The sequence below is a fragment of the Oncorhynchus gorbuscha genome, linkage group LG10 (genome assembly GCF_021184085.1).
Source record: "Oncorhynchus gorbuscha isolate QuinsamMale2020 ecotype Even-year linkage group LG10, OgorEven_v1.0, whole genome shotgun sequence".
Taxonomy (NCBI): domain Eukaryota; kingdom Metazoa; phylum Chordata; class Actinopteri; order Salmoniformes; family Salmonidae; genus Oncorhynchus; species Oncorhynchus gorbuscha.
In genome coordinates this window covers 49,426,145-49,570,323 of record NC_060182.1, presented here as the reverse complement: position 1 = coordinate 49,570,323, position 144,179 = coordinate 49,426,145, and the positions used below count along the sequence as shown (strand labels likewise).

General features: G+C 42.7%; 2 protein-coding genes across 3 annotated transcripts; one reads left to right on the top strand and one right to left on the bottom strand.

Annotated features, from left to right (window-relative positions):
* Nucleotides 1–44,037: 44,037 nt before the first annotated feature.
* LOC124046902 (ubiquitin conjugation factor E4 B-like) lies at nt 44,038–115,218 on the bottom strand. Its single transcript, XM_046367672.1, is given in 24 exon segments — nt 44,038–44,288; nt 44,642–44,788; nt 51,224–51,398; nt 57,057–57,248; nt 59,021–59,155; nt 59,277–59,421; nt 59,850–59,976; nt 60,145–60,367; nt 61,167–61,260; nt 63,171–63,306; nt 67,442–67,640; nt 67,925–68,038; nt 68,341–68,439; nt 70,239–70,355; nt 73,999–74,016; nt 74,018–74,216; nt 77,832–77,932; nt 79,503–79,644; nt 83,976–84,201; nt 84,483–84,630; nt 94,412–94,502; nt 109,636–109,765; nt 113,938–114,136; nt 114,953–115,218. Coding segments are annotated over 24 exon segments (3,246 nt in total). The 5' UTR covers nt 114,974–115,218; the 3' UTR covers nt 44,038–44,220.
* Nucleotides 115,219–136,065: 20,847 nt separating this feature from the next.
* Nucleotides 136,066–138,066, top strand: LOC124045194 (transcription initiation factor TFIID subunit 10-like). Of its 2 annotated transcripts, none has more exons than XM_046364448.1 (5): nt 136,066–136,430; nt 136,735–136,889; nt 137,149–137,213; nt 137,345–137,459; nt 137,807–138,066. In XM_046364448.1, exons 1-5 carry the CDS (start codon nt 136,301–136,303, stop codon nt 137,897–137,899), a joined length of 558 nt encoding a protein of 185 aa, XP_046220404.1. In that variant the 5' UTR covers nt 136,066–136,300; the 3' UTR covers nt 137,900–138,066. The 2 variants fall into 2 exon arrangements, with proteins under 2 accessions (XP_046220404.1, XP_046220405.1); XM_046364449.1 differs by having other exon boundaries at nt 136,069–136,430; nt 137,810–138,066.
* Nucleotides 138,067–144,179: the final 6,113 nt, after the last annotated feature.

The following is a 144,179-nucleotide window of genomic DNA, read 5'->3' as shown; positions in this document are numbered from 1 at the left end:
TGTGGCAGGGTCTACAGTCAATCACAGACTACAAGATGAAATCCAGCCCAGTCACGGACCAGGATGTCTTGCTCCCAGGCAGACTAAATAACTTTTTGCCCGCTTTGAGGACAATACAGTGCCACTGACACGGCCTGCAACGGAAACATGCAGTCTCTCCTTCACTGCAGCCGAGGTGAGTAAGACATTTAAACGTGTTAACCCTCGCAAGGCTGCAGGCCCAGACGGCATCCCCAGCCGCGCCCTCCGAGCATGCGCAGACCAGCTGGCCGGTGTGTTTACGGACATATTCAATCAATCCCTATACCAGTCTGCTGTTCCCACATGCTTCAAGAGGGCCACCATTGTTCCTGTTCCCAAGAAAGCTAAGGTAACTGAGCTAAACGACTACCGCCCCGTAGCACTCACTTCCGTCATCATGAAGTGCTTTGAGAGACTAGTCAAGGACCATATCACCTCCACCCTACCTGACACCCTAGACCCACTCCAATTTGCTTACCGCCCAAATAGGTCCACAGACGATGCAATCTCAACCACACTGCACACTGCCCTAACCCACCTGGACAAGAGGAATACCTATGTGAGAATGCTGTTCATCGGCTACAGCTCGGCATTCAACACCATAGTACCCTCCAAGCTCGTCATCAAGCTCGAGACCCTGGGTCTCGACCCCGCCCTGTGCAACTGGGTACTGGACTTCCTGACGGGCCGCCCCCAGGTGGTGAGGGTAGGCAACAACATCTCCTCCCCGCTGATCCTCAACACGGGGGCCCCACAAGGGTGCGTTCTGAGCCCTCTCCTGTACTCCCTGTTCACCCACGACTGCGTGGCCACGCACGCCTCCAACTCAATCATCAAGTTTGCGGATGACACAACAGTGGTAGGCTTGATTACCAACAACGACGAGACGGCCTACAGGGAGGAGGTGAGGGCCCTTGGAGTGTGGTGTCAGGAAAATAACCTCACACTCAACGTCAACAAAACTAAGGAGATGATTGTGGACTTCAGGAAACAGCAGAGGGAACACCCCCTATCCACATCGATGGAACAGTAGTGGAGAGGGTAGCTAGTTTTAAGTTCCTCGGCATACACATCACAGACAAACTGAATTGGTCCACTCACACTGACAGCGTCGTGAAGAAGGCGCAGCAGCGCCTATTCAACCTCAGGAGGCTGAAGAAATTCGGCTTGTCACCAAAAGCACTCACAAACTTCTACAGATGCACAATCGAGAGCATCCTGGCGGGCTGTATCACCGCCTGGTACGGCAACTGCTCCGCCCTCAACCGTAAGGCTCTCCAGAGGGTAGTGAGGACTGCACAACGCATCACCGGGGGCAAACTACCTGCCCTCCAGGACACCTACACCACCCGTTGTTACAGGAAGGCCATAAAGATCATCAAGGACATCAACCACCCGAACCACTGCCTGTTCACCCCGCTATCATCCAGAAGGCGAGGTCAGTACAGGTGCATCAAAGCTGGGACCGAGAGACTGAAAAACAGCTTCTATCTCAAGGCCATCAGACTGTTAAATAGCCACCACTAACATTGAGTGGCTGCTGCCAACACACTGTCATTGACACTGACCCAACTCCAGCCATTTTAATAATGGGAATTGATGGGAAATGATGTAAATATATCACTAGCCACTTTAAACAATGCTACCTTATATAATGTTACTTACCCTACATTATTCATCTCATATGCATATGTATATACTGTACTCTACAACATCGACTGCATCCTTATGTAACACATGTATCACTAGCCACTTTAACTATGCCACTTTGTTTACTTTGTCTACACACTCATCTCATATGTATATACTGTACTCGATACCATCTACTGTATGCTGCTCTGTACCATCACTCATTCATATATCCTTATGTACATGTTCCTTATCCCCTTACACTGTGTATAAGACAGTAGTTTTGGAATTGTTAGTTAGATTACTTGTTGGTTATCACTGCATTGTCGGAACTAGAAGCACAAGCATTTCGCTACACTCGCATTAACATCTGCTAACCATGTGTATGTGACAAATAAAATTTGATTTGATTTGATTTGATTTACCGCTGCTGTGCGTAAATGCGCATTGCTCTTAATTAAAAGACGCACTTCCAAACTTTGCTCTCCGGACACAAGAGACCTGCTGTCTCTACCATGCACTCTTTCAAAAACTCGCCTTCGGAGAAAGGCTTGCTAGCCTTTGCTAATTTGAATGCCAGAAAATAACTTGCCTTGGTACTTGACTCTTGAATTGCAGTTTGTCGGTGAAAAAAAGTTCTGTTGACTCTGTAAATTAGCTGCCAAACTCTGAGCAGTAGCCGCCCGTTCTTGTGTTGTTGACTGCTTGCTAGCATAGTTTGCATGCTTCGTGGCAAAGTGACGGCTGATATTGTACTCTTTGAAAACCGCAACAGCTTCTTGGCATATCAGACATACAGCCGTTGATCGGACTTCAGTGAAGAAGTATTTTGTTGTCCACTCCTTATTAAACACTCGGCATTCGCTGTCCACTTTCCTTCTCTTTGGTCCGCTCATTTTCACAGAAGGGCTTAATGGTGACGTGAAACGAAGTGAAAATTAAAGTGAAATAAAGAGAAATACGCGCCACTCCAACAACGGTCAATGTGTTTTGAGTGCGCCATCTATTGGGGAAACGTGGGCATTGCAGGGAAAGGGGAAAAAAGGAGGTTTTTACTATAATTTGGACAAGTTCGGCGGGCCGGATTTAAAAGCCTAACGGGCCGTATGTGGCCCGCGGGCCGTAGTTTGCCCATGTCTGCCCTAGGGGCATGACTTAATGTGGCCCCAGAGGATCATTAATTTCATAGATTTTTAAGAACTTTTGAACATGCATAAATCATATTGAAATATGTTTCAAAAGTTGTTAAATATGTAGGATAAATAATTTCAAAAAGCATTAACTGACACATGGGTTATTACTATAATTGCCCTTGGTTGATTCCAAGTTGCTGATTTAATTTCCATTTTGGCCGATGTCCACAAAAACCCAATTGCCAAACTGAGAATCATGCTAAAGGCGGTGTTTATTTTATTTAATGGGTACATTTGATAGACACTTGTCTAAATTTAGCTGCCCAGGAATTGTTTTAACAGGCTTACAACCAAATTATTCTATCACTACTGGTATTATGATTTAACTTCTTGGCGCACCCATCCCGTTAGTGGGATTATTTTCGTCAACATCCGCTGAATTGAGGGCGTCATATTAAATTACTAAAAATTATTTCATTTTCATAATCACAAGTGCAATATAGCAAAACACAGCTTAGCTTGTTGTGTTAGCCTACTTCAGCAGTACTGTATCATTTTAATCATTTTAGTCAATAAGATTCTTGCTACGTAAGCTTAACTTTCTGAACATTCGAGACGTGTAGTCCACTTGTCATTCCAATCTCCTTTGCATTAGCGTAGCCTCTTCTGTAGCCTGTCAACTATGTGTCTGTATCCCTGTTCTCTCCTCTCTGCACAGACCATACAAACGCTCCACACCGCGTGGCCGCGGCCACCCTAATCTGGTGGTCCCAGCGCGCACGACCCACGTGGAGTTCCAGGTCTCCGGTAGCCTCTGGAACTGCCGATCTGCGGCCAACAAGGCAGAGTTCATCTCAGCCTATGCCTCCCTCCAGTCCCTCGACTTCTTGGCACTGACGGAAACATGGATCACCACAGACAACACTGCTACTCCTACTGTTCTCTCTTCGTCCGCCCACGTGTTCTCACACACCCCGAGAGCTTCTGGTCAGCGGGATGGTGGCACCGGGATCCTCATCTCTCCCAAGTGGTCATTCTCTCTTTCTCCCCTTACCCACCTGTCTATCGCCTCCTTTGAATTCCATGCTGTCACAGTTACCAGCCCTTTCAAGCTTAACATCCTTAACATGTATCGCCCTCCAGGTTCCCTTGGAGAGTTCATCAATGAGCTTGATGCCTTGATAAGCTCCTTTCCTGAGGACGGCTCACCTCTCACAGTTCTGGGCGACTTTAACCTCCCCACGTCTACCTTTGACTCATTCCTCTCTGCCTCCTTCTTTCCACTCCTCTCCTCTTTTGACCTCACCCTCTCACCTTCCCCCCCTACTCACAAGGCAGGCAATACGCTCGACCTCATCTTTACTAGATGCTGTTCTTCCACTAACCTCATTGCAACTCCCCTCCAAGTCTCCGACCACTACCTTGTATCCTTTTCCCTCTCGCTCTCATCCAACACCTCCCACACTGCCCCTACTCGGATGGTATCGCGCCGTCCCAACCTTTGCTCTCTCTCCCCCGCTACTCTCTCCTCTTCCATCCTATCATCTCTTCCCTCTGCTCAAACCTTCTCCAACCTATCTCCTGATTCTGCCTCCTCAACCCTCCTCTCCTCCCTCTCTGCATCCTTTGACTCTCTATGTCCCCTATCCTCCAGGCCGGCTCGGTCCTCCCCTCCCGCTCCGTGGCTCGATGACTCATTGCGAGCTCACAGAACAGGGCTCCGGGCAGCCGAGCGGAAATGGAGGAAAACTCGCCTCCCTGCGGACCTGGCATCCTTTCACTCCCTCCTCTCTACATTTTCCTCCTCTGTCTCTGCTGCTAAAGCCACTTTCTACCACTCTAAATTCGTTCCACTGGATGTCATAAGGTGAATGCACCAATTTGTAAGTCGCTCTGGATAAGAGCGTCTGCTAAATGACTTAAATGTAAATGTAAATGTAAATTCCAAGCATCTGCCTCTAACCCTAGGAAGCTCTTTGCCACCTTCTCCTCCCTCCTGAATCCTCCTCCCCCTCCCCCCCCTCCTCCCTCTCTGCAGATGACTTCGTCAACCATTTTGAAAAGAAGGTCGACGACATTTCCGATCCACGTTTGCTAAGTCAAACGACACCGCTGATTCTGCTCACACTGCCCTACCCTGTGCTCTGACCTCTTTCTCCCCTCTCTCTCCAGATGAAATCTCGCGTCTTGTGACGGCCGGCCGCCCAACAACTTGCCCGCTTGACCCTATCCCCTCCTCTCTTCTCCAGACCATTTCCGGAGACCTTCTCCCTTACCTCACCTCGCTCATCAACTCATCCCTGACCGCTGGCTACGTCCCTTCCGTCTTCAAGAGAGCGAGAGTTGCACCCCTTCTGAAAAAACCTACACTCGATCCCTCCGATGTCAACAATTACAGACCAGTATCCCTTCTTTCTTTTCTCTCCAAAACTCTTGAACGTGCCGTCCTTGGCCAGCTCTCCCGCTATCTCTCTCTGAATGACCTTCTTGATCCAAATCAGTCAGGTTTCAAGACTAGTCATTCAACTGAGACTGCTCTCCTCTGTATCACGGAGGCGCTCCGCACTGCTAAAGCTAACTCTCTCTCCTCTGCTCTCATCCTTCTAGATCTATCGGCTGCCTTCGGTACTGTGAACCATCAGATCCTCCTCTCCACCCTCTCCGAGTTGGGCATCTCCGGCGCGGCCCACGCTTGGATTGCGTCCTACCTGACAGGTCGCTCCTACCAGGTGTCGTGGCGAGAATCTGTCTCCTCACCACGCGCTCTCACCACTGGTGTCCCCCAGGGCTCTGTTCTAGGCCCTCTCCTATTCTCGCTATACACCAAGTCACTTGGCTCTGTCATAACCTCACATGGTCTCTCCTATCATTGCTATGCAGACGACACACAATTAATCTTCTCCTTTCCCCCTTCTGATGACCAGGTGGCGAATCGCATCTCTGCATGTCTGGCAGACATATCAGTGTGGATGACGGATCACCACCTCAAGCTGAACCTCGGCAAGACGGAGCTGCTCTTCCTCCCGGGGAAGGACTGCCCGTTCCATGATCTCGCCATCACGGTTGACAACTCCATTGTGTCCTCCTCCCAGAGCGCTAAGAACCTTGGCGTGATCCTGGACAACACCATGTCGTTCTCAACTAACATCAAGGCGGTGGCCCGTTCCTGTAGGTTCATGCTCTACAACATCCGCAGATTACGACCCTGCCTCACACAGGAAGCGGCGCAGGTCCTAATCCAGGCACTTGTCATCTCCCGTCTGGATTACTGCAACTCGCTGTTGGCTGGGCTCCCTGCCTGTGCCATTAAACCCCTTCAACTCATCCAGAACGCCGCAGCCCGTCTGGTGTTCAACCTTCCCAAGTTCTCTCACGTCACCCCGCTCCTCCGTTCTCTCCACTGGCTTCCAGTTGAAGCTCGCATCCGCTACAAGACCATGGTGCTTGCCTACGGAGCTGTGAGGGGAACGGCACCTCGGTACTTCCAGGCTCTGATCAGGCCCTACACCCAAACAAGGGCACTGCGTTCATCCACCTCTGGCCTGCTCGCCTCCCTACCACTGAGGAAGTACAGCTCCCGCTCAGCCCAGTCTAAACTGTTCACTGGTCTGGCCCCCCAATGGTGGAACAAACTCCTTCACGACGCCAGGACAGCGGAGTCAATCACCACCTTCCGGAGACACCTGAAACCCCACCTCTTTAAGGAATACCTAGGATAGGATAAAGTAATCCTTCTCACCCCCCCCCCTTTAAGATTTAGATGCACTATTGTAAAGTGACTGTTCCACTGGATGTCATAAGGTGAATGCACCAATTTGTAAGTCGCTCTGGATAAGAGCGTCTGCTAAATGACTTAAATGTAAAATGTAAATGTAAATGTTGTTATTCCACCTGGCGTGTCAGATTTAAAAAAATAACATAAAAAAAGCTTTACAGCAAACGCAAACCAAGCGTTTATGTAAGGACATCTCTCTCAGCAGACATTTCAAACGGCTAGCAGCAAAGTAGATTGGTCACACAAGTCAAAAGCAATAAAAATGAATTGCTTACTTTTTGATCTTTAGATGTTTGCACTCACGAGACTCCCAGTTACACAAATCTTCCTTTTGTTCCATAAAGATTATTTTTATATCCAAAATACCTCCATTTGGTTGGCTCGTTATGTTCAGTAATCCCCAGGCTCGAGCGGTCACGACAGGGCAGACACAAATTCCAAATAGTATCCGTAAAGTTCGTCGAAACATGTCAAACGTTTTTTATAATCGATCAATAAATCAACAATAAATAATCGATAACATTTCAACTGGACCGTTGCTTTTTCAATAGGAGAGAGAGAGAGAAAATGTCTGCTCCAAGCTGTTGCGCATTCAAAACTCTGCTGGCACCCAGCCATCCACTGACACGATCGTTCTCGGTCATTTTTCAGAATAAAAGGCTGAAACTATGTCTAAAGACTTCACACCATGTGGAAGCCATAGGGAAAGGAATCTGGTTGATATCCCTTTAAATGGAGGGAAGGCATGCAATGGAAATGGGAGGTTTCAAAATAACAGGCACTTCCTAGTTGGATTTTCCTCAGGTTTTCGCCTGCAATATCAGTTCTGTTCTACTCACAGACAATATTTTGACCGTTTTGGAAACTTTAGTGTTTTCTATCCTAATCTGACAATTATATGCATATTCTAGCTTCTGGGCCTGAGAAATAGGCAGTTTCATTTGGGTATGTTTTTCATCCAAACATCAAAATACTGCCCCCTACACTCAACAGGTTTTTAGGTATGCCTAAATACCTTTTTTAATGTTATTATGACTTTCACTCTCTAATGGCTGCCTAAAGGGTTTTCTAAGTTGGTAAAAGAACCTCCACTGCATTTGTCTAAAGCTTTGTATATATTGGAAGAGCTGGAGCGGCACCAAAATGGCTGAAAGTTGCCTTGATGCCCTGATCTCCTAACTCCCCCTCCCCTTTCATGGACTAAAGAGCAATGAATTTGTTAGTCTTGTTCAGTGTACCCTCTTTCTTGCCTAATGGGAAACAGGGAACATTGTCATCCCTACTTGTGCTATAACTACTCAATAAGACCACACTTGGATAAATTGAGTGAAGGAAATATTGGTTATGACAACATGCACTAAATCAGAGCATAGTTATTGTGAACGATAACAGAAGGATATGTAAATTGAATTGTGACGAGTGCACTTAACATGTATTGTACATTGATGATCTGTGTTTTAGGTTTCCATCCATGCTAACCTTTTTGCATAATTTGCGTTCCTGGCTGATGAACCATCTCCAGAACGGATAGAAATGGTATCATTGAGGATGATATTCCTTGATTTCTAGCTGTACTGATGAGGAAGGCGGGCTTGTCCCTGAACTGCTTGAAGTGTAGAGTTAAAATTACAGCACGTTCAATAAGATGTTCTGCAAAAATAATAATACAGAAATGTTCTTGCTCTTCAATGAGGTTCTGCCAATCATGTTGGAAACCGTTATCAAGGAAACCTAGTGTAGTTGGAACACTGTCGATAGTAATTTGTTTGTTGAACACTTATCTTATCTACTTATCTGTAGAACAGTGTGTCTATCACAGTTTACCAAGGGTACAGTAAGGTATATGCTTAATATAAAAAAAAACAAAGTATTAGTTTGTGCATACCTTTTTGATTTTTCAGTCGCTATGGAACAACTTCATATGCAATATAGTTATACCTATGGCTTGGATTCAGTGCCCTTGTTCAAATCATATCAAATTGTATTTTTCACATGCACCGAACACAACAGGTGTAGAACTTACAGTGAAATGCTTACTTACAAGCCCTTAACCAACAATGCAGTTTTAAGAAAATACCCCCAAAAAGTAAAGATAAGAATAACAAATAATTAAAGAGATTCAATAAATAACAATATCGGGGCTATACAGGGGGTACCAATACAGAGTCAATGTGCGGGGGCACCGGTGTGGAGGTAATTATGTACATGTAGGTAGTTATTTTAGTCCTGGATGGCAGGAAGCTTTGCCCCGGTGATGTTCTGGGCCATACAACACTACCCTCTGTAGTGCCTTGCAGTCGGAGGCTGAGCAGTTGCCATACCAGGCAGTGATGCAACCAGTCAGGATGCTCTCGATGGTGCAGCTGTAGAAACTTTTGAGGATCTGAGGACCCATGCCAAATCTTTTCAGTCTCCTGAGGAGATATAGGTTTTGTTGTGCCCTCTTCACGATGGTCTTGGTGTACTTGGACCATGTTAGTTTGTTAGTGATGTGGACGCCAAGGAACTTGAAGCTCTCAACCTGCTCCACTACAGCCCCGTCGATGAGAATGGGGGCGTGCTCGGGTCCTCCTTCTCCTGTAGTCCACAATCATCCCCTTTGTCTGGATCGCATTGAGGGAGGGGTTGTTGTCCTTGCACCACGCGGTCAGATCTCTAACCTCCTTCCTATAGGCTGTCTGATCGTTGTCGGTGATCAGGCCTAGCACTGTTGTGTCATTGGCAAACTTAATGATGGTGATGGAGTCGTGCCTGGCCGTGCAGTCATGACTGAACGGGGAGTACAGGAGGGGACTGAGCACACACCCCTGCGGGGCCCCTGTCAGCGTGGCAGAAGTGTTACCTACCCTTATCACCTGGGGTCGGCCATTAGGAAGTCCAGGATCCAGTTGCAGAGGGAGGTGTTTAGTCCCAGGGTCCTTAGCTTAGTGATGAGCTTTGAGGGCACTATGGTGTTGAACGCTGAGCTGTAGTCAATGAATAGCATTCTCACATAGGTGTTCCTTTTTTCCAGGTGGGAAAGGACAGTGTGGAGTGCAATAGCGATTGGATCTGTTGGGGCAGTATGCAAATTAGGGTGGGTCTAGGGTTTCTGGGATAATGGTGTTGTGAGCCATGACCAGCCTTTCAAAGCATTTCATGGGTTGGTAGTCATTTAGGCAGGTTACATTAGTGTTCTTGGGCACAGGGACTATGGTGGTCTGCTTGAAACATGTCCGACAGGGAGAGGTAAAAAATGTCAGTGAAGACACTTACCAGTTGGTCAGCGCACGCTCGGAGTACACATCCTGGTAATCTGTCTGGCCTTGTGTATGTTGACCTGTTTAAGGGTCTTACTCACATGGGCTGCAGCTTCCCTGTGCTTCCCTTTGTAGTCTGTAATAGTTTGCAAGCCCTGCCACAGCCAGTGTAGTATGATTAGATCTTAGTCCTGTATTGACGCTTTGCCTGTTTGATGATTCGTTGCTTCTGGTTGGGGTATGTGCATACAGTCATTGGGGACAAAGTCATTGATGCACTTATTGATGAAGCCAGTGACTTATGTGGTGTACTCTAGAGATCGACCGATTAATCGGAATGGCCGATTTAATTAGGGCTGATATAAAGTTTTCAATCGGTATTTTTGGAGAACGATTTGGCCAATTATTATTTTTTTAATCTTTTTTTTTACACCTTTATTTAATCTTTATTTAACTAGTCAAGTCAGTTAAGAACGCATTCTTATTTTCAATGATGGCCTAGGAACGGTGGGTTAACTGCCTTGTTCAGGGGCAGAACGACAGATTTTTATCTTGTCAGCTCAGGGATTCAATCTTGCAACCTTACAGTTAATTAGTCCACGCTCTAACCACCTGCCTCTCATTGCACTCCACGAGGAGCCTGCTTGTTAAGCGAATTCAGTAAGCCAAGTTATGTTGCTAGCTAGCATTAAACTTATCTTATAAAAAACAATCAATCAATCATAATCACTAGTTAACTACACATGGTTGATGATATTACTAGATTATCTAGCGTGTCCTGCGTTGCATATAATTGACGCGTATCGTTGCTCCAATGTGTACCTAACCATAAACATCAATGCCCTTCTTAAAATCAATACATAGAAGTACATATTTTTAAACCTGCTATTTAGCTAAAAGAAATCCAGGCTAGCAGGCAATATTAACCAGGTGAAATTGTGTCACTTCTCTTGCGTTCATTGCACGCAGAGTCAGTGTATATGCAACAGTTTGGGCCACCTAATTTGCCAGAATTTTGCGTAATTATGACATGACATTGAAGGTTGTGCAATGTAACTGCAATATTTAGACTTATGGATGCCACCCGTTAGATAAAATATGGAATGGTTCCGGTATTTCACTCAAATAATAAACGTCTTGTTTTCGACCATATGACCGAAGGCTCGTATTTCTGTGTGTTATCATATAACTAAGTCTATGATTTGATAGAGCATTCTGACTGAGCGGTGGTAGGCACCAGCAGGCTCGTAAGCATTCATTCAAATAGCACTTCCGTGCGTCTGCCAGCGGCTGTTTATGACTTCAAGCCTATCAACTCCCGAGATTAGGCTGGTGTAACTGATGTGAAATGGCTAGCTAGTTAGCGGGGTGTGTGCTAATAGCGTTTTAAACGTCACTCGCTCTGAGACTTTGAGTGATTGTTCCCCTTGCTCTGCATGGGTAACGCTGCTTCGAGCCCAGGTAGGAGCGATGAGAGGGACGGAAGCTATGCTGTTACACTGGCAACACTAAAGTGCCTATAAGAACATCCAATAGTCAAAGGGTAATGAAATACAAATGGTATAGTTCCTACAATTCTTATAATAACTACAACCTAAAACTTCTTACCTGGGAATATTGAAGACTCATGTTAAAAGGAACCACCATATGTTCTCATTTTCTGAGCAAGGAACTTAAACGTTAGCTTTCTTACATGGCACATATTGCACTTTTACTTTCTTCTCCAACACTGTTTTTGCATTGTTTAAACCAAATTGAACATGTTTAATTATTTATTTGAAGCTAAATTGATTTTATTGATGTATTATATTAAGATAAAATAAGTGTTCATTCAGTATTATTGTCATTACAAATACATTTTAAAAAATTGTTAGCGGATTTTTTGGTCCTCCAATAATCGGTATCGGCGTTGAAAAATCATAATCGGTCGACCTCTAGTGTACTCCTCAATGCCATCGGAATAATATTCCAATCTGTGTTAGCAAAACAGTCCTGTATCTTAGAATCTGATTCATCTGACCACTTTTTTTTATTGGCCGAATCACCGGTGCTTCCAGCTTTAATTTTAGCTTGTAAGCAAGAATCAGGAGGATAGACTTATGGTCAGATTTGGGGGGGGGAATGGAGGGTGAGGGAGCGCTTTGTAAGCGTCTGTGTGTGTGGAGTAAAGCTGGTCTTTTTTTCTTTTTTTTCTCACCCCTCGGGTTGCACATTTTAACATGCTGGTAAAAACGGATTTGTTTCCCTGCATTAAAGTCTCAGGCCATTAGAAGCGCTGCCCCTGGATGAGCGTTTTCCTGTTTTCTTATGGCGGTATACAACTCAACAGAGGCTGCTGTTCTATCCTGCCGAAACAGTGTATAACCCACCAGTTGTATGATATTCATGTCGTCATTCAGCCACGACTTGGTGGAACATAAGATATTAGTTTTTAATGTCCTGTTAGTTTAATCTTGCTAGTAGGTCATCGATTTTGTTGGCCAATAGAACAGATTGCAGTGGGGGTTTAATCTTTCGCCTACGAATTCTCAGAAGGCAGCCTAAATTCCGCCCCCTTTTTCTCCGCCTTCTCTTCACTCAAATGACGTTCCCGGGAAAGCAGTATATCCTTCACGTCGGACTCGTTAAAGGAAACATCTTCTTCCAGTTCGTGGTGAGTAATCGCTGTTCTGATGTCCAGAAGTTATTTTCTGTCATAAGAGACGGTAGCAGCAACATTACAAACAACTCAAAAAAAGGAACGAAAAACAGTTGGTTTGGAGTATGTAAAACATCAGTCATCCTATCCAGCGCCATTCTACATAAGCTAGTGGCATGTCTTTAGTGAAGATTGAAAAAAGCAAGGGGCCTAAACAGCTACCATGGGGAATTCCTGCTTCTACCTGGATTATGTTTGGCATATATTATAAATGCTTCTATTTAAGAAGACCCTGTGAGTTCTATTACTTGTCTAACTCTTTGTCCACATTATATGTTTTTCCAGCAGCAGACTATGATTGAAGCTGCACTGAAGTCTAATTAGACAGCCCCCACAATAATTGTATCATCAATTTCTCTCAGCCAATCAGTCATTTGTGTAAGTGCTGTCCGTGCTTGTTGAGTGTCCTTCCCTATATGCTTGCTGGAAGTCTGTCAATTTGTTTTCTGTGAAATGGCATTGTTTCTGGTCAAACACAATTTTATTAAGAAATGTACTAATGGTTGGTAAAAGGCTGATTAGTCTGCTATTTTAGCCAGTAAAGGGGACTTTACTATTCTTTGGTAGCGGAATGACTTTTGCTTCCCTCTAGGCCTGAGGGTGCACACTTTTTAGTAGGCTTAAATTGAAGATGTGGCAATATCATCCACTATTATTCTCAGTGATTTTCCATCCAGATTATCAACAATGACAAGCCACCGGGGTATGATAGACAATATTGCCACCTCTTCCACCTCTTTAATTTCGGCTTTCCTAGATATGGCTATTATATTATATATATGGATTTGGATACTGCTTTAAAGCCAATTTCTGCAGCATTAGTAATGATGTGATCAATACATGTTGATGATTTCATTCCTGTGTTGTTTGTAAATACCCTGCTAGGTTGACTGACAACCTGAACCAGGTTGCAGGCACTGGTTACAGTTTGAAGCATTTTCTTGAGTGGGCACCTAGATGAGAGCTAGTCATTATTTAAATTACACAGAAAATGTACTTCTCTGATATCACGTACATTACAGAGAATTTCACACATTATCCAGATACTGACTGTTAGCACTTGGTGGTCTATAGCAGCTTCCCACCAGAATGGGCTTTAGGTGAGGCAGATGAACCTGAAGCCATATTACTTCAGCATTAGATCTTCTCTATGCTTTGCTGGAATGTGGTTCTGAATATAGACCGCAACACCTCCCCCGTTGGCATTAATCTTTTCTGTAAATGTTATAACCATGTATTTCTACCACTAAGTGAGTTTCAGAATATGAATGTCGTCTGTTACAAGCAAGTTATTGACTTCATGAACCTTGTTTCTCATGCTGCTAATATGGTCAATTTTTTTTCCACTTTTCTGGGTGGCTTGGTTGTTTTACTGGGAAGCTTATCAGAAGTAGACTCGATAGTGCAGGGTAAGCTGCACAAAGTGGTCTTCCTACTAGGGCATATACATGTAGTTATTACCACGAATGAGAGCCTGTACATTGAATATATTCACTGATTATGTATGCTTCCTTGGCAAATAAAGGTGTGGTTCAGGTATGAATCTCTGAGACATTCTTTTTCAGTCATTTCCAATACCAGGTGTATCAAACTCCATTCTTTGAATGATGCTGTGTCTGCATGTAGGTATTACAATTATACACTTCAACAGTGTTTACTGCTCCGGTGACATCAATGATTAACCCTTGTAACTATGCAATAGACTAGAAACATGATTTAACTAGTTAAAGGCTGACCTGTAATTCATATATACAGAAATATAATTAAACAGTACACTACACTTCCTATGCATCATGTAAATACTCTGAAACCGGTTCATCTCAATATCTAATGCCCACCCGACAGGTGTAGTATTTCATCAAATGAGACTTAATTTCAACCAGTAGATAATGTGAAACGCTTTATTGAGAAATTCATTATCCAAGAGTTATAAATACATAATACATACAATGGGGCAAAAAAGTATTTAGCCAGCCACCATTTGTGAAAGTTCTCCCACTTAACAAGATGAAAGGCCTGTAATTTTCATCATAGGTGCACTAACTTTGACAGACAAAATGAGAGAAAGAAATCCAGAAAATCACATTGTATGATTTTTAATTAATTTATTTGCAAATTATGGTTTAAAATAAGTATTTGGTCACCTACAAAAAGCAAGATTTCTGGCTCTCACAGACCTGTAACTTCTTTTTTAAGAGGCTCCTCTGTCCTCCACTCGTTACCTATATTAATGGCACCTGTTTGAACTTGATATCAGTATAAAAGACACCTGTCCACAAATTCAAACAGTCACACTCCAAACTCCACTATGGCCAAGACCAAAGAGCTGTCAAAGGACACCAGAAACAAAATTGTAGACCTGCACCAGGCTGGGAAGACTGAATCTGCAATAGGTAAGCAGCTTGGTTTGAAGAAGTCAACTGTGGGAGCAATTATTAGGAAATGGAAGACATACCAGAACACTGATAATCTCCCTCGATCTGGGACTCCACGCAAGATCTCACCCCGTGGGGTCAAAATGATCACAAGAACGGTGAGCAAAAATCCCAAAACCACATGGGGGGGACCTAGTGAATAACCTGCAGAGAGCTGGGACCAAAGTAACAAAGCCTACCATCGGTAACACACTAGGGACTCAAATCCTGCAGTGCCAGACGTGTCCCCCTGCTTAAGCCAGTACATGTCCAGGCCCGTCTGAAGTTTGCTAGAGAGCATTTGGATTATCCAGAAGAAGATTGGGAGAATGTCATATGGTCAGATGAAACCAAAATATAACTTTTTGGTAAAACCTCAACTCGTCGTGTTTGGAGGACAAAGAATGCAGAGTTGCATCCAAAGAACACCATACCTACTGTGAAGCATGGGGGTGGAAACATCATGCTTTGGGGCTGTTTTTCTGCAAAGGGACCAGGACGACTGATCCGTGTAAAGGAAATAATGAATGGGGCCATGTATCGTGAGATTTTGAGTGAAAGCCTCCTTCCATCAGCAAGGGCATTGAAGATGAAACGTAGCTGGGTCTTTCAGCATGACAATGATCCCAAACACACCGCCCGGGCAATGAAGGAGTGGCTTCGTAAGAAGCATTTCAAGGTCCTGGAGTGGCCTAGCCAGTCTCCAGATCTCAACCCCATAGAAAATCTTTGGAGGGAGTTGAAAGCCCAAAACATCACTGCTCTAGAGGAGATCTGCATGGAGGAATGGGCCAAAATACCAGCAACCGTGTGTGAAAACCTTGTGAAGACTTACAGAAAACGTTTGACCTCTGTCATTGCCAACAAAGGGTATATAACAAAGTATTGCGATAAACTTTTGTTGTTGACCAAATACTTATTTTCCACCATCATTTGTAGGATTTTAATGAATTTATTTGCAATGTGATATTCTGGATTTTTTTCTCCTCATTTTGTCTGTTGAAGTGTACCTATGATGAAAATTACAGGCCTCTCATCTTTTTAAGTGGGAGAACTTGCACAATTGGTGGCTGACTAAATACTTTTTTGCCCCACTGTACAAGTTCAATCTGTACTTCAATGCACATCTGGTGTGCCTTATAAAAACAGGAATAAAGAGGTGACGAGAGACGTATAAAAGGGAAAGAGGTAAGAACAGAGGAGCAGGGAATACAGCATATGATTGATGAATACTCTCTCTGTTCATCACAATTACATAATGGTGTCTCCTAGCCAGCCTTGGGCTCCCAGTCGGCCTGAAGGTTATCTTAAGAGCGGGTGAGGTGGCGATGACAGGACTGGGGTTTGGCATCCTCTCTCAACAAAACATACCTGCAGACGAGGGAGAGCATGTTTAAGTGTTGTTGTTTTTTTCTATTCTAACACTCAATCATCAGGAGGTGAAATGCAAAACTGACCTTGGATCATTAACTCTGGGACTACTACATCTCTATCTGTATTTCAATATAAAGCATCTCTTTAATAATACTTCCTGGTGACCTGACCAGGTGACCTCTCACCTCTGATCATGCTGTGCCCTCTATGTAGTCATTTCAGATGCGGGAGAGGTTCACCGACACAGCTGATATAACCTAGAGGATTTAGGGAGAAGGGGAGAGAGGGATGAAATGAAGGAGAGAGACTGTTAGTGAGAAAATAAGGTAGTTAAAGAGACTGTGTTCAACAGGGATCTGAACGGACACGCGAGGACAAACAATATAGCGTAGTTATAGAAATAATGAAGTGTCTTACTCTTCTCTATGGTTGACCCTCTTGTTGAATTTTTGTAGGTGGAGGGAGCCACAGTTATAAACATGAGCCTGCTCATGGCACAACACAATCCATCAATCAAATTGATACACGGGTGTGGGTTATAGGGTGTCTAATTGTTCCAAAAAACAGACCCCATCCTTGAAACATCCTGCAAGAGCAGCAGACTTCTCCTCTGGGACACGAAGGAGAGGTGCAGATCCCCTCCTGGTCCTCGTGTCCATCCTCATGAAGTTAATCAGGACAGAAGTAGCCTTCACATGCCTGAATTCCCCAAGGGAGGCAGTGCTAGATGGCCCTGGTCACCCAACCTTGCAGTGCTCCCTACACGGTAATTGTAGGCAATCGTTTTTGAAGGGATCTCCAGTTACAAGGTATCTGTAGGAATATGGAAGACAATGTCATTATTAGACTGTTACATCACCAGGTCATTGTGGATTACTGAAGTATAATATCACATTTCCAGTGGTGTCAGAAGTTTACCAAGTACCTTTAAACAGCTCGGAAATTTACATAAAATGTCATGCTTTAGAAGCTTCTGATAGGCTAACTGACATCATTTGAGTCAATTGGAGGTGTACCTGTGGATGTATTTCAAGTCCTACCTTCAAACTCAGTGCCTCTTTGCTTGACATCATGGGAAAATCCAAAGAAATCAGCCAAGACCTCAGGAAAAAAGTGTAGACCTCCACAAGTCTGGTTCATCCTTGGGAGCAATTTCCAAACGCCTGAAGGTATCACGTTCATCTGTACAAACAATAGTACACAAGTATAAACACCACGGGACCACGCAGCCATCATACCGCTCAAGAAGGAGACGCGTTCTGTCTCCTAGAGATTAACGTATTTTGGTGCAAAAAGTGTAAATCAATCCCAGAACAGCAAAATACCTTGTGAAGATGCTGGAGGAAACAGGTACAAAAGTATCTTATTTCCACCGTAAAACGAGTCCTATATCGACAAAACCTGAAAGGCCGCTCCGCAAGGAAGAAGCCACTGCTCCAAAACCGCCATAAAAAAAGCCAGAATACGGTTTGCAACTGCACATGGGAAAAAATATACTTTTTAGAAAAATGTCCTCTGGTCTGATGAAACAAAAATAGAACTGTTTGGCCATGATGACCATTAATATGTTTGAAGGAAAAAGGTGGAGGCTTTCAAGCCGAAGAACACCTTCCCAACCGTGAAGCACGGGGGTGGCAGCATCAAGTTGTGGGGGTGATTTGCTGCAGGAGGGACTGGTGCACTTCACAAAATAGATGGCATCATGAGGCCAATTATGTGGATATATTGAAGCAACATCTCAAGACATCTCAAGACATCAGTCAGGAAGTTAAAGCTTGGTCACAAATGGGTCTTCTAAATGGACAATGACCCCAAGAATACTTCCAAAGTTGTGGCATAATGGCTTAAGGACAACAAAGTCAAGGTATTGGAGTGGCCATCACAAAGCCCTGACCTCAATCCTACAGAAAATTTGTGGGCAGAACTGAAAAAGTGTGTGCGAGCAAGGAGGCCTACAAACCTGACTCAATGACACCAGCTCTGTCAGGAGGAATGGACCAAAATTCACCCAACTTATTGTGGGAAGCTTGTGGAAGGCCAACCGAAACATTTGACCCAAGTTAAACAATTTAAAGGCAATGCTACCGAATACTGATTGAGTGTATGTAAACTTCTGACCCACTGGGAATGTGATGAAAGAAATACAAGCTGAAATAAATAATTCTCTCTACCATTATTCTGACATTTCACATTCTTAAAATAAAGTGGTGATCCTAACTGACCTAAAACAGGGACTTTTTACTCGGATTAAATGTCAGGAATTGTATTTAGCTAAGGTGTATGTAATCTTGTGACTTCAACTGTACTTGTCCTCTTGCTCAGTTGTGCACCGGGGTCTCCCACCCCTTTTGCTATTCTGGTTAGCGCCAGTTTGCGATTTAAAATTTACGAAATTTCTCGCATGAAATAGCCTTCATTTCTCAGAACAAGAATAGACTGATGAGTTTCAGAAGAAAGTTCTTTGTTTTTGGCCATTTTGAGCTTGTAATCGAACCCACAAATGCTGATGCTCCAGATACTCAACTAGTCTAAAGAAGGCCAGTTGTAATTGCTTCTTTAATCAGAACTACAGTTTTCATCTGTGCTAACATAACTGCAAAATGGTGTTATAATGATCAATTAGCCTTTTAAAATGATCAACTTGGATTAGCTTGTGTGTAGCGAAATGCTTGTGCTTCTAGTTCCGACAGTGCAGTAATATCTAACAAGTAATCTAAAAATTCCCCAACAAGTACCTAATACACACAAATCTAAAGGGGTAAATGAGATTATGTACAGTGGGGAGAACAAGTATTTGATACACTGCCTATTTTGCAGGTTTTCCTACATACAAAGCATGTAGAGGTCTGTAATTGTTATCATAGGTACACCTCAACTGTGAGAGACATAATCTAAAACAAAAATCCAGAAAATCACATTGTATGATTTTTAAGTAATTATTTCATTTTATTGCATGACATAAGTATTTGATAACCTACCAACCAGTAAGAATTCCGGCTCTCACAGACCTGTTAGTTTTTCTTTAAGAATCCCTCCTGTTCTCCACTCATTGCCTGTATTAACTGCACCTGTTTGAACTCATTACCTGTATAAAAGACACCTGTCCACACACTCAATCCTCTCCACAATGGCCAAGACCAGAGAGCTGTGTAAGGACATCAGGGATAAAATTGTAGACCTGCACAAGGCTGGGATGGGCGACAGGACCAATAGGCAAGCAGCTTGGTGAGAAGGCAACAACTTTTGGCGCAATTATTAGAAAATGCAAGAAGTTCAAGATGACAGTCAATCACCCTCGGTCTGGGGCTCCATGCGAGATCTCACCTCGTGTGGCATCAATGAGGAAGGTGAGGAATCAGCTCAGAACTACACGGCAGGACCTGGTCAATGACCTGAAGAGAGCTGGGACCACCGTCTCAAAGAAAACCATTAGTAACACACTCATGGATTAAAAGCGCACGCAAGGTCCCTCTGCTCAAGCCAGCGCATGTCGAGGCCCATCTGAAGTTTGCCAATGACCATCTGGATGACCCAGAGGAATAATGGGAGAAGGTCATGTGGTCTGATGAGACAAAAATAGAGCTTTTTGGTCTAAACTACACTTACCGTCTTTGGAGGAAGAAGAAGGATGAGTACAACCCCAAGAACACCATCCCAACCGTGAAGCATGGAGGTGGAAACATCATTCTTTGGGGATGCTTTTCTGCAAAGGGGACAGGACGACTGCACAGTATTGAGGGGAGGATGGATGGGGCCATGTATCACGAGATCTTGGCCAACAACCTCATTCCCTCAGTAAGAGCATTGAAGATGGGTCGTAGCTGGGTCTTACAGCATGACAACGACCCGAAACACACAGCCAGGGCAACTAAGGAGTGGCTCCGTAAGAAGCATCTCATGGTCCTGGAGTGGCCTAGTCAGTCTCCAGACCTGAACCCAATAGAAAATCTTTGGAGGTAGCTGAAAGTCCGTATTGCCCAGCGACAGCCCCGAAACCTGAAACCTATTTGGAGGAGTGGGCCAAAATCCCTGCTGCAGTGTGTGCAAACCTGGTCAAGAACTACAGAAAACGTATGATCTCTGTAATTGCAAACAAAGGTTTCTGTACCAAATATTAAGTTCTGCTTTTCTGATGTATCAAATACTAATGTCATGGAATAAAATGCAAATTAATTACTTAAAAATCATACAATGTGATTTTCTGGATTTTTGCTTTAGATTCCGTCTCTCACAGTTGAAGTGTACATATGATTTAAAAAAATTACAGACCTCTTCATGCTTTGTAAGTAGGAAAACCTGCAAAATCGCCAGTGTATCAAATACTTGTTTTCCCCACTAAGTGCTCAGACTCTTTTCTCAGTACTTTGTTAAAGCACCTTTGGTAGCAATTACAGAATTGAGTCTTCTTGTGTATGACGCTACAATTTTGGCAGACATGTATTTGAGGAGTTTCTCCCATTCCTCTCTGCAGATCCTCTCAAGCTCTGTCAGGTTGGATGGGAGAGTTGCTGCACAGATATTTTCAGGTCTTTCTTCAGAGATGTTCGATCGGGTTCAAGTCTGGGCTCTGGCTCGGCCACTCAAGGACATCCAGAGACTCTTTCATGCCGTCCCTAGGAGGGGTGCGTCACTTGAGTGGGTTGAGTCACTGACCTGATCTTCCTGTCTGGGTTGCCCCCCCCCCCCCCTTGGGTTGTGCTGTGGCGTAGATCTTTGTGGGCTATACTCGGCCTTGTCTCAGGATGGTAAGTTGGTGGTTGAAGATATCCCTCTAGTGGTGTGGGGGCTGTGCTTTGGCAAAGTGGGTGGGGTTATATCCTTCCTGTTTGGCCTTGTCCGGGTTGTCATCGGATGGGGCCACAGTGTCTCCTGACCCCTCCTGTCTCAGCCTCCAGTATTTATGCTGCAGTAATGTATGTGTCGGGGGGCTAGGGTCAGTTTGTTATATCTGGAGTACTTCTCCAGAGTCTTATCCGGTGTCCTGTCTGAATTTAAGTATGCTTTCTCTAATTCTCTCTCTCTTTCTTTCTCTCTCTCGGAGGACCTGAGCCCTAGGACCATGCCTCAGGACTACCTGGCATGATGACTCCTTGCTGCCCCCAGATCACCTGGCCATGCTGCTGCTCCAGTTTTAACTGTTCTGCCTGCGGCTATGGAATCCTGACCTGTTCACCGGACGTGCTACCTGTCCCAGACCTGCTGTTTTCAACTCTCTAGAGACAGCAGGATTGGTAGAGATACTCTTAATGATCGGCTATGAAAAGCCAACTGACATTTACTCCTGAGGTGCTGACTTGCTGCACCCTCGACAACAACTGTGATTATTATTATTTGACCATTCTGGTAATTTATGAACATTTGAACATCTTGGCCATGTTCTGTTAAAATCTCCACCTGGCACAGCCAGAAGAGGACTGGCCACCCCTCATAGCCTAGTTCCTCTCTAGGTTTCTTCCTAGGTTTTGGCCTTTCTAGGGAGTTTTGGCCTTTCTAGGGCGCCACCGTGCTTCTACACCTGCATTGCTTGCTGTTTGGGGTTTTAGGCTGGGTTTCTGTACAGCACTTTGAGATATCAGCTGATGTACGAAGGGCTATATAAATACATTTGATATGATTTGACTTGTCCCTAAGCCACTCCTGCGTTGTCTTGGCTGTGTGCTTAGGGTTGTTGTCCTGTTGGAAGGTGAACCTTTGCCCCAGTCGGAGGTCCTGAGCGCTCTGGAGCAGGTTTTCATCAAGGATCTCTCCATTCATCTTTCCCTCGATCCTGACTAGTCCCTGACACTAAAAAACATCCTTTTGGCAAACTCCAAGTGGGCTGTCATGTGCCTTAGAGTGCTGAGGAGTGGCTTACGTCAGGCCCCTCTACCATAAAGGCCTGATTGGTGGAGTGCTGCAGAGATGGGAGAACCTTCCAGAAGGACAACCATCTCCACAGAGGAACTCCAGAGCTCTGCCAGAGGGACCATCGGGTTCTTGGTAGCCTCCCTGACCAAGGCCCTTCTGCCCCGATTACTCAGTTTGTCCGGGTGGCCAGTTCTAGGAAGAGTCTTGATGGTTTCAAACCTTTTCCATTTAAGAATGGAGGCCACTGTGTTCTTGGGGACCTTCAATGCTGCAGACATTTTTTGGTACCCTTCCCCAGATCTGTGCCTCGACACAATCTTGTCTCGGCACTCGACGGACAATTCCTTCGACCTCATGGCTTGGTTTTTGCTGTGACATGCACTGTCACCTGTGGGAACTTATATAGACAGGTGTGTGCCTTTACAAATCATGTCCAATCAATTGAATTTACCAAAGGTGGACTCCAAGTTGAAGAAACATCTCAAGGATGATCAATGGAAACAGGATGCACCTGAGCTCAATTTCAAGTCTCATAGAAAAGGGTCTAAATACTTATATAAATAAGGTATTCCTTGTTTGTTTTTTATTCATTTGCAAACATTTCTAAAAACCTTTTTTTGCTTTGTCATTATGGGGTATTGTGTGTAGATTGATGAGGGGGGGAAACTATTTAATACATTTTAGAATGCCTTTAAAAAAACATAGCTGATATAGCTGACTTGCTTAAACAAATGTGGTTTGTACTCACAATTGAGATGTACAAACTATGGCATAAGGGGACGACAACCGGATAAGAGGCATTCCGTAATTTCGATTAAGACATTAATGAGCGAGCTAGGACAGACGTAGTCAATATAACTATTTGTTCGGCACTTGAAATGTACAGCAACAGAATTCAGAACATGGGCAGTTCTTACAGTGTTCTCCCTGTACAACAAGTCAGAACCGTATGATAAATAAAGGGGGCATATAAGCAGACAATGAAAGCTCTTAAAATATTTGATGATTACATTTCTCAAAAACAGGTTATAGGCTACATGTGCACCACCAAGTCAGAACAGTAGTCGAAATTAAGAGGTGAAAATAGACCAAATTATTATGGCGAGTCACATAGGATACTAACAGCGTACAACTCAACATACACTAAGTATTACTTTTTTAGCTACAGTATACATATCTCCCTGGCATATTACATCATTTATGCAGGAGCATATAGTACATTTTTGGACTCACCTTGTTGTGCTGTGCTCACTTGAACAGGAAGGTTGCGCGGCGGTCCTTCGTGGGCAAACTTTGTCATCAAAGTAGGACATTGTCTGGATTTATGGTGCTTTCAAGACAACTGGAAACTCTGAAAAAAAGATTGACTCGTGATGACGTCAGTGATCTTCAGGTAGTAGCTCTAGAAAGAGGCCCAAGTTCCGAATTTACAATTCCGAGTTGGATGAAAGTTCACAACATATCTTCCTAGTCGCAGCTCATTTTTCCCGAGTTCCCAGTTGTCTTGAACTCACTAAAGTCAGATTTTGCAGTTCCGAGCTAACGGTTGTTTTGAGCGCGGCACAAATCATGCTTCATTGACAGCATGGCCAATGTTGAATGTTTATAATTTTTAACAAGGAAAAGAGACCCTTAATCTTAGACTTGGGACCACACAGACACTCCACTGAATAGCAGGCTAATGATTGCTTTGCAATGTTTGCAGTTAGCAACAATGTAGATATGTGATGTAATTTTATCTGTGGCCAATGACCTTGAGCCTTCTTGGATGGGCACTTCTAATGTAAGTCTATGGCAGCACCCAAAGGGCTTGAATTTTCTAGCTCTACCCTTAGACTTGGCGGTGACGTAGTGTCCCCATGAGTGACAGGACACTGAGCCAATCACGGCGCAATGCTCTGTATTTTCCGCTGGCTTGCCCCACCACCACAGAAAGCACCGAGCTAGGCTGAAACACCTGCATTTTGGAGCTGTCTTACTCAAGAAAATAAAAAAAGAGACCATGTTTTTATGCGGCTTTATTACCTCAAATTATATATATTTTTAACATTGTTTTCAAACTGATATGTGACACGTATTAATGCCAAAATAACATGCAAATAACATGCGAAACAAAAGCTCCACCTGCCCTGAACGACGTTGTCACCACTGGTTGTCTGCAGCATTTGAACAGCTCAATCAGCTGTTCAATTTCACTTTCCAGCATGTCAACTTAGCCAGAATTATTTTGTATTTCCCCTGCATGCTTACATTCAGTTTGTTCACATTGGCAAGGAGAAACATTTTCTTTTCATTACACGGAAAAAATTTTACATCCATTACACCACTGTCACCAGCCTGTACCGTTGACACCAGGCATGACGTGGCCAGGTGGGTTGGGCCTCTTTGTATATAAGGAGAGAGCAGCATTTTCTTGTGTTTATCTACAAAGCACTCATGCAGAAACTTCCTTTGCATCTATCATCATTAATTCAATTTAGACATAAGAAATGATCAAACCCAGTCTCAGGCTTGGATAACACTGGAGGTCCCTTTGGTCTCCAGAGTTGGGTAAAGCTGCTTTTAGTTTTTTTGCACCCTTCATGTGGAACAACTCTGATGAGGTGTTCTGGTCCCTCTTGATCAGTTCAGAGTAATGATCAGAGACCTCTGTTGATAAATGTGTCTGGTTTTCTGAATATGTTTTGTAATTGTGTTTGTAAATGAGACCCTAGTGTCAGCAATACTTCCCTGTCAAAATAAAGGTTAAAGAAAAAAAACAATGGACTCATGCTGCCTACGCCAAATCCTGACACAACAGGAACCGGGATTCGTCAGACCAGGCAATGTTTTTCCAGTCTTGGTCCAGTCTTGGTGATGGCATTCCCACTGGTGCCGCTTCTTGTTGTTGTTAGCTGATGGGAGTGGTTGTCTGCTGCAATAGTCGAAAATTATTTCCACTTGTCATTGTAGTAACGCTAATGTTAGAGATTGAAGATATTTGCCATCAAATATTTGCCATGCAATGCAGCTGAAGTAACGTAGCAAACACTTTTATTGCTTATTGTATAGTGTTGGAGGATAAAAAGACCAAATGCCTATGGATGTGTATAGCCAATCTGTGTATGGACCCTAAAACCTTTGGTATTTATATCGTTCAGATCAGTGGTTTTAATTGTTCTATAATGCTTCCATTGGTTAATCATTAATCCTCAAGAAATTGCAGAAGAATTGAAGGAAATGCGACTGTTACATGTCAAGCTGCTATTATGGTATGAAAGTCCTGCCTCAAGAGTACGACTCCACATTGAACCACAGCCAGAGGATGGGTATATTACAAGCACATAATTGTTTTTCTGTTCTCATGTATCATCCTCATATGGTACGTAAATACACTGCTCGAAAAAATAAAGGGAACACTTAAACAACACAATGTAACTGCAAGTCAATCACACTTCTGTGAAATAAAACTGTCCACTTAGGAAGCAACACTGATTGACAATAAATTTCACATGCTGTTGTGCAAATGGAATAGACAACAGGTGGAAATTATAGGCAAGATATAGCAAGACACCCCCAATAAAGGAGTGGTTCTGCAGGTGGTGACCACAAACCACTTCTAAGTTCCTATGCTTCCTGGCTGATGTTTTGGTCACTTTTGAATGCTGGCGGTGCTTTCACTCTAGTGGTAGCATGAGACGGAGTCTACAACCCACACAAGTGGCTCAGGTAGTGCAGCTCATCCAGGATGTCACATCAATGCGAGCTGTGGCAAAAAGGTTTGCTGTGTCTGTCAGCGTAGTGTCCAGAGCATGGAGGCGCTACCAGGAGACAGGCCAGTACATCAGGGCACGTGGAGGAGGCCGTAGGAGGGAAACAACCCAGCAGCAGGACCGCTACATCCGCCTTTGTGCAAGGAGGAGCAGGAGGAGCACTGCCAGAGCCCTGCAAAATGACCTCCAGCAGGCCACAAATGTGCATGTGTCTGCTCAAACGCTCAGAAACAGACTCCATGAGGGTGGTATGAAGGCCCGACGTCCACAGGTGGGGGTTGTGCTTACAGCCCAACACCGTGCAGGACGTTTGGCGCCACTGGCGCCCTGTGCTCTTCACAGATGAAAGCAGGTTCACACTGAGCACATGTGACAGACGTGACAGAGTCTGGCGACGCCGTGGAGAACGTTCTGCTGCCTGCAACATCCTCCAGCATGACCGGTTTGGCGGTGGGTCAGTCATGGTGTGGGGTGGCATTTCTTTGGGGGGCCGCACAGCCCTCCATGTGCTCGCCAGAGGTAGCCTGACTGCCATTAGGTACCGAGATGAGATCCTCAGACCCCTTGTGAGACCATATGCTGGCGCGGTTGGCCCTGGGTTCCTCCTAATGCAAGACAATGCTAGACCTCATGTGGCTGGAGTGTGTCAGCAGTTTCTGCAAGAGGAAGGCATTGATGCTATGGACTGGCCCGCCCGTTCCCCAGACCTGAATCCAATTGAGCACATCTGGGACATCATATCTCGCTCCATCCACCACGTTGCACCACAGACTGTCCAGGAGTTGGCGGATGCTTTAGTCCAGGTCTGGGAGGAGATCCCTCAGGAGACCATCCGCCACCTCATCAGAAGCATGCCCAGGCGTTGTAGGGAGGTCATACAGGCACGTGGAGGCCACACACACTACTGAGCCTCATTTTGACTTGTTTTAAGGACATTACATCAAAGTTGGATCAGCCTGTAGTGTGGTTTTCCACTTTAATTTTGAGTGTGACTCCAAATCCAGACCTCCATGGGTTGATAAATTTGATTTCCATTGATACTTTTTGTGTGATTTTGTTGTCAGCACATTCGAATATGTAAAGAAAAAAGTATTTAAGAAGAATATCTCATTCATTCAGATCTAGGATGTGTTATTTTAGTGTTCCCTTAATTTTTTTGAGCAGTGCATAAGGAAAGCCATTACTAGTGATGGGACGACTTATATCAGAGCTCCGACACAGTTTTCAAAGCACTATGGATTCGATACAACATCGTGATGCTTGTATCAAAGTAACAATACCATGTGATGACGTTTGAAGCTTCAGACGTCACACTACCATCTGACAGGTGTCGGAACTGAAAGTGCCGACCTCTGCTGGAAGCTTTTTGTTTTTTTCTAGATATTTCAACTTAACAGGTGGAAAAATTGCTTAGGGTGTAGAACCAGAAGGAATCTATCCTGAAATCATAGCACACTAGTATCAAATCTTGAGAGTGCCTATTTTTCTTTATTTTTTCTTAAACAATGATTATAAATGAAACGACTCGTAGTTATTGGTAATTATCAAATTATGGATCCAAAGTTTTTTTGTTTATATGTTTAAGTGAGTTTAAAAAGACTCATTCAAACCCAAAGCAAAATTGACAAGCAGTTACCACGTGATAAATGATCAAAGCTTAGTTTGATCCCTCAGTCACTGGATCCCGCTGTGGCTTCTAAAACATTGACCTCTACTGGACACTAATTACAGACTTTTTTGCATTTCAGGTAAAATAACAACCCAATGTTTTAATCCCAGGACAAATTAGCTATTAACAGCAAGCTAGCTAGGTAAATTACCATACATGTTTAATGCTTTTTGACCTGTTCTCAAATTAATATAGTTGGTTCAGAGTTTGTTTTGATATTTCAACCTGCCTGATCGAGTCTGGTGTGTGGGGACAAAATCCATACGCGTGATGACGCATGCGCGGTGTAGTCAGCATGTCATCCTCAGCACATGTGCTCACTGGGAATGATTATTATTTTGGTTGGTTTTGTGCCACTAGTCTGATTTCGCATAGAGTACACTGTGAACAGGAAGAAGTGCATATTTAAACCCGTTTGAGGTGTCAAATGGTGAAGTATGCGCTTGGAAAAGTGGAGTCTGTCAGAGTGACCAAGAGTGGTCTTATTTTGATTCATTGTATTTATGAAGAACAGAGGAAGATTGCAGTGAGCCTCAAAAGAATCTGGACAACAGAAGTTTTGTGTTTGGAACTTTGGAGTAGAGCACCTGTCAAAGGAGTCATCTCAGGGGTGACGACGGATGCCAGGTTGAATACCTGAGGAGAATTCCTGGTGTGGTTGGTGCCTGGCGTCTGACATGCTGGGTGACTGAAGGAAAAGAAGAGAGTCTGTCGGTCCGGTCGTTTTTTGATGAAGAGCAAATACCTAAGCATGTGAAGCCTGGTTATGTAAATACTTATTTTCCACCATAATTTGCAAATAAATTCATTAAAAATCCTACAATGTGATTTTCTGGACTTTCTCATTTTGTCTGTCATAGTTGAAGTGTACCTATGATGAAAATTACAGGCCTCTCTCGTCTTTTTAATTGGGAGAACTTGCACAATTGGTGGCTGACTAAATACTTTTTTGCCCCACTGTACGCCGTAAAAGCTTTCGTCCCCAAACCACTGCAGTGTTAGAATTGTAAAGGATTTAGCCATGTTTCAAGTGTGTGCCAACAAACCAAGCATACTGAAGAATGGTGTGTAGAAGAACGATGGTGTGGCAATTGTGGTGGAGAACATGATCCTGAGTTCCTGGAGTGCCCTGTAAGGGTGTGAAATAAATTGAGGTGGCAAAAGTTAGTGAGCAATCGAAACTCCTATGCGGAGGCGATTAAAATAATTGAGAAAACAGATGATACTAGTGAAGAGATGGTAGTGGATACACCACAGCCTGTAGTTAATGTTTGCCGTCAGACAAAAGATACCCTGTGTGTTAAAAAGGTGGATTTTTTTTTGCGTTCATTGCCACAGTTATAAACTGTACAGCACAAATCTCAAAGAAGTCGAAGAAATTAAACATTATTGTGCCTGCAGCAGAAAAGGTTTTGGGACTCAAGGATTTTAAATTTGAAGACTTGCAAGGGGTACTGGTGCCGAAGAACCCCCCCCCCCCCCCGGGTTCCCCTTGAGCCTGTGTAGGGATCAGATTTTTTTTTAACTGAAAAGTGATTTGATTTGTTTTATTTATAAAATCGTGTTTCCATCCCGCATAGCAGGTGGCGGGATTCACATTAAATTGTGTGATTGCCAATATACCATAGAAGAAGAGGCACATATTTATTTGCCAAGCAGCAGTCACTGGGTGCATTCCAAATGATGACGTATCAGAATGTCTGACGAGTATACTCTTGGGGAGAGGGAGGAAGGAATCATTTTTAAATGGACCGCCCTTGCCCGGAAATTCGTCACTCGTTCATCCTGTGATGATTGTGTTTTCAGCCATCGGTAGCTTGTGGGTGCTTTATATGCTCTACAGTCAATTATGATTGCATGTCTACTTATATTAACTATAGCATTATTCATATGCGCCTACTGTTAGGCTGGACAATAGAATGAGTCAAAATCACCCAAGGCTGAAAAACAGCAAAAGAAAGTTTGCTAAGCTGGAACACTAGCGCGTTCACAGAGCCTGTTTTGACTGGAGTGATGCTTAGAATTCCATTTTGCCTAAATGGCACAAAAAAATGTATCCCTTTTTATTTTACCACTACAATCTGTTCGTCAGACAAAACTGGAAAAAAACAACTTGGGCAGAAAGTAAAACATCCGCACCTCAATATTGTCAACAGGGGTTATGTCTGCGTAATGAGACAGTAGGGAAACAATGAAAACTATTCCTCGTTTTTTTTTTAAACGAGCTCGCTTCCCAGAATTATATAATTACAAAGAGGAGATTCTCCTGATTAAAATAGTGTCCGACTTGAAAAAATGTAAATATACACATTGTGAGATACTTGGCGAAATAGACCGGCATGCCTCTCAATAGGAAAACAATGGGGGGGAGCCCAGCGTTCCAAGGGCAAAACGTATTTTGAGGCGAACATTTGATGACATCCAAGCTCACTCACCAGACTTACATAATTAGAAAGAGAAGATTATCACGATTAAAATGGCATCTGAAAAATCCAAATATACACATTGCGAGATATTTGGCGAAATAGACAGACATGCCAATATTTGCCCAATAGGAAACAATAGGCCGACCTCTCAGTAGATTTTTGTCGTTGTTTACATTTGAACTATAAACAATGTGAGCAGGTATTGCCAGCAATAGCGAAGCAGGTATTGGGAACTAGAACAATGGGCTGGGAATAGAACGTTCGGAAGGCGAGTTGGTGCCACGGTGCTCAATAGAATTAATAGGAGCTGGCAAGGTGAAAAATGCACTAAAATAAGGCCTGTTTTTTCGTGATTACTTCAAAACGTAGGCAAGCAGCTGGGAAATATGGTCATATTATGAAACTGGGCTCCACGGCGGATGCAATGAACTAGTTATCAGAAAAAAACGTTGTTAAAAATGTCATGTGCCCAGCCTACTAGTGTATGACAGCAAACAAATGAATTAGCTAACTAACGTTAGCCTGCCTAGCTACTTCTGAAGAAGGAACATTTCTACAATTTCCAAAAGCTGATCAAACAAAAATATAATTACTTTTACAAGACGTGTTTGTGTATTAGTAGCACACATCCTAAATTATTTACATTCGTTTTTACTTACACTTTTATGTTGACTCCATGTTGAGGTTTTAAGTTTTAGTGGACTTTTATTAGCAGATATACAATCATCGCGAATTGAAAAGTTGGGGCATTTCAGGCTCCGAAGTGAACATAATTGTACACTCGCAAACTCCACATTTAAAACAAGGGCTGAGGGGCTTACGTTGCAAACTTCCCTTGTTTGGCTAATCAATTGGACTGACAACAAATATGGCCGCGGGGATTCCCCCAAGGACATAAGGCGAGGACCAGGGTGTGTCTTTTATGACTTTGAAACGCAGCCACTGAGTTAGCAAGCTAGATAGTGTGTCACAGAAATGTACATTCAGCCTACCGAGGTAAAGACCATTTCAGATTGGATATTCGCCTGTAGTTTTCCTTATGTCCACCAACAGCATTTAGGGACCGTCAACATAGTGACAAATCAAAATGTTCAAATTTCAATAGCTCTTTAACCATTACTCCTAAAACGTTCAAAACTGGTTGCAGCTAACCCAATGGCATAGACACACATTGCACATACTTTTTTTGTCGTTTTACAACTCGCACTATTTTAAATGATTTATTAACAATGCTTTACAAATTAACAATGCTGTACACATTTCTGCAAACATGATTTTAGACTGTGTTCATGGAAAACTGTTTAAAACTATATTTAACAGTTGCAGCATGCTGGAAATTGGCTCATGGTGTCCTTATCATCTCTCCTATCAGTAATGTACAAGATTTTGCTTTCAAATTGCGTCAAACATGATTTTTGACTATGTTCATGGAAAACTGTTAAAAATGTTTGAATTTCAATAGCTCTTTGGTCATATGACCTACTGACTTCAAGCAAGGTTCAGAATGTCCACTGACTACCCTTATAGTCAGTTGACCATTGTACTGGATCTCATACATATTAGCATTTTACATAAGTGTTTTATGTATGAGTATACTGTATGTGTATACTGTATGTGTTTACTGTACATAAGTCAAGATAAGTGTAATCATTTTTTATGACATACTGTGAAAAACTGTTGGCTGCTGGCTCTGTCACTTTCAGACATGCGCAGTGCAGACTGAAAGGGGAAGGGTAGCTCTTGACTTGAACCACAGGGGTTCTCTGTAAAGAGAGAGTAATCCAAAAGGCACAGACACACCCCTTGACTTTCAATTGGCACCGTTGACCTGTATGTATTCTCTCCTGATTGGCTCTGTGGTGCACAGTCTGTCAGTCAGACTAAAGTGCCAGAGGTACGAGGAGATACATCCTCCTCCTAGGAACAGTGGGTTAACTGCCTGTTCAGGGGCAGAATGACAGATTTGTACCTTTTCAGCTCGGGGGTTTGAACTTGCAACCTTCCAGTTACTAGTCCACTAGGCTACCCTGCCACCCCAGTATACTGTATGTGTATACTGTATGTGTTTTATGTCCGTCCTACATGTAGTGTTGATACATGGAATATTCATCAACTGCATATATCATAAATTGCTATTGCAAATAGAAGTATTATGTTCAACAACTGACGTTTTCAGTTATTATTTTGACACACACACTTTAACACACTTTGGTGCTTACAATTAATTTTCCATTGTCATAGATTTGATGGGCACTGTCATCTGTGATCTTTGTGATATGACTTTCTTTAAGCACGTACTGATGAAACTGTCACTTAATATTTTTGCTCAAAGTCTACAAACGCTCTACATTTATTCACTCTGTGATAGGGTTGGCTCTCTATCCACTGGATGTGTACCAAACTCACTAAAAGTGGCAGTAATAAAGCCTCTCTTGAAAAAGCCAAACCTTGACCCAGAAAATATAAAAAACTATCGGCCTATATAGAATCTTCCATTCCTCTCAAAAATTTTAGAAAAGGCTGTTGCGCAGCAACTCACTGCCTTCCTGAAGACAAACAATGTATACGAAATGCTTCAGTCTGGTTTTAGACCCCATCATAGCACTGAGACGGCACTTGTGAAGGTGGTAAATGACATTTTAATGGCATCGGACCGAGACTCTGCATCTGTCCTCGTGCTCCTAGACCTTAGTGCTGCTTTTGATACCATCGATCACCACATTCTTTTGGAGAGATTGGAAACCCAAATTGGTCTACACGGACATGTTCTGGCCTGGTTTAGATCTTATCTGTTGGAAAGATATCAGTTTGTCTCTGTGAATGGTTTGTCCTCTGACAAATCAACTGTAAATGTCGCTGTTCCTCAAGGTTCTGTTTTAGGACCACTATTGTTTTCACTATACATTTTACCTCTTGGGGATGTTATTCGAAAACATAATGTTAACTTCCACTGCTATGCGGATGACACACAGCTGTACATTTCAATGAAACATGGTGAAGCCCCAAAATTGCCCTCGCTAGAAGCATGTGTTTCAGACATAAGGAAGTGGATGGCTGCAAACTTTCTACTATTAAACTCGGACAAAACAGAGATGCTTGTTCTAGGTCCCAAGAAACAAAGAGATCTTCTGTTGAATCTGACAATTAATCTTAATGGTTGTACAGTCGTCTCAAATAAAACTGTGAAGGACCTCGGCGTTACTCTGGACCCTGATCTCTCTTTTGAAGAACATATCAAGACCATTTCGAGGACAGCTTTTTTCCATCTACGTAATATTGCAAACATCAGAAACTTTCTGTCCAAAAATGATGCAGAAAAATTAATCCATGCTTTTGTCACTTCTAGGTTAGACTACTGCAATGCTCTACTTTCCGGCTACCCGGATAAAGCACTAAATAAACTTCAGTTAGTGCTAAATACGGCTGCTAGAATCCTGACTATAACCAAAAGATTTGATCATATTACTCCAGTGCTAGCCTCTCTACACTGGCTTCCTGTCAAAGCAAGGTCTGATTTCAAGGTTTTACTGCTAACCTACAAAGCTACATGGGCTTGCTCCTACCTATCTCTCTGATTTGGTCCTGCCGTACATACCTACACGTACGCTACGGTCACAAGACGCAGGCCTCCTAATTGTCCCTAGAATTTCTAAGTAAACAGCTGGAGGCAGGGCTTTCTCCTATAGAGCTCCATTTTTATGGAACGGTCTGCATACCCATGTCAGAGACGCAAACTCGGTCTCAACCTTTAAGTCTTTACTGAAGACTCATCTCTTCAGTGGGTCATATGATTGAGTGTAGTCTGGCCCAGGAGTGGGAAGGTGAACGGAAAGGCTCTGGAGCAACGAACCGCCCTTGCTGTCTCTGCCTGGCCAGTTCCCCTCTTTCCACTGGGATTCTCTGCGTCTAACCCTATTACAGGGGCTGAGTCACTGGCTTACTGGGGCTCTCTCATGCCGTCCCTGCAGGGGGTGCGTCACCTGAGTGGGTTGATTCACTGTTGTGGTCATCCTGTCTGGGTTGGCGCCCCCCTGGGTTGTGCCGTGGCGGAGATCTTTGTGGGCTATACTCAGCCTTGTCTCAGGATGGTAAGTTGGTGGTTGAAGATATCCCTCTAGTGGTGTGGGGGCTGTGCTTTGGCAAAGTGGGTGGGGTTATATCCTTCCTGTTTGGCCCTGTCCGGGGGTGTCCTCGGATGGGGCCACAGTGTCTCCTGACCCCTCCTGTCTCAGCCTCCAGTATTTATGCTGCAGTAGTTTGTGTCGGGGGGCTAGGGTCAGTTTGTTATATCTGGAGTAATTCTCCTGTCCTATTCGGTGTCCTGTGTGAATCTAAGTGTGCGTTCTCTAATTCTCTCCTTCTTTCTTTCTCTCTCTCGGAGGACCTGAGCCCTAGGACCATGCCCCAGGACTACCTGACATGATGACTCCTTGCTGTCCCCAGTCCACCTGGCCATGCTGCTGCTCCAGTTTCAACTGTTCTGCCTTACTATTATTTGACCATGCTGGTCATTTATGAACATTTGAACATCTTGGCCATGTTCTGTTATAATCTCCACCCGGCACAGCCAGAAGAGGACTGGCCACCCCACATATGCTCTCTCTAATTCTCTCTTTCTTTCTCTCTCTCGGAGGACCTGAGCCCAAGGACCGTGCCCCAGGACGACCTGACATGATGACTCCTTGCTGTCCCCAGTCCACCTGACTGTGCTGCTGCTCCAGTTTCAACTGTTCTGCCTTGTTATTATTCGACCATGCTGGTCATTTATGAACATTTGAACATCTCGGCCATGTTCTGTTATAATCTCCACCCGGCACTGCCAGAAGAGGACTGGCCACCCCACATAGCCTGGTTCCTCTCTAGGTTTCTTCCTAGGTTTTGGCCTTTCTAGGGAGTTTTTCCTAGCCACCGTGCTTCTACACCTCTATTGCTTGCTGTTTGGGGTTTTAGGCTGGGTTTCTGTACAGCACTTTGAGATATCAGCTGATGTACGAAGGGCTATATAAATAAAATTTGATTGAATTTGATCCTATATGCTACTTTTATTATTCTCCTGTAAATGGTTCAGTGCCAATAATTTAGGCTGTGTGTAGAATGGGGCATAAAGGAAATTACCTCTACTACTAAATTACTACCAGATTATAGTTATAAGGAAAACAGCATACAAATTTGGCTTGTATTCATTTGCCTATAATTAATCAGAATTCCATTATGTTTCCATTAAAAAGAGAATACTTCAAAATGAGAATTTAATTAATTGATTTACTGGCCACCATTACTTTGGTTACATGTTCAGTATATGTATTGTCCAGCAAACCCACTGCAGCCTACATTACTAGCTCACTCTCCATCCATGTTCAGTATATGTATTGTCCATCAAACCTACTGCAGCCTACCTCACTAGCTCACTCTCCATCCATGTTCAGTATATGTATTGTCCAGCCTACCTCACTAGCTCACTCTCCATCCATGTTCAGTATATGTATTGTCCATCAAACCCACTGCAGCCTACCTCACCAGCTCACTCTCCATCCCTGCTTTGGACAATTAATAGCATGACTCTCGTACCATTTCCCTTTATGGTTGATATTAACAACGAAATGAGATATTATCTGTCTCTCTACTATTGTGTACCGCTGTCAAATACTGTGGCAAAATAAAAAAAAACAGGGAAAATAAGTACTTAGAACTACCAATTATTATCGATAAATATCAAAGAAAAGGGTTAACACACCACTGGACTGAAACCCCTAATTGTCAAACTAATAATAATGTACAACAATATAGAAGATACATGACTACAGGTTATGCCATATGGGTGTATATCCACTGTATGCTTCTTAGGTGTTTAATTGACATGACCAACTATGAAAAATGTATCTTACACTGCGTGATTTTACAGTACACAAACAAGAGTGTGCAATTTAGAAGGGTAACGTAAACTCACCCCATTTCGTACAAATATGCGCAACCGCAACATTCAAACGAGGCTACAAAGAAAACTAATGGGACTGTAACGACTGTGTTGACTTCAAAATCAGGGGTGTGAACTAGGTTTCTATTCAAGCATTGATCGACATGGTAATGGCTCTATAGTATTGGAGGTTAAAAGTTGAAAAAAGGGACCATTCATTGCATCGTGGCGTGTCATAACGTACAGCATAAAGCAACTATTTCTGTCTCACAATCTCTCTCCACCAGGTGTAGCACTTCTCTCATCCTTTAAAACCTCTTGGGGATAGGGCTGTCTACTGCCCCCGCTGGAGTAATTGCGTGCCCATAGTAAACATAATTTATTTTTGTCAAAAGTTGCTAATATATGCAAATAAAAACATATTATGGAATAGAAAACACTCTAAAGCTTCTAAAACCGTTGAAATTATGTCTGTATGTAAAGCAGAACTCTCAGGGCAGTCATTCTCCCAAACTCTCTCTTGTCATCAGAAAAGTTGGCCCAACTTTGACGTCATTGCCCCCACCCTTCCCAAGCAGTTACAGGTCTGGGAACAGTCTCTCTCTGTCTTCAGCGCGATCTCAGCTTTCAATGGGGCTTGTCATTGTGAGAATCGCGTGCTCACTAGAGTTTTGGCAGGCCGAAACCTTTCGGTCACGCGAAAAAACAGGTCACTTTTATGCGTGCTCTGCTCAGGTCCTGTCTTTTTTCCAAGATCGATTATACAATGCATGCGTTTCTGTTCGTCCTCATGATTGCTGTACACCTTTATAACATGTTAAAGCTTGATTATGAAGTTAGTTTGACAAGTTTAATCGACATATAATATGTAAGTTCGACGTTTTGGTGCGCATCCACTTGACTTTTGGCTACATTTCAACCGAAATGTGTCAACCGAAAGACACAGACTGCAAAACTAAACGCTGTTTTTGGTAAGTATAATTCCTTCCAGGTCTTCTGATGGAAGAACAGCAAAGGTAAGGGAATATTTATGTGGTAAATTTGGGTTTATGTGGACTCCAGGATAGAGGAGCCATAATGCTACTTTTTGAGCGCCGACTCATAGTATAGCCTAGTGAACGAAACCTGTAACGTTAGGCTCATTGCCTGCTTGAATTATGCAGAAACGGGCAGCGTGGAGCTCATGTTATTGATTATGTTGATCCTCATGTTATTGATTCCTAACTAATTCAACTAGGAATACAAAATTGTTGAAATGGAGCAGCATTTTGTGTTACGAGTTTAATTAGTTAGGGAGCCTAAACAAAGTACAAACTTTTTTTCCATTCGAATTTCAATAGCTCCTTGGTCATGTGACCATTTGACTCAAACAAGGTTCAGAATGTCCACAGACTAACGTAAACTCACGTAAACTCATACATCGCCTTGGTCCGTACAATTGGAAAGGCAATTAATGTCCTGTGCAATGTTGTGTGCAATTTTTCCAACATCATGACAGATATTTGGAGTCTGTGAAATCGCGAATATCCGTCAAAAACCCAAACTGTTCATACATTTGTGTTTAGCCTGTTAATTATTTCAGTCCTATTGGACTTATTTGACTAAATCAGCATGGCTTAACATAGTTTCTTTCGTTTTTAACCTCAACATTCTTGCTAGATAGTCTGATCTCTAGCTCTGCTAGCAAGCTAATGCTAACGGCGCTAGCTAACCTCCTATGCTATATCTTTGGGACTGATACCAGTGTGGAAGAGCTGGTCATATTTAATAGTTATCTATGTGGGACTGATACCAGCGTGGAAGAGCAGGTCATGTCTAATAGTTATCTTTGGGACTGATACCAGTGTGTAAGAGCTGGTCATGTCTAATAGTTATCTATGTGGTAATGATACCAGTGTGGAAGAGCTGGTCATGTCTAATAGTTATCTATGGGACTGATACCAGTGTGGAAGAGCTGGTCATGTCTAATAGTTATCTATGAGACTGATACCAGTGTGGAAGAGCTGGTCATGTCTAATAGTTATCTATGTGGTAATGATACCAGTGTGGAAGAGCTGGTCATGTCTAATAGTTATCTATGGGACTGATACCAGTGTGGAAGAGCTGGTCATGTCTAATAGTTATCTATGAGACTGATACCAGTGTGGAAGAGCTGGTCATGTCTAATAGTTATCTATGTGGGACTGATATCAGTGTGGAAGAGCTGGTCATGTCTAATAGTTATCTAATAGTGTTTCTACTTCCGGGTTGGAGCGAGCGGTCGCATCGGCACTTCGCTCCGCAGGTAGTATAACTTTTTCATTACATTTCATTATAGTACAACGGTTTGATTTGTCTAATCTTAGCAATTTCTTCTTAGCTAGCTACATAGCCGTCTTTGTATCAAAGATAATTGCATAATTATCGTATTTCGTCGTCCTAACGTAGTCTTCACTGCTATTTGCCCAGCAGCTAGCCAGCTAGCAATGTTAGCTAGCCAGCTCACATTTCATTATAGTACAACGGTTTGATTTGTCTAATCTTAGCAATTTCTTCTTAGCTAGCTACATAGCCGTCTTTGTATCAAAGATAATTGCATAATTATCGTATTTCGTCGTCCTAACGTAGTCTACACTGCTATTTGCCCGCCAGCTAGCCAGCTAGCAAACGCCCACCGATTAGCAGCACTGTAGTAACTATTACACTCAACTGAACGACTTGATTAGTGTAGTGTTAGCTAGCTACATAGCTGTCTTTGCTGTCTTCGTATCCAAGATAATTGTGTAGTTTAGTGTGTAGTCTTAGAGTGATTATCTTAATTTACCGAGGTTAGCTAGCCAGCTATTTGTCGTCCTATTTGTCGTCCTTAACGTAGGAGACTCTGCTAGCAAGCCAACAGCTAGCCAACAGCTAGCCAACGTCTACCGAATAGACTCAACAACCCGGTCGCATTCACAGGTAGTATCACATTTTCATTTCATTTCATTACAGTACAACGGTTTGATTTGTTTGATCGTAGCTAGCTACATAGCCGTCTTTGTATCAAAGATAATTGTGTAGTCTAGAGCGATTTTCTAGGTTAGCTAGCCAGCTATTGTCATTTTTTTAACGCAACGTAACGTAAACAACACTGCTAGCTAGCCAGCTAGCCCCCGAATAGCAGCACTGCAGAAACTATTACACTCAACGGAATGACTTGATTAGTGTAGTGTCAACAACGCAGCCACTGCCAGCTAGCCTACTTCAGCAGCACTGTATCATTTATTTTAATCATTTTAGTCAATAAGATTCTTGCTACGTAAGCTTAACTTCCTGAACATTCGAGACGTGTAGTCCACTTGTCATTCCAATCTCCTTTGCATTAGCGTAGCCTCTTCCGTAGCCTGTCAACTATGTGTCTGTCTATCCCTGTTCTCTCCTCTCTGCATAGACCATACAAACGCTCCACACCGCGTGGCCGCGGCCACCCTAATCTGGTGGTCCCAGCGCGCACGACCCACGTGGAGTTCCAGGTCTCCGGTAGCCTCTGGAACTGCCGATCTGCGGCCAACAAGGCAGAGTTCATCTCAGCCTATGCCTCCCTCCAGTCCCTCGACTTCTTGGCACTGACGGAAACATGGATCACCACAGACAACACTGCTACTCCTACTGCTCTCTCTTCGTCCGCCCACGTGTTCTCGCACACCCCGAGAGCTTCTGGTCAGCGGGGTGGTGGCACCGGGATCCTCATCTCTCCCAAGTGGTCATTCTCTCTTTCTCCCCTTACCCATCTGTCTATCGCCTCCTTTGAATTCCATGCTGTCACAGTTACCAGCCCTTTCAAGCTTAACATCCTTATCATTTATCGCCCTCCAGGTTCCCTCGGAGAGTTCATCAATGAGCTTGATGCCTTGATAAGCTTCTTTCCTGAGGACGGCTCACCTCTCACAGTGCTGGGCGACTTTAACCTCCCCACGTCTACCTTTGACTCATTCCTCTCTGCCTCCTTCTTTCCACTCCTCTCCTCTTTTGACCTCACCCTCTCACCTTCCCCCCCTACTCACAAGGCAGGCAATACGCTCGACCTCATCTTTACTAGATGCTGTTCTTTCACTAACCTCATTGCAACTCCCCTCCAAGTCTCCGACCACTACCTTGTATCCTTTTCCCTCTCGCTCTCATCCAACACCTCCCACACTGCCCCTACTCGGATGGTATCGCGCCGTCCCAACCTTCGCTCTCTCTCCCCCGCTACTCTCTCCTCTTCCATCCTATCATCTCTTCCCTCTGCTCAAACCTTCTCCAACCTATCTCCTGATTCTGCCTCCTCAACCCTCCTCTCCTCCCTCTCTGCATCCTTTGACTCTCTATGTCCCCTATCCTCCAGGCCGGCTCGGTCCTCCCCTCCCGCTCCGTGGCTCGATGACTAATTGCGAGCTCACAGAACAGGGCTCTGGGCAGCTGAGCGGAAATGGAGGAAAACTCGCCTCCCTGCGGACCTGGCATCCTTTCACTCCCTCCTCTCTACATTTTCCTCCTCTGTCTCTGCTGCTAAAGCCATTTTCTACCACTCTAAATTCCAAGCATCTGCCTCTAACCCTAGGAAGCTCTTTGCCACCTTCTCCTCCCTCCTGAATCCTCCTCCCCCTCCGCCCCCTCCTCCCTCTCTGCAGATGACTTCGTCAACCATTTTGAAAAGAAGGTCGACGACATCCGCTGGTTCTGCTCACACTGCCCTACCCTGTGCTCTGACCTCTTTCTCCCCTCTCTCCAGATGAAATCTCGCGTCTTGTGATGGCCGGCCGCCCAACAACCTGCCCGCTTGACCCTATCCCCTCCTCTCTTCTCCAGACCATTTCCGGAGACCTTCTCCCTTACCTCACCTCGTTCATCAACTCATCCCTGACCGCTGGCTACGTCCCTTCCGTCTTCAAGAGAGCGAGAGTTGCACCCCTTCTGAAAAAACCTACACTCGATCCCTCCGATGTCAACAATTACAGACCAGTATCCCTTCTTTCTTTTCTCTCCAAAACTCTTGAACGTGCCGTCCTTGGCCAGCTTTCCCGCTATCTCTCTCTGAATGACCTTCTTTATCCAAATCAGTCAGGTTTCAAGACTAGTCATTCAACTGAGACTGCTCTTCTCTGTATCACGGAGGCGCTCCGCACTGCTAAAGCTAACTCTCTCTCCTCTGCTCTCATCCTTCTAGACCTATCGGCTGCCTTCGATACTGTGAACCATCAGATCCTCCTCTCCACCCTCTCCGAGTTGGGCATCTCTGGTGCGGCCCACGCTTGGATTGCGTCCTACCTGACAGGTCGCTCCTACCAGGTGGCGTGGCGAGAATCTGTCTCCTCACCACGCGCTCTCACCACTGGTGTCCCCCAGGGCTCTGTTCTAGGCCCTCTCCTATTCTCGCTATACACCAAGTCACTTGGCTCTGTCATAACCTCACATGGTCTCTCCTATCATTGCTATGCAGACGACACACAATTAAGCTTCTCCTTTCCCCCTTCTGATGACCAGGTGGCGAATCGCATCTCTGCATGTCTGGCAGACATATCAGTGTGGATGACGGATCACCACCTCAAGCTGAACCTCGGCAAGACGGAGCTGCTCTTCCTCGCGGGGAAGGACTGCCCGTTCCATGATCTCGCCATCACGGTTGACAACTCCATTGTGTCCTCCTCCCAGAGCGCTAAGAACCTTGGCATGATCCTGGACAACACCCTGTCGTTCTCAACTAACATCAAGGCGGTGGCCCGTTCCTGTAGGTTCATGCTCTACAACATCCGCAGAGTACGACCCTGCCTCACACAGGAAGCGGCGCAGGTCCTAATCCAGGCACTTGTCATCTCCCGTCTGGATTACTGCAACTCGCTGTTGGCTGGGCTCCCTGCCTGTGCCATTAAACCCCTACAACTCATTCAGAACGCCGCAGCCCGTCTGGTGTTCAACCTTCCCAAGTTCTCTCACGTCACCCCGCTCCTCCGCTCTCTCCACTGGCTTCCAGTTGAAGCTCGCATCCGCTACAAGACCATGGTGCTTGCCTACGGAGCTGTGAGGGGAACGGCACCTCAGTACCTCCAGGCTCTGATCAGGCCCTACACCCAAACAAGGGCACTGCGTTCATCCACCTCTGGCCTGCTTGCCTCCCTACCACTGAGGAAGTACAGTTCCCGCTCAGCCCAGTCAAAACTGTTCGCTGCTCTGGCCCCCCAATGCTGGAACAAACTCCCTCACGACGCCAGGACAGCGGAGTCAATCACCACCTTCCGGAGACACCTGAAACCCCACCTCTTTAAGGAATACCTAGGATAAGTAATCCTTCTCACCCCCCTTTAAGATTTAGATGCACTATTGTAAAGTGACTGTTCTACTGGATGTCATAAGGTGAATGCACCAATTTGTAAGTCGCTCTGGATAAGAGCGTCTGCTAAATGACTTAAATGTAAATGTATGTGCAACTGATACCAGTGTGGAAGAGCTGATCATGTCTAATAGTTATCTATGGGACTGATACCAGTGTGGAAGAGCTGTTCATGTCTAATAGTTGTCTATATGGGATTGATACCAGTGTGAAGAGCTGGTCATGTCTATTAGTTATCGATGGGACTGATACCATTGTGGAAGAGCTGGTCATGTCTAATAGTTATCGATGGGACTGATACCATTGTGGAAGAGCTGGTCATGTCTAATAGTTATCTATGGGACCGATACCAGTGTGGAAGAGCTGTTCATGTCTAATAGTTGTCTATGTGGGATTGATACCAGTGTGAAGAGCTGGTCATGTCTATTAGTTATCGATGGGACTGATACCAGTGTGGAAGAGCTGGTCATGTCTAATAGTTATCTATGGGACTGATACCAGTGTGGAAGAGCTGGTCATGTCTAATAGTTGTCTATGTGGGATTGATACCAGTGTGAAGAGCTGGTCATGTCTATTAGTTATCGATGGGACTGATACCAATGTGGAAGAGCTGGTCATGTCTAATAGTTATCTATGGGACTGATACCAGTGTGGAAGAGCTGGTCATGTCTAATAGTTATCTATGGGACTGATACCAGTGTGGAAGAGCTGTTCATGTCTAATAGTTATCTATGTGGGACTGATACCTGTGTGGAAGAGCTGGTCATGTCTAATAGTTATCTTGGGGACTGATACCAGTGTGGAAGAGCTGGTCATGTCTAATAGTTATCTACAGTGAATTGCGAAAGTATTCGGCCCCCTTGAACTTTGCGACCTTTTGCCACATTTCAGGCTTCAAACAAAGATATAAAACTGCATTTATACGGAGACTTGATTACACACAGGTGGATTGTATTTATCATCATTAGTCATTTAGGTCAACATTGGATCATTCAGAGATCCTCACTGAACTTCTGGAGAGAGTTTGCTGCACTGAAAGTAAAGGGGCTGAATAATTTTGCACGCCCAATTTTTCAGTTTTTGATTTGTTAAAAAAGTTTGAAATATCCAATAAATGTCATTCCACTTCATGATTGTGTCCCACTTGTTGTTGATTCTTCACAAAAAAATACAGTTTTATATCTTTGTTTGAAGCCTGAAATGTGGCAAAAGGTCGCAAAGTTCAAGGGGGCCGAATACTTTCGATAGGCACTGTACAAGCTGAGAGTGCCTACAAGCTGAGAGTGCCTACAAGCTGAGAGTGCCTACAAGCTGAGAGTGCCTACAAGCTGAGAGTGCCTACAAGCTGAGAGTGCCTACAAGCTGAGAGTGCCTACAATCTGAGAGCGCCTACAATCTGAGAGCGCCTACAATTCTTCCAATAATTGTTTACAGACAGATTATTTCACTTAAGTAAAAAGCTGAGGACAGAGGAGACTGAATAGCTGACTCTCAGCATAACATTTTGATTTGCTTTGGAGTTTGTGTTATTGAAGAATAACATAACAGAACTGTTGCGTTTATTTTTGTCCAGTGAAAGTTCTACTACTTAACCAAAATGGATCTCCATTCCCATATTCTAAATGTATCACCCTCCCTAACAAAGTACACATAAAGGCTTACAAAACTCAGGAAAAATTATGAATAAGGCGATGTCATTTTGCTGTTAAAACCTGTAGGCTGTGACAACTGCTTATCCTTACAGCGTTATATGCATTCACTCTTAAATATATGCATATGTAGATATATACACACACGAAGTCATGAGATGTTCTTTTTTAAAAGTCATAATTTTATTATGTTTCATTTTTAGAGCCAATGGCCTTTAGATGACGATCTGAGAAAATAAGGATAAAGGGAGAAAAATCACAGGTTTCTTTTTTTCAATTTTTTGTTGATGGCATTGAATTCAGTCGTGGTGATAACATCCTTTACCCCCGGAGTTGGGGGTTGGGGGTGTCACTAGAGGAAACGTCCCTGGCCTTGCTTCTCTCTCATCCATGCCTGGATCCTCTCCTTCAGTTCAGGGACTGTGAATAAAGACAATGACACAGCATACGTGACTCCAGCATGACCATGCTGTGTGTGTACATACGTGACTCCAGCAAGACCATGCTGTGTGTGAACATACGTGACTCCTGCAAGACCATGCTGTGTGTGTACATACGTGACTCCAGCATGACCATGCTGTGTGTGTACATACGTGACTCCAGCATGACAATGCTGTGTGTGTACATACGTGACTCCAGCATGACCATGCTGTGTGTGTACATACGTGACTCCAGCATGACCATGCTGTGTGTGTACATACGTGACTCCAGCATGACCATGCTGTGTGTGTACATACGTGACTCCAGCAAGACCATGCTGTGTGTGTACATACGTGACTCCAGCATGCTTTCGTTGAGAGGCTGTCTGTTAAAGGGGTCAGTGGGGGAGTTGAGTAGGTGGCGGAGGATGATGGCTCGGTCCATGATGTTCCCAGAGGGCAGTATCACAGGGTCAGTCATTAATGTGTCCATCAGAGGGTCTGTGGACACACACGTACACAGACAAAAACAAAGAGAAAATTACATTAATCTTCAATTAAATGCGGAAAATCAACATATACTGTACTTTCCTCTCTTCAGATATTGTTATGCTAAAAAATAAAGCAGACTATAGAAATGCAAAAAGGAATCTTAATTAAGATAAGGCAATGATCTTTACATTAAAAGTTGTGTCCTATATTGAAAGGTTGCTCTACTGTAGTAGAGGGTTTCATATGTTACATGTTTTATGTTACACGTGAGGACTGTCATGACTGGCCTGTTCAGGTCATGTTACCAAAGAGCACAGTCCTACAGAGACATCTCTCAATGCCGCAGAGGTGGGGGTTTATGACAGCTATCACCCATTGTAAATCGTAAGGCAGCAGACGAATCCTTTGTCCTCTCAGTAAGGAGGATCGGAATGTGTGAGTGGGCCTTAATGGAGAACCTACCTCAGGACGGTAACATGCAATAAATGGACGTTGGGATATTCCATCAGACAAAATGTTGGTAACAACGATAGATGGAATATGAAAATGAATGTCGTTTTTGTTATGTTATTAAAAGTTGAATGACGGCGATATAACAAATACGTAACTTGAAGAGTTTTCATAATAGGTACCCGATGTTTGCATACTGTGCATTGTGTGGAAAGTCTCCAGATCAAATATAATGTTTTTGGAAAAGATGAAATGTGAAGTTAGTTGTCAAAACCGGATCTGAGTAAAATCCAGTTTGCCTCGTAACTTGATACGCCATAAAGACGGAAACGCCTCTGTGACCCGGGGGCATAAAACATGTGAGCAGACTAGGTGACCACGCGCTGCAGCCAAGGTCTACAAGTTGTCACAACCCCAAAACGCAACACGAGCATGAAGTCAGAGGAACCTCAATCAGTTCTACGGTTGAGTAGCTGTATCTAAGGTGAATTCAAGCAGGACCACCCGGTTATTCTCTCCAAGGAATTGTGCGTCTACACTGCTTTCATTCCCACGCTGGAACCATCTATATGGCTGACCGTCCTCAGAAGAACCCTCTTACAGAACGAGGGCGAGGAAACAGACAACTAGGAGAAAGGACACTGACATTGTGTGGACAAGCAGACTTACATCTATATGGCTGACCGTCCTCAGAAGAACCCTCTTACAGAACGAGGGCAAGGAAACAGACAACTAGGAGAAAGGACACTGACATTGTGTGGACAAGCAGAGACCCGTTAACAAAAGAGGTGCCGCCATCAGAGGGAGAAGGCGGAACTCGGTCCATGTAGAGATAACCCAACGTAGACCTTCGACAAGTAACAACATCATTATATTCTGACCTGTAAGGTGGCAGTTCGGGGCACGGTGTTAGGGCTAAACCAAGTTTACAAATGTATCCAAGTGTGCTTTTCTCCTGGGCACTCTCTCTCTTTTAAATCTCCATTTTGTGAAACACGTGTCATATTGTGTTGGCCCGCTAGGGACCTGTTTCATTGTACTAAGTTCTAATCAATAACCTACGCCGTATGTGTGTGTGTGTGTATCTTATATTATCATTTAGCTTGTTAGTAAATAAATAATCAACTCAATTGGTGTGGTACGGATTGAGTGAGAGCCGGCCGGGTTTGTGCAGATTTACAAACTATGCGACGAGACTGTAGAGGAAATTAATTAGCACTGCTGTAAAATCAATATTCTGATATTCTTTGATTTAATATGGGAAACGGAAACACAGTAAAATAAACTTTTCCCATGGTGCCCCAGGTTACTGAGTTAATGATTACCTGATTAGTTTAATCATGTAGTTATAAACATAGTTCATTATTCGATAAACATCCGTCGTCACTTTAAAGAGACCAACGTTATGATAGGATTCAATCACGATTTATGGCATTGTCTGGATGGCTGACCATATGTTCGCAATCACAAAAGTCAAACACCATGGCTTTTTTCCCATAGAACCCTGGGAGCAAGGACACCGTCGGGGGTATGAAGACATATGAAAACCTGATCTGACTAATTTAATGTTAATGTGTGTGAATTAAATTGTGGTGATGTTGTGTGTGGATTGTTTCAGGAGTTCATGACCAGTTGCAAATTTTGATATATATTTATTTAAACAATAAAATAAAACCTAAATGTATTTTTACAGCGTTACTGTCTTAATCTGTTCGTTGGACGGCTGTGGGTTCAAAGAGGGAGCGGCACAGCTGTCCTATAATTGAGATAATTGAGGTTAGAATGCATGTGTGTTTTCATCCCTTTTGTTTGTTTTGGCTAAATGATATTAGACGATGGGAGATTTGGCGGAAGAATAAAAGACGGGTGGAAACTTTGCTCAAGGAGCCACTGTAAACCAAACTCCTGGTGTAGCATTCCGGTAATACATCGGAGTACTTTGAAATGGATACGAACAGTATATTTCTGAGTAATATTCCTCGAATTATTATATGATCGAATGTATACATATGTATACATATATTCATATATACAGAGCATTCTGACAGTATTCAGACCCCTTGTCTTTTTCCACATTCTTTTTTTCCCTTTTTTCCACCTTTATTTAACTAGGCAAGTCAGTTAAGAACAACTTCTTATTTTCAATGGCGGCCTAGGAACAATATCTGCCTGTTCAGGGGCAGAACGACAGATTTGTACCTTGTCAGCTCGGGGGTTTGAACTTGCAACCTTCCGGTTACTTGTCCAACGCTCTAACCACTAGGCTGCCCTGCCGCCTCTATTGTACAGCCTTATTTTAAAATGGATCAATCTACACACCAAACCCCATAATGAGAAAGCAAAAACAGGTTGTTAGACATTTCTGAAAATGCATATATATTTTTTTTACAGAAATAAGTATTCAGACCCTGTGCCATGACAGTTGAAATTGAGCTCAGGTGCATTCGGTTTCCGTAGATCATGTTTCTACAACTTGGAGTCCACCCGTGGTAAATACAATTGATCGGACATGATTTGGAAAGACATACACCTGTCTACATATGGTCTCACAGTTGACAGTGCATGTAAGCAAGCATTTCACTGTAAGCTCTACACCTGTTGTATTCAGCACATGACAAATGATGATTTGGTCAGGGAGGTGACCAAGAACCCGATGACAGAGCTCCAGAGTTCCTCTGTTGAGATGGGAGAACCTTCCAGAAAGACAACCATCTCTGCATCACTCTACCAATTAGGCCTTTATGGTAGAGTGGCCATGAAGAATCCACTCCTCAGCCCGCTTGGTGTTTATCCAAAAGGCACCTAAAGGACTTTCAGACCATGAGAAACAAGATTCTCTGGTCTGATGAAACCAAGAATGAACTTGTTGGCCTGAATGCCAAGCGTCATGTCTGGAGGAAACCTGGCGCGATCCCTACGGTGAAGCATGGTGGTGGCAGCATCATGCTGTGGGGATGTTTTTAAGCAGCTGGGACTGAAAAACTAGTCAGGATTGAGGGAAAGATGAATGGAGCAAAGTACAGAGAGATCCTTGATGAAGTCAGGTTTTCAAGACAACGACCCCAAGCACAGAGCCAAAACAACGCAGGAGGGGCTTCTGGACAAGTCTCTGAATGTCCTTGAGTGGGCCAGCCAGAGCATGGACTTAAACCTGATAGAGCCTCTCTGGAGAACTGAAAATAGCTGTACAGCAACACTCCCCATCCAACCGAACAGAGGCTCTGCAGAGAAGAATGGGATAAATTCCCCAAATACAGGTGTGCCAAGCTTGTAGAATCATACCCAAGAAGACTCAAACTTGTAAATCGCTGCCAGAGGTGCTTCAACAAAGTACTGAGTAAAGGCTCTGAATACATATGTAAATGTATATCTTTCTTTTAATATACACTGCTCAAAAAAATAAAGGGAACACTTAAACAACAATGTAACTCCAAGTCAATCACACTTCTGTGAAATCAAATTGTCCACTTAAGAAGCAACACTGATTGACAATACATTTCACATGCTGTTGTGAAAATGGAATAGACAACAGGTGGAAATTATAGGCAATTAGCAAGACACCCCCAATAAAGGAGTGGTTCTGCAGGTGGCGACCACAAACCACTTCTAAGTTCCTATGCTTCCTGGCTGATGTTTTGGTCACTTGAATGCTGGCGGTGCTTTCACTCTAGTGGTAGCATGAGACGGAGTCTACAACCCACACAAGTGGCTCAGGTAGTGCAGCTCATCCAGGATGGCACATCAATGCGAGCTGTGGCAAGAAGGTTTGCTGTGTCTGTCAGCGTAGTGTCCAGAGCATGGAGGCGCTACCAGGAGACAGGCCAGTACATCAGGAGACGTGGAGGAGTCCGTAGGAGGGCAACAACCCAGCAGCAGGACCGCTACCTCCGCCTTTGTGCAAGGAGGAGCAGGAGGAGCACTGCCAGAGCCCTGCAAAATGACCTCCAGCAGGCCACAAATGTGCATGTGTCTGCTCAAACGGTCAAAAACAGACTCCGTGAGGGTGGTATGAGGGCCCGACATCCACAGGTGGGGGTTGTGCTTACAGCCGTGCAGGACGTTTAGCATTTGCCAGAGAACACCAAGATTGGCAAATTCGCCACTGGCGCCCTGTGCTCTTCACAGATGAAAACAGATTCACACGTGACAGACGTGACAGTCTGGAGACTCCGTGGAGAACGTTCTGCTGCCTGCAACATCCTCCAGCATGACCGGTTTGGCGGTGGGTCAGTCATGGTGTAGGGTGGCATTTCTTTGGGGGACCGCACAGCCCTCCATGTGCTCGCCAGAGGTAGCCCGACTGCCATTAGGTATCGAGATGAGATCCTCAGACCCCTTATGAGACCATATGCTGGTGCGGTTGGTCCTGGGTTCCTCCTAATGCAAGACAATGCTAGACCTCATGTGGTTGGAGTGTGTCAGTAGTTCCTGCAAGAGGAAGGCATTGATGCTATGGACTGGCCCGCCCGTTCCCCAGACCTGAATTCAAATGGGCACATCTGGGACATCATGTCTCGCTCCATCCACCAATGCCACGTTGCACCACAGACTGTCCAGGAGTTGGCGGATGCTTTAGTCCAGGTCTGGGAGAAGATCCCTCAGGAGACCATCCGGCACCTCATCAGGAGCATGCCCAGGCGTTGTAGGGAGGTCATACAGGCACGTGGAGGCCACACACACTACTGAGCCTCATCTTGACTTGTTTTAAAGACTACATCAATGTTGGATCAGTGGAAAAGTGGTTTTCCACTTTAATTTTGAGTGTGACTCCAAATCAACACCTCCATGGGTTGATAAATTTGATTTCCATTGATAATTGTTGTGTGATATGGTTGTCAGCACATTAAACTATGTAAAGAAAAAAGTATTTAATAAGAATATTTCATTCAGATCTAGGATGTGTTATTTTAGTGTTCCCTTTATTTTTTTGAGCAGTGTATATATTTGCAATAATGTCTAAAAATCTGTTTTTGCTTTGTCATTAATCGGTTTTGTGTGTAGATTGAGGGGAAAAAAACAATTAAATCCATTTTAGAATAAGGCTGTAATGTAACAAAATGTGGAAAAAGACGAGGGGTCTGAAAACTTCTCGAATGCTCTGTAATTTATAGTATTCCGAGTGATGCAAGGCTCGCTACCTTGGCTAGACCCATCAAATAAGCTTATGGGCCTATAGCATTGATATGATAATGGAGTCGGATTTAATATTATATTATGGTCGTATTGCTCTTATACTAATTTCGGATATCCTCATTCAGAGTGGATTTTCACTGCGGATAGTGAGGCATATTTTTTTTATTTAACTAGGCAAGTCAGTTAAGAACAATTTTTTTATTTACAATGGTGGCCTCCCCGGCCAAACCCAGACCACGCTGGGCTAATTGTGCGCCACCCTATGGGACTCCCAATCACTGCCGGGTGTGTGATATGGCATGGAAACGAACCAGGGACTGTGACACCTCTTGCACTGAGCTGCAGTGCCTTAGACCGCTGCGTCACTCGGGAGCCCATATCTGGACATCAAAGTAAGTATGAGGCCTGCATTCCCCTCCCAGCGTATATTAAGTCAGTAGTTATAGGATAGCCCAGTCTAAGCTGTCTGTGTGACTGACCCTCATTACTCACAAAATGTCCTGAGTTTTGCCACGATAGAGGGTCTTCCTTTTACTTGTATCCCAATCAAACTGACTTGAAGTCAGCTCATTTGACCGAAGTCCTGGACTATAGACGTTCAGAACATTCCGGACAGATATGTAAGGTACAGAACAGACACGGTGCTGTAGCAGGCCTAATGTGGAATAGAGGACTGTGACCAGTCTTAGTAATTTAAGTCTTACTGCGACGTTGCAGCCAAATGAACATGCCGCTGCGGTCAGGGGCAATTAGTAACACAAATAAAATATATATGTTTTGTTCCAAAACTTGCCAGTTTGAACACTAGAAAGTGAATTTAAACACGTGCGAGTTTGAAACCTGGAAAACTTGAACACTTGCCTTTAAACTCGTCAGGTGCCTCACTGTAGTCCATTTCGGACTGTGAGTTCCTGGCGACTATCTCCTCCACCTTCTCCGATAGCAGCTTGAATTTTTCAATGGTGATGGTGGACTTGATGCCGGCTTTCTTCATCTTGGAAATCACTTCCTCAAAGAGCTCTCGGCTGTATGACCGCTGGAAAGGGGAGAGAAAGAACACCATGTAAGCCTTTGGAGTATTTATTACTACACCATAGCAAAACGTTCTGTAACAGTAGATCCCTCCACGCTTTGGCCTGTTTGGTTCCTAGTGAAAGGGGAGGAGTGGAGCAAACAAACAGCCTTTCGGGGGAATTTTCCGTGAGACGCCTAAGGATGTAAGTGTGTCATTCTTCCAAATTATAACTACATTGAGATGTCAGCATGGTCTGTACTGACAGCACAGTCTGTACTGACAGCACAGTCACTAGTACTGCTATTTCTTCCCCAGGCTTTGTATTGTGGCTAACAACTATGTGCCTTGAATTTCATAATCAATTACTTTACCCAAACCTGGTATAATGACGTACATATGGAGGGGAGTGTATTTGGACAGTGAAGCAACATTTTTTACATTTGGCTCTATACTCTAGCATTTTGGATTTGAGATCAATTGTTTCATTCGAGGCAACAATACAGAATGTCACGTTTAATTTCAGGGTATTTTCATACATATCCATTTTAACGTTTAGAAATTAAAGCACTATGTATCCAGTTCTTTCCCAGATGAAGTATTTGGTACAAATTCACTTACTGTATTAGTGAAAAGCTTAGTATTTGGTCCCATACTCCTTGCTTGTGACTACAAATACCAGCAACAGTGTGTGAAAACCTTGTGAAGACTTACAAAAAACGTTTGACCTCTGTCATTGCCAACAAAGGGTATATAACAAAGTATTGAGATAAACTTTTGTTATTGACCAAATACTTATTTTCCACCATAACTTGCAAATAAATTCATTAAAAATCCTACAATGTGATTTTCTGGATTTTTTCTCCACATTTTGTCTGTCATAGTTGAAGTGTACCTATGATGAAAATTACAGGCCTTATCTTTTTAAGTGGGAGAACTTGCACAATTGGTGGCTGACTAAATACTTTTTTGCCCCACTGTAAGTGAGTAGATAAGATGCCGTTCAGAGGCTACAACAAAATATGCTGAACTCACCATTACCAATAACAGGGGAGAGGATAGCATTTTTTGGGAGTTATGATCTTTGTGCCTCTAACTTCTCACTCATCATTATCCATGTGTTCAGAAATACACTACCTTTCAAAAGTTTGGGGTCACTTAGAAATGTCCTTGTTTTTGAAAGAAAAGCACATTTTCTGTCCATTAAAATAACCTCAAATCGGTCAGAAATACAGTGTAGACATTACAGTGTAGACTATGTCAATGTTGTAAATGACTATTGTAGCTGGAAACGGCTGATTTTTTTATGGAATATCTACATAGATGTTCAGAGGCCCCTTATCAGCAAACATCATGCCTGTGTTCCAAAGGCACGTTGAGTTAGCTAATCCAAGTTTATAATTTTAAAAGGCTAATTGACCATTAGAAAATCCTTTTTCAATTATGTTAGCACAGCTGAAAACTGTTGTGCTCATTAAAGAAGCAATAAAATGGGCCTTCTTGAGACTAGTTGAGTATCTGGAGCATCAGCGGGTTCTGTTACAGGCTCAAAATGGCCAGAAACAAAGACCTTTCTTCTGAAACGCGTCAGTCTAGTCTTGATCTGAGAAATGAAGGCTATTCCATGTGAGAAATTGTCAAGAAACTGAAGATCTCGTACAACTCTGTACTACTCCCTTCACACAACAGTGCAAACAGGCGCTAACCAGTATAGAAAGAGGAGTGGGAGGCCCCGGTGCACAACTGAGCAAGAGGACTTGTACATTAGAGTGTCTAGTTTGAGAAACAGACGCCTCCCAAGTCCTTAGCTGGCAGATTAATTAATAGTACCGCAAAACACCAGTCTCAACGTCAACAGTGAAGAGGCAACTCCGGGATACTGGCCATCTAGGCAGAGTTCCTCTGTCCAGTGTCTGTGTTCTTTTGTCCATCGTAATATTTTATTTTTATTGGCCAGTCTGAGATATGGCTTTTTATTTGATGAGTCCAAAGAAACAGATAAAAATACATCTTATGGAACAGCGGGGACTGTGAAGCAACACAAACAAAAGCACAGACACACGCATACACACACACACACACACACTTACACATGGCTTTTGTGTTGTAGATATGTGGTAGTAGAGTAGAGGCCTGAGGGCACACACTTAATGTGTTGTGAATGTATTGTAATGTTTTTAAAATTGTATAAACTGCATTAATGTTGCTGGACCCTGGGAAGAATAGCTGCCGCCTTGGAAGCAGTTAATGGGGATCCATAATAAATACAAAAAACTGAGGATGACCACACAATGCATTTTCATCATGAACACAAAAGCAATTGGTTTTCTATCCAAAGTTTAAAGGAAATGGTGTGATCCATTTTAAACACAAGAGAGCAGCAAAATGGATAAAAGGGTGTGGCAGTAGCAGGAACAGAGGCATTTAGTAGGCAAAACCTGATACTTAACATTAGTTTATGGTAAATAATGCAAGCAAGTTCAATGGCAAATTTCTCTGAACAGGGTGGGAAAAAACATCACCAGATGCAGAGGGAATACATTAGATAGGATGAAGAAGCAATACTCCAAACCTCAGCTCCATACTACGTGTCAGACAGAACTGTTACTGTATACTGTTTGTTGGGGTATCTGTGGGAGGTCTTTGATCATTTTCCTGGATTCCTCATATCTTACTCATTGTTAGGAAGAATTATGGTCCAAATCGGATGTTAGGTACTATAATTATTGAACATTATATTATGAAACCTATCAATCAAATTCAATTTAAACAAAACAATGTTTCATGAATGTTAATCTTTTGTTTCGAACTACAGAAACTATTTCAGAAAAATCTGAGATGGTGGGTGTTGAAATCCTGTTTTTTGAGGTGCAACGACCCGTGACTATATACAGTGCCCTCAGAAAGTATTCAAAACCCTTGACTTATTCCACATTTTGTTGTGTTACTGCCAAAACTCTAAATGTATTAAATATATTCTCACCCATCTACACACAATAACCCCCTAATGAAAGTGAAAACATGTTCAGACATTTTTGCAAATATATCGAAAATGAAATACACAAATATCTCATTTATTCACGCTCCTGAGTCAATACTTTGTAAAAGCACCTTGGCAGCGATAACAGCGGAGTCTTTCTAGGTAAGTCGAAGAGCTTTCCACACCTGCAATATTTGCCCATAATTATTTTAAAAATGATTCAAGCTTTTTCAAAATCGGTTGTTGATCATTGCTAGACAGCCATGTTCAGGTCTTGACATAGATTTTCAAGTAGATCAAAACTATAACTCAGACACTCAGGACCATTCACTGTCTTCTTGGTAAGCAACTCCAGTGTAGATTTGGCCTTTTGTTTAGGCTATTGTCCTTCCTTGTGGAAAGCAGACTGAACCAGGTTTTCCTCTAGGATTTTGCTTGTGCTTAGCTCCATTAAGTTTATTTTTTCATCCTGAAAAACTTTACAGTCCTTAACAATTACAAGCATACCCATAACATGATGCAGCCACCACTACGCTTGAACATATGGAGAGTGGTACTCAGTAATGTGGTGTATTGGATTTACCCCAAACAAAAGGTTTTGTATTCAGGACAAAAATTAAATTGCATCTTTGTAGTGAGTAGGTGTATGGATACACCATCCAAAGTGCAATTAATAACTTCACCATGCTCAAAAGGATATTCAATATCAGTTTTTTATTTTACCCATCTACCAATAGGTGCTCTTATTTACGAGGCATTGGAAAACCTCCCTGGTCTTTGTGGATGAATCTGTGTTTGAAATTCTCTGCTCGATTGCGGGACCTTACAGATAATTGTGTGTGTGGGATACAGAGATGAGGTTGTCAATCAAAAATGTTGTTAAACACTATTATCGCACACCGAGTGAGGTCAGTACCTCCAGGCTCTGATCAGGCCCTACACCCAAACAAGGGCACTGCGTTCATCCACCTCTGGCCTGCTCGCCTCCCTACCACTGAGGAAGTACAGCTCCCGCTCAGCCCAGTCAAAACTGTTCGCTGCCCTGGCCCCCCAATGGTGGAATAAACTCCCTCACGACGCCAGGACAGCGGAGTCAATCACCACCTTCCGGAGACACCTGAAACCCCACCTCTTTAAGGAATACCTAGGATAGGATAAGTAATCCCTCTCACCCCCCCTTAAGTTTTAGATGCACTATTGTAAAGTGACTGTTCCACTGGATGTCATAAGGTGAATGCACCAATTTGTAAGTCGCTCTGGATAAGAGCGTCTGCTAAATGACTTAAATGTAATGTAAATGCCATGCAACGTATTATGTGACTTGTTAAGCACATTTTTACTCTTGAACTTATTAATGCTACCCATAAAAGGGTTTGAACAACATACATATTAGCTCAATACAAACTTTTCATTTTTAATTAATTTGTAAACATTTCTAAAAACACAATTCCACTTAGGCATAATGGGGGATAGTGTGTAGGCCAGTGACAAAACATCTCAATTTAATCTATTTTAAATTCAGACTAAACACAAAATAATGTGGAATAAGTCAAAGGGGTATGAATACTTTATGAAGGCACTGTACATGAAGTGCTTTCATTTCTAAAGTCTTTATTGAATCGAACCTTTATATAACTAGGCAAGTCAGTTAATAAAGAACAAATTCTTATTTACAATGATGGCCTACCCCAGCCAAACCCTCCCCTATCCCAGACGACACTGAGCCAACTGTGACTCCCGATGATGTCCGGTTGTGATACAGCCCGGGATCGAACCAGGGTCTGTAGTGATGCCTCTAGCACTGAGATGCAGTGCCTTATTCATACACCACATTATGTGTTACATCCTGAATTCTAAATGTTTTACACACCATACACCTAAATGAAATCTTATTTACATAAGTATTCACACCTCTTTGCTATGACACTACAATTTTTTTTAAACAAATTTGCAAGAACTTCTAAAAACCAGTTTTCACTCTGTCATTATGGAGTATTGTGTGTAGATTACTGAGGCGTTTTTATGTATTTAATCCATTTTAGAGTAAGGCTGTAGCGTAACAAAATGTGGAAAAAGTGAAGGGGTCTAAATAGTTTCCTTAGACACTGTACTGTATCTGGGGAAGGGTATAAAACAATTTCTAGAGTGTTGGAAGTTGCCAAGAGCACAGTGGTCTCCATCATCAACTACCCAGACTCTGACTAGAGCTAGCCATCCGACCAAACTGAGCAACCAGGCATGAAGGACAGTGACCAAGAACTCAATGACCACTCTGACAGAATTAGAGTGGCTGAGATAGGAGACCCTGCCAGAAGGAGTACAGTCCTTCACCAATCTGGGCTTTATGGGAGAGTGGCTGTAGTATAGAGCCAAATAAAAAAAAGATATACTTTACTGTGGGAGGGGAGTGTAGGTGTGTAACCATAGACATTTGAGTCAGAACTGTTTTTACTCCCTGATTCATTGCTATCGGTACACTCAATATACACAGTCAGGCTGCAGTAAGGTCTTTCCTGCAGTTATTTTAATGTATAAAGCTCTTTATTTAGCAAGGCTTAGGGTTTAGTTTAGATTAAATTAATGTATTGGGACTTCTACTCAGACATGGGTTCAAATACTTAGAATGTTTGCCAGATGGGTGGGGTTTGCAGTTATGGGACTTTTCTATTTGAAAACCCAGGTGTGCGACTACTACAGTTTACCTGGTCGTCGGCGATGGCCTTGGCGAAGCGGGCACAGTCAAGTTGCAGGTAAATGTCAGTAAGCTGGTCTAGGAGCTTCTTGGGCTCAAAACCATACTTCTCTGGGTTCTCCACCTTCAGGTCCCGGCACTTGGGTCCGCATAGCTGCTGGAGGTTAAAGTTCAGCATGGCCGCCAGACGAGGCCCCAACTCCTGGAACGCACAAAGAAGGAAGTTCAGTCACCAGGAAAAATATTTGTGTATCTACGTCGATGAATAGGAATGGTTTAAGGTTACTATTGAAGTAGGCTTCACACAGTACAGGGCTTGACATTAAGGTAAATTTGCCAGTGGCACACCGGGCCAGTACCAAGTGAAAAATCCTGGCTAACTAGTTTGTCTCTTCTTTCTTCAGTCGGGTGCTGTGGTGTATTCTGTTGTGTTGCTGAGCCCTGGATACAGCAGCCAGTATCACTCCAAACGCGCATCACGGAAGTTCACAGTCAAGGTATATGAGTGGCCATCACAAAGCCCTGACCGCAATCCTATATAAAATATGTGGGCAGAACTGAAAAAGCATGTGTGAGCAAGAAGGCCTACAAACCTGACTCAGTTACACCAGCTCTGTCAGGAGGAATGGGCCAAAATTGTGGGAAGCTTGTGGAAGGCTACCCGAAACATTTGACACAAGTTAAACAATTTAAAGGCAACTACCCACTGTATTTTGTGCTGCTGCACAGCAATGTTCTATCCTCGTAAGAAAAGCTAAAAGGGGATGATTGCGACCACTTAGTAAACAAAAAATGTAGACAAATGAATGTTGGGCCTTACTTTCCCATCATGGCACTCTTGAAGAAAACGGATGAAAAACAAACTTTGGCGTTTTTCAGGTTATTTATATTTCTACCGTAATGCCAAGACAATAAACACTTTATTTAAAAAAAATGTTTTACCCCCTTTTTGTGGTGTCCAATTATTAGTAGTTACTGTCTTGTCTCATCGCTACAACTCCCATACGGGCTCGGGAGAGACGAAGGTCGAGAGCCACAATCCTCCGAAACACAACCCAACCAAGCCGCACTGCTTTTTAACACAGCGCACATCCAACCCGGAAGCCAGCCGCACCAATGTGTCAGAGGAAACTCCGTACACCTAGCGACCTGGTCAGTGTTTATTTATTTTACCTTTATTTAACTAGGCAAGTCTGTTAAGAACAAATTCTTATTTTCAATGACGGCCTAGGAACAGTGGGTTAACTGCCTGTTTAGGGGCAGAACGACACATTTGTACCTTGTCAGCTCGGGGGTTTGAACTTGCAACCTTCCGGTTACTAGACCAACGCTCTAACCACTAGGCTACCCTGCCGCCCCAGTGTACACTGCGCCCGGCCAGCCACAGGAGTCGCTGGTGCGTGATGAGACAAGGATTTGTGACAAGGACCCTCCCTAACCCGGATGACGCTAGGCCAATTGTGCGTCACCCCATGGACCTCCCGGTCGCAGCCGGCTGCGATAGAGCCTGGGCTCAAACCCAGGGTCTCTGGTAGCACAGCGATGCAGCACCTTAGACCACTGCGCCACCCGGGAGGCCAGACAATAAACACTTTTTAAATCAAGAAGTTATTCCCTGCGTTTTCTTCAAGAGTGCCTTGATAGTGAAAAGTAAACCACATAATACATTTTCCATTCACTAAGTGGTGGCCATCATCCCCTTTGTTTCCCCGCCAGTCACAGGATACCCTTTTCAAAGAGGCCTTAATGTTTCATCCATTCGAGTAGACCAGCACATCGTTTTTTCTTCTCAATGCTCTATTGTTTTTGTCGGCGGCTGTATGTGGCTGTGTCGACAGCCAGTAAAAGCCATTTTAATCTTTGTCAAAAACAACATTAGTAAATGGGGTGTTCTAGAGCCCCTCTGCCTTTGTAGCCTGGAAACAGAGCATGATTCAAAATGTGCATTTTTTCCCTGGTCAGAGTGGTACTCACGGGCCGGAGGAAGGGCTTCTGGACCTGCTTGGTGAGGATGTGGAACATGTCGACCGTCTCTGTAGCCAGGGCCAGGTAGGAGCGGGACACCCGCTCATCCTGGGTCAGCTGGGACTGGCGGCTCTGCTGCTGGTCCTGAGGGAGAAATGGAGGAACACTCAGTGTTTCAGTCTTAAGGCACTACAAATGAGCTTCGTAACACATTTATAAGCACTTCACAACCCATTTGTTTTTTCCCGAGAAATTCTGTACTGACCCTGGGAAGCTGATTCCACTGCTCCTTGTTCTTCATCTCCTCCTGGACCTCATGGATGCGCTTCAGGGACTCCAGGCTCTCGTCCAGCAGGAAGGTGGTGTCGTTGATCAGCATGTTGATGTAACGCACAAACTGTTTCCCGGAGCTACAGGGGAACAAACAGATGTATTGATTGACTGGGAGGCCTGTGGAAGCCACACAGTAAATTCACTACGAGTCTGAACTAGTTCAGAGTACATTTTACACGCAGCATACAACCACGACGCCAGGACAGCGGAGTCAATCACCACCTTCCGGAGACACCTGAAACCCCACCTCTTTAAGGAATACCTAGGATAGGATAAGTATTCCCTCTCACCCCCCCCTTTAAGATTTAGATGCACTATTGTAAAGTGACTGTTCCACTGGATGTCATAAGGTGAATGCACCAATTTGTAAGTCGCTCTGGATAAGAGCGTCTGCTAAATGACTTAAATGTAAATGTAAATGACCGGACACCTATTTAGACCAGGCCCTCACCATAAAAGTAATTGCCATGGGATAAATACTAAGTTTTGATTTTAGCCGACTTACTTGAACTCTTCCAGGAAAGTGCCATGGTGGCCCATGTTCTGCCAGAGGCTCTTGAAGATGGTGCTGATGTGGTAGCGGATGGTGAACTTGTCATAGAACTCGCTGGTGGCACCAGTGTGCTCCACGTCTGTGGGAGGGAGGAGTCACTCAGTCAGTTGCCTGTGAGAATCAGTCCACTTAACATTTTCAGACAACTGAGTCGAGCCAAGCCGTACTACACATCCACTGTAGTTGATGGAACCAACTACATTGGATGTAGCGCAAAACTGAATCCCCCCGCACCAAGTGGTCTCACCAGTGTAGAACTTCATGAGGGCTGGGACCAAATGTTTGACGGACAGTTGGTGGTTCTCCATCATCTCAGAGAAGCGCTGGGTGCGCGGCTGCACAGCTGGGTTGGTGACAAACAGAACCTCCACCAGCTTGGCGATCAGGTAGGGGTTCCGGATGTAGTTCTGACTGCAGATGAACACCACCAGGAAGGTGACAATGTTCTGGACGCAGGGCTCATACAGGACCTGAGGGGAATACTTTCAGTCAAAATCCATTTCTCAGGTAATTTCTATATGACCCCCATTCAAACACCCTCTTATTTAAAAGTGTTCTGCAGATATACCCTTGTTAATTCATATTGTGTAACCAGCAATTTGGGAGGGGTGTTAATTCAAATGTATGTAATTCATCTTTCCTTGATTTCTTGCTTCCTCTCTGCTCACCACCTCCTCATAACGCACTGGAGGAGAAGGTCTGGGGGGTGGGGGGACCTTTGAACTTCCCCTCCAATGCGGTTTGAGAAGGTGTAGAGAGGATGTGAGGAAATGAGGGGAGACTGAGAAAAAGTCAAACAGAGGAGAGACTGTCCAGGGAGGAAGAGGGTCCCCCTCATGCATGTAGTAATACAAGTAAAGATAATGTCTGCTGCATGTCAGGGCCAGGAGTCTCTCTGGTTGGGTCACATCGTTAGGAAATCCTTCTGGCTCTACTCATATCACATCCCTTTGAAGTTACCATTTATACAATACTCCAATAAATGTATAAAAGATAAACTGAAACATTTGCTTCAGGTAAAACAGGGTAAATTAACACGATCAATCCCACTCTGGTGGTCCCCATTGTAGAGTCTGTTGGTCAGGATTGGCTAAAGCTCCAATGAAGTTGTTTTAGGAGCCAATCAAAACTAAGGATACAGCAGCCCAGTTTTTATGACATAAAATAAAATACAAATTTAACACCCAAGTTTGAAGAAATGTTTTTTTTTATTTGTCTGGCTCTGCACAATGTAATAATTATGACCATCGATCTGTCAACTTACTGCACAACAAAAAGCAGGAACTTGGCCACATCTTCAATGTAAAACTCTGGCAGAGCAGCAAAGCTTTTGGGGATCTCGGGATTCAGTGGTAGAGTTGTGCTGCAAAAAGGGAAAGAAGGAATATAAGGGAGCGTCATTGACCCACTTAATGCAAGTCACAAACAATACAAACAATAGCTCAATTGCTCAGTTGTGCACCAGGGCCTCCCACTCCTCTTTCTATTCTGGTGAGGGCCAGTTTGCGCTGGTTCTGTGAAGGGAGAAGTACGAGATCTTCAGTTTCTTGGCAATTTCTCGCACGGAATAGCCTTAATTTCTCAGAACAAGAATAATCTGACGCGTTTCAGAAGAAAGGTTTTTGTTTCTGGACATTTTGGGCTTGCAATCGAAACCCACATATGCTGATGCTCCAGATACTCAACTAGTCTAAAGAAGGACAGTTTTATTGCTTCTTTAATCAGAACAAGTTTTCAGCTGTGCTAACATAAATTGCAAAAATGTTTTCTAATGATCAATTAGCCTTTTAAAATTATAAACTTGGATTAGCTAACACAACGTGCCATTGGAACACATGAGTGATGGTTGCTGATAATGGGCCTCTGTAGACCTATGTAGATATTCCATTAAAAAAAAGAGGTTTTAAATCAGCCGTTTCCAGCTACAATAGTAATTTACAATATTAACAATGTCTAAACACTGTATTTCTGATCATTATTATTATTATTATTGTTATTTTAAAAATGGACAAAACATTTGCTTTTCTTTCAAAAACAGGGACATTTCTAAGTGACCCCAAACTTTTGAACAGTAGTATACACACACACACACTGAGCAAAAAAAGAAACGTCCTCTCACTGTCAGCTGCGCTTATTTTCAGCAAACTTAACGTGTAAATATTTGTATGAACGTAAGATTCAACAACTGAGACATAAACCGAACAAGTTCCACAGACTGAACAAAGGGGGGATTCAAAATCAAAAGTAGTCAATATTAAGTACTGTAGTGCATCTCCTCCTCATGGACTACGCCAGATTTGCCAGTTCTTGCTGTGAAAGAGTTCCCACTCTTTCACCAAGGCACCTGCAAGTTCCTGGACATTTCTGGGGGGAATGGCCCTAGCCCTCACCCTCTGATCCAACAGGTCCCAGACGTGCTCAATGGGATTGAGATCCGGGCTCGTCGCTGGCCATGGCAGAACACTGACATTCCTGTCTTGCAGGAAATCACTCACAGAACAAACAGTATGGCTGGTGGCATTGCCATGCTGGAGGGTCATGTCAGGATGAGCCTGCAGGAAGGGTACCACATGAGGGAGGAGAATGTCTTCCCTGTAATGCACAGCGTTGAGATGACCTGCAATGACAACAAGCTCAGTCAGATGATGCTGTGACACACCGCCCTAGACCATGACGGACCCTCCACATCCAAATCGATCCTGCTCTAGAGTACAGGCCTCGGTGTAACGCTCATTCCTTCGACGATAAACGTGAATCCAACCATCACACCTGGTGAGACGAAACCGCAACTCGTCATTGAAGAGCACTTTTTGCCAGCCCTGTCTGGTCCAGCGACAGTGGGTTTGTGCCCATAGGCGACGTTGTTGCCGGTGATGTCTGGTGAGGACCTGCCTTACAACAGGCCTACAAGCCCTCAGTCCAGCCTCTCTCAGCCTATTGCGGACAGTCTGAGCACTGATGGAGGGATTGTGCGTTCCTGGTGTAACTCAGGCAGTTGTTGCCATCCTGTACCTGTCCCGCAGGTGTGATGTTCGGATGTACCAATCCTGTGCAGGTGTTACACGTGATCTGCCACTGCGAGGACGATCAGCTGTCCGTCCCGTCTCCCTGGACCACTTAAAACTGTGTGTGTGTGTGTGTGTGCGCGCGTGCGTGCGCGTGCGTGTGCGTGTGCGTGTGTGTGTGTGTGTGTGTGTGTGTGTGTGTGTGTGTGTGTGTGTGTGTGTGTGTGTGTGTGTGTGTGTGTGTGTGTGTGTGTGTGTGTGTGTGTACCTGTTGAGCTCGCGAATGGCTCTCAGCCTGCGGATGTAGCGTCGGCAGCCTGGTACGATGGACAGGTGGTGGGTGTGCAACGTCAGAAAGAAACACTCTGTGGGGAACTTGGGATCATACAACTTGGAGGGGTCATCTGTCGATAAAAACAATTAGAACAATTTCAGGTAGGTGAATGGCACATCCAGTTAGTTAATTTTGCAGGTAATAATAATTTTAATAAATCCCAATTAGCAGACACTTATCCAAAGCGACCTACAGTCACGAGTGCATACAGTACATGGCATATACAGTTGAAGTTGGAAGTTTACATACACCTTAGCCAAATACATTTAAACTCAGTTTTTCACAATTCCTGACATATAATTCCTGACATATAATCCTACAATTCCCTGTCTTAGGTCCGTTAGGATCACCACCTTATTTTAAGACTAAGAAATGTCAGAATAGTAGAATGATTTATTTCAGCTTTTATTTCTTTCATCACATTCCCAGTGGGTCAGAAGTTTACATACACTCAATTAGCATTTGGAAACATTGCCATTTTTTAACTTGGGTCAAACGTTTCGGGTAGCCTTCCACAAGCTTCCCACAATAAGTTGGGTGAATTCCTTTGGCCCATTCCTCCTGACAGTGCTGGTGTAACTGAGTCAAGTTTGTAGGCCTCCTTGCTCGCACACGCTTTTTCAGTTCTGCCCACAAATGTTCTATAGGATTGAGGTCAAGCCATTTTGTTACAACTGTGGAAGTATGCTTGGGGTCATTGTCCATTTGGAAGACCCATTTCTGACCAAGCTTTAACTTTCTGACTGATCTGACTGTCTTGATGTTGCTTCAATATATCCAAATAATTTGTCCCTCATGATGCCATCTATTTTGTGAAGTGCACCAGTCCATCCTGTAGCAAAACACCCCCACAACATGATGCTGCCACCCCCGTGATTCACGGTTGGGATGGTGTTCTTCGGCTAGCAAGCCTCCCCATTTTTCCTCCAAACATAACGATGGTCATTATGGCCAAACAGAGGACATTTCTCCAAAAAGTACAATCTTTGTCCCCATGTGCAGTTGCAAACTGTAGTCTGGCTTTTTTTGTGGCGGTTTTGGAGCAGTGGATTCTTCCTGGCCGAGCGGCCTTTCAGGTTATGTCAACAGGACTCGTTTTACTGTGGACATAGATACTTTTGTACCGGTTTCCTCCAGCGTCTTCACAAGGTCCTTTGCTGTTGTTCTGAGATTGATTTGCACTTTTCGCACCAAAGTACATTCATCTCTAGGAGACAGAGCACATCTCCTTCCTAAGCGGTATGACGGCTGGGTGGTCCCATGGTGTTTATACTTGCACACTATTGTTTGTGCAGATGAACGTGGTACCTTCAGGTGCTTGTAAGGATGAACCAGACTTGGAGGTCTACAGGTACACCTCCAATTTACTCAAATGATGTCAATTAGCAGCAACCAGTGTTGCTGAAATAGCCATTGGAGCCATTGGACTCTGGAGCAGTAGAAAATCATTCTCTGGAGTGATGAATCACTCTACACCATTTGGCAGTCTGATGGACTAATCTGGGTTTTGCGGATGCCAGAGGAACGCTACCTGTCCCAATGCATAGCTCCAACTGTAAAGTTTGGTGGCGGAGGAATAATGGTCTGGTGCTGTTATTCATGGTTCGGCGCCTTAGTTCCAGAGAAGGGAAATCTTAACACTACAGCATTCTAGATGATTCTGTGCTTCCAACATTGTGGCAACCGTTTTCGGGGAAGGCTGTTTCCTGTTTCTGCATGATGGCCCCGTGCACAAAGCAAGGTCCATACAGAAATGGTTTGTTGTGATCGGTGTGGAAGAACTTGACTGGACTGCATATGTAAAATATGTTTTGTTTTCAGAATTTTTATAATGAGCATTTCTGTATTTGAATTTGGCGCTCTGCAACTTCACTGGATGTTGGCCAGATGGGACGCTAGCGTCCCACATACCCTAGAGAGGTTAACGAGAGAATCACTGACATGATTTCAGCTGGTCCTTTTGTGGTAGGGCTGAAATGCAGTGGAAATGTTTTTTGGCAGATTCAGTTCACTTGCATGGCAAAGAGGGACTTTGCAATTAATTGCAATTCATCTGATTACTCTTCATAACATTCTGGAGTATATGCAAATTGCCATCATACAAACTGAGGCAACAGACTTTGTGAAAATGAATATTTGTGTCATTCAACACTTTTGGCCACAACTGTAGACTAGGGTTCGTGCAGATAGATCTTACGATGTTCAGATGACTGATAGAAGGTAAAGAATAATTAATGACCGATTGATAACTGAAATGTAACAGATCTTTAGATCTCTAAGAGTTCATTGGGAAGATGGAACTCCTTAACTTGTTATGGCTGTAATCCCGATATCGGGATAAGTGTCATCAACAACCTCTGAATAGCATAGCGCTACATTCAATGTTTAATACTACAAATATTTATATTCATGAAATCACAAGTGCAATATAGGAAAACACAGTTTAGCCTTTTGTTATTCCACCTGTCGTGTCAGATTTTGAAATTGTGCTTTTCAGCGAAAGCAATCCAAGCGTTTGTGTAAGTTTATCGATCGCACGACAAAGCATTAAGCATACACTTAGCATCAGGAAGCTCGGTCACAAAAATCAGAAAAGGAATCAAATTAATCGTTTACCTTTGATGATCTTCGGATGTTTTCACTCGCGAGACTCCCAGTTACACAACAAATGTTCAGTTTGTTCCATAAAGAGTATTTGTATATCCAAAATAACGCGATAAACAAACGGAGGTATGTTCAGAAATCCACATCAAAGAGCGGTCACAACAACGCAGATGAAAATTCCAAAAAGTTTCTATAATGTCCACAGAAACATGTCAAACATTTTTTATTATCAATCCTCAGGTTGTTTTTAAAATATTTAATCGATAATATATCAACCGCAAATGTCCTTCATAGTAGGAGATGGAAAAGCAATACCGATCCAAATTCTGTTGCGCGAGCAAAACTCATGTGACCACTTGATGCGATGTTATCGTTCTGGCTCATTTTTCTAAATAAAAGTCTGAAACTATGTCTGAAGACTGTTGACACCTTGAGGAAGCGATAGGAAAAGGAATCTGGTTCATATCCCTTTAAATCCAGCAAAGGGAGGCTATGGAACATGGACTTTTCAAAATAGAAGCTAGTTTCTGTTTTGATTTTCCTCAGGGTTTCGCCTGCAATATCAGTTCTGTTATACTCACAGACAATATTTGGACAGTTTTGGAAACTTTAAAGTGTTTTCTATCCAATACTAATAATAATATGCATATATTAGCAACGGAGACTGGGGAGCAGGCCGTTTACAATGGGCACCTTTTCATCCAAGCTACTCAATACTGCCCCTGCAGCCATAAAAAGTTAAATAAACTTCTCCGTGGTGCCCCAGGTTGAGTTAATTATTGCATTATTTTATTCAATCACGTAATCAATTAAACGTTAGGTAATCATTTTGATAAAATTGCATGCCATCACATTAATTATACTAAAGACACATCCCAGAATTAATTTCATATGGATTGATTTGAGACTGATCCAGCCAGCAAGCAGACACCAGCTAGCTAACGTTTGCTAGCTAATTTCCGTGCACATTTTGAATTTCATTAATACTGATTCTACCACTGCTAGATGTACAATTAGGTAGTGAAGACCTGCTCATGAAAAAAAAAATTCAAATATTAGTTACAGGTTTAGTTTTAAGGTGAGATTAACTCAGCCTTGAGGATGTAGGGGGTTCAGTGGACGATGTCATCTTGATTACATTTTCTAATGTTAAGACAGCATATTGTAACCAAAGTTCTTTTTAGCTATCCCATGAGTATTTGCAAGTTAGCGCGACAGACGTCTGCACAGATCTGTCTATCTACCACGTTGTCATCGGGGGCTCTCCTCAGCAGCTCAGGGTCATTGTGCTCAAATCTTGAGAAAAAGGTGTCCAGCTCGTCTGGTAGGTTGACGTCGGTGACCGTGACTCTCGTGTTTTATTTTTTGTGTGTTTTTGTTCTACCCTGTCATTTTTTTGTGCTACATTGATAACTACATTGTTGGGTTTGGAGCTGGCAAGAAAGGCATTTCACTGTACACTTGAAACATTATGACGACAATGGTGGTGTCCAACTAGATAGAACAGAAAAATGGAGCTGACAAATGGTTCCATTCTGATGCATAGGGGATCTATGACATCGGCGTATTTACTGTTATATTATCTATGGGTGTCCACTCACGTATCTCGGCCAGCCAGGTCTTGAGCTCTTCCATGGTGGCCTTGAGCCGGGTCTCCTCACGGCTGACCTGCAGGCGGCAGAGGGGGTGGAAAATGTAGTATGGGTCTACTATCTCCAGCTTGATCTTCATGCTCAGCTGTTGCAGCACTGACAGGAAGGTAATCATGAAGCCGTCTGTGGACACCAGCTTGTCGTCTGTCTGCGAGAGTAGGGGACGAGGTGGGAGGGGAAGATATTAAATATAATATGAAATAAAGAACTGCTCCGTCCCACTCCTTTCATATGTATTTGTTTCCGATAGGACAGTGAAAGAATGACAGCGACGGTGGGGGGAAAGCAGTGTGTGCTGGAATAGCAGTGGGTCTCTTCAGACCTTTTGGCCAGACATTCTAGCTTGAAAGGGTCACATTAGAAACCCTCAATACAGATGTTCTATAGATTAAATTAAAATAGGCTAGGATCACTAAGCTGTAAGCCTTTTACCTGCATCTGGGCTTTCTTCACATTGCGGTTGACCAGAGCTGCCATGTAGTTGAGCGCTACCTCTCTTGTCTCTCCATTTAGTAGGATGTTGTGGAGAATTTTAAACAAGTCACCCTGACAAAGAAACATATAAAAAAGTATTATGTCATGCCAACTTGAAGGAAGTATACTAAAAGTCACGATAGACCCGGGCAGAGCTCTAAGCTGACCTTTTTTAAGTAAAAAAAAATGTAGGCTCACAACCAAACTTAGGAGCAAAATGAAAAATATTTGAGTTAATAAAGCTAGAATCCTGAATTGTTCTTGGCACACTGGTGCTCCTAAATAAAAATTCCAGGTCGCACAGCAAAATATTTAGCCCCATATGCAAGTAAAATGGTCGCACTGTACAGCCCTGCCAGGTGGGTGGGACTTACCCGGGCTGACTCCAGGTAGTGCTGCAGGGTTTGGCTACCCACACGAGTGTTCTCCATAGTGATGGCTGGGCCCGAGAAGTACTTGCCACCCACTTTGGTCTGGTAAAAAATAATGGCAACATAATTCTGGAAGCAATATGATAAAACTTGTCATGGTCATTTGTATATTTGTGAGCAATTTCTTTTTAAAGCATTTTGTGAAGTAAACTTATGCAATACAACAGGAACCACCAGAAAGATGTTAATCAGCAAAATTGGTAAATTCACTAAATTCCAAGAGACAAGCAGTGCTGCTGGGCTTACTTTCCTTTTCTTCTTTTGGCCACATTGCATTGAGTCACACAAGCACACATTCATCTAGCTCCAGGGTGAAGTTCCCTCAATGTACAGATTTAGGATCAGCTTCCTCTCCCACAATTCTAACCTTAACTTCATTGGGATAGGGGGCAGCATTTTCATTTTTGGATAAAAAGCGTGCCCAGAGTAAACTGCATACTACTCAGTCCCAGATGCTAATATATGCATATTATTAGTAGTATTGGATAGAAAACACTCTGATAGAAAACACAAGTTTCTAAAACTGTTTGAATGATGTCTGTGAGTATAACAGAACTCATATGGCAGGCGAAAATCTGAGAAGAAATCCAACCAGGAAGTGGGAAGTCTGAGGTTGGTCGTTTTTCAAATCAGCCCCTATTGAAGATAGTGGGATATTGGTCATGTTGCACTTCCTAAGGCTTCCACTAGAGGTCAACAGTCTTTAGAACGTTGTTTCAAGCTTCTACTGTGGAGGGGGGCTGAATGAGAGGGGAATGAGTCAGAGGTCTGGCAGAGAGCCACGGGCTCGTGGCGCGCGGTCATGAGCGTGTTAGCTCGCGTTCCATTGCTTTTCTACAGACAAAGGAATTGTCCGGTTGGAACATTAACCTCTTAATGAAGATTTATAAAAACATCCTAAAGATTGATTCTATACTTCGTTTGACATGTTTCTACGGACTGTAACGGAACTTTTTGTCCGACCTTTCCGCTGGACTTGCCCCCGCCTCGTGAGTTTGGATTTGTTTACTAAACGCACGAACAACAAGGAGGTAGTTGGACATAAATGATTAACTTTATTGAACAAATCAAACATTTATTGTGGAACTGGGATTTCTGTGAGTGCATTCTGATGAAGATCAAAAGTTGACTACACAACATGGCACATATTTCTTTGGCTGGTTTGGGCTCTGAACGCTGTACTCAAGATTATTGCATGGTATTTTTTAAATCTGACAGCGGTTGCATTAAGTAGAAGTTAATCTAAAAGTTCCATGTATAATAGTTGCATCTATTATCAATGTTTATTATGAGTATTTCTGTAAATTGATGTGGCTCTCTGCAAAATCACCGCATGTTTTGGAACTACTGAACATAATACGCCAATGTAAAATTAGATTTTTGGATATAAATATGAACTTTACCGAACAAAACATACATGTATTGTGTAACATGAAGTCCTATGAGTGTCATCTGATGAAGATCATCAAAGGTTAGTGATTAATTTTAGCTCTATTTGTGCTTTTTGTGACTCCTCTCTTTGCCTGAAAAAATGGCTGTGTTTTTCCGTGACTTGGTGGTGACCTAACAATCGTTTGTTGAGCTTTCGCTGTAAACCTTTTTGAAATCAGACACTGTGGCTGGATTAACGAGAATTATATCTGTAAAATGGTGCCTAATACTTGTATGTTTGAGAAATTTGATTTATGAGATTTCTGTTGTTTGAATTTGGCACCTAGCAATTTCAATGGCTGTTGGCGAGGGATTCCGTTCCCAGACAGGTTAACCGTTAAGAGTAGAAAACGCAATACTGACCCAGGATCAGCATCTCTGGGCAAGTTCACTTTACCCCGATTACTCACGTCATCCTCTGCAAAGACCGACAGGCTGAAGAATGCTCCCAGGAAGGACAGTCTCTGAACCTCTCGGCCCATCCCCGGGCCCAGGGACTTGGGACACCACAGGGGCAGAGATGTCATCTGGACAGGACACATACACGAGACAGGCACAAACTCAGCAAAAAAAGAAACTCACTTTTTCAGGACCCTGTCTTTCAAAGATAACTCGTAAAAATCCAAATAACTTAACAGATCTTCATTGTAAAGGGATTTAACAGTGTTTCCCATGCTTGTTCAATGAACCATAAATAATTAATGAACATGCACCTGTGGAACGGTCGTTAAGACACTAACAGCTTACAGGCGGGAGGCAATTAAGGTCACAGTTATGAAAACGTAGGACACTAGAGGCATTTCTAGGCTGTTGCACAGCAACTCACTGCCTTCCAGAAAGACAAACAATGTATACGATATGCTTCAGTCTGGTTCTAGACCCATCACAGCACTGAGACGGCACTGCATCTGCTCTGCATCTGTCCTCATGCTCCTAGACCTTAGTGCTGCTTAGTGCTGCTTTTGATACCATCGATCACCACATTATTTTGGAGAGATTGGAAACCCAAATTGGTCTACACAGACAAGTTCTGGTCTGGTTTAGATCTTATCTGTCGGAAAGATATCAGTTTGTCTCTGTGAATGGTTTGTCCTCTGACAAATCAACTGTAAATTTCGGTGTTCCTCAAGGTTCCGTTTTAGGACCACTATTGTTTTCACTATATTTTACCTCTTGGGGATGTTATTCGAAAACATAATATTAACTTTCACTGCTATGCGGATGACACACAGTTGTACATTTCAATGAAACATGGTGAAGCCCCAAAATTGCCCTTGCTAGAAGCATGTGTTTCAGACATAAGGAAGTGGAAGGCTGCAAACTTTCTACTTTTAAACTCGGACAAAACAGAGATGCTTGTTCTAGGTCCCAAGAAACAAAGAGATCTTCTGTTGAATCTGACAATTAATCTTAATGGTTGTACAGTCATCTCAAATAAAACTGTGAAGGACCTCGGCGTTACTCTGGACCCTGATCTCTCTTTTGAAGAACATATCAAGACCATTTCAAGGACAACTTTTTTCCATCTACGTAACATTGCAAAAAATCAGAAACTTTCTGTCCAAAAATGATGCAGAAAAATTAATCCATGCTTTTGTCACTTCTAGGTTAGACTACTGCAATGCTCTACTTTCCGGCTACCCGGATAAAGCACTAAATAAACTTCAGTTGGTGCTAAATACGGCTGCTAGAATACTGACTAGAACCAAAAAATGTTATCATATTACTCCAGTGCTAGCTTCTCTACACTGGCTTCCTGTCAAAGCAAGGGCTATTTTCAAGGTTTTAATGCTAACCTACAAAGCATTACATGGGCTTGCTCCTACCTATCTCTCTGATTTGGTCCTGCCGTACATACCTACACGTACGCTACGGTCACAAGACGCATGCCTCATTGTCCCTGGAATTTCTAAGCTGAAAAAAGGCTGGGCTGGGCTTTCTCCTACAGATCGCCATTTTTATGGAATGGTCTACCAATCCTTGAGAGAGATGCAGACTCGGTCTCAACCGACAACTCTTTACTGAAAACTCATCTTTTCAGTAGGTCCAGTGATTGAGCAGTCTAGCCAAAAGGTGCTAATGTGAATGGCAAGACATTGGCGTGATGAACCACCCTTGCAGTCTTTGCCTGGCCGGCTCCTCCCACTCTCCACTGGGACTTTCTGCCTCTGACCCCATTACGTGGGCTGAGTAACTGGTTTGCTAGTGCTCTCCCATGTCGTCGCTAGAAGGAGTGCATCACGACTTGAGTGGGTTGTCACTGACATTATCTTCCTGTTCGGTCTCGCGCTCCCTCGGGCTCGCGTGGTGGGGGCGATCATCGAGGGCTGTACTCTGCCTTATCTCAGGGTACTATTAGTTTGTCTGTTGATATCCCTCTGGTGGTGTGAGGCTGTGCTTTGGCAAAGTGGGTGGGGTTATATTCTGCCTGGTTTGTCCTGTCCAGGGGAATTGTCAGACGGGACCACGGTGTCCCCCAACCCCGTCTCAGTCCTTATGCTGCAATAGTCTACACAATATATACAAAAGTATGGACTCCACTTCAAATTAGTGGATTTGGCTATTTCAGCCACACCTGTTGCTGACTTGAATGAAATTGAGCAAAAACGCATAGAGCTTAAAAATAGTCTGTCTTTGGTTGCAACACTCACTACGGAGTTCCAAACTGCTTCTGGAAGCAACATCAGCACAATAAATGTTCGCTGGGACGTTCATGAAATGGGTTTCTTTGGCCGAGCAGCCGACAGAAAGCTAAGATCACCAAGCGCAATGCCAAGCGTCGGCTGGAGTGGCGTAAAGCTTGCCGCCATTGGACTCTGGAGCAGTGAAAACACATTCTCTGTAGTGATGAATCACACATCACCATCTGGCAGTCAGATCGGCGAATCTGGGTTTGGCGGATGCCAGGAGAACGCTACCTGCCCCAATACATAGTGCCAACTGTAAAGTTTGGTGGAGGAGGAATAATGGTCTGGGGCTGTATTTCATGGTTCGGGCTAGGCCCCTTAGTTCCATTGAAAGGGAAATTTTAACGCTATGGCATACAATGACATTCTAGAGCATTCTGTGCTTACAACAGTTTGGTGAAGACTCTTTCCTGTTTCAGTATGACAATGCCCATGTGCACAAAGCAAGGTGCATACAGAAATGGTTTGTCAAGATCGGTGTGGAAGAACTTGACTGGCCTGCACAGAGCCCTGACCTCAACCCAATCAAACACATTTGGGATGAATTGAAATGCCGACTGCGAGCCAGGCCAAATCGTCCAACATCAGTGCCCGACCTCACTAATGCTTGTGGCTGAATGGAAGCAAGTCCCCATAGCAATGTTCCAACATCTAGTGGAAAGCCTTCCCAGAAGAATGGAGGTTGTTATAGCAGCAAAGGGAAGACCAAATCCATATCAATACACATGATTTTAGAATGAGATTTTCAACGAGCAGGTGACTGCATACTTTTGGTCATGTAGTGTATGTGCCAAGGGGCTATGGTCAATCAGTCATATTTCTCCTGTATGATCTTAAGGATACTACCTCGATTTCTCCAATCTTTCGCTCTTCCTTCCCGGAGGATCTGAGCCCTAGGACCATACCTCAGAACTACCTGGCCACTCCTGACTGGCTTTGTCCCCAGTCTACCTGGTTGGGCTGCTGATCCAGTTTCCGCTGTTCTGCCTGCAGCTATGGAACCCTGACCTGCTTCTGCTATACTATGAACCAAAGATAAATTATATAAAGGATGATAGTAAAAAGCTTTGGAGCACCTTCAATTAAATTTTGAGCAAAAAGACTAACTCAGCTCCAACATTATTTGAATCAGATGCCTCATTAGTTACAAAACCCACTGATATTGCCAACTACTTTAATTATTTTTTAATTGGCATGATTAGCAAACTTGGGCCTGACATGCCAGCAACAAATTCAGACACTACACATCCAAGTACAGGACAAGTCAAAAGTTTGGACACACCTACTCATTCAAGGGTTTTTCTTTATTTGTATTATTTTCTACACTGTAAAATAATAGTGAAGACATCACAACTATGAAATAACAAATAAGTAATCATGTGGTAACCCAAAAAAAAACAAAATATATTTTTGATTCTTTAATGTAGCCACCCTTCGCCTTGACAGCTTTGCGCACACTTGGCATTATCTAAACCAGCTTTACCTGGAATGCTTTTCCAAAAGTCTTGATGGAGTTCCCACACATGTGGAGCACTTGTTCGCCGATTTTCCTTCACTCTGCGGTCCAACTTATCCCAAACCATCTCAATTGGGTTGAGGTTGGGTGATTGTGGAGTCCAGGTCATCTGATGCAGCACTCCATCACTCTCCTTCTTGGTCAAATAGCCCTTACACAGCCTGGAGGTGTGTTGGGTCATTGTCCTGTTGAAAAACAAAGCAAACTAGGTTGGATGGTGTATTGCTGCAGAATGCTGTTGTATCCATGCTTGTTAAGCATGCCTGAATTTTAAATAAATCAGTGTCACCAGCAAAGCACCCCCACACAATTACACCTCCTCCTCCATGCTTCACGGTAGGAATGACACATGCGGAGATCATCCGTTCACCTACTCTGCGTCTCACAAAGACACGCCGGTGGTAAGCAAAAATCTCAAATTTTGCATCAGACCAAAGGACAGATTTCCACCAGTCTAATATCCATTGATCGTGTTTCTTGGCCCAAGCAAGTCTCTTCTTCTTATTTGTGTCCTTTGGTAGTGGTTTCTTTGCAGCAACCCGACCATGAAGGCCTGATTCATGCAGTCTCCTCTGAACAGTTGATGTTGAGATGTGTCTGTTATTCACTCTGTGAAGCATTTATTTGGACTGCAATCTGAGGTGCAGTTAACTCTACTGAACTGATCCTCTGCAGCAGAGGTAACTCTGGGTCTTCCTTTCCTGTGGCGGTCCTCATGAGAGCCAGCTTCATAGCGCTTGATGGTTTTTGCAACTGCACTTTAAGAGACTTTCAATTGACTGACTTTCTTGTCTTAAAGTAATGATGGACTGTCATTTATCTTTGCTTATTTGAGCTGTTCTTGCCATAATATGGACTTGGTCTTTTACCAAATAGGGCTATCTTCTGTATACCATCCCCTACTTTGTCACAACACAACTGATGTTAAGAAGGAAAGAAATTCCACAAATGAACTTAAGGCACAGCTGTTAAATGAAATGCATTCCAGGTGACTCATGAAGCTGGTTGAGAGAATGCCCAGAGTGTGCAAAGCTGTCATCAAGTCAAAGGGTGACTACTTTGAAGAATCTCAAATTAAAATACATTTTGTTAAAACTTCAATACTACATGATTCCATATGTGTTATTTCATAGTTTTGATGTCTTCACTACCTACTATTCTACAATGTAGAAAATAGTAAAATAAACCCCTTGAATGAGTAAGTGTGTCCAAACTTTTGACTGGTACTGTATATCTGACCAAATTATGAAAGACAAGCATTGTACATTTGAATTCCTTCAAATGAGTTTAGAAGACTTTAAAAAAGTATTGTTGTCTATCAACTATGACAAGCTACCGGTGTCTGACAACTTGGATGGAAAATTACTGAGGATAATAATGGACGATATTGCCCCTCCTATTTTGCCATATCTTCAATTTAAGTCTTCTAGAAAGTGTGTGCCCTCAGGCCTGGAGGGAACAAAAGTCATTCCGCTACCTAAGAATAGTAAAGTGCACTTTACTGGCTCATAAAGCCAATCAATCAGCCTTTTACCAACCCGTATTAAACTTTTGGAAAATATTTTGTTCGACCAGATACAATGCTATTTTACAGTCAACAAATTGACAGACTTTCAGCACACTTACAGGGAAGGATATTCAACAAGCACAGCACTTCACAAATGACTGATGATTGGCTGAGAGAAATTAATGACAAAAAGATTGTCGGGGCTGATTTGTTAGACTTCAGTGTGGTTTTTGACATTATCGATCATTGTCTGCTGCTGGAAAAATGTGTGTGTTATGGCTTTACACCCCCTGCTATATTGTGGATAGAGTTACCTGTATAACATAACACATAGGGTGCTCTTCAATGGAAGCCTCTCCAACATAATCCAAGTAGAATCAGTAATTCACCAGGGAAGCTGTCTTGGCCCATTACTTTTTTCAATCTTTACTAACGACACGCCACTGGCTTTGAGTAAAGTCAGTGTGTCTATGCATACAGATGACTCCACATATCAGCTACTAAAATAACTTGAACTAGATTGAGAATGGGTGTCAAGGAATAAGTTAGCCCTAAATATTTAAAAAACTAAAAGCATTGTACATATTGATACAACAGTAGCTAAGATGGGGATAAGTCTGTCCATAATAAGGTGCTCATCTGCCTTATAAACACGATCAACAAGGCTGGTCCTACAGGCCCTAGTTTTGTCGCACCTGGACTGCCGTTGAGACGTGTGGTCAAGTGCCAAAAAGGGGGATTTAGGAAAATTACAATTGGCTCAGAACAGGGCAGCACGGCTGGCCCCTAAATGTACATGGGGAGCTAACATTAATGATATGCATGTAAATCTCTCATGGCTCAAAGTGGAGGAGAAATTGACTTCATCACTACTTGCTTTTGTAAGAACTGCTGACAAGATGAATGCACAGAGGTGTGTTTAAACTGCTAGCAAAAAACTGCTCGGACACCCATGCATATGCCACCAGAGGTCTCTTCACAGTCCCCAAGGCCAGAACAGACAATGGGAGGCACACAATACTACATATAGTCATGACTACATGGAACTCTATTACACATCAGGTAACTGATGCAGGCAGTATATGTGTTAGATCCCTAATAGATAGAAATACTCTGTCTGAATGCTCGGCTATGAAAAGCCAACTGACATTTACTCCTGAGGTGCTGACTTGTTGCAACCTCTACAACCACTATGATTATTTCACCCTGCTGGTCATCTATGAATGTTTCAACATCTTGAAGAACAATCTTCACTGACAACCAGAAGAAGACTGGCCACTCCTGACCCTGACTGCTCTAAGTTTCTTCCTAGGTTTGCTCCTTTCTAGGGAGTTTTTCCTAGCCACTGTGCTTCTACATCTGCATTGCTTGCTCTTTGGGGTTTTAGGCTGAGTTTCTGTATAAGCACTTTATGACATCTGCTAATGTAAAAAGGGCTTACTAAATAATTGTACTGATTGACTGCATCGAGTTACTAAACTGAGGCTACACACGCTTGCAACTATGCAAGATGGCCATTTTGCGTATCTAATTTTCATTCTTGCAATGCGTATTGCGTAGGATATAACTTAGACACACAACATACCTGGAACGAGTCTCCTGGCCAATACTATTTGGAGTAATAAACTTATGTTTGGCCAAATTCTTGCATCATATACTTGTATTCTGCCCTTTAACAAGTGGTAGCATGCATGCTAACTAACGTGCTCTGAGAATGGTGAGAGAACTGTAGAGTGTGGGAGCAAAGGTGTAAACGACAAGGCAAAATAATGTGGATATGTGAACCCAATGATAAATAAATGCGTTGCTATGGTGCTAGAACAGAAGCTTCTGCTAGGGGGGCTGAAATAGCAGACAAAAAGAACAAAACATGTCTTTTCCATAGTTTAATTCCCAGGCGAAAGCAACATCCAGGCCATCTGGCATCACAATTTCAAAATATGTCTTTTCCATAGTTTAATTCCCAGGTGAAAGCAACATCCAGGCTATCTGGCATCACAATTTCAAAACATGTCTTTTCCATAGTTTAATTTCCAGGTGAAAGCAAAATCACATCACAACTTTCAATTGACAAGTTAATTTAGGTTTTCTTCCATGTGTCTATGAGTAGATATTTGGGTTGTCAAAAAAATATTTGAAATAAATGGGTCATTTGAAACTAACAGGCAACAGACCTAGACAGCTAGACACTATTTAATGGCAGAGGAAACACTGATGAACAGAATAATAGAAATGACTATTATGACCGCAGTATTGGAAGAGGTCACATGTGACAGGAAGGTGTCAGACTGACCTGGGCTGCGTGAGGGCACCCTGAAGGACAAGAGCAGCATGGGAAATGCACTGTGAGCGTATGTTGCTGAGGAGCTGACTGACACTGGGGTGGCTGCAAATCTGAGAAGACAAGAGGAGGAAAGAGAAGTACCGTTTGTTTTGACACCATCAGGGCTGCTCAGGTCAAGGTGACCCTGTCTCCACATTCTTCTGCAGTCTGCAGAATCATAATTTGGTCACAGAGGAGTGGCGCGTTCTCTCATCGTGAGCGGTATTGTGGTTAGGGCTATTACGGTGACCGCATTACTACCACACCACTGGTCACAAGTCACAACCACAGTCGAATTCCATCTGATCGTTTAGTCATGGTAACTAGTGTTAGGTTCTTATTTTTCAGAGTAAATAACTCATGGACACTAGAGAAGCTTAACCAAGTTAAATTTTTCCCAAAAGGTCAACACAACTGTATTCAGACCGCAAAACCTTCTTCCCTCAGTCCACAGACGTCCATCTGCCTCCCCTATCTCAACCGTTGCTCTACTCCCTTCCACCCAACACATTCCAAAGCTATCCGTCTTCCCACAGAGAACTACTCTATTGTCTCTCTAATAACTGTGACATCAATGCAAACGTTTTAGAAAATCTAAATCAAACACTTCATGATAGACATGTTGTGCAACGCGAGCTCGTGGGCTATAGGCTATGCAATTGTCTATAGAATGTATTAAAAATCAAAACCTATACTCCAACATTTGTGCCACAACAAAAGTTGCATAAATAACTCAATTAAGCATATAGGAGGACTTGTTTCTTTTCTTAAGACCTATCTAAAATAAATAATGGATTTGAGATGCTAAATGTGTTTATGTCGATTAAAAAAGGTAAATTACCGTGGGACCGGCAGTTATTAGCTTAACAATCACCGGCTGACAAAATGTCATGACCGCCACAGCCCTAATTGTGGTCAGGCTCTTTGAACTCCATTGGGTATTACCTGATTTGTGTTGCGAGGGGTTTATGTTCATGCATTTTATCCATCTCTCTTTTAAATAAAATTTTAATCAGAAAAGAGCGTTCCGATGTGCAAATTTAACTTTGCCTCATCTCAGGACATTTCTGCTACAACCAGAGGTCTTACAGCACACCACGCATGGCTGAAAAGTAAGCATTGTTTGGGGACACTATCTTAAAATGGTGTTTCCAAATGCTTCAAATAGTGATGGGGGAAAAATCTATTAAAACCTAGATTATTTTTTGGACGATGTTACTTTGACTCCATGTATTGATTGGTAAAATACAACCAAAAAATGTGCTAAGTAGCGTTAGCTAGCACTAGTGGGCTGTAACTGCGGCAAAACGCCGCTATTTTTCATCCTATAGCTTGTTCTATATCTTATTTATAAATTGTGAACCAACATGTTTTCAGTACTTCTATTTCCATGACTGATCAAAACTAATGTTCTCTTGCGCTCACCTTTCTCTCTGCCGCAGACAAATAGTGAGCAATAATGTTTGGAACATCATCGAAATAAAATGGCAGATACGAATAGCAATAAATATCGACACCGAAATACGGTGATAATATCGTATCGTGAGGTCCCCGGCATTTCCCAACCCTACTTTCAAATGAGTAGATATGTGGCTCCCCACCTTAGGGTTCACCCCTAAGTTTGGGGTGTTTCCAGTTTACCTTGGGCGCCTTACTTTCCTCCATGCCGACACTGTCGAAGCGCTCGATGAGGTAGTTGAGCATCTCAGTCTCCATGCACGCCTCGATGGAGAAGCAGTCGCTGCAGGATTGCGAGTCAATTCCCCCTGCAGACACACCCAGACTACACAGACAGATGGAGAGTAAAACAGAGGGAGACAAAGTCGTTACATTTAACAGTACGACAGGCGCAGAACCAGGGCACCATAAGACACAAGCCGCGTGGACAAATGTGGTAAATAAGCAACCTTTCAGGTTCTCCTGAAAGAAATGTCCAACGTTTAGCTACAGTACTGCAGCGTAGTGTTTCAGCATTTTTTATCCACAATTCTTGAGTTTGAGATCTAACTAACTTTGATTTCACAAAATTCCTTCAATAATTTCCCTCAATAGCAGTTTGAAGTTTAAAGCTGGGTCGTGTTTAATAGGGCACGCAACGGAAAACCTTTTGCATTTATTTTTGTTCAACTCCATGTAGTCGCTGGCTCCCTCCTGGTATGTTTCAGTCCATTTTCAGTTAATTTCCTTCCATTTGGTGCCTAATGAACACAATACAGGTCATGGATTCTACAGAGATATCCATTGACCACAAGGGTTCACAGGTGTCTAAGCTAATGCATTGCTAGTGGTCGGTTTCAGAAGACAGACCGGTGGTTAACCTGTGAGCATCTTCACACCAACACAAACCTCTGGCTATACAGTTAGTCATGTTATCTACGGTTGCAGACATTAAAATAAAATAAATCATTTATACAGGTTGTGACAAACTGTCACTAGGAGATACCAGGGCTGCGTTGCACACGTATTGCAACAAATGTTCTGCCAATACCTCAGAAATCTAACTTTTTAGTGACTGCAGGGATATTGCGGATAACAGACACCATCTGAAGACAAGATCAAACCCGTTGTCGTCTTTGATCTGAATATTGTTTGCAGTAAGATTAAACAGTGTCTTCGACATGCACTTCAAGGTTTATTTGCCTGGTCTTGACAGACAGGTCTAAATTTTGGATCCTTTCCACAAATCACACATTTGATCCGAGAGCTAGAGAAATTGGCCATCTGAGCTACAGTACATGACAGGGCTAATTCACTGGGAAATTACAATCCTGGGCCAAACTCGTGCTGAGTATTTCCAAGACCTTCAGGATCCTAGTGCTTGAGTACCTGATATCAGGCTACTAACTGCAGTGCTAGCCTAGTCAATCTTTTTTTTTGTTTACTTAACTGCAATTTAGACAACAAAGTTGAGCACCCTGCCTCAATCTGTACTGAAATAAACTAGTTCTAAGATTAACCTTCAAATACAGCCGAGGCCTGTCAAATCTGCAAGTGTTTACAGCCTCGACATTTCTCAACCTGTTCCTGCGGCAGCTGGCCTGCAGTGGTTTAACGCTGGTTACGTCCCAAAGGGCATCTAATACCTATATAGTGCACTACATTTGGCCAGGGACCTGGGGTTCTGGTCAAAATTAGTGCACCAAGTAGGGAATTGGGTGCCATTTGAGACGCAGTGGTTAGCGTTTAAATATTTTATTTACTTATCTAGGCAGTCGGTCTACCAAAAAGGCCTCCTGTGGGGATGGGAGCTGGGATTAAAAATACAATGTAAAACCTCTCCAGGAAGGAGAGAGAGGTTAAAGGTTTGGTGATAGGCTTGGGCAGCAACCTTAAAGAAGGGTCTAAACCATCTGACCCAGGGTCAAGTTTCAGGAGCTCCTTCAGCACCTTGGACTCAGTGACCGCCTGCAGGGAGAAACTTTGTAGCGGGCGGGGCAGGAGGAAAGAGAGAGAAGGGTTGAGGCTAGTTCCATTAGAAGGGGTGGGAGATGAGGAAATGTTGGGAGGGGCAAGGAGGCATGGCTGAGTCAAACAGGAATCCTGACTTACTCCTTAAAGTAACTAACTTTGGTGTACTTATTTCTCATTAGCCTGAACGAGAGCCAGTAAGCCTGAGTATGTGTGCACCGAGCCTGTCGCCAAATGCAATTCCTGAGGTGGAGTAACTCTTCAAGATCACGGCCGAACCAGGGGCTGAACCTGTCCAAGCGTCTTCGACAGAAGGGATCAAGCTGATTCTATACCATTTTACAGGAGGCCAGTTCATGAAGGAAGGCTTGCTCATTAAAGTTGTTTAGCAAGCGTCTATGACCAATCAGGACAGGTCGTTTCACTGAGCAGCCATTACGAACACTGTAAAACAGTGATCACTAAGGTCATTACAGAAAACACCAGACTGATAGCTATCAGGATTATTTGTGAGGATAACGTCGAGGAGAGTACCCTTTTCTGGGTGCTTGGAGTCATACCATGTGGGATTGGTAATAATCTGAGAAAGATTTAGGGAGTTCCATTGCTTTAGGACTTGATCAGGTGGTTTAATCATGTCCCAGTTTAGGTCACCTACCAGGACAAATTCAGACTTAGTGTAAAAGGGCCAGGAGAGAGAGCTTAGGGCAGTTAGGGTACAGGCCTACCTGCCGGTGAGTCTACTGAACACACAGGCCGTGCAGCGGTGTATACCTGGACCCAAACTGAAACAAAATCCTCCTCCTGCTCATCTTCTTCGTCGCTGCTGTCCTGAGACATGTCAGAGAGGGCGAAGAACAGAAAGGAAAGGGGGCTGGCGTGGAGGAAGGAGGGAAAAAATAGGTGGTCAGGGTGGAAAAACATGAAGACTAAGACGGGATTTGATGGACAGTTGAGAGACACAGGTCATATATATAAGAGAGGGTGGGGTTGGGAAGGAAGAGGGTAGCACTGAGGAAAGGACATAGGAAGGAAGTGATATGACTAGCACACCGTCTCTCGGACTTCAGCTGAACCCTGATTGTGATTCACTGTGGAATAGAACACACGACTACTCCCCTAGTGCTGACCTAATTCCATGTCCATCAACATATATGAAGATACAAGGACACATAGGCTCCTATAGCCACCATGGTCAAAGAGAACCAAAGCTATGCTTCACACAAAAAAACATGCAGGACAAGCAATGCATTTGAAAGCAAAATAAAGGGTCTTTCTCCTGGTTTCTCAATGACACTGTTCCAGCTCCAAGTTTTTATTCGTCAGAACTGGGCCATTGTCCCAACTGACCAAACACGGAGCATTTTATTTACACATACACACTCTTTTTTTATGACAGCGATTGTAAATTGTTCTAATCAGAGAATTTAAGGTTTGTGGGTGGGAATTATATGTAAACCTTCTCTGTGACTTCTTCCCCAGACACAGATTAAAACTAGTCCTGGACAAAAAAGCAACTCAATGGAAAAACTACATAGAGATGTATTTTTAGTCCAGGACTAGGCTTAATCTGTGTCTGGGAACAAGAGAGTACATTTCAATTCTAACTTGGTGGAAAAGGGCTTTACTTCTCATTTCATTTGACAGCGTTTGCAACCACATTTCAATCCACAGAGAAAGCTTTTCAGTTCATACACTAATCCAATCGTGTTGGGGGGGGGGTATATCGTGGGCAACGGAGGCTGGAGGAGGATTAATGTTTTAGTAAGGTAGCTTGTTGCACACAGGTGGTTAAGGAAGTACCTAGACGGGATCCGGGCAGCTTGTCGGGCAGCTGCTCTGGGCGAGGTGGGCAACAGAGGGAGGGGCATGGAGCTGGGTGGGCGAGGTCTGGAGGAGGGAAGGAGAACCGACTGGGGGGTGGTTGGTAGTCGTGGGGCTGGGGCCTGGGACAGGGCGATGGGCGGTACTGGGAAACATGCAGGGACAGGGCCAGGGACGGAGGAAAACCCAGGGAGGCTGGCCAGAGTGGGGCAAGGGGGGATGGAGAGCCCGCAGGGAGAGGTGACAGAGTAGGGCCGGTAGTGCTGGGAGACGGGCAGGGGGGCGGAGAGAGAGAGCCTAGAGGGGTTGGCCATGGTAGGGGGACTTGGGGCTACCATTGGATGTGTGGAGGTGGGTAGGGATGGAGAGGTCATCCTGGATGGGTTAAAAGCCAGTGGGTATGGACTACACCCGTACAGGCTGTGGACAACATGGCAAAACAAAGGGGTTATATAAGACTTAATGAAGAACACAGAACGATACCATGACTGTGCCAGTTCAAAAAAACACAACACTTCCTATTGAGTAGGCCTCAATTACAAGAAAGGGAACAATTCAATCTCTGTCAATTTCAATATAGGAATTCCATTAGACACTATTTTGAATGGATTCCATCAGGGTGTCTTGTACAATTTCTAATCAGAGATCAGAGTTAAATGGCACTGGTTGAATTTGAACAACCATATGTGCAAATGGTAAGTTTAGGCTGGGCTCCAAATGGCACCCTATTCCCTATACAGTGTACTACTTTTGACCAGAGCCCTATTGGAGCTAGTCAAAAGTAGGGGAGCTCTATAGCGAATAGAATGCCATTTGGGACACAGTCCTACTGTATTTACCCAGGACTGGGGAATAGTTGTGGGGTCATTGGGGCATACTTGCCTGGACAGAGAGCTGGTCCCAAATGAGCTTGCACAGGTGGCCATGGGACTGCCGCCCTGGCTAGAGGGCTGAACCAGCGTCAGGTGGCGGTCGGGAGATTTGGCAGCAGCAATAGGCTGGGACGTGGAAGTCAGGCTGGCGAAGGGATTGTGGATGTGCGACATGCTGGACATCATGAGAACCTCCATCAAGATCTGGCCAATCAGGTCTTTAAAGTCAGAGTAGACTGGGAGGAGGAAGAGAAATAGCATACACACTTCATTTGTAACTTGTCATTGCAGTGCAATGTACAATAGTATACATGAGACAAAAAAACTATTTGCATTTCAATTTAATACAAATATTTTCTTCAAATTTCAACAGAAACATTGGGTTAGAGGAGATACATTTTTTTTAATAGCTATTGCATTCAGATGCCAATATCCTAAAGCACTAATCTAGGACTTTTCTGCAAAAAGCTATACAATTCAAGAAAATCATGTCAAATCTCCTGCATCTTTGCCCTACCGTCTTTGGGGCTGCTCTGGTGGAACTCTGCGGCAAGCGAGGGGAGAAAGATGACATCTCTGTCCTGCTCCTTCCAGGAGACACGCAGGATCTTACAGATGAGCTGCAGAGCCTGTTCTTCAGAGACATCGGAGGTTTCAGCGGATTCCTGGGACAGGCACACCCATGGAAAGTTAGAAGTACTAGCTAGAGCGGTGGACAGGTGGACCTGCGGTAATGTTGAGTGTATCGATAGGCGGGAAAAATCAACATTTACATGCCCTTGGGTAAATGCAGGGGGATCAGGGTTCAATGTGTGAAATGAAGGCCACGAGGTCGACATGTGAACTTGAAAAAAAACAAAGTGATGAACAACAGCAGTGAGTTTATTTTTTCTTCAGAGATTCAATTCAAATTAATTTAGAAAAATAAGGTCTACATTCAATAAAAGGTAGTAATAACAAAAATGACTAAAATTATCGACCTAACAGTCGAAGCATTACATTTCTCTATCAACGTTAAGAGATTCAATTCAATTTAATTTTGAAATATAAAGCAGACATTCAATAAGGCAGCACTAACAGTCAGACAACTAATTTGGATTATCATCAACAAAGTGACAGTCCATTCATCTTAAATCAAACTATTGGGGTTAGCACACTGGACAGAGCTGTTGTCTGGAGATCATAGTAGGGCAGGGCCTATCAATGTTCACGTTCAGGACCTTGGACAGAGAAATAGACTTCATTTAAACATGTCGTTAACTTTTTCATAGATCTTTACCATTTCCACATTTTGTTACGTTACAGCCTTAATGGATTAAATAGAAAATGTTCCTCAATCTACACACAATAAACCATAATGACAAAGCAAGTTTTTTTAGAAATGTTTATATATATTTCTACAACTTGATTGGAGTTCACCTGTGGTAAATTAAATTGATTGGGAAAGGGGGACACCTGTCAATATAAGGTCCCACAGTTGACAGTGCAAGTCAGATCAGAAACCAAGAGGTTGAAGGAATTATCCATAGAGCTGAGACAGGATTTTGTTGAGTGAGGAACAGATCTGGGGAAGGGTACCAAAACATTTCCAAGAACACAGTGACCTTCAACATTCTTAAATGGAAGCAGTTTTGAACCACCAAGACTCTTCCGATGGTGACTCTGACAGAGATCCAGAGTTCCTCTGTGGAGATGGGAGAACTTTCCAGAAGGACAACCATCTCGGCAGCACTCCACCAAATCAGGCCTTTATGGTAGAGTGGCCAGAAGGAAGCCACTCCTCAGTAAAAAGGCATGAAAAACAAGTCTCTGGAAACAAGTCTCTGGTCTAATGAAACCCAGATTGAACTATTTGGCCTGAATGTCAAGCGTCACATTTGGAGGACACCTGGCACCCTCCCTACGGTGAAGCATGATGGTGGCAGCATCATGCTCTGGGGACTGGGAGACAAGGGACTGGGAGACAAGTCCGGATCGAGGGAAAGAGCAAAGTACAAACCAAAGCTTGATGAAAACCTGCTCCAGAGCACTCAGGACCTCAGACTGGGGTGAAGGTTCACCTTCCAACAAGACAACGACCCTAAGCACACAGCCAAGACAATGCTGGATTGGCTTCAGGACAAGTCTCTGAATGTCCTTGAGTGGCCCAGCCAGACCCCAGACTTGAACCCGATCGAACATCTCTGGAGAGACCTGAAAAGAGCGGTACAGCTACGCTCCGCATCCAACCTGACAGAGCTTGAGGGGATATGCAGAGAATAATGGGAGAAACTCCCCAAATACAAGTGTGCCAAGCTTGTTGCATCATACCCAAGAAGACTTGATGCTGTAATCGCTGCCAAAGGTGCTTCAACAAAGTACTGATTAAAGGGTCTGAATACTTATGTAAATGTGAAAATTAATCCATTTTAGAATAAGGCTGTAACGTAACAAAATGAGGCAAAAGTCAAGAGGTCTGAATACTTTCTGAATGCACTGTATAGTTACCAGTAAGATATGATCCAATTGATGAGTTCAACCATCTTACACAATTGAAAACATGGAAATATAATGCCTTTGAATTAATTAGAAGTAAAACTCCCTCGATGAATGAGCCTGTTTCTGCAAAGCAAGTTTGGTGAATTTAGGAAATATTTTTGACAGAAAAACACCACCCTTTTAAAGAATTCAGAGTGAACGATAGCTCCAAAAAAAAACACAAAAAAAGCTCAATCAAGCTACTGTTTAAGCTCTCTTGGACTGCTGGTGATCCTCTTATTACCTGCTTAAGCAAGTTCTGTCAGACACTGGCATAACTGAGAAGGGGATAAGTGATGTTTAAAAATCATTTTATCTCTGCCAGCTTTTTATTTGAGAGAAACGGTGGCTTTTGACAGTCAAATCGACTGCTCTTCCATCTACCAGCGTCTCAACGGTCAACACGTCAACTCATAGTAAATTGCTGAAATTAAAACAGATTCACCATCTGCTGTGCTAGATGAAATGCTTGATCCAATTTCCCCCCGACTGCTGAATCATTATCCCATATTTTTGAGCTGATGATTATATCTAGTACTATCCCATCACAAAAATGATTGACCATTGTGACTCAAATACATTTAAAAATAATAATAATTAAAATCACCCTATTTCTAAACATTCCCAGCTAAAATATTAGAATCCTTGATTAATTCTCAGCTAAGATCTTTCTGATCTTTGAAATGTATTCTAAATGTACATCAGTCGAGTTTAGACAAGGTCATAGTACTATCTCTGCGGCATCCCTAGTACAAATGTGGTTAATTGTATGGATAAAAAGCAACATTGTGCTGCCCTCTTCATGGACCTTTCGATATGGTTGATCACACACTGCTAATTCAGAGGCTTTCCTCAATTGGCCTAGACCAGGCTGCATATAACTGGTTAAAAAATTAAATGGCAGATATAACTCAATGTGGATCTACTGATGGTGTTTAATCAGGATTCCTGGATATTATGATAGGACCCAAAATTGACCCCCGTGGGACACCTATGTTTTTTTACTGTTTACATTAACAATATTATCTTGTCTGTAAAAAAAAAATTGTAACTCGCAATTGTATGCTAATGATACTGTTGTGTATGCTATTTCCCCCAAGGTTGACCAGGCTCCATCTGAACTACAGTCGGTCTTCATTGTACAACAAAATAATTCTATTGACCTGAAATTAGTATTGAATGCAGGTAAAACTAAGCACATGTTCTCGAGAGCGCATAAAAATAACTCATGATTTAAGCATATGTACTTTGGTTGGTGTCCATATTGATTGTGTCCCTGCTTTCAAGTATCTGAGCAACTGGACAGATGAAAAGGTGTCTTTTAAAAAAGCCTATTGAGGAGTTAAGCTGAGAATAAAAATGTGCTTCTTCTATAGAAATAGGTCCTGCCTCTCGATAAATAGTAGAAAGCAGATTAGGAATGTCGGTGTTCCTATCGGTCCTAGACTATGGCTACATCCTCTATATGAACGCAGCTTCTACTTCATTAAAGCCGTTAGATGCCGTTTATCATAGTGCGCTTAATTACGGGTTACAGTTTTAGCACTCATTTCGCATTCGCTACCAGAAAGTTGGTTTGCCCTCTTGAGGTCACGTAGGTTGATACATTGCTATTTATAAAAAATGTATAAAGCCCTTTTACAAAAAGTCCCACTTTACCGAACATCACTACTAAACTTTAGACATAGGAGTTACCACACCTGGTCTCAGGGATGGCTAACTCTGGACATTCCTTTGGTCCCTACTGAGTTTTAGGTAAATCAGCTTTTAGTTTTTTTGCACCTTATTTGTAGAAAACTCTTCAAAATGTTGTGAAATGTGATGTTTTGGTGCCTCTAGGCCAATTCAGAACACTGATTGAGGACCTTTTTACTGATGAATGTCTGTTTATGACTTTTTTATATATATATATTTTGTTCTGTAACTCATCTGTAAAAAGAGACCTTGGTCTCAGTATGACTCCTTGATGAAATAAAGGTTAAATAAAAAGACATTGATCAAGCCATGCTCAAACACAGAGCCAGTTGATCAAGGTCCGGTTGAGAAGCTCAGATATATGCTCTAATGTGGAGCCCTATTAAACAACCTGATCTCAAAACCTGAATATATTTGCTGCAAATGTGCCATACGTCCATGCCTGTACATTTTACCAAAATTACACAAACCTAAAACACAAGGCAATTATCCAGAGGTTGCTATATGCTCAATGCTAGAGGCATTGTCGAACTTCGTAGACTAATTAAATCTCATGTGCAAGCATTGACATGTGTGAAAGACTATCGACTTCATAAAGATCTCACCAATAACGGGCTTAACAGGAGACTTGTTTGGTCACAGATGTCGAGTCTTTATACTAGCCGGCAGTCCTAGCTCACTATTTGAGACCGACATACTAACAAATACCCACCAACAAACTTTATTCTACAGCTGGATGAATATGTTTCGACGTATAACTACTTCAGGTTTGATGATGAATTATACCTCCAAACGAATGGAACGTCGATGGGCTCCACATTCGCTCCAAGCTATGCTAACCTTTATGTGGGTCATTTTGAGGAACTTTTTGTTAATAATGAAAACTAAAATACATTTTTGAGTAAAGTCTTGAAGTGGTATCGATATATTGACAACATTTTTTGCATATGGGAAGGAACAGAAAAAGAGCTGTCAGACTTTATGGCATTAATCAATGACATTAACCCCAATCTCAAATTCACTATTGAATGTGACACTCAACGTGTTCATTACCTCAATATGTGGATTGAGAAATCAAATGGAACCCTGTTTACAACTCTGTATCGAAAACAAAAACCGGATAGAAATACTCTATTACAGGGGGACAGCTTCCATCCGGAGCCATTAAAGAGAGGACTTCCAAGAAGCCCGTTTTTCAGACTGCGCCATATATACACACCACTCCATAGAGGACTATCTAGAAAAAGCAGTGGAGATGCGCACTAGGATTATAAGAAGAGGCTACTCTCCACAATGTGTGGATGAAGCTCTTAATTTGGCATTGGGGGAAACACGAGGTGAACTGCTACAAAAAAGACCTGCTAAAAGCTAAAGAACAATCCGTAATGTTCACAACTACATATACTTTGAACTCACGAAAAGTTTGAGATGCTGTCAAGAAACACTGGCATATTTTATCATCGGACCCAGCTTTGCCGAATTTAAAAATTCACCACTTATTGTGTATAGGAGAGGTCGCAATTTACGCGATAAATAGGGTCATGCCAACTGCCAGCCACAAAATAAAATCAGCCAGGCTTTTTTACGCTCTCTTCCGAATGGTAGCTATATATGCAGAGGTTGCGCACAGTTTGAATATTTCTGCCACCCACACACAGGAAAATAGTTCCAAATAAATGACATTATTACGTGCTCCAACACCCATGTTATGGACATCATTAAATGTTCATGTGGGCTGTGCTCTGTCGGTTAAACCTCTCGCTCTCTCAAACAGAGAATTAGTGAAGATAAAAGTTCAATCAGGAGAAACGACAGGGATTATCCAGTCGCAGTACATTTTAATGACCTGAAGCATGATATTTCTACCTTTAGATTTTGTGGCATAGAGAAAGTTAAGATATCAGACAGGGGAGTGATATTAATAATACTCTGAGTAAAAGAGAATGTTTTGGGATTTTCACCCTCCAGACATTATTTCCTAGAGGTCTTAATGATGAAATGCCTATGTATGTTATGTTGTGAACATGAAATGTGCCCCTATTTCAGATTAATCTACGTTTTTCTTTTGCTGAACACAATGATTTATGAAAACTTTCTTGGTAGGTCTATGTCCTCATTGTGGTTTTACAGATAGGTTAATAGGTTATGTACACACTTTATTCTAATATTTATGAAATCCACATTGTGATATATTGTAGAAAATTTGTTTTTTCTCGACTCCAACCCCATTCGATGAGTGGAACGGACGTGATGGGGCTTGGTCTACATAAGGGTGCTCATTTTTAAATAACTCAAAAGCTCTGACGAAGGCCAATACTTAAAGCTTAATAAAGAGCAGTGACACTATTAAGAGCAGTGTGAGCGTTTCCTATTTTATTAGACTGTTACCATGCACCTGCAAAAAAGATAGGTCAAATGTGCTCGTGCCTTTTGAAGCCACATAATCCAAGTCAAGCTACATCTAAATCTTTTTTTTTTCGAAAATACAAAGTTCACGATTCACAAATTAATTGATTCAGCAAATATAATGAATGGGCAGCATGGTAGCCTAGTGGTTAGCGTTGGGCTAGTAACCAAAGGTTGCAAGTTCGAATCCCTGAGCTGACAAGGTACAAATCTGTCGTTCTGCCCATGAACAAGGCAGTTAACCCACTATTCCTAGGCCATCATTGAAAATAAGAATTTGTTCATAACCGACTTGCCTAGCTAAATAAAGGTAAATAAACAAAATAAAAAATAAAAAGTAAATTGTTTGTTTCATTAAAAATAATCATTAAAATTAATCATATGAAATCAAAAAAGTAAAAGGTGAAAAATCACTTTGTATGGCCTTTATTCTTGAGTGTTGGTGGAAAGATTTTTGGGACACGATGAAAGCATATGCTATCAATCACTAAACAGTTAACTAGAGGATACAATACAATTGAAGTCGGAAATTTACATGAACATAGATTTGGAGTCATTAAAACTGTTTTTTTAACCAACACACATTTCTTGTTAACAAACAATAGTTTTGGCAAGTCGGTGCATGACACGTAATTTTTTCAACAATTGTTTACAGACAGATTAATTCACAATTCCAGTGAGTCAGAAGTTTACAAACACTAAGTTGACTGTGCCTTTAAACAGCTTGGAAAATTCCAGAAAATGATGTCATGGCTTAGAAGCTTCTGATACTCAAATGATGTCAATTAGCCTCAATTGGAGGTGTACCTGTGGATGTATTTCAAAGCCTACAGTGCCTTGCGAAAGTATTCGGCCCCCTTGAACTTTGCGACCAATTTTTCAGTTTTTGATTTGTTAAAAAAGTTTGAAATATCCAATAAATGTCGTTCCACTTCATGATTGTGTCCCACTTGTTGTTGATTCTTCACAAAAGAATACAGTTTTATATCTTTGTTTGAAGCCTGAAATGTGGGAAAAGGTCACAAAGTTCAGGGGGGCCGAATACTTTCGCAAGGCACTGTACCTTCAAACTCAGTACCTCTTTGCTTGACATCATGGGAAAATCGAAATAAATCAGCCCAAGACCTCAGAAAACAAATCTAGACCTCCACAAGTCTGGTTCATCCTTGGGAGCAATTTCTAAATGCCTGAAGGTACCACGTTCATCTGTACAAACAATAGTATGCAGTTATAAACACCATGGGACCACCTAGCCGTCATACCGCTCAGGAAGGAGACGCGTTCTGACTCCTATAGATGAACGTACTTTGGTGCAAAATGTGCAAATCAATCCCAGAACAACAGCAAAGGACCTGAAGATGCTGGAGGAAACGGGTACAAAAGTATCTATATCCACAGTAAAACGAGTCCTATGTCGACAAAACCTGAAAGGCCGCTCAGCAAGGAAGAAGCCACTGCTCCAAAACCGCCACAAAAAAAGCCAGACCACGGTCTGCAACTGCACATGGGGACGAAGATCGTACTTTTTGGAGAAATGTCCTCTGGTCTGATGAAACAAAAATAGAACGGTTTGGCCATAATGACCATCATTATGTTTGGAGGAAAAAGGGGGATGCTTGCAAGCCGAAGAACACCATCCCAACCGTGAAGCACGGGGGGGGGCATCATATTGTGCGGGTGCTTTGCTGCAGGAGGGACTGGTGCAATGAATCATCTGAGCGTAAAACGTAAAACGTCAACCAGACATTATCGTAGAGCACTCAATTGATTCACTCTATATGTTGTATTGACCTGTTCCCTTATTAATAAGTGATTAAAGATTTTGTTTAAGTATAACTCTGACTTGTGTGATAAGTTTGCCTCTCCTCATTTGATAGTGAAGAAATTAACCACCACAGCATCCTGACGGGTTGCATCACTGCCTGGTATGACCACTGCTCGGCCTCCGACCGCAAGGCCCCACAGAGGGTAGTGCGTACGGCCCAGTACATCTTCGGGGCCAAGCTTCCTGCCATCCAGGACCTCTATACCAGGCAGTGTCAGAGGAAAGCCCTAAAATTGTCAAAGACTCCAGCCACCCTAGTCAGACTGTTCTCTCTGCTACCGCACGGAAAGCGTAACCGGAGTGCCAAGTCGAGGTTCAAGATGCTTCTAAACAGCTTCTATCCCCAAGCCATAAGACTCATGAACAGATAATCAAATGGCTATCCAGACTATTTGCATTTCCACTCCTAGATAGCTAACCGTATGCTTTAACTTGAAATGAAAACGACAGACTAAATTAGAAACTTGTAATATCTGAAACTTTAGCGAGCTAGTGTTGTGGAATAATCAGAATTAGTTGGTATCATAGGTAAGATGTTTTATATTCATCTTATGTTTGTAAGTTACTTCTCATCAGAATATGTTTGTATAATACTGTGGCGGGGTTGCAGTATCTGTTCTCTGTCAAGACTAAGTTATTTGGGCTGGAGAGAGGGGAGAGGTCAAGCGTGTATCTCTTGGCTCCACAATGTCTGTGTGCCAGTCAATGTGTCTCTGTGATCTTGTCAAGATAGGATGGATTTGATATATGCCTGTTGATATGTGGATTTGGTTTATGGTTCTGAGTTTGAGAAAAGAACATAGTTTAGGAGACAAAGCTGAACGATAAATTATGCCGATGCTGTCTGGCTATGTGTGTCTTTGCTATAAAGGATCTCAGTTGCAATGTGTAAGGAACTCTCAGAGAATTAATTTATAGACACTGAATTGATCTGAGTCATAGGGTTGTGATGGAGCTCATATAATTAAAGATGGACTTTGTGATAACTAACTCTGACTTGTGTGTGGTTTGCTTTCATGATTTGGTAAATACAGGAAATTTCCACGACACTAGTCTCTTACATAGATAGACGCCAAGAAAGCCATTGGTCAACTGCAAACCATACAGAATGCTGCAGCACAGGTACTGACCAAGACCAGATGAAGAGCACACATTACACTGGTTTTATGGTCTCTGCACTGGCTGCCAGATTTTCTATTGTTCTTAAAGAAATCCTAGACTGTGCACCCCAATATATGTCAGACATGCTTTTAAGTTATGTACCCAGTAGGTCACTCAGGTCCTCTGGCATTGTCCTTTTAACTATCCCAAAGCCTAGGAACAAGAGGCATGGAGGCAGCGTCTGGAATAGCCTGCCAGAGAAGTTGAGTGGGGCCAAAACTGTGGACACATTTTTTAAAAAGAGATTGTAAAACCTTTTTAACTTTGCTTTCTTTGGGGTGCTTTTAAGTCTTTCAGTTTCTAATTTTATATATTTTTTATCGTATTTTTGTTGTGCAGTAAATACTTCAGCTTTAATTTTTTTTTTCTTCCTGTGAACATTGTGTTAGATTACATGTTGGAAATGTGCTGTATAAATACTGCTTGATTTGATATAGCCTTGTTATTGTTATCTATTGTGTCACTACTTTCTACTTTTATTTGCACATTTTCTTAACTTTACACTGTTGGTAAAGGGCTTAGAAGCAAGCATTTACGGTAAAGCCTACATCTGTTGTATTGACATGTGACAAACACAACATGTATTTAATTTGGAGTACATGAATCCCCAGCTCATTTGGTCCAATGTATTGATATACCAACTCGCACCGAAAGAGAAAAAGAGTTCTGTTATCTCCCATTCATTTGGCAGACCCTTTTCATGATAGAGGCTGCGTCTGAAGGCTCTGGTCAAAAGTAGTGCGCAATATAGGGAATAGAGGGTGCCATTTTGAATACAGACAAAGAGCAACTGATCAAAGTACATACCGGAAGGAAGAGGGTAGATTGGGAGCCCTGCCTACCTTTTCAGCCAGGTTCCTCCTCTCCCTGCGGTCATTGTCCTCCACCTCCATGTTCTCTATCCCTGAGTCCACATCCACTTGGGATATGCTGCTGGGCCACAGAGAGAGGGGGGGGGGGGCAACATGGTCAATGAATTCATCCCTGCATCAAATCACAGTAACAGGCTATCAACACAAAAGGACACACACAGTGGTGAAGAACAGTTAAATGCAGCGGGTGGCCGTCTTATCGCAACACTTGCCATCATTTTCTGTTACCCCCCCAATGGTTTAGACATTTAGAGGTTATATACTGTGCAAATTATTCACACCCCTTGACTTTTTCCACAAGAATCTCAAATATAAAATATATTTTGATTTATTTAACACTTTTTTTTTGTGACTACATGATTCCATATGTGTTATTTCATAGTTTTGATGTATTCACTATTACTCTACAATGTAGAAAATAGTCAAAAATAAAGAAAAGCCCTTTAATGAGTAGGTGTTCTAAAACTTTTGACCTGTAGTGTATTTTCCTAAGTATGTGAGAGTAGGGTGATTCCCTTGTTGGCTCTTGAATCAGGTCCACCAGCACCAATGACGAACACCCTAACCCAGGGATAACCAACTAGATTATACAAATCTTGACTGGTACTGAATATTTATACCCCCCTCCAAGGAGGCGGAGTCAACTCCTTGCACATCTAGACAGACAATACATCTCTGTTGTTCCTGTGTATTAAATGGCGCCGGAGAGGATTGCTGTCATTTCATGGGTTCTTGACCAACCGTGTTATTGTGTTACTTTTTTCGCATTTTTTACAACTTATTTTGTACATAATGCTGCTGCTACTGTCTCTGATGACCGCAAAGAGCTTCTGGAAATCAGAACAGCGATTACTCACCTTGAACCGGATGAAGAATCTCTTTAAATGAGTTGGACGAGAGCCATTTACTCCAGATACCCAAAGAGGCCCTCATCCCAGTCATTCGCTGGAGAAAGAGACGGAAAAGAAATCGCAGAAAGAGATCGGGGTGCCTTGTGAGGACCCGCTGATGAGTGGCTAATTTTCCCTTGCCATCCGTACTACTGGCCAACGCACAATCGCTGGAAAATAAATTGGACGAGCTTAATGCAAGTATATCCTACCATCTGGACAATACCGTAATATCTTGTGTTTCACCGAGTGGTGGCTGAACGACGACGTGATCAACTCACAGCTGGCTTGTTACACACTGCATTGGCAGGATAGAACAGCAAGAAACACTGAAAAATGCCTGAAAGCACCAGCTGTTCCAGACGACTGTGTGATCACGCTCTCCGCAGCCGATGTGAGTAAGATCTTTAAACAGGTCAACATGGCCACAGGGCCAGAGGGATTACCTGGACGTGTAGTCCCAGCATGCGCTGAACAACTGGAAAGAGTGTTCACTGACATTGTTAAACCTCGCCCTGTCTGAGTCTGTAATATCAACATGTTTCAAGCAGATCACCATAGTCCCTGTGCCCAAGAACACTAAGGAAACCTGCCTAAATGACTACTGACCCGTAACACTCACGTCTGTGCTTTGAAAAGCTGGTCATGGCTCAGAACACCATTATCCCTCAGGGGTGCGTGCCCAGTCCCCTCCTGTATTCCCTGTTCACTCATGACTGCACAGCCAGGCACGACTCCAACACCATCATTAAGTTTGCCCGATGACACAACAGTGGTAGGCCTGATCACCGACAATGAGGAGACAGCATATAGGCAGGTAGTCAGAGACCTGGCCGTGTGATGCCTGGACAACAACCTCTCCCTCAACGCGATCAAGACTAAGAAGATGATTGTGGACTACAGGAAAAGGAGACCCGAGCATGCCCCCATTGTCATCGATGGGGCTGTAGTGGAGCAGGTTGAGAGCTTCAAGTGCATTGGTGTCCACATCGCAAACAAACTATCCTGGACCAAGCACACCAAGAGTCGTGAAGTGGGTACGACAAAACCTATTCCCCCTCAGGAGACAGAAAAGATTTGGCATGGGTCCTCAGATCCTCAAAAAGGTTCTACAGCTTCACCGAGAGCATCCTGACTGATTGCCTCACTGCCTGGCATGGCAACTGCCCGGCCTCCGACCGTAAGGAACTCGAGGGTAGTGCGTACAGCCCAGTACATCACTGGGGCCAAGCTTCCTGCCATCCAGGACCACTGTACCAGGCGGTGTCAGAGCAAGGGGCAAGTGGTACCGGAGCGCCAAGTCTAGGTCCAAGAGGCTTCTAAACAGTTTCTACCTCCAAGCCATAAGACTACTGAACATCTAATCAAATGGCCACCCAGACCACTTGCATTGTCCCCCCCCTCACACCGCTGCTACTGTTATTATTATCCATGCATAAGTCACTTTAATAACTCTACCCACATGTATACATTACCTCAATTACCTTGACTAACTGGTATTTAGCATCGCTATTGTTATTTTACTGCTGCTCTAATTAATTGTTACTTTTATTTCAGGTATTTTTCTTAAAACTGCATTATTGGTTAAGGGCTTGTAAGTAAGCGGTTCACTAAGATCTACACCTGCTATATTCAGCACGTGACAATTACAATTTGGTTCCTCTCACTGGTATAGTCACGGCCCTGCCTGATGCTAGAACCTTTGTGGACATGGAAGTATGTGTTTGTGTAATAGGACAGTTCCTTCTTCTCACTTCATATGACCTGACCTCGGCCGAATTCCTTACTTCTTTTTAATCCATGGCCGTCCTACCTTCAGGTGACTAAAAGCAGACTGTTGCCAACAGCCTCCCTCAAGAGTCATGATATTTAACCAAGTTTAACATGTTTGACAGAATGTAACATTTCTGCACTCCCTCGTCTCAGTCAGTAACTTTCCATACACCTAGTTCATAGCCATACTCCATTGACCCCAAAATACACATTCCTTATACAGTTATCAGTCAATTCTAGTCTGGTAACATGAATTACTATATTTCAAGACAGAATCCAACAGTATGTACTGACAAGTGACCTACTGGTTGTGTGTAGGTACTGACATGTGACCTACTGGTTGTGTGTAGGTACTGACATGTGACCTACTGGTTGTGTGTAGGTACTGACATGTGACCTACTGGTTGTGTGTAGGTACTGACATGTGACCTACTGGTTGTGTGTAGGTACTGACATGTGACCTAGTTGTTGTGTGTAGGTACTGACATGTGACCTACTGGTTGTGTGTAGGTACTGACATGTGACCTAGTTGTTGTGTGTATGTACTGACATGTGACCTAGTTGTTGTGTGTAGGTACTGACATGTGACCTAGTTGTTGTGTGTAGGTACTGACATGTGACCTACTGGTTGTGTGTAGGTACTGACATGTGACCTACTGGTTGTGTGTAGGTACTGACATGTGACCTACTGGTTGTGTGTAGGTACTGACATGTGACCTACTGGTTGTGTGTAGGTACTGACATGTGACCTACTGGTTGTGTGTAGGTACTGACATGTGACCTACTGGTTGTGTGTAGGTACTGACATGTGACCTACTGGTTGTGTGTAGGTACTGACATGTGACCTACTGGTTGTGTGTAGGTACTGACATGTGACCTACTGGTTGTGTGTAGGTACTGACATGTGACCTACTGGTTGTGTGTAGGTACTGACATGTGACCTACTGGTTGTGTGTAGGTACTGACATGTGACCTACTGGTTGTGTGTAGGTACTGACATGTGACCTACTGGTTGTGTGTAGGTACTGACATGTGACCTACTGGTTGTGTGTAGGTACTGACATGTGACCTACTGGTTGTGTGTATGTACTGACATGTGACCTACTGGTTGTGTGTAGGTACTGACATGTGACCTAGTTGTTGTGTGTATGAACTGACATGTGACCTAGTTGTTGTGTGTAGGTACTGACATGTGACCTAGTTGTTGTGTGTAGGTGTAACTGATAGATGCACACACACACACACGTGTGCAGTGGGAAAGTTGGGAAAGTAATCAGACCCCTTCCGTTTTTCCACATTGTTACAGCCTTATTCTAAAACGGATTAAATAAAATGTTTTTCTTCAATTTACACACAAATGCCCCATAATGACAAAGCAAAAAAAACAGGTTTTTAGAAATATTTGCAAATGTGTAAAAATTAAACAGAAATACCTCATTTACATAAGTATTCAGACCCTTTGCTATGAGACTCGAAATTGAGCTCAGGTGCATCCTGTTTCCATTGATCATCCTTTAGATGTTTCGACAACTTGACTGAAGTCCACCTGTGGTAAATTCAATTGATTGGACATTATTCGGAAAGGCACACACCTGTCTATATAAGGTCCCATAGTTGACAGTTCATGTCAGAGCAAAAACCAAGCCATGAGGTCGAAGGAATTGTCTGTAGAGTTCTGAGACATGATTGTCGGCAGCATTGAAGGTCCAAGAACACAGGGGCCTCCCTCAAATCATAAATGGAAGAAGCATGGAACCACCAAGACACTTCCTAGAGCTGACCACCCGGGCAAACTGATTAATTGGGGGAGAAGGGTCTTGGAGATTCAGAATTCCTCTGTGGATATGGGAGAACCTTCCAGAAGGACAACCATCTCTGCAGCACTCCACCAATCAGGTCTTTATGGTAGAGTGGCCAGACGAAAGCCACTCCTCAGTAAAAGGAACATCACAGCCAACTTGGAGTTTGCCAAAAGGCACCTAAAGACTCCCAGACCATGATAAACAAGACTCTGGTCTGATGAAACCAAGATTGAACTCTTTGGCCAAAAGCCAAGCGTCACGTCTGGAGGAAACCTGGCACCATCCCTACGATGAAGCATTGTGGTGGCAGCATCATGCTGTGGGGATGTTTTTTAGCGGCAGGGACTGGGAGACTAGTCAGGATCGAGGGAAAGATGAACGGAGCAAAGTACAGAGATCCTTGATGAAAAGCGCTCTGGAGCAGGTCAGGACCTCAGACGGGCAAAAGTTCAACTTCCAACAGGACAATGACCCTAACCACACAACAAGACAACGCAGGAGTGGCTTCGGAACAAGTCTCTGAATGTCCTTGAGTGGTCCAGCCAGAGACCAGACTTGAACCAAGTCTAACATCTCTGGAGAGACTTAAAAATAGCTGCGCAGCAACGCTACCCATTCAACCTGTCAGAGCATGAGAAGATCTGCAGAGAAGAATGGGAGAAACTCCACAAATACAGGTGTGCCAAGCTTGTAGCATCATACCCAAGAAGACTCTCTGCCGAAGGGTCTTCACAAAGTACTGAGGGTCTGAATACTTATGCAAGTGTGATATTTCAGTTGGTTCTTTCTAATAAATTTGCCACAATTAAAAATAAAAAAAATCGACTTTGTCATTGGAGGGCATTGTGTGCAGACTGAGGGAAAAAAAATGATTTAATACATTTTAGAATAAGACTGTAACAGATGGTCAAGCTCAACACAGATAAGATCCAATCCAATCAAGCTATCAAATAGCTTTGCCCCGCTTGAGACGGGCGTACCAGCCCCAGGAGTCAGCACTGGGAGTATACCACTAGACAGTGCCCGCCCAGTGGCACCTTACCCCACAGCTACCACAGTTCAGCAGGTGACTCAAGACAGAAGGGTCTCAGGCCATCTTCCACCTTCTTGGGGTTTCCGAAGCCATACGCTGTTGCAGGTGCAAATAGTCAGGCTAGCCTGGCTCAAACCCATCATCCCCCCTGCCTGAGGCAGTCCCATTCCGCTCCTCTTCTTCCTCCCCCATCAGATTCCATCATGACCACCATCATTGTGGGTAGATCGATGGCGAGAGATTTTGGCCTGCCTACGGTCTGTGGAACAGAATAATTCTTGCTGGTGTTATTGAAAGGGTTCAGAACATTTTTCCAGCAACATTAAACTGTTTTAGAGACTGAAGGACAAGGTCTGGTAGTGCTCCAGTCCCAGCAACATCAACCTGTTTTAGAGACTGACAGACAGGGTCTGGTAGTGTGCCAGTCCCAGCAACATCAACCTGTTTCAGAGACTGACAGACAGGGTCTGGTAGAGCTCCAGACCCAGCAACATCAACCTGTTTTAGAGACTGAAGGACAGGGTCTGGTAGTGCTCCAGTTCTCCCTGTCAGAATAAGCAATAGAGGAAAGCATATAAACTCCTGTAGAAATGGAACTATGGTTATTGTGAGTAAACTAATTTATGTTCCTCTAACTCCGCCTTCTAGTGAGTTTATACAACATCCTACCATTCTGATAGATAAGAGTGTCAGAAAAAGTGGTTGTAACATTAATAACATCAATATATTGTTAAGGTTGTTAAGAATTTGGCCCACACTCATTGAATACGGCACTTTTAAAAGGTTGTTAGAGCAATCACTAATAAAGCCATTCTTGTGAATGACCTCATTACTGAGTGCAAAGTCGATCGCATGTTTCTCACTGAAACATGGCTGTTAGACTGTTGTGCCGCTATTGAAGCCTCCCCATGGGATAACTAGCTTTTCACTCTACTGTATCAGAAAAAAGGAAAAGCCTTTCTGTTTTACTAATCCACTCCGCTATAAGACCATCTCATTTGGCAACTGTGGGTCTTTTGACCATCATGCCATACTGTTTACATGTCAGCCACCAGTGCTGGCTCTATCCCTGTATAGGCCACCAAAGCAGTGGTGGTTGCATATTGTTATATCGATGTTGTTTTATGAAATAGAGAAAGGTTATTAGGACCCACTCTCTCCCTTTGAGTTAACTGAGAAGAGTATTTTGAAGCGTGGGCTGGCATCTGTTAACGAGGTGGCTTCCACTTTAGCTTCCTGCAGATAGTCTGGGCGTCAAGGGAAATGGGTTTTTCTACAGACAGCTTGAGCTGACAATGACTTGGTGATAAAAACCTAAAGTTGGCATTCCATAGACAAGATGTGGTTTGTGTGACCCGAGAGAGATAGCCTGGAAGAGTTTAGAACAATGCCTCATCTTCCTGGCATCTGGGAAACTAAGCCAGGTTGAGGGTAAAATACCATCCTTTGTAGATAACCAAGGTGGCTTAAGAGAGTTGGAACTAAGTCTGACTCAGCATTTTTAGGTCCTATACAACATCTGTTTGGTTCATTATCAGTTAGGTTCTAAGCCCAACGTCGACAGTTTCATTATTGCAATAATTAATCGATATTGAATAAAGATGATTGTTTGAAGAAATGACAAAGTCTCTCTCACTTGAATAGAATATTCCACCACATTTCTCTGAACAATTGTCCTTGAGAACTAGGATAAAATTATTCTGTTGGGCGATTTTAATATTAATGTTGACAAAGAGACTGACTCCAAGGCCATTGATTTTATGAATCTTTTGAGCTCTGTGGACTTTATCCAACATGTTACGTGCTTCTACACCTGCATTGGTTACTGTTTGGAGTTTTAAGCTGGGTTTCTGTACAGCACTTTGAGATATCAGCTGATGTACGAAGGGCTATATAAATAAATTTGATTTGATTTACTGGGTCCATCCCTAACTTCAGCCATACTCTGAACCTGGTTATTACCAAGGAGCTTTCTATTGACATATCCTCTACTGTTGATATTAGTTTAGCTGATCATCACGCTTTATTTACTACATTGTTGCCCACAGCCCAAGGTAATACTGAACAAACCATTTAGAAACGCTATCTTACCTCTGAAGTTGCTAAAGAGCTTTTTGTGTGTGTATGAATAATACACCATCACCTTCCTCATGATGATTTAGTTGATAACTTCAATATCAAATTAAGGGCAACCATTGATGCCATAGCTCCAGTAAGGTTGAAAAGGACACATCCAAACAGAGAGCCCTGTATAGGACACCAAAGTACTGCCTTAACTGATTTCTCAGAACTATTGTACATTGTCCTTGAGAACAATGACAAAATCACAGATGAGTGAGGAAACAAAATCATCGAAAAACACATTTCAGAAAGGCAGAACGTCAGTGTTGCAGGTCCATTATGATATTCTGAGCAAGGCAACTTGGCAATTAGAAATGACAGATGGGCACATTTTTCTAACTTGATCATTAATAAATCAGAATCATTTGAGAGTGCTATTCAACCATAGATGACCTGATAAATCCTACCCCCACAAGCCTGAACTTTACTCCACATCTAAATGTGATGAGTTTACTGCATATTTCAGAGATAAGATAAAACATTAGGCTGGGTGCCAGTCAAGCCAGACCTGAAGTTTGATGTTATGTGACCTAGCCTACCACGCAAAGGCATTATGGAGTTACTTTCCCTGTTTGAAACATGCTCAGGAAAGTGATATCACAACTTAAACCTTCGACCTGCCTTCTCGATCCTATCACCACCACCTTCAGAACAGCTTTAAATTGCATATTTGAAGAATTGCAAGCTATTGCTAAGCACTCCCTGCTCACAGGCACTTTCCCCACTGTACTAAAAACTGCTATGGTGAAACACCTGCTGAAGAAAAGTCAAATTGATTATTCAGCTCTTATTAAGTGTCGGCCAATCTCTAAACTTCCATTCTTAAGCTAAATTATGGAGAAATTGGTTTTCAAACAGCCAAATGTATTTATTTATTTTTTAAATTGTGCCCACCACAGCACAGCCTTAGTTAAAGTTGTAAATTACCTTAGAGCCAACAAATGCCAAACAGCTCTCTGTCCTTCTTCTCTTGGATTTAACCTCTAGTGACACCCCATCCCGTCTAGTGACACTAATTAGCATAATCACAAATGAAATATATTGAGACACAGCTTAGCCTTTTGTTAATCACCCTGTCATCTCAGATTTTCAAAATATGCTTTACAGCCAAAGTAGACAAGCATTTGTGTAAGTTTATCGATAGCCAAGCATAGCATTTTGTTCAGCTAGCAGCAGGTAACTTGGTTACGGAAATCAGAAAAGCAATCAAATTAAATAGTTTACCTTTGATGAGCTTCGGATGTTTTCACTCACAAGACTCGCAGTTAGATAGCAAATGTTCCTTTTTTCCAAAAATATTATTTTTGTAGGCGAAATAGCTCCGTTTGTTCTTCACATTTGGCTGAGAAATCGCCCGGAAATTGCAGTCACGAAAACGGCGAAGAATATTCCAAATTAGCTCCATAATATCGACAGAAACATGGCAAACGTTGTTTATAATCAATCCTCAAGGTGTTTTTCAAATATCTATTCGATAATATATCCATCGGGACAATTCGTTTTTCAGTAGGACCGATTGGAGTAATGGCTACCTCTGTATTTTATGCGAGAGTCACCCTGGGAGCCATCAGGTGACCACTTGCGCAATGTAGCCGCTTACGGGTATTCTTCAACATAAATGCGTAAAACTACATCACAACGCTGTAGACACCTTGGGGAATACGGAGAAAGAGTAATCTGGTTGATAGCCCATTCACTGCTCAATAGGGACTCATTGGAACGCAGCGCTTTCAAAACAGGAGGCACTTCCGGATTGGATTTTTCTCAGGCTTCCGCCTGTAACATCAGTTCTGTTGTATTCACAGACAATATTTTTACAGTTTTTTGAAACTTTAGTGTTTTCTATCCTACGCTGCCAATTATATGCATATTCTAGCATCTTGTCCTGATAAAATATCCCATTTAAAAACGGGAAAGTTTTTTCCCCATAAATTAAAATATTGCCCCCTAGTCTTAAAAGGTATTCGACACTGTTGACCATTATGTCCTTCTGGACAGGCTGGAGAGGTGGGTTGACTTCTCCAGTCCAGCTCTAAATTGGTTTAGGACCCATTTAACCGGTCAAGAGTTTTTCCACCATTGGTGTACATAACTCAGAAAATACATAACACATCACGTTCCACATGGTTCAGTACGGTTCAGTAGGTTACCCATTGGCAGCATTATCAGAAAGCACGGCATTGATTTAACGCTACGCAGATTATACACAACTTTGCATTTGTGTCACCATAGGATTTTAGCTCCACAAATAAGACTATTAGTGATTTAAATACTTGAATGGCTCACAACTTCCTCCAGCTAAATCAAGACAAGACCAAGGTACTTATTATTGGAGCCAAAGGACAGAGAGAATCTTCACACAGGAATGTGAACAAAATAGACTGAGGAACATTGCCATGGTGCAGCCGTTTCTATCTCAGGCTGAAAGACTCATCCATGCTTTTATTACAAGCAGGCTTGACTACTGTAATGCTCTTCTGTCTGGTCTACCGCAGAAAGCCATTGGTCAACTGCAAAACATACAGAATGCTGCAGCACGGATAATGACTTTGACCAGACAGAAGTTTTAGAATTGATTTTAATATTTTGTTTTTAAAGCAATTCACGATTGTACACCCCAATAGATGTGTATTTATTAGGGATCGCCATTAGCAGCTAGTCTTCCTGGGGTGCAAACACATTAAGGCACTTACATTACATATCAAACAAAGTCTAACAAAAGCCCCCCCCCCAATGTTATCAATTCCTCTGAATGAATGTCCTCTACAAGCGTGCTGAAAGTCAATTTGTTTACTCTAAAAATAGCATAGTATCTGGTCAAACTATTTTTTCCGGAAGTTTTACTAAGGGTTGTAAACAGGCTGTTGGGTCGGCTATTTGAGCCAGTAAAGGGGACTTCACTATTCCTGGGTAGCGGAATGACTTTTGCTTCCCTCCAGGCCTGAGGGTACACACTTTCTAGTAGACTTAAACTGAAGATATGGCAAATAGGGGCAATATCGTTCACCATTATCCTCAGTAATTTTCCATCCAGATTGTCAGACCTGGTGGCTTGTCATTGTTGATAAACAATAATATAATAATAATAATAATAAATGCCATTTAGCAGACGCTTTTATCCAAAGTGACTTACAGTCATGTGTGCATACATTCTACGTATGGGTGGTCCCGGGGATCGAACCCACTACCCTGGCGTTACAAGCGCCATGCTCTACCAACTGAGCTACAGAAGGACCACAATAATAATAATAGTTTTACCTCTTCCACACTCACTTTACAGAATTCAAAAGAACAATGCTTGTCTTTCATAATTTGGTCAGATTAACAGTACCAGTCAAATTGACACACCTACTCTTTATATCCTACATTGTAGAATAATAGTGAAGACGTCACAACTATGAAATAACACATACAGAATCATGTAGTAGGCAAAAAAAAGTTACATCAAAATATACTTTTATATTTCTTCAAAGCAGCCACCCTTCGCCTTGACAGCATTCTCTCAAGCAGCTTCACCTGGAATGCTTTTCCAACAGTCTTGAAGGAGTTCACACATATGCTGAGCACTTGTTGCCTGCTTTTACTTCAATCTAAGGTCCAACTCATCTCATACCATCTCAATTGGGTCGAGGTCGAGTGATTGTGGAGGCCAGGTCATCTGATGCAGCTCTCCATCACTCTCCTTCTTGGTCAAATAGCTCTTACACCGGCTGGAGGTGTGTTGGGCCATTGTCCTGTTGAAAAACAAAACGATAGTGGGACTAAGTGCAAATCAGATGGGATGGCATATCGCTGCAGAATGCTGTGGTAGCCATGCTGGTTAAGTGTGCCTTGAATTCTAAATCAATCAGAGACAGTGTCACCAGCAAAGCACACCCACACCATCACACCTCCTCCCCCATGATGGGAACCACACATGCAGAGATCATCCGTTCACCTACTCTGCGTCTCAAAGACATGGCGGTTAGAATCAAAAATCTTACATGTGGACTCAGACCAAATGTCAGATTTCTATCGGTTTAATGTCCATTGCTCCTCTTTCTTAGCCCAAGCAAGTCTCTAATTATTGGTGTCCTTTAGCAGTGGTTTCATTGCAGAAATTTGACCATGAAGGCCTGATTCAACAGCCTCCTCTGAACAGTTGATGTTGAGATGTGTGTTATTGTGAAGCATTTATTTGGGCTGCAATTTCTGAGGCTGGTAACTCTAATGAACGTATCCTCTGCAGCAGAGGTAACTCTGGGTCTTCCTTTCCTGTGGCGGTCCTCATGAGAGCCAGTTTCATCATAGCGCTTGATGGTTTTTGCGACTGCACTTGAAGAAACTTTCAAAGTTGTTGAAATGTTCCGTATTCACACTGACCTTCATGTCTTAAAGTAATGGACTGTCGTTTCTCTTTGCTTATATTTGACCAAATAGGGCCATCTTCTGCATACAACCGCTACCTTGTCACAAAGGATTGGCTGAAATGCATTAAGGAAAGAAATTGTACAAAATGTACTTTTAACAAGGCACACCTGTTGATTGAAATGCATTCCTCATGAAGCTGGTTGAGAGAATGCCAAGAGTGCGCAAAGCTGTTAAAGGCAAAGAGTGACTACTTTGAAGAATCTCAAATATATATTGATTTGATTAACACATTTTTGGTTACTACATGATTCCAGGTGTGTTATTTCATAGTTGATGTCTTCACTATTATTCTACAAATGTAGAAAATAGTAAAAATAAAGAAAAACCCTGGAATGAGTATGTCTGTCCAAAGTTGTGACAGGTACTGTACATGGATGTGTAGTGTCAGCATGTATTCCTGGCATGTCATTCCTTAATATATAATTAAGGTAGTTGGCAATATCAGTGGAGTGTGTGATGAATGAGCCATCTGATTCAATGAATGGAGCAAAGTTTGCGTTTTTTCTCCCAAAATGTCATTTAAAAAGGTGCTCTAAAGCTTGTTGCTATCATTCTTTAAAGGATGTATTTTTGTTTCATAGTATAGTCATTTTAGACACATGATTTCTCAATTTGCAATACGTTTGCCAATGGGTTGTGCTGCCAGACTATTTGCCTTTCACTTCATTCCTCTCCACCATACAATTGTTAAATTCCTCATCAATCCAAGGGGTTTTAACACAGTCATTTTCTTAATGGGTGCGTGGTTAGTCATTGGAATATACAATTTTATAAATGTGTCAAGTGCAGCATCTGGTTGTTCCTCATTACACACCACAGACCAGTAAATATGTTTTACATGATCAACATAAGATTCACTACAAAACATGTCAGACATGCTTCTGAGTTGTGTACCCAGTTTGTCGTGCAGATCCTCTGGCATTTTAACTATCCCAAAGCCTAGGACCAAGAAGCAAGTAGAGGCAAGCCTTACTAAGCCCCCAGCTTCTGGAAAAGTCTGCCAGAGAACCTGAGGGGGGCAAACTGGACATTTTTAAATGGAGATCTTAAAACACCTTTTTAGCTTTTGAAAAGCTTGTCTTTTCCTGATGGCAGCCTTTATTAATTCAGTCATCCAGGGCTTGTCTAACGTCGAACGTCTCCACCTTTGCAACGATGCTCTCCACACCTCATATGGCAGACCAGTCAGTACTGAAACTACATCATGCAAAGGCCTCCTTTCTGTTCTGGGTTACCAGACGTCCTTTTTCCCTCTGCACCTCGCTTCTCCCTCCTGATGTGGTGTTTGGGGAGAACAGCAGACACTAGTGATCACTGGATCCAAGAGGAGCAAGTACAGTGAGGGTGTTGTAGAGATATTTGTAATGATCAGAGTCCACTCTGGTCTCGTCTTTGACCACTTGTTTCATGTCTGGCGGGGAGTTTGTCAGCATCTGGATGGGCAAATTAAAGTCTCCACACAGGATGAGACGCATTTGGGGATAGGACATCCTGATCACATCAAGTGTTGATGAGATAATCCACAGTGTTCTGCTATAGTGTTTTCTTACTTGCCCCTGGTTGATTGCAGAGTACTCAAACTACCAGAGCTGAAACTGAGCTGGGGAGTCATTTAGGACAGAGCTGAAGCAACAAACTCAAATTAGTCTTTCTCTATGTCAGTTCTTCTCTCTGCCTGCATACTGTGGTTCACACACTTTCTCTAGGTCAGTTCTCTCTTCCTGCATACGTTGGTTCACACCTCTTTCTCTAGGTCAGTTCTTCTCTCTGCCTGCATACTGTGGTTCACACTCTTTCTCTAGGTCAGTTCTTCTCTCTGCCTGCATACTGTGGTTCACACTCTTTCTCTAGGTCAGTTCTTCTCTCTGCCTGCATACTGTGGTTCACACTCTTTCTCTCGGTCAGTTCTCTCTGCCTGCATTCTGTGGTTCACACCTCTTTCTATAGGTCAGTTCTCTCTGCCTGCATACTGTGGTTCACATACATAGTCACACGTGTTCCTCTCATCCCCTCTGGACCTGTCAATTCTGAACATCTGACAGTCTTGAATGAAAAGAGATTCATCTGGGATATTTTCGTGGGCCCAAGTTTCAGTGACACATCGATTGTCTGCATTTTCTGATGGAAAAAGCAGTTCAAATTCATCCAATGATCTTGAATAACAAACAAGCACAGTGTCAGTCTCTGGGGCATTTCTGGACGTATTTGTGACATCACATTGCGAGTCTCTGGGGCATTTCTGGATGTATTTGTGACATCACATAATTCCGTTAGAACTCTGTATTCACGTGAGAGATTGTGTTTTTGATGTATTTTAGGTCTTTTACCTTCTATTGTCAATATTTTCCTCGGTCTGCCCTTACCAGCTGTAATCCCTCTCACCCGGCTTCTTGCCGCATTATCCCGAAGGTGCAGTGCCAGTGAAGGTGCATGTTGTTTATATATCCATAGAAAATGAGTATTGAGTATTCCACAACATTTGTACAATTCATTGGTATCAAAGCCATGAAGTATGCAGTGTGACTAAAAAAACATTTCAAACATGAGGTGGACATCGATCCCTCACACACCAGCAGCATACCACCCTAAATACCACTGCTGGCTTGCTTCTGAAGCTAAGCAGGGTTGGTCCTGGTCAATCCCTGGATGGGAGACCATATGCTGCTGGAAGTGGTGTTGGAGGGCCAGTAGGAGGCACTCTTTCCTCTGGTCTAAAAAAATATCCCAATGCCCCTACACTGCCGTATGTAGGGTGCCGTCTTTCGGAAGGGACGTTAAACGGGTGTCCTAACTCTGAGGTCATTAAAGATCCCATGGCACTTATCGTAAGAGTAGGGGTGTTAACCCCGGTGTCCTGGCTAAATTCCCAATCTGGACCTCAAACCGTCACGGTCACCTAATAATCCCCAGTTTACAATTGGCTTATTCCTCCTCTCCCATGTAACTATCCCCCAGGTCGTTGCTGCAAATGAGAATGTGTTCTCAGTCAACTTACCTGGTAAAATAACAGATAAATAAAATAAACTTTCTGTATGATTGGCAATAGCATGATAGATTTTTGAGTCTACATTTCTTCCACATCCTACCTGATCCACTCAGAACTGAACGTCTTGGCAGTATAGGGGCTACGGGTCGGTTTTGAAAAGATCGAACCGAGTTGCTCACCTCTTTTCACAGGAGGCAGTGTCGATGTCCATGCTCTGAGATCTGGACAGACTCTGGGTCTCCAGGCTGTTGGAGGGAGAGCTGGAGAGGGAGCTCACACCCTCGCTGCTCTGACTGCGGTACGCCACACCTGAGACAGGAACGTCAGGGGGAAAAAAACAAATAAGCAAGGGCAACAGAATGAGATTATTTTTTTCAAATGGCACCCAATTCCCTGTATAATATAGGCCGTGGTCAAAAGTGGCACATGACAGTGCATTCAAAGCTCTTCACTTTTTCCAATTTGTTACAGTACAACCATGTTATAATATATATATTAACACACAATGACAAAGCAAAAACAGGTTTAGAAATGTCAGCAAATGTATTAAACAAAAAAACAGACTTATTACATTTAGATAAGGATTCAGACCCTTCAGTCAGTCCTTTGTTGAAGCACCTTTGGCAGCGATTACAGCCTCGAGTCTTCTTGGGTGTGACCCTACAACCTTGGCACACCTGTATTTGGGGAGTTTCTCCCATTCTTCTCTGCAGATCCTCTCAAGCTCTGTCAGGTTAGATGGGGAGTGTCGCTTCACAGCTATATTCAGGTCTCTCCAGAGATGTTAGATCGGGTTCAAGTCTGGGGCCTGGCTGCGCGACTCAAGGACATTCAGAGACTTGTCCTTAAGCCACTCCAGCATTGTCTTGGCAGTGTGCTTAAGGTCGTTGAAAGGTGAACTTTTGCCCCAGTCGGAGGTCCTGAGCGTAGTGGAGCAGGTTTTCATCAAGGATATCGCTGTACTTTCTGCTGTTCAAATTCCCTCGATCCTGACTAGTCTCCCAGTTGCTGCCGCTGAAAAAAATCTCCACAGCAAAATGCTGCCACCACCATGCTTCACCGTAGGGATGGAGCCAGGTTTCTTCCAGATGTGATGCTTTGCATTCAGGCCAAAGAGTTCAACCTTGGTTTCATCAGACAAGAGAGTCTTGTCATGGTCTGAGAATCATTTAGGTGCCTTTTGTCAAACTCCAAGCTGGCTGTCATGTGCCTTTTACTGGGGAGTGGCTTCTGTCTGGCTACTCTACCATAATGGCCTGATTGGTAGAGTGCTGCAGAGAGGGTTGTCCTTCTGGAAGGTTCTCCCATCTCCACAGATGAATTCTGGAGCTCAGTCAGAGTGGCCATCGGGTTCTTGGTCACCTCCCTGACCAAAGACAGCTATTAGGAAGAGTCTTAGTGGTTCTAAACTTCTTCCATTTAAGAATGGAGGCCACAGTGTCTTGGAGCTCTATGGACAAGTCCTTCGACCTCATGGCTTGGTTTTTGCTCTAAAAGCACTGTCAAGTGTGGGATCTTATATAAACAGGTGTGTGCCTTTCCAAATCATGTCCAATCAATTGAATTTACCACAGGTGAACTCCAAATCAAGTTGTAGAAACATCAAGGATGATCAATGGAAACAGGATGTACCCGAGCTCCCAGCTAGATATTGTATAACTAGTAAGTTAACTGTCCAAAATGTGCTAAATGCTGTGCAGTTGTGCATTTGGGTTGCTCATTTAGAAACTAGTTAGCTATCTAGATAAGTGGTTAGCTTCTTCCAAACCAGGTTTTGCTTGGTAACAGCAGAGAATCCCCTCCTGGATTAAGAGCCTTGATGTCTAATATTTGCTTTATGTAAGCAGCAACCTGAGTAGCATTTTTTGTGATACTAGTATAACTATGAGCTGGGATGTTTGTCCTGCAAATACTTTAGGTCAGATTCTATCAAATGTTTGCAATGCACTCATTAGCATTCTCTATGGGATTTTACATGTACTTGTTAGCATTACTAACCTTTAGATTACAATAGCACCCCTTGTGTTCAGTGCCGGTATTACTGAATATCCCAGCATGGCATGAGGTCGGTATGAAGGTATGACAATCTGGATACCACCCAAGCCTAGCCTACGGTCAAGTTAACAGGTTGTTAGCTAGCTAGGTAACATGACTGAACAACGTTTGTTATCGAAACAATAATTAGCAAACCGGGAATGTTATTTTTTATTTTTTAAGTAATGAGTAATGTTTATGTTTAAACTGGTTTTGCTGTAAAGCTGCAAGCCTTTGCTCCATTTCCCCCCTTGTCTACTCAAGACTGGTTATAACAGGCGATGGATACAATGTATCTACTTTGCTCGCTCTGCTCCAATGTAACAAATATAACAATTGAAGGCTCATCAGGGTCTGCATACCTGCCGTCAGTATGCCGCCAGCTGGTTGATTACAGCTGCCACGTGATATGCGCATGAAATTGAAGTGGATATTATTGGACCGGCACATTCAAGAGACTCGTGGCTGTTGCTTCAATTCAACTGAATTTATAAACAAACTGACTAGGGCAGTTTGGTAGGGCAGAAAAAAAGAAAACAAAATGGATAATATATCATATGATCTAAAATGTTGGTATTAAAAGTATCATGATGTTTTGGTACTGTGATATTACTGTGGTGCCGGTATAACGTGCAACACTAGTGGAAAGTACACATTTGTAAATAAGCTCAATACAACACGACTAAGAAGTGAAGTATTTTGTCCTAAGTGGTGCTTTTTACTAGCCAGTGACGTCTGTGAACTTGACCTATTCTCCTAATTATGGCTGACAACAAAAACACAGGCATTCTCTGCATGTAGAAGGCTGAGGCTGAAACATCCATACAGGGCAAATAAAGGAATTTTATTGAAGTTTATCCTCATGTGTGCCGTCCATTTAATTCACTATTTAGCATACACCAATGCCTTTATACCAAGAAATAGCAGTCTGACAAAACTTGCTTAGCTTCCAACGTAGGAGACTGTGTGAAAGCTAGCTAAATAACGCACTATAGAAATTCAGCCAAAAGTGTAGTCGTCTTTAAAAGGGATAGCGCTGTCCTGGCAATTAAGCCCTTTTTTCTACTTCCCCAGAGTCAGATGAACTCATGGATAATATCTTCATGTCTCTGCGTGCAGTTTGAAGCAACTTGTGTGCAATGACTATGTCCATGAGAACAGCTAGATAGTTAGACAGTTAGCAATGGCTCATGAAACAACCTTCAACTTCCTTCAAGCTACACGCAGAGACAAACAAATGGTATCCATGGGTGCATGACAAGTGTTTCTGGGGTTATCCCTAAGATCTGGTAAACGGCACAAGTCCTCCCTCTACACAAAGGCGGCAATCCTTCCGGCTTGAATAACTACTGTCCGATTTACAAGCAATCTTGCCTTGCCAAAATGTTTAGAAATGTAGAAATTTAACTCATATAATTCTAACCGCTTCAGCAGCTACACTTGTCTTGGATGTGCTACATTGTTTAGACCATAAAGAACATTGTGCTGCCTTATTTATTGACCTGTTGAAGGAGTTTGATACAGTTGGTCTTGTCTGAAATGGGCCTAGATCAGGCATCTTGCAATTGGTTCAAGAACTAACGGACAGCTTCCTCAATATTATGAAAGGTGTGCCGCTGGGGTCGATTTTAGCCCGAGGACATACACATTTGCACATTAAAAGGTGACCAAATTGAGCAATATCCCCATTATTAATACTTGGGTATTCTGATTTACGATAAGCTCTTTTAAAGCACACTGAACGGGAGGGAGGGGCAGAATTAAGATAAATCCTGTTTCATTAAATGAAACCAGCCTCACTTTGAAAAGTAGAAGGAAGATTGTTCAAGCAACACTTCTCCCAGCACTTCATTATGGTGATATAATCTACATACATGCGGCAGCCTCCGTTTTAAAACCTTCGGACTCAATCTATTATTCAGCATTGCGTTTTATCACTGGGGACAATTTTCATATACATCAACTGCATTTTATCTAGTTATATTGGCTTGGAGTCTCTGACTAACAGAAGGGCCCAGCATTGATACTTTTTGGCATATAAAGCAGTTCTTTTCAGACCCGCTCTCTGCACTGGCTGGTTCTGGCAGTCCCACGGGTCTCCACTGAGCTGGGGGAAAATGCTTTTAGTTTTCATGCCTCCAGCATACCTTTCATAGCCTTCAGGCCACCTTGAAGCTGAACTTGCTGGTCCCAATTGGACAGTTTAGATCAATTTTGAGGGATGTAATAGTCTGTTTTGAGTCATCTTTTGTATTTATTGTATTGATGCTGAATTGTGTGTTCCTGTTCACAGAGAGCTCCCTTGAGAATGAGACCCTGGTCTCAATGGTGACCCCTCTTCTAAATAAAAGTTAAATCATATAAAAAAATATTGGACTCTGGGTAAGTAGAAAAAGGGCATAATTGCCCAAATCCACACTATCCCTTTAAACATAATCTGCTCATACCTGAGGCGCCCATAAGAGAGGTGACACTCTGGACATTGAGTCCCAGTGCGTGTGAGGCAGCTGGTGGAAAGGGCTGGGGTGTGGCCCCTGAGGTCCCAGGAAGGGGCCCAGGGGGGGTCTCTCTCTGTGGGGATGTCAGGGGAGTGCTGGGCTGGGATGTTTGTCCTCCTGCCAGTCTTGCCAGTCTCCTCCTGCGGATCTGCAATGAACAGAAGAAAGTTAGACTGAATCATCATTAACTATCTACCGGTATAACAGACCAAATACGAGACACTCAGGGCTTTTTTTAGAAACCATAATGATTAAATCAGTGTGATACATATTTAGTATACATAAAACATGTTGATTAAATCATGGTTAACGTTACAGTATTAATACTAACGAATAGCTAGCTGGATAGGCAATTGTAATATTGACGTTTTTAGATCGTACATAACTATCTAGCCAGCTAGATTGAAATGAATACGGTTTATGCCAACTTATCTTCACTAACGTTACCATTACAGCAAACAGCTATAACACCGGCTAGCAGGTGAAACGGTCATATAAATCTAGCCACCACTGATAATGACGATAACATTTATTTTGGCATTGTTGGTCTACAACATCTGTTGGAAGAATAAAATGGCATCTAGCTAGTTACAGAACTAGTTAGATACCTAATCGGCACGCAGCTAAACTGGCTTGCACATGGTGGCCTTCTGTGTTAGTTAATATGTTTTCTCGCTTGATTGGGTGGGCTAACGATCTAAATATTCATTATTACGATGCTATGTCCCATTAATAGACGTCTAGGTATCCAAACCCGTATTGTTGTTGTTAGCTAACAATTACATCTGCGTAACGTTACAGACTCAGCTAGTTAGCCAATCTAATATCACCTAGTTAGCTAACGTTAGGTTTGAAAAGATAACATGGACTTGCACAGATAATCACGACCACAAGCAGTAACTTCAGTTGTCACATATTGGATCAAACGAATTGTAGTTTTACCAACATTTAGACGTTACCTTACCTCGTCAGCACTCAACTCCATCGTTTTTCCTTTACTTTCAGCTAGCTTTAGCTTCCCTATTGTGCCAGCCAACTAGCTAGCTTTCCGTTTAATATACACACATGTGCATAGTCTAACAAATAGCAGTTTGTATTGATTGTCATAAATTTAAAGGGGAAAGACAGAGTTTCCTACAAAATGTGTGTTATCTATTCAAATGCTACGGAGAATGAAACAAACATAAAACTATAATTAATCAAAACACGGTGGCCATTTTTATCAGGCGTCACGTGACTGGGGATAGAGAGGAAGGGGCAAAGCAAGAGGGTGTACTCCGCCCAAAAGCTGTACACTAAAATAAGACCACGAAGTGAGGAATCAATGCGTTTTTTTTTACTTTACATTTTCTACGTGAGGCACTGAGGCTTATTTGACCGAATAGAAGTTTCGTAATGTTTAAGTTGTTATGAATGCACTGATATAAGTGGACGCAGGTGGCATTTCGGCAACATAAAAAACCACTTCGTATCGGAGTTGTGCCTGTTCTTCACTGTGAGAATCTGCCCGCTCATTGGCAAGAACGGTCCCACCTGATCTCGCCTACTCCCGCTTGCCTTCTATCTTTGAGGACATGTTTTTTTATGATTAGAGTGGTACCCGAATATCTTGTCAATATAATAAATAATCTTTGGTCACACTGAATAATCACTGTTACACTGAATTGTGAAAACTGTAATTGTGGGGGTTGAATTATATTTTGCAAATTGTATTTGGTCGACTGGTAGCCTAGAGGTTAGAGAGGCTCCGGGTGTTCCGGGTCGCCGGTTCAAATGCCCAAGGCGCTTCAGTTCTCCCCTACAATTGCTCCATGTGCGCCCTTGCTTCAACCTCTCTGTAAGGCCTATGCATTTCTTTTCGGAGCGATGGGACAAAGCACAACACAAGTTTCCATGTGTGTACGTTGGAAAATAAAGTAATCTTCCTCTAATCTTGAAATCCTGCCCTGCTATATATTCTAAATTACGTTAATTGGATAGAAGAGTGAACTGAAAATTACAACAAAATATGTATTAATGCTCCCATTTAGCAAAACAACTTTTCTGAAGCTTTAAAACTGTCAGCAATTATGTTAAAATTAATACAACATTTAGAGGACACCAACAGACCACTTCGACTTCAACATTCTGAGTAAAGGATACAGAATTGTTTTTCTATTTGACTGTGATATGTTGTTGTTGTTTATCTATCTTAGTTGAATGCACTGACTGTAAGTCACTCTCGATAAGAGCGTCTGCTGAATGACCAAAATGTAAATGTTGAAAAAAATAACACCTGCCAAGCATGCTGGGTATTATGCTAATGACCTATTCCCCAAACAAGTACACATTTGGTGGGTGCGGACCAGATCCAAACGAATCATAGGTGTGAACATCACAGTACAGTATGGCACAGTTTAGTACAGTAGAGCACAGTATAACATAGAAGAGTACAATACAGTACAATATGGTACGTTATGGTACAGGACAGGACAGTAGAGTTTTATTCAGTAGAGTACAGTAAGTACATTCCAGTACAGTATGGTACAGTACAGTACATAGCCTTTAATTCATTAAAGTAGAGTACAGTAAAGTACAGTACAGTAGTGTACAGTAAAATATAGTTTAATTCCTCCGCTCTCTCCTCCACTCTCTCCACTGGCTTCCAGTTGAAGCTCGCATCCGCTACAAGACCATGGTGCTTGCCTACGGAGCGGTGAGGGGAACGGCACCTCAGTACCTCCAGGCTCTGATCAGGCCCTACACCCAAACAAGGGCACTGCGTTCATCCACCTCTGGCCTGCTCGCCTCCCTACCACTGAGGAAGTACAGTTCCCGCTCAGCCCAGTCAAAACTGTTCGCTGCTCTGGCCCCCCAATGGTGGAACAAACTCCCTCACGACGCCAGGACAGCGGAGTCAATCACCACCTTCCGGAGACACCTGAAACCCCACCTCTTTAAGGAATACCTAGGATAGGATAAGTAATCCTTCTCACCCCCCCCCCCTTTAAGATTTAGATGCACTATTGTAAAGTGACTGTTCCACTGGATGTCATAAGGTGAATGCACCAATTTGTAAGTCGCTCTGGATAAGAGCGTCTGCTAAATGACTTAAATGTAATGTAAATGTTTAATTCAGTAGAGTCGAGTACAATAGAGTACAGTACAATAGAGTTAAGTAGGGTACAATACAGTACACTTTACTATACCCTACTTTTCTTTACTGTACTGTAATGTACTCTGATGTGCTCTACTGTAGTATACTGTGCTGTACTGTGCTGTCCAAACTTGTGATACATAGATGTCAATGACCAAATCCGGTCTGGACTAAATCTGAAACAACTATAGATTTCTATGTCTGGGCTAAATCAAAGCCGATCCAATTATAGACATCTTTGCATTGTCTAAATCAAGTCCGGTCCGGACCAAATCTGAACGTCTATGATTGTGCCAAAGAAAGACGTCCCAAAGACTTCGCCTGACGTCAAATGCTTAGTGGGTGTGATTTATGGAGAGTCAAAACTAATTGACAGTGATCAATTTTCACATTTGTATTTTATTTTTTGTAATGTAAAAAAATCATACTCCATATTATATAGATGATTTGTTGAATTTTATTCACAAGTTAGAACTGATTTTTGCAGCAAGACAAATGACTTTGGGCAAATCTAATCCAGTTGTGTATACGTTAGATCCACACGATGCCTCGTGGCAACCCCATGTGGCCTCATGGCAAGACACAGGACAGAGGACAAAAAAGAACACAATAGGATTTAGAGGAGTCCAAGTGTACCGGTAACACTGCAGCAGTCCACTTCAGCTATTGACTGATATCTGCTGAGATTTCCTAAACCTGTAAAATGCGGAATTTCATTTACTCAAACATCCAAATGATTTACAACTATTAATTCAAGTGAGAATTCTCCTTTTAATGTCAACCAAGCTCTGCAGTGTTTGTCTCTTCACAGCATTTACTGTACACAATTTGATAACAGCAATCCAATGGTACCTTCTAATGGTGATAAAATATAACGTTTTTCATTTGGAAAATTTTATTTATTTAACTATTGACAATACCCTTATGTTTATGAGCACACGTAACAAAACAATTCATGTAACTAGGCAAGTCAGTTAAGAACCAATTTTTATTTACAATGACGGCCTACCCCAGGCCAAACCCTCCCCTAACCCGGACGACGCTGGGCCAATTGTGCACCGCCCTATGGGACTCCCAATCACGGCCGGTTGTGATACAGCCTGGGATAAAGCCAGGGTCTGTAGTGATGCCTCTAGCACTTAATTTCAGTGCCTTAGACCATTGCCCCACTCGAGAACCTTCACTGGAAAATAAAGAGTCAAGTCATATTATCCCAGACAACTAACAGCTCTTGGACCTGGATTTATTTACCCATGCATAGGGTTCAGAGTGGCAGTAAACACAATTGGTGTACATCATGGAGCATATTATCTTCTTCTCAAGAGAAACAAATCTCAGGGCTCTATTCAATCCACATCACGGAAGTTCAGCTTTACAGGGTGATTTACATTTAAAGGCAATTTTCCCATTTCAGGTGAGACCGCATGCCCGCTAAACGCTGCATACTTCGGCTTAATCAGGAATTACCTTTACATTTCTAGCACGGAACCTGTAACAGTTTAGCTTTACAGATTTAGTAGAGCCCTTACTATTTAGTATTTTATTAGGATCCCCATTAGCTACTGCTAAAGCAGCTTGAAGTGCATCCTTCACACATTAGTTTGAAAACTTGGCCTTCACAGAATAACACCTGAGAAAAAAGATACATAAGAATAACAAAACTACTTTTAGTAGATCAAATAGAAAGCATGGAGAAGTAGTCTTTACAGCACAGGGGAATGTAAATAATGAAAGACTGGGCTAATGTCCAAAGAAGGTCTTTGCCTCCAACTAATGGGGAAAATTAAATGCACACTGATTACCATATGCCGTTTATCCTCCTCTATCCAGAGTGTCCAACCACGATTCTTCTTCTCCCCAATCTGTTGTGAGAGAAAAATTATGTATTTACCTGATTTGTTTAATATTAATAGTTAACAATTAATATGCTTAACAATAGTAAAGACATTTCTTTAGTGCCAATGCTGTGCTCCTGAGAAAGGATGGTTCATTTCTTCCACGTTCACTCCCTGCAGCTGGTCTAGCCGTGTAGTCAACGACATGAGATAGAGATAAACTTGAGGAACAGATAGACCTGTATTGTTTTCAATCATCTTTGCTTCTGAGTAACCTGGTCACACGGCATAAGTCAAATAGCCTCTGAGAGTGACCACAGTTCTTCAGTCCATCCTGTTCTTGTACTGTCTTCCAAGGGCACAGCTGTGGGGAGATAGAAGAGAACGGAGCGTAGCTTGGTAGAGAAAGGAGTCAACGTAAATGCTGTTATCACATGTTTGTGGCTATGACCTCACGTACCTGATACACCTGGCCACAAGAAGAAAACAAGGTAGCTTATGATTCTCTGATCTGCCGGGGAGGGGTGGAACCAACCATGACTAAGCAGTTTTTGGGTTTCTACATTTGAAGATACACTTGATGAAAATACACTTCATTAAAATACTGTTTATATTTACATCTGTCGTTCTCATAGGACGCTGTTCAATCAAAAAGAATAGCTGGGCTACCCCAGATAAATTGAATACAAGATTCTTCCAGCGCAGAGCAAGTACATCAAAATTGCATGCAGACAAAAATGATTTTTTTCTTCATTTTTCCTTTGTGTATCACAAAAAACTCACGGAATCAAAATTGATCTGATCATACCCGTCTCAAAAACTAAGCTACAGTCTCCACACACAAATTATCAACATCAAATGCATCACTTTAGCTGTCTCCACTCATTCAGGCTGCTAGCTCTCCCATGAGTCTACCTTGAGCCAGTCAGAGGTGTCTGTGGCCAGCCTGGCCAACTCTACACTGTGACAGGCCTCAATCAGATCCTTCTTCTTATAGCTGTCATCCACAGGAAAGATGATGCTCCTCACAACTATGACCACAGGAAGATTGAGGTGGAGCGCGCCCACAGGACGGGAAAACCCACCACCGGCCCAGTTGACAGGCCCAGGCCAATAGTGGTCAAGTTCCTGAGGTTCAAGAACAAGGTAGCTGTTCTGGAAAGAGAGAAAAACTTGAGAGGAACATATATCTTCCTCAACGAGGACTATCCTGAAGCTGTGCGTCAGAAGAGGAAAGAACTTATCCCAGCCATGAAAGCTGCCAGAGGACGTTGCTTACATCTGATATGACAGGCTCATTGTCCACCCTCCCTAACAGTAGCCTGGAAGGGATGAGAGAGTAGCAAACACACCAATTGATTAATGGACTTCTGAATGGATAATTTTTCTCTTCCTTTGTTTGCTCTTTTCAATATTATGTCTATCTTTGATAAGCAACCCAGGAGTGGGATGAAAATAGCCCATATTAATATATGAAGAAATAAGGTTAATAGAAATGTTAATAGAAATAAGGTTAATAGAAATAAGGTTAGAAGTAAGGTTAATAGAAAAAATGTTAATAGAAATAAGGTTAAAAATAAGGTTAATAGAAATAAGGTTAGAAATAAGGTTTAGGAAATAAGGTTAGAAATAAGGTTAATATAAATAAGGTTGATAAAAATAAGATTAATAGAAATAAGGTTAGAAATAAGGTTAATAGAAATAAGGTTAGAAATAAGGTTAATAGAAATAAGGTTAGTAGAAATACGGTTAATAGAAATAAGGTTAATAGAAATAACGGTTAATAGAAATAAGGTTAATATAAATAAGGTTAATAGAAATAAGGTTAAAAATAAGGTTAGAAATAAGGTTCAGGAAATAAGGTTAGAAATAAGGTTAATATCAATAAGGTTGATAGAAATAAGATGAATAGAAATAAGGTTAGAAATAAGGTTAATAGAAATAAGGTTAGAAATAAGGTTAATAGAAATAAGGTTAGTAGAAATACGGTTAATAGAAATAAGGTTAATAGAAATAAGGTTAATAGAAATAACGTTAATAAAAATAAGGTTAGAAATAAGGTTGACAGAAATAAGGTTAATAGAAATACGGTTAGAAAAAAGGTTAATAGAAATGAGGTTAATAGAAATAAGGTTAATAGAAATAAGGTTAATAGAAATAAGGTTAATAGAAATAAGGTTAATAGAAATAAGGTTAGAAATAAGGTTAATAGAAATAAGGTTAGAAATAAGGTTAATAGAAATAAGGTTAGAAATAAGGTTAACAGAAATAAGGTTAGATATAAGGTTGATAGAAATAAGGTTAATAGAAATAAGGTTAGAAATAAGGTTAATAGAAATAAGGTTAGAAACAAGGTTAATAGAAATAAGGTTAGATATAAGGTTGATAGAAATAAGGTTAATAGAAATAAGGTTAGAAAAAAGGTTAATAGAAATAACGTTAATGGAAATAAGGTTAGAAATAAGGTTAATAGAAATAAGGTTAGAAAAAAGGTTAATAGAAATAAGGTTAGAAATAAGGTTAATAGAAATAAGGTTAGAAACAAGGTTAATAGAAATAAGGTTAGATATAAGGTTGATAGAAATAAGGTTAATAGAAATAAGGTTAGAAAAAAGGTTAATAGAAATAACGTTAATGGAAATAAGGTTAGAAATAAGGTTAATAGAAATAAGGTTAGAAAAAAGGTTAATAGAAATAAGGTTAGAAATAAGGTTAATAGAAATAAGGTTAATAGAAATTGGGTTGGAAATAAGGTTAATAGAAATAACGTTAATAGAAATAAGGTTCGAAATAAGGTTAATAGAAATAAGGTTAGAAATAAGGTTAATAGAAAAAAGGTTAGAAATAAGGCTAATAGAAATAAGGTTAGAAATAAGGTTAATAGGAATAAGGTTAATAGGAATAAGGTTAATAGAAATAAGGTAAATAGAAATAAGGTAAATAGAAATAAGGTTAATAGAAATAAGGTTAGAAATAAGGCTAATATAAATAAGGTTAGAAATAAGGTTAATAAAAATAAGGTTAATAGAAATAAGGTTAGAAATAAGGTTAATAGAAATAAGGTTAGAAATAAGGTTAGAAATAAGGTTAATAGAAATAAGGTTAATAGAAATAAGGTTAGAAATAAGGTTAATAGAAATAAGGTTAGAAATAAGGTTAATATAAATAAAGTTAATAGAAATAAGGTTAATAGAAATAAGGTTAGAAATAAGGTTCAGGAAATAAGGTTAGAAATAAGGTTAATATAAATAAGGTTGATAGAAATAAGATTAATAGAAATAAGGTTAGAAATAAGGTTCATGAAATAAGTTTAGAAATAAAGGTTCAGGAAATAAGGTTAGAAATAAGGTTAGAAATTAGGTTAATATAAATAAGGTTGATAGAAATAAGATTAATAGAAATAAGGTTAGAAATCAGGTTCATGAAGTAAGTTTAGAAATAAAGGTTCAGGAAATAAGGTTAAAAATAAGGTTAGAAATAAGGTTAATGAAATCAATAACTTTCTAACATCAGATAACGTTCATATATTAGCCATTTCTGAGACTCACTTAGATAATTAATTTGATGATACAGCAGTTGCAATACAAGGATATAACATCTATAGAAGAGACAGAAATTCTTATGGGGAAGTGTTGCCGAATATATTTAGAGCCATATCCCTGTAATGCTTAGAAAATATGGCAAGTGTTATTGAAATACTGAGGTTTCAGGTTCACTTGACACATCTAAAGCCTTTTCTTTTGGGGTGTTGCTATAGGCCACCAAGTGCTAACAGTCAGTATCTAAATAATATGTGTAAAATGCTTGATAGTGTATGTGATGCAAAGAGAATGGTCTACTTTCTTGGAGACCTGAATATTGACTAGTTTTCATTTGTAAGTCGCTCTGGATAAGAGCGTCTGCTAAATGACTTAAATGTAAATGTAAGCTGTCCACTCAAAAAGGAAGCTTCTCACTGTAACCAGTGTCTGTAATCTGGTTCAGGTTATTAATCAACCTACCATGCTGTTTACAAACACTACAGGAACAAGATCATCCACATGTATTGATCACATTTTTACTAATACTGCAGACCTTTGTTCTAAAGCTGTATCTGTTACTATTGGATGCAGTGATCACAATATAGTGGCTATATCCAGGAAATACAAAGTTCCAACAGCTGGGCCTAAAATAGTGTATCAGATATTATACAAAAGATTTTGCTGTGACTCTTATGTGGATCATGTAAAAATTATTTGTTGGTCTGATGTGATTAATAAGGAGAATCCAGACACTGCACTTGGTGAATTTATGAAATTGCTTCTTCTAATTATTGCTAAATGTGCACCTGTTAAGAAACTGACTGTTAGAACTGTTGGATTGATGAGGAATTTAAAAACTGTATGGTTGAAAGAGATGGGGCAAAAGGAGTGGTTAATAAGTCTGGCTGTACATCAGACTGGCTGTCTTACTGAAAATGTAGAAATGATGTGACTAAACTCAACAAAAAGAAGAAGAAATTGTAAATTACAGTTGAAGTCGGAAGTTTAGATACATCTTAGCCAAGTACATTTAAACTCAGTTTTTCACAATTCCTGACATTTAATCCAAGTAAAAATTTCCTGTCTTCAGTCAGTTAGGATCACCACCTTATTTTAAGTATAAGAAATGTCAGAATAATAGCAGAGAGAATTATTTATTTCAGCTTTTATTTCTTTCATCACTCAATTAGAATTTGGTAGTATTGCCTTTAAATTGTTTAACTTGGGACAAACGTTTCGGGTAGCCTTCCACAAGCTTCCCACAATAAGTTGGGTGAATTCTGGCCCATTCCTCCTGACAGAGCCCGTGTAACTGAGTCAGGTTTGTAGACCTCTTTGTGATGGCATCTCCAATACCTTGACTTTGTTGTCCTTAAGCCATTTTGCCACACATTTGGAAGGATGCTTAGCGTCATTGTCCATTTGGAAGACCCATTTTCGACCAAGCTTTAACTTCCTGACTGATGTCTTGAGATGTTGCTTCAATGTATCCACATAATTGCCCTCATGATGCCATCTATTTTGTGAAGTGCACCAGTCCCTCTTGCAGCAAAGCACCCCCACAACATGATGCTGCCACCCCCGTGCTTCACGTTTGGGATGGTGCCAAACAATTCTATTTTTGTTTCATCAGACCAGAAGACATTTCTCCAAAAAGTACAATCTTTGTCCCCATGTGTGGTTGCAAACCATAGTCTGGCTTTTTTATGGAGGTTTTGGAGCAGTGGCTTCTTCCTTGCTGAGTTGCCTTTTAGGTTATGTCGATATAGGACTCTTTAAACGCTGTTTAAAGGCCCAGTAAACTTAGTGTATGTAAACTTCTGACCCACTGGAATTCTTGATACAGTGACTTTTAAGTAAAATAATCTATCTGTAAACAATTGTTGGAAAATTACTTGTGTCATTGTCACACCCTGACCATAGAGAGCTGTTTATTCTCTGTTGGTTGGGGTGTAATAGTGACTTGGGTGGGTCATCTAGGTGATTAATGGTTTATGTTGGCCTGGTATGGTTCCCAATCAGAGACAGCTGTTTATCGTTGTTTCTGATTGGGGATCATATTTAGGTACCCATTTCCTCATTGTGCTTTGTGGGATCTTGTCTACAGATAGTTGCCTGTGTGCACACCAGTAGCTTCACATTTAGTTCGTTCGTTCGTTCATTCGTGCTTGTTTGTTTTGTTTGTTGAGTTTCTATTCATTAAAATATGTGGAACTCTACGCATGCTGCGCTTTGGTCTACCCATTATGACGATCGTGACAGTCATGCACAAACTAGTTATCCGAACCGACTTGCCAAAACTATAGTTTGTTGACAAGGAATTCGTCGAGGGGTTGAAAAATGAGTTTTAATGACTCCAACCTAAGTGTATGTAAACTTCCGACTTCAACTGCATATAGAATAGAGTCCAATTAGATGATTAAGGTGTGGTGACTATATTTTGTATATCTTTTTGTTTGTGTTTTAATAATTAATTTTTATCTCATTTTCTTTGAGAAGTGATACGGCCACAAACAAGTTCCCCATACGACCACAAGTCAGTGTCACAGTGCCGCTCATCTGGGGAAGATAATGATGTATTGCATGACTGTTGTGCGTTATTAAAGTCTGTCTAAGTTACTGCCTAGAGCCACCAGCCTCGACAACCGGACGACGGGTCCTGAGCGAAGAGCCGCAACCAGGACATCGCCTGGCCATTCTTGTGGTGGGTTGCAACTTGCAGAATCCTTCCAAGATTGAACCCACCAGAGGGGGACTGTCATGACTGTCCTGTGAGGATCCAAGTCAGATCAGGTTACAATGAATAGACTTCAACCAGACCTTCCCTCACCCACAGAGGGGGAGGAGGGAGCTGGTGGGGGGGTTGACTCCTCACGCTCTGTTGTAAATTAAAGGAGATCCAGGGTCTTCTCCAAATTCACAAAGGAATGTGCTTTGTCTCCAGAGACTTTCCCCGCTGAAACTTTAACACGTTCAAAAGCGAATACTGAAACAATATTACTAACAGAGGATGTGGGAATGTTCAGAGACGAGCTATAGAAAACGAAAGTCATACTGGTTATATTGTGATGTCATTAAACATTTTATAAAGGAAATACTGTAACTTCAAAAGTATACACACTATATGTACGATGTCTCCATTCTTAACGTTGTATATGAAATATGATTAAATTATTTTTGTTAAGATGGGGATGTAATTTTAGGAGCCATCAGAGATAATTTATTTTCTATAAACTTTGAGCAGTAAGTAGCCACGCCCTGACTGAGGTCAGAGAGCATGTCAGCCTGACGGAACCGTTGATGAGATAAATAACAGTCATCGGACATCATTTTCAACAGGACAATGAACCAAAACACACCTCCAGGCTGTGTAAGGGCTATTTGACCAAGAAGGAGAGTGATGGTGCTGTATCAGATGACCTGGCCTCCACAATCACCCGACCTCAACCCAATTGAGATGGTTAGGAGTGAAGGAAACCAGCAAGGGCTCACATATGTGGGAACTCTTTCAAGACTGTTTGAAAATAATTCCATGTGATGCTGGTTGAGTGTGCAAAGCTGTCGTCAAGGCAAACGGTGGGTCATTTGAAGAATCTATCATTTAAAATACATTTAAATTTGTTTGACACTTTTTGTTACTACATGATTCCATGTGTTATTTCATAGTTTTGATGTTTCCACTATTATTCTACAATGTAGAAAATAGTCAAATAAAGAAAATCCCTTGAATGAGTACTTGTGACAGGTGAAACAGATCAGGGTGTGACACTTCCCCCTCCTCGTCCTTGTCCTCCTCCCTCTTGTCCTTGTCCCCCTCTTACTCTCACTCCTCTTCCTCTAACTCTCTCTCCAAAATTGGCCTCCATTATTGTCCAAACCAAGAAAACCAACCTGAAACCTATTTACAGTGCTCAAGTTCTGATTTCTAAGTGAAGAAATTAGTTGTAAGTGTTTTCACACGTGAGCACTGGGTGTAGGCAATCGGTAAATGAGTGTGGCATTTGGAATGGCAGTATTTCCAAATGAAACACAAGATCTGTTTTGAATGATGTGTCTAATGTAGAGACCTGTGTTTAGTGTTTTGCAAGAAGTGTGTTTTACAATTGCAAACTGAGTGTAAAGCAGATAATGTGCGTGCAGTTTTGAACATGAGGTACATGAGTTAATGGTTTCACTGAGTGTGCCTCAAGTACCACTTTTAGTGTCTGAGCGATTGTAAAAAACTGTAATGACAAACTCGTATGCCATCTGTAAATACGAATACAATTGTTAAATTACAAGCCTAGTTGGTTTAGCCAAAGAAAAAGGCAGCAACCTTCCTGCTAGCCATGATTGGCTGAGATAATGAGTGGGCTGGACATGCCGAGAGATGAATTCAGATTGGTCTGCAATGTAGCATGGCTGTCTATAACATGATCTGGTCAGTATGTGTCGGTAATCCATTCCAACGCAGATTTTTTGAACGATATCACGTAGTTGAACAGCATAAGTGTTGCTCTGCACTTTCTGGAGGACCGAGTTTTGAAATCAGTGGAATTCGAGTATGATCACTTAGGAGTAGGAGAAAATGCTGACGTTTGATTGCAAATATGCAGATCAAACTAAGGGCAACCATGGCCTCTGTGACAGAGAGGGAGAAGTGTCCATCCATGTATATGGGTAAAATAGTCTAGCTAGCTACATTTTCAGATTTCAAGGCAAAGTATACTGTTAGCTAGCTAGCTAACGTCACGTGTAGGATCTGGGTAGTTTTGTCTGTTAGAGCCATTTGCATTGCTAGTAGAGCTATCTGCTCCGATTTCAGAGCACTCTCATCTGAGTGTGCCAGAGCGCAGATTAACTGAGGAATTTACAAACGCTCAACACCCGTTGAATATGTCAGTAAACAAAAAAACGTCATTCAATTGTGACTGACCTCCTTGATTCAGTCTTATATAGCAAAATTTGAAATGGTGTTATTTATACATTGGATAAAAGCAGAGACAGAGCTACAAAATTGTATATCATACACTGCATTTGAGGAACAATGGGAAAGTTATTCTGCTTTGAAAGTTTGCATCCTCACTTTGAGAAAATGGCCTTTTATTGTTTTGGTGCCTACTGAAGAGCTATTCTTTGTCTACACCCATTCAGCATGGTTCAAACCATCTCAAGCTTTAGCCCCCACCCAAACCCTCACCATTTTACTCGCCCTAGCAGAGCTGGATAGGCTGTATTCATCTTATTCAGAGTGTTGGTGACTAACTTTGCTGCTGGCAACAATTTAATTATGCTTTTTGGCCGACGTTTACTGACACCAGCCATATTCAACGGGTGTTGAGCGTTTGTAAATTCATCAGGTATTCTGCGCTCTGGCACTCAGATGAGTGCTCTGAAATCAGAGTAGACGGTCAGACTGAATTTACTAAGTTCTTGTATTTGTTTGTAAGTGTCTTTTTTTATAAATCTTGTTTGATTAATATGTATCAAGTCTGGTAGGACTGTTGCCATTCTGTTGCTTATGAGTTTTGTTGTTGTGTTATTGTACAATTTATTAAATGTGCGGTTCTGCAGTGTCATGTTTTGTCATTTATTATCTTGTCTTGTCCCTGTGCTTCCCATTCTATTCGTTTCCCTCTGCTGGTCTTATTAGGTTCTTTCCCTCTTTCTATCCCTCTCTCTCCCCCTCCCTCTCTCACTCTCTCGCTCTCTCTTCTCTCTATCGTTCCGTTCCTGCTCCCAGCTGTTCCTATTCCCCTAATCAATCATTTAGTCTTCCCACACCTGTTCCCGATCCTTTCCCCTGATTAGAGTCCCTATTTCTTCCTTTGTGTTCCGTTCCTGTCCTGTCGGTTCCTTGTCTAGAATTCACCGTGCTGTGTTTGTGTATCGCCCTGTCGTGTCGTGTTTTCCTCAGATGCTGCGTGGTGAGCAGGTGTCTGAGTCTGTCTGGTTCAAGTGCCTTCCCGAGGCAACCTGCTGTTCACCTGCTGTTCAAGATCGAGTCTCCAGTTTGTCCTCGTCATTTCGAGTGAAAGTTGTGTTTTTTGTTTGTATTTACTTTACTGGATTAAAGACTCTGTTTTCGCCAAGTCGCTTTTGGGTCCTCTTTCACCTGCATGACAGAAGGAACCGACCAAGGAATGGACCCAGCGACTTCAGACGCTCGTTACACTGCCGTCGAGATCCAAGGAGCCATGCTCGGCAGACACGAGCAGGAATTGTCTGCTGCTCGCCATGCCGTGGAGAACCTGGCCGCTCAGGTTTCCGACCTCTCTGGACAGTTCCAGAGTCTACGTCTCGTGCCACCTGTTACTTCCTGGCCTGCCGAGCCTCCAGAACCTAGGGTTAATAACCCACCTTGCTACTCCGGGCAGCCCACTGAGTGCCGCTCCTTTCTCACGCAGTGTGAGATTGTGTTCTCTCTCCAACCCAACACATACTCTAGAGAGAGAGCTCGGGTTGCTTACGTCATTTCACTCCTTACTGGCCGGGCTCGAGAATGGGGCACAGCTATCTGGGAGGCAAGGGCTGATTGCTCTAACAAGTTCCAGAACTTTAAAGAGGAGATGATTCGGGTTTTTGACCGTTCAGTTTTTGGTAGGGAGGCTTCTAGGGCCCTGGCTTCCTTATGCCAAGGTGAACGGTCCATAACGGATTATTCTATTGAGTTTCGCACTCTTGCTGCCTCTAGTGAGTGGAACGAGCCGGCGCTGCTCGCTCGTTTTCTGGAGGGACTCCACGCAGTGGTTAAGGATGAGATTCTCTCCCGGGAGGTTCCTTCAGATGTGGACTCTTTGATTGCTCTCGCCATCCGCATAGAACGACGGGTAGATCTTCGTCACCGGGCTCGTGGAAGAGAGCTCGCATCAACGGTGTTTCCCTGCTCCGCATCGCAACCATCTCCCTCCTCTGGCTCAGAGTCTGAGCCCATGCAGCTGGGAGGGATTCGCATCTCGACTAAGGAGAGGGAACGGAGGATCACCAACCGCCTGTGCCTCTATTGCGGAGTTGCTGGACATTTTGTTAATTCATGTCCAGTAAAAGCCAGAGCTCATCTGTAAGCGGAGGGCTACAGGTGAGCGCAACTACTCAAGTCTCTCCATCAAAATCCTGTACTACTTTGTCGGTCCATCTACGCTGGACCGGTTCGGGTGCTACATGTAGTGCCTTGATAGACTCTGGGGCTGAGGGTTGTTTCATGGACGAAGCATGGGTTCGGAAACATGACATTCCTTTCAGAGAGTTAGAGAAGCCTACGCCCATGTTCGCCTTAGATGGTAGTCATCTTCCCAGTATCAGATTTGAGACACTACCTTTAACCCTCACAGTATCTGGTAACCACAGTGAGACTATTTCTTTTTTGATTTTTCGTTCACCGTTTACACCTGTTGTTTTGGGTCATCCCTGGCTAGTATGTCATAATCCTTCTATTAATTGGTCTAGTAATTCTATCCTATCCTGGAACGTTTCTTGTCATGTGAAGTGTTTAATGTCTGCCATCCCTCCCGTTTCTTCTGTCCCTACTTCTCACGAGGAACCTGGCGATTTGACAGGAGTGCCGGAGGAATATCATGATCTGCGCACGGTCTTCAGTCGGTCCCGAGCCAACTCCCTTCCTCCTCACCGGTCGTATGATTGTAGTATTGATCTCCTTCCGGGGACCACTCCTCCTCGGGGTAGACTATACTCTCTGTCGGCTCCCGAACGTAAGGCTCTCGAGGATTATTTGTCTGTGTCTCTTGACGCCGGTACCATAGTGCCTTCTTCCTCTCCGGCCGGGGCGGGGTTCTTTTTTGTTAAGAAGAAGGACGGTACTCTGCGCCCCTGCGTGGATTATCGAGGGCTGAATGACATAACGGTTAAGAATCGTTATCCGCTTCCCCTTATGTCATCAGCCTTCGAGATTCTGCAGGGAGCCAGGTGCTTTACTAAGTTGGACCTTCGTAACGCTTACCATCTCGTGCGCATCAGAGAGGGGGACGAGTGGAAAACGGCGTTTAACACTCCGTTAGGGCATTTTGAGTACCGGGTTCTGCCGTTTGGTCTCGCCAATGCGCCAGCTGTTTTTCAGGCATTAGTTAATGATGTTCTGAGAGACATGCTGAACATCTTTGTTTTTGTCTATCTTGACGATATCCTGATTTTTTCTCCGTCACTCGAGATTCATGTTCAGCACGTTCGACGTGTTCTACAGCGCCTTTTAGAGAATTGTCTCTACGTAAAGTCTGAGAAGTGCTCTTTTCATGTCTCCTCCGTTACTTTTCTCGGTTCCGTTATTTCCGCTGAAGGCATTCAGATGGATTCCGCTAAGGTCCAAGCTGTCAGTGATTGGCCCGTTCAAGGTCACGTGTCGAGTTGCAGCGCTTTTTAGGTTTCGCTAATTTCTATCGGCGTTTCATTCGTAATTTCGGTCAAGTTGCTGCCCCTCTCACAGCTCTTACTTCTGTCAAGACGTGTTTTAAGTGGTCCGGTTCCGCCCAGGGAGCTTTTGATCTTCTAAAAGAACGTTTTACGTCCGCTCCTATCCTCGTTACTCCTGACGTCACTAGACAATTCATTGTCGAGGTTGACGCTTCAGAGGTAGGCGTGGGAGCCATTCTATCCCAGCGCTTCCAGTCTGACGATAAGGTTCATCCTTGCGCTTATTTTTCTCATCGCCTGTCGCCATCTGAGCGCAACTATGATGTGGGTAACCGTGAACTGCTCGCCATCCGCTTAGCCCTAGGCGAATGGCGACAGTGGTTGGAGGGGGCGACCGTTCCTTTTGTCGTTTGGACAGACCATAAGAACCTTGAGTACATCCGTTCTGCCAAACGACTTAATGCCCGTCAAGCTCGTTGGGCGTTGTTTTTCGCTCGTTTCGAGTTTGTGATTTCTTACCGTCCGGGTAGCAAGAACACCAAGCCTGATGCCTTATCCCGTCTGTTTAGTTCTTCTGTGGCTTCTACTGATCCCGAGGGGATTCTTCCTTATGGGCGTGTTGTCGGGTTAACAGTCTGGGGAATTGAAAGACAGGTTAAGCAAGCACTCACGCACACTGCGTCGCCGCGCGCTTGTCCTAGTAACCTCCTTTTCGTTCCTGTTTCCACTCGTCTGGCTGTTCTTCAGTGGGCTCACTCTGCCAAGTTAGCTGGTCATCCCGGTGTTCGAGGCACTCTTGCGTCTATTCGCCAGCGCTTTTGGTGGCCGACTCAGGAGCGTGACACGCGCCGTTTCGTGGCTGCTTGTTCGGACTGCGCGCAGACTAAGTCGGGTAACTCTCCTCCTGCCGGTCGTCTCAGACCGCTCCCCATTCCTTCTCGACCATGGTCTCACATCGCCCTAGACTTCATTACCGGTCTGCCTTTGTCTGCGGGGAAGACTGTGATTCTTGCGGTTGTCGATAGGTTCTCTAAGGCGGCACATTTCATTCCCCTCGCTAAACTTCCTTCCGCTAAGGAGACGGCACAAATCATTATCGAGAATGTATTCAGAATTCATGGCCTCCCGTTAGACGCCGTTTCAGACAGAGGCCCGCAATTCACGTCACAGTTTTGGAGGGAGTTCTGTCGTTTGATTGGTGCGTCCGTCAGTCTCTCTTCCGGGTTTCATCCCCAGTCTAACGGTCAAGCAGAGAGGGCCAATCAGACGATTGGTCGCATACTACGCAGCCTTTCTTTCAGAAACCCTGCGTCTTGGGCAGAACAGCTCCCCTGGGCAGAATACGCTCACAATTCGCTTCCTTCGTCTGCTACCGGGTTATCTCCGTTTCAGAGTAGTCTGGGTTACCAGCCTCCTCTGTTCTCATCCCAGCTTTCCGAGTCCAGCGTTCCCTCCGCTCAAGCGTTTGTCCAACGTTGTGAGCGCACCTGGAGGAGGGTGAGGTCTGCACTTTGCCGTTACAGGGCACAGACTGTGAGAGCCGCCAATAAACGCAGGATTAAGAGTCCAAGGTATTGTTGCGGCCAGAGAGTGTGGCTTTCCACTCGCAACCTTCCTCTTACGACAGCTTCTCGTAAGTTGACTCCGCGGTTCATTGGTCCGTTCCGTGTCTCCCAGGTCGTCAATCCTGTCGCTGTGCGACTGCTTCTTCCGCGACATCTTCGTCGCGTCCATCCTGTCTTCCATGTCTCCTGTGTCAAGCCCTTTCTTCGCACCCCCGTTCGTCTTCCCTCCCCCTCCCGTCCTTGTCGAGAGCGCACCTATTTACAAGGTACATAAGATCATGGACATGCGTTCTCGGGACGGGGTCACCAATACTTAGTGGATTGGGAGGGTTACGGTCCTGAGGAGAGGAGTTGGGTTCCGTCTCGGGACGTGCTGGACCGTTCACTCATTGATGATTTCCTCCGTTGCCGCCAGGATTCCTCCTCGAGTGCGCCAGGAGGCGCTCGGTGAGTGGGGGGTACTGTCATGTTTTGTCATTTATTATCTTGTCTTGTCCCTGTGCTTCCCATTCTATTCGTTTCCCTCTGCTGGTCTTATTAGGTTCTTTCCCTCTTTCTATCCCTCTCTCCCCCTCCCTCTCTCACTCTCTCGCTCTCTCTTCTCTCTATCGTTCCGTTCCTGCTCCCAGCTGTTCCTATTCCCCTAATCAATCATTTAGTCTTCCCACACCTGTTCCCGATCCTTTCCCCTGATTAGAGTCCCTATTTCTTCCTTTGTGTTCCGTTCCTGTCCTGTCGGTTCCTTGTCTAGAATTCACCGTGCTGTGTTTGTGTATCGCCCTGTCGTGTCGTGTTTTCCTCAGATGCTGCGTGGTGAGCAGGTGTCTGAGTCTGTCTGGTTCAAGTGCCTTCCCGAGGCAACCTGCTGTTCACCTGCTGTTCAAGATCGAGTCTCCAGTTTGTCCTCGTCATTTCGAGTGAAAGTTGTGTTTTTTGTTTGTATTTACTTTACTGGATTAAAGACTCTGTTTTCGCCAAGTCGCTTTTGGGTCCTCTTTCACCTGCATGACATGCAGGGGACTCTCACAATTTTCTTGGTTATAATACAACTTAAATAACTCTTTGATACATGGAACTCGGAAGGACTGAATTAAGTGACATGTGTGTCATCATTTCAGTAAATAGGGGTGCTACTTTGTCCCAGACTGTCAAATAAAATTTTATGGGAAAGCCATCCATACATGGTGCTTTTCTCCACGCAAATGTTATAACAGTGTACAATATTCTATTTCTATTTTGTGTGATTCTTTTTGTCTGCTGATAGTTGTTTTAGGGTTATTGAGTCTTAGAAGGCTGTAGGGTCAGTACAACTGTTTAATTCTGATGTATATACATTTTCATAGAAGCTTTTAAAAATGGTATTAATTGTTTCTAATTAAAGCATTTGTAACCTTTTAAAATAAACTGGTTTGGCGTTATTGAGGCTATTCATTTTGTGAGGTTTGCAAGCTATCAGGTGTATTTTTTATTGAATAGTATCCTTTATTTGAGTTTAATCTGTTGGCTCTCTTCAAAAGTAAAATATAATATCCTTGCTTAAGTTCAGACATTGATTTTCTTCTTTACTTTGTAAAGATGTATTATGGGCTTTTTCCAAAATAGGAATTTATATACATTTTAAATTCAGATTTGACGTTTGCCGCGTATGACATTATCATTCCTCTAAAACAATCCTGTATACTCAAACTGGGATCTGTGTTTTGGGAGGGGAATATTGATGTGACTGTGAATCTCTGTCCCAGCTCTCTTGAGAGAATGTACTGAAGCCAAGTTATCCATCCAAGTTATGTGTTGGAGACCTAGGTTGTAGTGAGTATTGATCCCTGGGCTGGCCGTACATCATAGGTTGCAGTCCACCTCTTCCATGTAGAGCACTGAAGAGCCATGGTGGAGGTTGTGGCAGAGGTGTTGTCTGCTGGTCATCCCACTTTACAATCAATGATAGTAGTTGCACCTTCAGACATCCCTTGTTTCATCCTATTTTCTTCAGCCCTGGTACAAGGCTGTGCACAAATGCCTCCTCTTGAGCCGTGTCTGTAGTGGTTGGTCTTGACTGTTGTTCAGACATCTGAAGCACAGGGTCATGGCTCGGGGAGCCCACGTCGTCCTCAGTGTCATCAGGCTCCACAAGTTGGGACTGAGGCGAATCAGCATTTGCAAGACCGTGGTTGCCTCGAGTGGAAAATAGGTCAGCATAAAAAGTCAAATGTGTTTAAGTAAACTTTAGAACCCTCTGATCAGGCTCAATTAATCATATTTCTCAAATCTGGGCCACAAAGCCTAACACTGCGTGTTTTCATAATTCCTCCATAATAAGGAACTGATTCATAATCTATAGGCCTATATAATCACTAATTCAGAAATGGGACACCAGTTGACATTAATCAATCAAGTAGTTACTTGTAGGTAATTTTAGTAGTTACTTTAGGCTGGGTTTCTGTACAGCACTTTGAGATATCAGCTGATGTACGAAGGGCTATATAAATAAATTTGATTTGATTTGAGGTAGAAAATGAGGCCAGCAATACTGCAAACATTTAGGTTTGGAATTCAGTGCAATCAATTCAAAGGTATATTATAACGTACCTTCTTGGCTGGACGTAAGGTATCACGATTGATAACATTTTCATTTATCTCCATTCTTTCTGATTGGTTCCCCAGGTCCGATAAGTTGGCCCTTACAAAAAAAGATTGCAGTTTTGAAACCGCAGTAAAAGTGCAGTAACTGCAGTCGACTGTGCTATTTTGGACAAAGCAATTGCAGAATAACTACAGTGAACTGCAGTTATACTGCAGCTACACTGCAAAATTACTGTATTAAAAAAGAGTATTTGCAGCATACTGCAGTTATATTGCAGTGTACTGCTGTTATACTACACTCTGATTGCAATCTTTTTAAATAAATGGGGCCTTCCGTAGATGCCTTAAAGTGTCACAGAGGGACTTCCATCTGGTTTTGCGCAATTCAACATCTATGAAGAGTAAAATATACATGAATGCTAACCAATAGCAAAACATTTATTTTGTCATTACCGGTACTTGGCATCTGGACTCTATTTGCAACCTGGCCTTTTACCTATCGTTTTGGATTCCAGACAGTGTCTCAGTGTATTATGGAGACCTGTGAGGCCATATAAAGGAGGATGCTGAAAACCTATCTGCCACAACCCACTGAGGAAACCTGTATCACATCCGACCGTCCATAGGGCCGGGGTAGGCAGTCAGTGTAAATAACAATGTGTTCTTAACTGACTTGTTAAATGAAGGTTAAATAAAGAGACAAACTTCTCAAGAGTTTAGTATTTACTTTATTGCTACTATTCTAACTCACAAGTAAGCATTTAACGGCAATGTCTACACCTGTTGGATTCGGCGCATGTACATAATTTTAAAGGACTAGTAACTGTCGAGCTCTAGGTCGTTTCATCGTACGACTCAATATCGCCACCTACCGGCCTTTGGGCTATACATGACTGTGTTCATAAAACGTGAAAATCAGAAAGATCTTAATCTATATATTTATTCTAGAAACGTTTACATACAATATAAGCTACAGTAGATAAACTAAACCACCTCACACATGTGGTGGTGTCTTCAGTGTGTCCAATCGATTCGCCATGGTGGATGAAAATCTGCGCATATTTTCCTGGGGGGAACCATTAGAAGCACAACAGATGTTTACGCCGGACTTTGAAATCGAAGCACACGGAACGCGAAAAAAATAAGACAAACAGTTTCGCAGGCTAACAAGGTAATAGTGGATGAAGGATCTTACTTTTCTTTATTTGCCCATAAACTATCGTAAAATGATATTTTTGGCACTCAATTGAATCCTTTCACTTCAGCAAGCAAACTTAATTTTGTTACTTTGGCCATTTTACCAAGCGAACTGCGGTGCAGCCAGTGACAAACATGAACGTTGATTCTCCACAGCCAGTCATGACAGGGGGCTCTTCAAATTCCTCGACATCCAATAATTGCCTCACTAACAACAATGCAGCAATTAACGTTAGCAGCATACCATCGGTTGCCATAAGTAATTGTAAGTATTCAGACGAGTTTTGAGGTTATGAACAGCTTTATGAGCTGGCTTAATACGTGGTTACACCAATTAATGGTCTGCTGTCTACTGTAGCTAGGTTAGAACTTTTGTCGAAATTGTTTAAGTACAGTAGCCCACACCATATAGCACTGTGCAAAACTGGAGAACCATCTTAGAGCTAGTCCTCTTCATTGCTTGCTGCTTTGTGAAACACTGTCTTAGACCACTGCTGGACCTTGGCTATCAACATCTTAGCTACATTTAGAAAGATATTAAACCATGCATTTCTCTTTATTTGTTTCAGCCCCAACCACTGCTGCCATGGCCACACCATCTGGCACATCCGTGTCCAACGGCGTGTATGTGCCTACTGGCATTGCCAACGGCGACGTGAAGCCTGTAATCACAACCACACCACTAGCTGACTTTCTTATGCAATTGGAGGACTACACTCCTACAGTGAGTCAAACCCCCCTTAATTGGAGTAATCTTTGTTTAAAAAAAAATACAAATGTACATGACTTTTTTCACATACCTAGGCTAGTCAACAGTCGCTTGGTCCATATACATAATGCATATTTGGGTTATGTAGTTAACAGGTGCCTCTGATTCACTTAGCATGTAAATGTCCTCTGGTGTCTATTGTGAGATGCTAGTGTACCAAAAAAAAAAACTAATTGCAATGACTTCAGTTCAACCTCTACCATGTTTTTGCCAGATCCCTGATGCAGTGACAGGCTACTATCTCAACCGGGCCGGCTTTGAGGCATCTGATCCGCGAATGTAAGCATGCCTCTTAGCTCCTTAACTGCCAAGAGTCCTCTCCCATCTATTTCAGCTTTTACACCAGTTCAATTCAATATTAGCTCACGTGAGCGCCAAACGGGAACATTATTTATGTCCATCATTTTCAGAATCCGTCTCGTCTCCCTCGCGGCTCAGAAGTTCATCTCAGACATTGCTAACGATGCCCTGCAGCACTGTAAAATGAAGGGAACTGCCTCTGGGAGCTCCAGGAACAAGACAAAGGTTAGTACATTTCTAACCTAACGTTGCAGGCGTAAAAGAAACACATGAGCAGCGTTTCTTTCTTACTGGTCCAGACGAGAGAGAAAAACGGTCGGGGGAAGTTCTCTTCTGCCCTGTTCAGCCAATCCAGTAAATATAAAGAAGTTAAGATGGAGTGTCGCCTTGGTTAACGTCTCCCCCAAAAAAGTCTCACCACAAGGCTCTTTTTCCATTTCCCATGAAATTAACACATGAACAAACTGTTGTTAATGTGAGATGCACAGAATGATTCATGCACAAGTATGAATGCGGTTTGTATCTTTTTGGTTGGTTTCTCACTCTGTCCTCCCACCTCTTTCCTCCCAAAGCAGGACAAGAAGTACACACTGACCATGGAGGACCTCTCCCCTGCCCTTTCTGAGTATGGCATCAACGTAAAGAAACCTCATTACTTCACATAGGAAATTGGTCTTGTACTGTCGCAACCCCCTATGATCATGGTTCAGATGTCAGTAGAATATTAATTGCAGTCACTGTTCTGTTTTTTTTAAAGTAGGGCATACTTTGCTTCATGTGGAATTTTGATCTTGTACTATTTTATCGATACAAATAAAATGTTAAACAATGACTTATTTCTGACTTTGTGCTTTGTTGCCTTTTTGTTTATGTAGTCTGGTGATAACAAGGGGAAGAGTTGTTGGCAAAATATTTATCAGGGTGGTGTAACAGTACTAAAAATAGTATTTAACCATAGGTTGAGTGGGGGCAGTCGGTAAGAGAGAAAGTGTCTTTGTAGGCACTAACTCCCCCATGGTTCGTTGGACAAAGCCTATGAAGAAAATAAATGGTGTTTTTGGACAAATGCTGAAAATAAGGTATGTGGTATACACAGGCTTAGGAGATTTTATACATTTTGTTTAATGAGAATCTTAATTGGCTAACATCACATTTTGTGAATTGAAGAATTTATGTAATAAAAAAATGACATAAATCCTTCATAATTCATGAAGGTCATGTTAACTGACTGCTATTATATCATAGCACAAAACTTATAAGATCTATGCCTGTAACTTCAGACCTTATTTTAGGCGTTCATATCGAAACTGTTCATTTTACCATTCATTTTTTTCACATAGGGATGGCTGAAGAAACCAGAGGTAACTTATTTCTTGGTTTTAGGACTACAAGCTGGCGAACTCTATATTTGTCCTTGAAGTCAGCCGTAGTAAATGTCCACCCTTCCGTAGATTTAGGAAGTGCAGTTCTTTTGAATTATAAATTACATGCTTTTGTCTAACCACTGAATAGTTTCACCTATTGCTTTACTTGTGAAAGTAAATCACAATGAATGTTTAGTGGTCTCTCCTATCATTGCTATGCAGACGACACACAATCTTCTCCTTTCCCCCTTCTGATGACCAGGTGGCGAATCGCATCTCTGCATGTCTGGCAGACATATCAGTGTGGATGACGGATCACCACCTCAAGCTGAACTTCGGCAAGACGGAGCTGCTCTTCCTCCCGGGGAAGGACTGCCCGTTCCATGATCTCGCCATCACGGTTGACAACTCCATTGTGTCCTCCTCCCAGAGCGCTAAGAACCTTGGCGTGATCCTGGACAACACCCTGTCGTTCTCAACTAACATCAAGGCGGTGGCCCGTTCCTGTAGGTTCATGCTCTACAACATCCGCAGAGTACGACCCTGCCTCACACAGGAAGCGGCGCAGGTCCTAATCCAGGCACTTGTCATCTCCCGTCTGGATTACTGCAACTCGCTGTTGGCTGGGCTCCCTGCCTGTGCCATTAAACCCCTACAACTCATCCAGAACGCCGCAGCCCGTCTAGTGTTCAACCTTCTCAAGTTCTCTCACGTCACCCCGCTCCTCCGCTCTCTCCACTGGCTTCCAGTTGAAGCTCGCATCCGCTACAAGACCATGGTGCTTGCCTACGGAGCTGTGAGGGGAACGGCACCTCAGTACCTCCAGGCTCTGATCAGGCCCTACACCCAAACAAGGGCACTGCGTTCATCCACCTCTGGCCTGCTCGCCTCCCTACCACTGAGGAAGTACAGTTCCCGCTCAGCCCAGTCAAAACTGTTCGCTGCTCTGGCTCCCCAATGGTGGAACAAACTCCCTCACGACGCCAGGACAGCGGAGTCAATCACCACCTTCCGGAGACACCTGAAACCCCACCTCTTTAAGGAATACCTAGGATAGGATAAAGTAATCCTTCTCACCCCCCCCTTAAAATATTTAGATGCACTATTGTAAAGTGGTTGTTCCACTGGATGTCATAAGGTGAATGCACCAATTTGTAAGACGCTCTGGATAAGAGCGTCTGCTAAATGACTTAAATGTAAATGTAAATATGTAAAATGTAAATGTTTAGCCCCATAATCCCAATTGACCCGATTGTGTTCTTTGACGTCACAATTGAAGGACAAGTAGTTCTATTGCTTTAATAGCTATGAAATCCCAGAGCCATCAAGTTGGCTAGCCATCCAGCATTATCCTTCCATACAGCGGGAAAGCTAGGCGCTAGCTAACTTTGTCCCAAAATGTGATGACGAATGTAGCAAGCTGGCTAGCTATCACATTGAGGCTCAAAAACAACTTTCCATATAATATCTACACAAGTGGTCTTGAGCAATGGATAATGCATTTCTAATGGTAAGTGATAGCATTTGATTTGTAACGTTTGTAGTTAGCTAGCTAACGATAGCTTGCTTGAAGACGACGGTTGACCATAGCCTTTGCGAATCCAAGAGTGGAAGACCCCTTTCTCGTCTCTTAACATGTAGGCTCACTTTTTGTGAACAGTAGTAATAGTAATGGGTTGTTTGCGAACGAGTTGGCTCTAAGAGCCTCTCTCATATCAGAAAAGACGAATCTATCTACAAATATATTTAAAACATAAGATATGAATAATCAAAAGATTTAAATGAAAATAATTAACTAATTAAAATATGGGCCTAAATACACATTTGTTCTGACTGTCTGCTCAGACTAACAGCCTCACCTGTTGTTCCTGTCAATCAGAAACACAGTGTCAACCAATGAACCACAGATGCGTGAGGGAGGGCCGAGCCAACTCACTCACAGTCACACACTTAGCAGCCGAGGAGAGAGAGGAAGGACAGCTGTGAAAACAACAGCTGGAAAATGAGTCGGAAGCACAGTAGCATTTGGATGCATTTTAATAATGTAGACAATGTAAAGCCAATCTCATATAAAGCCAGTTCTACCAGTTAATGCCAAAGTCTATGTCTGTAGCAAAACAAGGCCAAATTGATATTGTACTGGCTAAAATGATTGCCACCGATTTCCAGCCATTTTCAATTGTGGAGGACAGAGGTTTTAGAAATTATAGCAATAGTCTAAATCCAATGTACACAATTCCAAGCAGGAAAACCCTTTCAAAATCACTTATTCCACAACTGTACGAGAGCACACAGGCTTCAGTGCTGCTGGTTATACCATGGCAATAAAGAAAAGAGGGACCAGTTTCATGTTTTAAGTGGGATGTTGCAGTTTTGCAAATTGTTATTCATTTTTCTTTGGTGCAATATTCTATTATGTTCTTCAGATTGTATTAGTTTTGAATGGTTAGATTTATATGCACTTTGTTCATATACATTAAAAAGAGTTATACTTTAACTGCAAATGTTTAATATAATTATTTTTATTAAAAAACCAATACATTTTAAATACATTGTAGTGAAGGTTGAGTATGATTTAATTTATTAATTTAATTAGAATTGTTTTAACACCAATCATAGTCAAAATATCCACAGGGAAGTGTTATTAGTCCGACTTTCAGTACACTGGTCTGCTGGGGCGGCAGGTAGCCTAGTGGTTAGAGCGTTGGGCCAGTAAACATAAAGGTTTCTGGATCGAATCCCCAAGCTGACAAGGTAAAAATCTGTTGTTCTGCCCCTGAACAACCCACTGTTCATAGGCTGTCATTGTAAGAAAGAATGTGTTCTTAACTGACTTGCCTAGTTAAATAAAGGATAAATAAAAAATGTGGTTGGTAGTTCTGTTTTTAATTTGTATATACACACATATATATATACACACACAGTGGGGCAAAAAAGTATTTAGTCAGCCACCAATTGTGCAAGTTCTCCCACTTAAAAAGATTAGAGGCCTGTAATTTTCATCATAGGTACACTTAAACTATGACAGACAAAATGAGAAAAAAAATTCAGAAAATCACATTGTAGGATTTTTTATGAATTTATTTGCAAATTATACCCCATAATGACTAAGCGAAAACAGTTTTTTAAAATGTTTGCAAATGTATAAAAAATAAAAAAGAGAAAGATCTTATTTGCATAAGTATTCAGACCCTTTGCTATGTGACTCGAAATTGAGCACAGGTGCATCCTGTTTCTATTGATCATCTTTGATGTTTCTACAACTTGATTGGAGTCCACCTGTGGTCTATTCAATTGATTGGACATAATTTGGAAAGGCACACACCTGTCTATATAAGGTCCCACAGTTGGCAGCGCATGTCAGAGCCAAAACTAAGCCATGAGGTCAATTCGCTTCCTTCGTCTGCTACCGGGTTATCTCCGTTTCAGAGTAGTCTGGGTTACCAGCCTCCTCTGTTCTCATCCCAGCTTGCCGAGTCCAGCGTTCCCTCCGCTCAAGCGTTTGTCCAACGTTGTGAGCGCACCTGGAGGAGGGTGAGGTCTGCACTTTGCCGTTACAGGGCACAGACTGTGAGAGCCGCCAATAAACGCAGGATTAAGAGTCCAAGGTATTGTTGCGGCCAGAGAGTGTGGCTTTCCACTCGCAACCTTCCTCTTACGACAGCTTCTCGTAAGTTGACTCCGCGGTTCATTGGTCCGTTCCGTGTCTCCCAGGTCGTCAATCCTGTCGCTGTGCGACTGCTTCTTCCGCGACATCTTCGTCGCGTCCATCCTGTCTTCCATGTCTCCTGTGTCAAGCCCTTTCTTCGCACCCCCGTTCGTCTTCCCTCCCCCTCCCGTCCTTGTCGAGAGCGCACCTATTTACAAGGTACATAAGATCATGGACATGCGTTCTCGGGGACGGGGTCACCAATACTTAGTGGATTGGGAGGGTTACGGTCCTGAGGAGAGGAGTTGGGTTCCGTCTCGGGACGTGCTGGACCGTTCACTCATTGATGATTTCCTCCGTTGCCGCCAGGATTCCTCCTCGAGTGCGCCAGGAGGCGCTCGGTGAGTGGGGGGTACTGTCATGTTTTGTCATTTATTATCTTGTCTTGTCCCTGTGCTTCCCATTCTATTCGTTTCCCTCTGCTGGTCTTATTAGGTTCTTTCCCTCTTTCTATCCCTCTCTCCCCCTCCCTCTCTCACACTCTCGCTCTCTCTTCTCTCTATCGTTCCGTTCCTGCTCCCAGCTGTTCCTATTCCCCTAATCAATCATTTAGTCTTCCCACACCTGTTCCCGATCCTTTCCCCTGATTAGAGTCCCTATTTCTTCCTTTGTGTTCCGTTCCTGTCCTGTCGGTTCCTTGTCTAGAATTCACCGTGCTGTGTTTGTGTATCGCCCTGTCGTGTCGTGTTTTCCTCAGATGCTGCGTGGTGAGCAGGTGTCTGAGTCTGTCTGGTTCAAGTGCCTTCCCGAGGCAACCTGCTGTTCACCTGCTGTTCAAGATCGAGTCTCCAGTTTGTCCTCGTCATTTCGAGTGAAAGTTGTGTTTTTTGTTTGTATTTACTTTACTGGATTAAAGACTCTGTTTTCGCCAAGTCGCTTTTGGGTCCTCTTTCACCTGCATGACATGCAGGGGACTCTCACAATTTTCTTGGTTATAATACAACTTAAATAACTCTTTGATACATGGAACTCGGAAGGACTGAATTAAGTGACATGTGTGTCATCATTTCAGTAAATAGGGGTGCTACTTTGTCCCAGACTGTCAAATAAAATTTTATGGGAAAGCCATCCATACATGGTGCTTTTCTCCACGCAAATGTTATAACAGTGTACAATATTCTATTTCTATTTTGTGTGATTCTTTTTGTCTGCTGATAGTTGTTTTAGGGTTATTGAGTCTTAGAAGGCTGTAGGGTCAGTACAACTGTTTAATTCTGATGTATATACATTTTCATAGAAGCTTTTAAAAATGGTATTAATTGTTTCTAATTAAAGCATTTGTAACCTTTTAAAATAAACTGGTTTGGCGTTATTGAGGCTATTCATTTTGTGAGGTTTGCAAGCTATCAGGTGTATTTTTTATTGAATAGTATCCTTTATTTGAGTTTAATCTGTTGGCTCTCTTCAAAAGTAAAATATAATATCCTTGCTTAAGTTCAGACATTGATTTTCTTCTTTACTTTGTAAAGATGTATTATGGGCTTTTTCCAAAATAGGAATTTATATACATTTTAAATTCAGATTTGACGTTTGCCGCGTATGACATTATCATTCCTCTAAAACAATCCTGTATACTCAAACTGGGATCTGTGTTTTGGGAGGGGAATATTGATGTGACTGTGAATCTCTGTCCCAGCTCTCTTGAGAGAATGTACTGAAGCCAAGTTATCCATCCAAGTTATGTGTTGGAGACCTAGGTTGTAGTGAGTATTGATCCCTGGGCTGGCCGTACATCATAGGTTGCAGTCCACCTCTTCCATGTAGAGCACTGAAGAGCCATGGTGGAGGTTGTGGCAGAGGTGTTGTCTGCTGGTCATCCCACTTTACAATCAATGATAGTAGTTGCACCTTCAGACATCCCTTGTTTCATCC

Coding starts and splice junctions, on each gene's coding strand:
- LOC124045194 (XM_046364448.1), top strand. CDS start 136,301: ATGAACGTTGATTCTCCACAGCCAGTCATGACAGGGGGCTCTTCAAAT. Junction 137,214..137,344: donor GAGGCATCTGATCCGCGAAT/GTAAGCATGCCT, acceptor CATCATTTTCAG/AATCCGTCTCGTCTCCCTCG. Junction 137,460..137,806: donor GCTCCAGGAACAAGACAAAG/GTTAGTACATTT, acceptor TTCCTCCCAAAG/CAGGACAAGAAGTACACACT.